Source organism: Gymnoscopelus braueri, assembly GCF_963280865.1.
Source record: "Gymnoscopelus braueri genome assembly, chromosome: 15".
In the NCBI taxonomy this organism is placed as follows: domain Eukaryota; kingdom Metazoa; phylum Chordata; class Actinopteri; order Myctophiformes; family Myctophidae; genus Gymnoscopelus; species Gymnoscopelus braueri.
The window spans coordinates 20,339,439-20,483,617 of record NC_137620.1 but is presented as its reverse complement, the minus strand read 5'-3'; the positions used below and the strand labels follow the sequence as shown (position 1 = coordinate 20,483,617).

General features: G+C 41.4%; 3 protein-coding genes across 5 annotated transcripts; all 3 read right to left on the bottom strand.

Moving 5' to 3' along the window:
- Nucleotides 1-7,452: 7,452 nt before the first annotated feature.
- On the bottom strand, nucleotides 7,453-16,713 carry LOC308102450 (uncharacterized protein). Of its 3 annotated transcripts, none has more exons than XM_080452174.1 (12): nucleotides 16,430-16,713; nucleotides 14,971-15,076; nucleotides 14,136-14,940; nucleotides 13,460-13,651; nucleotides 13,102-13,197; nucleotides 12,811-12,967; nucleotides 11,433-11,695; nucleotides 10,811-11,002; nucleotides 10,456-10,551; nucleotides 10,164-10,323; nucleotides 8,675-8,800; nucleotides 7,453-8,499 (listed from the first exon to the last, which is right to left on the bottom strand). In XM_080452174.1, exons 2-12 carry the CDS (start codon nucleotides 15,072-15,074, stop codon nucleotides 8,456-8,458), a joined length of 2,235 nt encoding a protein of 744 aa, XP_080308300.1. In that variant the 5' UTR covers nucleotides 15,075-15,076; nucleotides 16,430-16,713; the 3' UTR covers nucleotides 7,453-8,455. The 3 variants fall into 3 exon arrangements, with proteins under 3 accessions (XP_080308300.1, XP_080308301.1, XP_080308299.1); XM_080452175.1 differs by having other exon boundaries at nucleotides 14,136-14,907; XM_080452173.1 differs by having other exon boundaries at nucleotides 14,136-15,076.
- An 18,059-nt stretch (nucleotides 16,714-34,772) lies between these two features.
- On the bottom strand, nucleotides 34,773-85,460 carry LOC308101414 (uncharacterized protein). Its single transcript, XM_080450834.1, has 60 exons — nucleotides 85,363-85,460; nucleotides 85,181-85,237; nucleotides 83,826-83,879; nucleotides 80,270-80,338; nucleotides 78,983-79,030; nucleotides 78,169-78,219; nucleotides 78,000-78,053; nucleotides 75,903-76,988; nucleotides 74,515-74,580; nucleotides 73,611-73,760; nucleotides 72,701-72,763; nucleotides 72,428-72,487; nucleotides 71,133-71,168; nucleotides 70,954-71,016; nucleotides 70,588-70,638; nucleotides 70,428-70,484; nucleotides 69,718-69,789; nucleotides 69,048-69,170; nucleotides 67,782-67,832; nucleotides 66,817-66,897; nucleotides 66,599-66,667; nucleotides 65,850-65,894; nucleotides 65,705-65,764; nucleotides 65,369-65,434; nucleotides 64,686-64,787; nucleotides 64,361-64,411; nucleotides 64,182-64,274; nucleotides 62,322-62,441; nucleotides 61,390-61,488; nucleotides 60,711-60,758; nucleotides 59,822-59,899; nucleotides 58,378-58,449; nucleotides 57,877-57,916; nucleotides 57,078-57,141; nucleotides 55,517-55,862; nucleotides 54,889-55,287; nucleotides 51,006-51,161; nucleotides 49,926-49,985; nucleotides 49,705-49,749; nucleotides 49,061-49,117; nucleotides 48,766-48,837; nucleotides 48,577-48,636; nucleotides 47,793-47,864; nucleotides 46,900-46,959; nucleotides 46,625-46,696; nucleotides 44,905-44,952; nucleotides 44,330-44,398; nucleotides 43,916-43,984; nucleotides 43,565-43,642; nucleotides 43,423-43,470; nucleotides 42,791-42,850; nucleotides 42,380-42,454; nucleotides 41,985-42,062; nucleotides 41,428-41,481; nucleotides 41,292-41,333; nucleotides 40,526-40,606; nucleotides 39,101-39,140; nucleotides 38,801-38,846; nucleotides 37,145-37,559; nucleotides 34,773-36,746 (listed from the first exon to the last, which is right to left on the bottom strand). The coding sequence occupies exons 1-60, from the start codon at nucleotides 85,384-85,386 to the stop codon at nucleotides 36,267-36,269; spliced, it is 6,405 nt and encodes a 2,134-aa protein (XP_080306960.1). The 5' UTR covers nucleotides 85,387-85,460; the 3' UTR covers nucleotides 34,773-36,266.
- A 3,957-nt stretch (nucleotides 85,461-89,417) lies between these two features.
- On the bottom strand, nucleotides 89,418-134,309 carry ndrg2 (NDRG family member 2). The gene is made up of 16 exons (XM_080450607.1): nucleotides 133,867-134,309; nucleotides 106,553-106,647; nucleotides 102,467-102,508; nucleotides 101,982-102,087; nucleotides 101,274-101,394; nucleotides 100,897-100,959; nucleotides 100,065-100,125; nucleotides 99,566-99,652; nucleotides 97,958-98,014; nucleotides 97,449-97,552; nucleotides 97,156-97,191; nucleotides 96,858-96,909; nucleotides 95,755-95,802; nucleotides 95,025-95,060; nucleotides 94,273-94,324; nucleotides 89,418-92,620 (listed from the first exon to the last, which is right to left on the bottom strand). The coding sequence occupies exons 2-16, from the start codon at nucleotides 106,625-106,627 to the stop codon at nucleotides 92,457-92,459; spliced, it is 1,104 nt and encodes a 367-aa protein (XP_080306733.1). The 5' UTR covers nucleotides 106,628-106,647; nucleotides 133,867-134,309; the 3' UTR covers nucleotides 89,418-92,456.
- Nucleotides 134,310-144,179: the final 9,870 nt, after the last annotated feature.

Below are 144,179 nucleotides of genomic sequence, written 5' to 3'. Positions count from 1 at the left end.
GGGTTGATCACATGACTATAGAGATACTGTGTACTGATTTGCATGACGTTTGGTTAAAAGCTGTAGGAATAATGGAAAAAAATGGGTTTTGCATAAATCGGCCTCCTGGTGGCGCTATAACAGGCCCATGTAAAAAACGTGGGGCAGAGGTTCTGAAATGGCATCCAAGGAGTGGGTGTGAACAGTTTCGCAGCGACTGGGCCAACGGTGCCGGAGATTAGCTGCTAACGGACGGACAGGACGGACGGACGGACACACGGACGGACGTACGGACGGACGGACAGGGGTTAAAACATACTCTCTCGCCATGCCTTTCGGCCTGGCGGAGACAATTAGAGCATTGCAGTCTGGCAAAGCACTGAGGCCAGATGGACTCACGGTGGAATTTTTCAAATGTTTTAGATATAAATTCACTCTAGGGATTCCATAGAATAGAAGATTTGTATTGGCATCAATATAATACTACAATAATAAAAATGCTGACCTGGATCAAATCACAAAAAAGCTGAAGCTTCCATTGTGGTCCACTCCAAAACAGTTAACACCCAAAACAAAGACAGAACAACAGTGGAAACAAAAACAGGACTAATACAATTTTTTTTGTGGTGGAGACATGATTTAAGATCACCTTTGGGATCTTAAAAAAACTAAACTACTTCAACATCATAGTGAAGTAGTTGCAAATTATTACTCTTTTCAGTAGAACGTGCACGTCCCACTGGGAGAAGACCCCCTGGCAGACCAAGGACCAGATGGGGGGATTAAATCTCCACACTGGCCTTGGAAGGCCTCGGGATTCCCCAGGAGGAAGTGGCTAATGTTGTTCGATAAAGGGAAGTCTGGAGCTCTCTGCTGAAACTGTTGCCCCCGCGACCGACTCCAGATAAGCAGTTGAAGATGGATGGATGGATACTCTTTTCAATACTTTCTTTAGGAAATAAAATGTTCTAATTCTGATAATACCAGAAAGTGATAAGGACGTTCGCTTACCGCCTTCGACACTGCCAGTGGACACACCCATGGAGAAGCTACTGGTACTTGCTCTGGTAGTTGAATCTGGTATGGTAGCTGCAAAGGTACACTGGATCTGTGTTCCAATCAATCTTCCCTTCACAGAGTTCACATTTGACTGAAAAAAGAAAAAGGAAAAAAAGAAAATCACAGTTTCAGCATAGTATGGCTCAAACAAGACAACAGTCTTTACAGTAGTTAGCTTAGTTATACCAAATTCAGAACCGAGATGTGCTATTACACATGGGTGAAACTCACAGATGTCAAAGCCAGAACTCCATTGTCAAGTAAGGCACTGAAGAACTGAATCACGCTGTTGTTGTTGGCACAGATGTAGACTGTATCGTTACCACCCTGTGGGGGGGAAGTGAGCAATCAATATCTATACAGTATTTAAGCCTATGATACATTGACAGACAGACAGACAGAGACAGACAGAGACAGACACAGACAGACACAGACAGACACAGACAGACACAGACAGACAGACAGGCAGGCAGGCATAACCATGGGATCTATGCAGCACATGTATTGAGTTTTTATAAAGTAGGTGTTCCATACCGCAGTGGTGTCTTTGGACAGAATGACACCAATGTAACCATTTGACTCTCCAGCGATCTGGAACTCAAAGTTCTGTCCGACCAATTGCTTGACGGAGACGAAGAAACAGGAGCTAGACACGGACGGGTCACAGCTGGCAGGATTTGCCACGCAGAGTTGGCTGGTACCGCAACCGTCCCTATTGATGGATGTCTTTATGTGTGTGTGTGGGGAGGAGAGGGAGAAGAATCACTTTTTAGAGGTGTGTGAATCAGACCAAGGCTGCTAGCACTGCCAGCTTTGTTAGTCTATTCTATTCTACAGTCACCTACCGAGAGAGCCTCCACGGTGGTGTTGGGTACCAGTGCAGCTACAGTAGCAGCGACCGTTGCATTGGTCTCTGCTGTCATTGTGGCATTGGGCGCGGTAGTTTCTGCTGCCATTGTGGCACTGGGCGTGGTTGTCCCTGCTGCTGTTATGGTACTTGGGGCTGTAGTCTCCGCTGCTGTTGTGGCACTGGGCGCGTTGGTCCCTGATGCCGTTGCGGTGGTTGCATTGGTCCCTGCTGCCGTTGCAGTGGTCTCTGCTGCTGCTGTGGCGCTGGATACGGTCATCCCTGCTGCAGTTGTGGCACTGCCCGCAGTAGTTGTTGCTGTAATTGCGGTGGTAGCATTGGACCCTGCTGCCATTTCAGTGGTTGCATTCATTCCTAATGTTGTGGTGTTCTGAGTGTTGGTGCCGATGAGCATTGAGGCAAATGCAACAAACATCACATAAGGAACCAGTCTTTCCATGTCTGGGTGGAAGCAAAGGGTTGTTCAAGTCAGTTAAAGGAGTATTTCGTGGTTCTGCTCTTTTAAAAAATATATATATATATGTATATGATGAGTGCTGTCCACATGCTGAAGGTTGTTGTTGTTGTTGTTATTATTGTTATTATTGTTTATTTATTTTTTATTTATTTTTTATTTATTTTTATTTATTATTACTGTTTTGTTTTTATTTCGTTTTGTTTGTCAGTGGGGTGGGGGGGAGGGACTAAGGAATGGGATGATTGTGGAATGCTGTGGGGCAAGTATTTGCTGTACCTTGCGATTTCTCAAATAAAAATAAGTTTAAAAAAAAAGATCTTTGCTAATATTCTTATGTGCTAGATTCTCAGAGTCAAACAAAAATTAAAATCTCAATTCAAACTTCTCAAGACTGGACACCATAAAAGTTCAGTACATTAGGCTTCTGCCAACAGTAACAATGTGTCTATGACTTTTAAAGGTGATATTTTTAGCCTAAAACCAAATTATTATTTATTTTGTTTAAAAGTTTAATCATTTAAACGAACTCCACCAGGCCGGAACAGCTGGGGACACTTCCTATCTCACTTGTTTATTTTTATCCTGAGTTCTCTCTCCTGATTGGATGAAATTGGTATCCTTAGTAATTTTTTATATATTTACTAAAGAAAAAGAAAGGGAGCATTTAAGAGGGGAAATTACTTTCCAGCAGATGGCTGCTCAGATGTTCACATGGGGAAGCTGTAGGGGTTAATATGAACCCTGGCATCCCTATTCTGGGGCAAACATTCGGCAAAAGTATCTGGTATATTTAGGGTAAAAGGAGCAGGTTTAAGTGTCTTGCTCAGGGACACATCGACATTTCGACTGGGCAAGCCGAGGGTTGAAACTGGCAACTTTCATATTGGCAGACAGCTTCAGTCTCTACCACTCAGCTACGACCGCCCCTTGTCTACTATTCAATTTCAGTATGTCTGAACCAAACTATTATCTCGCGGTCTCACAATTTAACGATTGAGTTAACATGTTGTATTGTTTTCATTCAGAACATGTTTATTACTTGTTTCCGAGCTTGTTTGAGCTTCCACACTGGGTCAATAACTATGTAGTATTAGTATATATAATAACTATATATATATATATATATATATATATATATATATATATATATATATATATATATATATATATATATATATATATATATATATATATAATATATATATATATATATATATATATATATATATATATATATATATATATATATATATATATATATATATATATATATATGTGTGTGTTAACTCTCATAGCAGTCAACATACAGTATAGGCCTAAATGTTCTCTTTGCAAATCTCTTCCACAAACTGTACATTACAGTATTTGAATTGTATCTAAAACTGCTATAGTTTTTTCTTTTTTTACTTTGACTTGACTTTTTTGATGTACTTTTGATTGATTGATTGAATACTTTATTAGACAGAAATGTAAACAGCACGAGGTACTGTCAGACATTTAGGCTAAAAGGATAACACAAAAAAGACTTGTTTCCATTGTGGTCCATTGTGACGATTCTTCTGCTGCATGACATATATTCTGTATATCATTTTGTCGCAAACAAAAATAGTGTTTATAATGTTTAGAGAAGTTGCCCAAAACAACGTACGTATGTGGAATGGTTATTGTGCAAAACATACCAGTGAAAGATTATATCAAAAACTTTAATTGAAAAGGTTATACAGTATGATTTTAACAAAGAAATATCACATACTGCACCTTTAAAGGAGTAGTTCACCCAAAAAAGTACTTCTTTTTTATCAATTACACACCCCATGAAGCCTTGAATTCATGGAGATTTCTTTAGTATTTGTCACATTCCTAAGCCAATAATTTGATGACAGGGTCATCGGTCAATGGGAGACTCAGTAGGAGACTTTTGAGTCTACCGGAGACTCTGCCGGTCATCAAATTATTGGCTCAGGAATGCGACGAAAACAAAAAAAGGCTTAATGGGGTGTGTAATTGATAGAAAATAAGTATTTTTTGGGGAGAACTACTCCTTTAATGGATAATCAAAAAGGAAGATATAGACATGTATGTATATAATCAGTTATTCCCCTTGAAATCTAAACATTCAACAATATAAATTAAATGCCATCCAAAAAAAAATTATGCTATTTATTAACAACAAATAGCTAGTTTCTTGTTCCTTTTACAGTATCAACATAAAAGAAAATCACTTACACTGTACTGTACTTCAAGATAAGCCCAGTGATGAAATACCAGCAATCACATATTTCACATATTTCACATACACTGTAATGTACTGAATGTACTAAAGGGTAAGAAGTGATGCAATACATACACCCCCCCCCCCCCCCCACACACACACACACACACACACACACCACACACACACACACACACACATAGACCTACTGTATATATTTTCATATATGACCTGCTACTTATGATACCAAGTAATTACAGATTTTTTATGAAAAAAAATTATGTTCAAAGGTTTATTTTGTTGTAAATTGAGCAATCTTTCATTACTTTCTACCACTAATCTACCTTGTCTACACTCGTTTGGGAATGTGACCCACGCCGGTCGCAATACATCTCAACATGAAAGACTCTTTGAATTAGTAGGCTAGTAAATAGGGTTATCTTTATTTTATCTTTATGTTTTGCACAATAACCATTCCACATACGTACGTTGTTTTGGGCAACTTCTCTAAACATTATAAACACTATTTTTGTTTGCGACAAAATGATATACAGAATATATGTCATGCAGCAGAAGAATCGTCACAATGGACCACAATGGAAACAAGTCTTTTTTGTGTTATCCTTTTAGCCTAAATGTCTGACAGTACCTCGTGCTGTTTACATTTCTGTCTAATAAAGTATTCAATCAATCAATCAAAAGTACATCAAAAAAGTCAAGTCAAAGTAAAAAAAGAAAAAACTATAGCAGTTTTAGATACAATTCAAATACTGTAATGTACAGTTTGTGGAAGAGATTTGCAAAGAGAACATTTAGGCCAACAATATAAATTAAATGCCATCCAAAAAAAAATTATGCTATTTATTAACAACAAATAGCTAGTTTCTTGTTCCTTTTACAGTATCAACATAAAAGAAAATCACTTACACTGTACTGTACTTCAAGATAAGCCCAGTGATGAAATACCAGCAATCACATATTTCACATATTTCACATACACTGTAATGTACTGAATGTACTAAAGGGTAAGAAGTGATGCAATACATACACCCCCCCCCCCCACACACACACACACACACACACACACACACACACACACACACACACACACACACACATAGACCTACTGTATATATTTTCATATATGACCTGCTACTTATGATACCAAGTAATTACAGATTTTTTATGAAAAAAAATTATGTTCAAAGGTTTATTTTGTTGTAAATTGAGCAATCTTTCATTACTTTCTACCACTAATCTACCTTGTCTACACTCGTTTGGGAATGTGACCCACGCCGGTCGCAATACATCTCAACATGAAAGACTCTTTGAATTAGTAGGCTAGTAAATAGGGTTATCTTTATTTTATCTTTATGTTTTGCACAATAACCATTCCACATACGTACGTTGTTTTGGGCAACTTCTCTAAACATTATAAACACTATTTTTGTTTGCGACAAAATGATATACAGAATATATGTCATGCAGCAGAAGAATCGTCACAATGGACCACAATGGAAACAAGTCTTTTTTGTGTTATCCTTTTAGCCTAAATGTCTGACAGTACCTCGTGCTGTTTACATTTCTGTCTAATAAAGTATTCAATCAATCAATCAAAAGTACATCAAAAAAGTCAAGTCAAAGTAAAAAAAGAAAAAACTATAGCAGTTTTAGATACAATTCAAATACTGTAATGTACAGTTTGTGGAAGAGATTTGCAAAGAGAACATTTAGGCCAACAATATAAATTAAATGCCATCCAAAAAAAAATTATGCTATTTATTAACAACAAATAGCTAGTTTCTTGTTCCTTTTACAGTATCAACATAAAAGAAAATCACTTACACTGTACTGTACTTCAAGATAAGCCCAGTGATGAAATACCAGCAATCACATATTTCACATATTTCACATACACTGTAATGTACTGAATGTACTAAAGGGTAAGAAGTGATGCAATACATACACCCCCCCCCCCCCCCCCCCACACACACACACACACACACACACACACACACACACACACACACATAGACCTACTGTATATATTTTCATATATGACCTGCTACTTATGATACCAAGTAATTACAGATTTTTTATGAAAAAAAATTATGTTCAAAGGTTTATTTTGTTGTAAATTGAGCAATCTTTCATTACTTTCTACCACTAATCTACCTTGTCTACACTCGTTTGGGAATGTGACCCACGCCGGTCGCAATACATCTCAACATGAAAGACTCTTTGAATTAGTAGGCTAGTAAATAGGGTTATCTTTATTTTCGGTGGTGCAGTAGCATGTATTTTAGTCTTCAATAACATGTGTGCTGTGTACCACCCTCATGTATGCCTAATAATAAACAATGAAATGTAATACCTTAATAAGACATACAGTAGCCATAGATACAGTATCATACTTTAAATTAATTAAACTTAATCTTAAGACTAAAATACATACAGCTGCATTAATAGATAAGATAAGCCAATTGAAAAGTAGGCTAATAGGCATATATTAAAAAAATAAAAACATGACAAAAAACGACATTGTTCCAGTTATCGCAACTTACCTGCAGACTATTGTTTCTGTATCGCTACTTTCTTTGAGTTGATGCCGAGAATCGTTTGAGAGCTAATAGGTTCCCAATAAACAAGGCTCTGTGGGTGTCTAATCCAACAGGTGTGCCTGTGGGCCCTGCGTTCTGCTATTTAAGTACATGGTGGGATGGGAGGAGAACAGACAATCTGGAACATCCTGTATCAAAAAGATGCAGAAAAACTAGTTTCAGGTATTTACCGCCATGCTGGATAACTGCAATTCCATCTTATCAGGCTTATCACCAACCAGTCTCTAAAGACTTAGATGTAAAGACAGTAAACGAATTAGTGTTGATAAACGTTTATTGCAAAAATGTGAAACAAAAGCATTATTGTATAGTACAGTACAAAGTGCAGTCATATCATTCACCAACCAGTGGCCTTATTGCTTCACCCTTCTTCAAGAGCACATGCACACCCACACACATACACACAAAGACATCATCTGCCAATGAAGGCTTCATTTAGAGCAGTTACTGACTCTTGTCTAGCTATTCATCTAGATACACTTTGTACAAATAAACTTCATATTTTTTAGGATTGCCCTACAATTTCTTTTTGAGGTTGGGATTTGTCTGCCATATGCTCACATCATTTTAATGAGTGAATATAGAGCAGAGGCTGGCAAACGTTGCGTCTGCTCACCTGCTGGTCGGTTTCTTGTGATTCCACACCAAAGCACTTGCTCACATGTCATACAAAATACGCATGAACATGCGCGCACAAACACGAAATTAACAGTCTATTTTACAAAAGACAAAATAATTGCAATAAATAAGGTTGTACAGAATAATATGAGTAACAAGTTACTGATCACGCATAAGGCCGTTTGACCACAGGGTTCAAGTAAATAAAAAATAGTATTTGGACAAAATCAGACTTATGAGAACACACATGGCACATCATTCTTTTTACCTTCGGATACCTGAAGACAAAACGTGATTCTGTATGAAGCAGAAGGATGGAATCATGCAGGACAACGTGGGACTTGTGCAGTGGATACATTTGTAAATCAAAGCAGATGTATTGGTTGTAAACAGGATCCGTTTAATACACTAAGCATTCTTCATTGCATCTCTTAAAGCTTATAGAAGAATGGAGGGGAAATTAAGCCCATTTGTTTCCCCCCACAAAGTATTAACAGACCACTTGCACCCAGAGGTGCTTAGGTGGAAATGAGTCTGAGAAATATGTGCAATGGTAAATAATAAAAGCAGATGAGAAATTTATGATCTTCCTGAGTGGAGCTTCCTCTACGGAGGTGTGCTGATCTTCTGAGCTGACCTCCTCAGAGCAAGGACACACCAACCACGGCCAAAATGGTCAGAAGAACTGGAGAGAGAGAGAGAGAGAGAGAGAGAAAGAAATTAGTCAGTATGCAGATGCTTGTTCAGTTCATTGCAATATAGTGCAGTTCATTGCAGTGCAGATCATTCATTCATCAAATAAAAATACAAAAAAACACAGCAAAACATAACTGGAGCCATGGCAGTGTCTTCTAGCTTACCTTTGGAGAGGGACTGACAGAGTGGAATGGCGTGGCTTGTCAAAATGTTGCTGACGGTGCTCGTAGGGTCAGCCAGGTTCACAACGTTGCTCTGGACTCTAGCTGTGGGGGTTCCAAGAGAGCCACCTAAGGACACAACCAATTACAATTTACAATTTAGGCCTTTAGCACACACGCTCTTATCCAGTGTGACTTACAAGTGTGGGATCGGCATAAGGGCATAAGGGGATACATAAGTGTGTGTGTGTGTGTGTGTGTGTGTGTGTGTGTGTGTGTGTGTGTGTGTGTGTGTGTGTGTGTGTGTGTGTGTGTGTGTGTGTGTGTGTGTGTGTGTGTGTGTGTGTGTGTGTGTGTGTGTGTGTGTGTGTGTGTACATTCTCTTATGTCACTGTGTAAGTCTATGTCACGATGACGTGAAGAATGCCCTTTTAACCCTTTTAGAGGATAATATGTCGGGATATGGAAAGATACTCAAACTCTCCAAATGCAGCTTCATCTGGACTTTAAAATATTAATATAGTCAGATATATGCATAATAGTCTGCAGTATAGTTCTGCAAGGTCCACTTACAGTAGTATGTCAGTAGTATGACTAGTACTAGTCATCACTGGTCATTACATTTGGGTTGAACCTGCCTCATGCTCAGATGACATAACTTCCACATATTAAAGGGATATTTCACTTTCAAAAAAACTTTGGGTCATTTTATCATCTACTCAGGCCTTTGTGATCCCCCCAGACAGTTTTTAAGTTGCTTGATTCAGTATTTAGATATTTGATATTCATTTTATCAGACACGCCCCCTTCCTATACAAACCCATTATAACTTCAAACTACATTTTTAACATGTTAGATTCATCAAACACCCGTCTTTGGTTTTGGTGACTCACCCCGCCCTCCTAATATGCGAGGGGGCCGTGTTTTTTTGATAACTTTTTTCATTTATTTTTTATATTATTTTTGGAAAATGAAAAACATTAAATACAGTAAAAAAAAAAAAAAAAAAAAATGAAAGAAGTTATCAAAAAAACACGGCCCCCTCGCGAATTAGGAGGGCGGGGTGAGTCACCAGAACCAAGGACGGGTGTTTTTGATGAATCTAACATGGTTTGAAGTTATAATGTGTTTGTATAAGAAGGGGGCGTGTCTGATAAAATGAATATCAAATATCTAAATACTGAATCAAGCAACTTAAAAGTGGTGCCATATTTGTGCCAAATATGTAGAAATTCTATCAAGGCGTTCCTGAGATATTGAGTTAACGAGGTTGTGACGTACAGTACGTACAGACAGACAGACGGACGGACGGATGGACAGATGGATAGACGAATTGAAAACATAATGGCCACGGCTTTCGCCAGCGATGGTATAACTACTGTAACATCATAGTGACTATAGTGACCTAACATACTGTACAGATTACAATTTAGGAGACAGAGTTTCTGATTCTAATTAATTAGGCCATAAAGTGATAAGGAGGTTTGCTTACTGCTGTCGACACTGCCAGTGGACACACCCAACGAGACTGTAGTGGATGTGGTGGCTCTCTTGCGTCTGCTTCCTCCAGTAGTTGAATCTGGTATGGTAGCTGCAAAGGTACACTGGATCTGTGTTCCGCTCAAGCTTCCCTTCACAGAGTTGACATTCAACTGAAAAGAAAACAAGAAAACACAGTTTCAGCATAACATGGCTCAAACAAGACAATAGTTGTTACAGTAGTTAGCTAGCTTAGTTACACACAATTCTTATTCAGAACCCGAGATGTGCAATTACAAACTCACAGATGTCAAAGACAGAACTCCGTTGTTGAGAAAGGCACTGAAGAACTGAATCACGCTGTCGATGTTGGCACAGATGTAGAAGGTATCATTACCACCCTGTGGGGGAGAATTGAGCAATCAACACCTATACAGTATACAGCATAAGCCTATGATGCATTGAAGGTAGAGCAGACAGACAGATAGCTATAGATGGATTCCTTAGGCCTCATCTTAAAACACACAGGCGTGCACCATGGGATAATAATAATAATAATAATACATACATAAAAATTTCTGAGTACTCAAAAGTCGCTTTACAAAACAGATCTACTGTATGCAGTGCATTTATTGAATTAGTACGGTATGTTTTCCATACCGCGGTGGTGTCTGTGGACAGACTGGCGGCTAAATAACCAGTTGACTCTCCGGCGATCTGGAACTCAAAGTTCTGTCCGGCAGATTGCTGGGCGGAGACGAAGAAACAGGAGCTAGACGTGGACGGGTCACAGCTGGTTGGATCTGCCACGCAGAGTCGGCTGGTACCGCAACCGACCCTATTGATGGATGTCTGTATGTGGTTGTGTGGGGAGGAGAGGAGAGGGAGAGAGAATCACTTTTTAGATGTGTGGCTCGCACAAGGTGTGTGAATCAGACCAAGGCTGCTATCACTGCCAGCTTTGTCAGTCTATTCTATTCTACATTCCATTGGTTCTCAAAGTGGGGTCAGGGGACCACCAGGGGTCCTGGAGGGGGGGGGGGTACCAAGAGGACCCCAGCTAAATTAGTTAATATAATAATAATTGTAACCACTATTATTTCATACTTTGGCTACTTAAAAAGTCTTGAAAAGGTTTGGATATTAACACAAATCTTCTCTTCTTGGGGTCGCTGGCACTAGATATTTTCAGATGGGGGTCCACGGCCAAATACATATCAACTTGGGGGTCCTTGACATGAAAAAGTTTGAGAGCCACTGCTATATTGCTACAATCACCTACCGAGAGAGCCTCCACTGTGGTGTTGGTTTCCAGTGCAGCTACAGCTGTAGCAGCAGCGACAGTAGTAGCAGCGACAGTAGTAGCAGCGACAGTAGTAGCAGCGACAGTAGTAGCAGCGACAGTAGTAGCAGCGACAGTAGTAGCAGCAACAGTAGTAGCAGCAACAGTAGTAGCAGCTACCACCACTGTGACGGTGGTCGTGGGTTCAGCCAGGTTCACAACGTTGCTCTGGACTTGAGTTGTGGGGGTTCCAAGAGAGCCGCCTAAGGACACAACCAATAACAATTTAGGCCTTAGCACACACGCTCTTATCCAGTGTGAATTACAAGTGTGGGATCGACGTAAGGGCATACATAATATGAAAGACAAACCTATTTTGTACGTGTGTGTGTGTGTGTGTGTGTGTGTGTGTGTGTGGGGGTGTGTGTGTGTGTGTGTGTGTACTCTCTTATGTCACTGTGTAAGGCTATGTCACGATGACGTGAAAAATGCCCTTTTAACCCTATCGGAGCACAATATGTCGGAAATATGTCACGATATGGAAATTAGATACCCAAACTCTCCAAATGACGTTTCATCTGGACTTTAAAATATGAATATAGTCAGCTATATACATAATAGTCTGCAGTAAAGTTCTGCAAGGTCCACTTGCAGTAGTATGTCAGTACCATGTACTATATATTAATCCTACTAGTCATTGCTGGTCATTACATTTGGGTTGAACATGCCTCGTGCTCAGATGACATAAATTCCACATAATTTAACCTCAATAATGCTTATATTGTGCTATTTGCTATTGGTAATGAAAAGTATTAAATAATTTGGAGGGGGAGAAAGATCCCTGTCCTTAATTAGGTGGTAATTAGGCGAACATATCGGACATTATCGTCTGTTTGACGATGACAACATGCTGCATTAGAAAATAAAGCAGGCTAATTATAAGGACATAAAACATCTAAATGTGGAGTTAAGTACAGTTCCGTATTTGGGCAAGACTGATCAGTTCTTTCATTGGATTCATTGGATGATGAATTCACAAAATATGAAGAATATTCAACAAAAAACATTCCCTTTAACTTTGACCACCTAATCGGTTCATCCTAGAGTCCAAGTGGACGTTTGTGAAATTCTATCAAGGTGTTCCTGAGATAATTGAGGTGACGTGGTACAGACGGACGGACGGACGGACGGATGGACAGACAACTTGAAAACATAATGGCCAAGGCTTCCGCCAGCGATGGTACAACGACTTCAACATCATAGTGAATAGTGACCTTTGACCTAACATACTGTTCATGCAGATTTACAAGTCTTTCTTTGGGAAACAAAGTGTTTCTGATTCTAATTAGGCCATAAAGTGATAAGGAGGTTTGCTTACTGCTGTCGACGCTGCCAGTGGACACACCCACGGAGAAGCTACTGGATGTGGTGGCTCTCTTGCGTCTGCTTCCTCCAGTTGAACTTGATACGGTAGCTGCAAAGGTACACTGAATCTGGCTTCCATTCAAGCTTCCCTTCACAGAGTTGACATTCAACTGAAAGAAAAAAAAAGTTTTAGCATAATATGGCTCAAACAAGACAACAGTTGTTACAGTAGTTAGCTTAGTTATACCAAATTCTTATTCAGAACCGAGATGTGCAATTACACATACACATGGGTGAAACTCACCGTTGTCAAAGTCAGAACTCCGTTGTCGAGTAAGGCACTGAAGAACTGAATCACGCTGTTGTTGTTGGCACAGATGTAGGTTATATCATTACCACCCTGTGGGGGAGAATTGAGCAATCAACACCTATACAGTATACAGTATAAGCTTATGATGCATTGAAGGTAGAGCAGATAGAGAGATAGCTAAATGGATTCCTTAGGCCTCATCTTAAAACACACAGGTGTGCACCATGGGATAATAATAATGATACATACATACAATTTATATAGTGCCTTTTCTGAGTACTCAAAGTCGCTTTACAAAACAGATCTACTGTATGCGCATTTATTGAATTTTCATTAAGCAGGTTTTCCATACCGCAGTGGTGTCTGTGGACAGACTGGCGGCTAAATAACCAGTTGACTCTCCGGCGATCTGGAACTCAAAGTTCTGTCCGGCAGATTGCTGGACGGAGACGAAGAAACAGGAGCTAGACGTGGACGGGTCACAGCTGGTTGGATCTGCCACGCAGAGTCGGCTGGTACCGCAACCGACCCTATTGATGTTTGTCTGTATGTGGTTGTGTGGGGAGGAGAGGAGAGGGAGAGGAGAGGGAGAGAGAATCACTTTTTAGAGGTGTGGCTCGCACAAGGTGTGTGAATCAGACCATGGCTGCTATCACTGCCAGCTTTGTCAGTCTATTCTATTCTATAGTCCATTGGTTCTCAAAGTGGGGTCAGGGGACCCCCAGGGGTTCTTGGGGGTCCCCAGCTAAATTAATTAATATAACGTCACAATAATTACAACCACTATTATTTCATACTTTGGCTATTGAAAAATAGCAGATATACAAGCTTGTACATCGGCTATTTTTCAAAAGTCTTGAAAATGTTTGGACATTTTACATTATTTTTTTTAAACACGAATCTTCTCTTCTTAGGGTCCCTGGCACTAGATATTTTCAGATGGGGGTCCGTGGCCAAATACATATCAATTTGGGGGTCCTTGACATGACAAAGTTTGAGAGCCACTGCTATATTCTACAATCACCTACCGAGAGAGTCTCCACTGTGGTGTTGGTTACCAGTGCAGCTACAGTAGCAGCAGCGGCTGTGGTGACGGGCGCATTGGTCCCTGGTGCCATTGTGGAGCCGGAAGCATTGGTCCCTGGTGCCACTGTGGCGACGGGCGCATTGGTCCCTGGTGCCACTGTGGCGCCGGGTGCATTGGTCCCTGGTGCCACTGTGGCGCCGGGCGCATTGGTCCCTGGTGCCACTGTGGCGCCGGGCGCATTGGTCCCTGGTGCCACTGTGGCGCCGGGCGCATTGGTCCCTGGTGCCACTGTGGCGCCGGGTGCATTGGTCCCTGGTGCCACTGTGGCGCCGGGTGCATTGGTCCCTGGTGCCACTGTGGCGCCGGGTGCATTGGTCCCTGGTGCCACTGTGGCGCCGGGCGCATTGGTCCCTGGTGCCATTGTGGCGCCGGGTGCATTGGTCCCTGGTGCCACTGTGGCGCCGGGTGCATTGGTCCCTGGTGCCACTGTGGCGCCGGGTGCATTGGTCCCTGGTGCCATTGTGGCGCCGGGCGCATTGGTCCCTGGTGCCATTGTGGCGCCGGGCGCATTGGTCCCTGGTGCCACTGTGGCGCCGGGTGCATTGGTCCCTGGTGCCACTGTGGCGCCGGGCGCATTGGTCCCTGGTGCCATTGTGGCGCCGGGCGCATTGGTCCCTGGTGCCATTGTGGCGCCGGGCGCATTGGTCCCTGGTGCCATTGTGGCGCCGGGCGCATTGGTCCCTGGTGCCATTGTGGCGCCGGGCGCATTGGTCCCTGGTGCCATTGTGGCGCCGGGCGCATTGGTCCCTGCTGCTGTTGCGCTGGCCGCATTGGTCATGGCTGATGTTGCGCTGGCCGTGGCTGCCGTTGATGTGGTGTTGGCAACCATAAGCGTTGAGGCGAATGCAACAAGCATCACAGAAAGTAGCAGTCTGTCCATGTCTGGATGGAAGCAAAGGGGTATTCAAGTCAAGATCAATCTTTGCTATCATTAAAAAGTATCATTGCTATGCTAGATAATCCCACACACACATAACATACTGTAGGTGTAAGAATGTATACTATTATCATCTTTGTTTAAGAATATATTTTTTGTAAAAATGTTGGCCCTTTAAAGTTGTGTCCAAGACCTTTGTCAACTTTGTCAAATTTCTACAAAAACATAATTTAATCAGACATAAACAGGCTTATCTATATCCTAAGGTCCCCTGTATCACTTCCTGGTTTTAAAAAAAAGGCAGGAAAGCTGCTGAAGCTATTGTAAGCCTTCTATTTTTTGATAAATGTGTTAAATAATATTGCTATCTGATGTGTCTCAACCATAACATGTCAACTCTGTAAGTCCTTCTAAATCCAAACTAAATAATAATTATGGTTTAAAATGTGTAAAAAATTATCATTATGACTGTGCTGTTGAATGGAAAAAAAATTATCAACTCCGAAAGACTCCGTAAGATGTCAACTCCATCAGATATGCCATCTTATGGAGTTGACATAGAAAAACAGTGGGAGGTTGGCCCATTACATGGTGTAATAGTCAAGACTTAGATCTTTTTAAATATCTTTTCCCAGCATAATTCTTTATTTATTTTTTAAATCTAATTTAAGGTTTTGTCCCAATTCTCAAGAATGGGTGATGGGTGAAGAAAAGGTTTCTGCCAACAGTAACATCTATGACTTTCAATATTTCTATTCATCAAACAACGTTAGCATATGATGTTGATATATTAGGCTACTGTTAATTGTATTCTGCATTAAAAAAGATTAGCCTAATCATTTTGCTTACAAAATATCCAGTTCATATCATACAAATAAGAAGGGATACAGGATAGGTGGGCACTAGGGACATCTGGGCAGCTCGATGTAACATGTGCTATTTTGTCCAAAATGTTAAAAAAAAGGTCTTAAGTAATGTAAAGTATACATGATGTGAACATGCATGGTACATCATTATCAGACTTCATTGTATCATTCAACTTCTTGTTTATGCCCAAAATGACTGGGGTTTTGTAGCAATTTGTGCAATTGTAGAAATATTAGACCATAATTGTCTAATGTTTAAGCATGTTCTAAATGTGTATACTTTACTTTACTTTACTAAACACATTTTCCAAATTTCTTTTTTTTTTACATTTTGGAAAACATAGCCAATTTAACACCGAGGTGCCCACTCTTCCTTGGTGCCCACCCTATCCTGTTACCATAAGTAGGCAGACTGTTTACATGCTGTAAAACAAGCTTAATTGAAAGCTAATCATAATTATTGCAAAAAAAAACTAAACAAAAAAAACTTACCTGTGGATTATTCTGTTTGTGTATCCTATCCTACTGTATTTGAGTTCAGTTGACTGCTGAGATCCAGGTGAGAACTATTGGCCTAATGAAGTTCACTACTGTATTGGAGTTGACTGCTGAGATCCAGGTGAGAAGTAGTAGCCTTATGAAGTTCCCAATAAAGAGTCCAGGTTTCCTTACGTGTGATGATACTATAAAGCCACAGAGCTTGTGTGCCTCCTGTGGGCCAGTGATGCTCTGAACGGTGTCTTAAGAGAGAGTGACATCTGAGCTGCCTCTCCTGCTTTTTAAACACAATGATGGGATGGGAGGAGAAACGAGGCCGAAACCTCTTCAGTTGCAGCTGGGTGTGGCCTTTTTCTTTTTTTGACGTCATCTTGCCAAAGGGATGTAGTAGTTAGTAGGCCTATGCTGGCCTAAGGGTATCATTAGGCCAGCCTTATTTAAAAGCTCTACAACAATAAGATAGGCCCTCTTAAACACATTTCATGTTTTAATTTATTTTTGTTTTATTTCGATCAGTCAGCAGGCTATACAGTTAGTTGCATAGTTGTCTTGTGTTTTTTCCTTCTCCCCTGCTGCTCAATTTTTATGGTGATTTTGAGAAATGTGACAAATGTGGAATATTTTTTAAACTTGTACAAGGGTCCCTGGCACAAAATATTTTCAGATTGGGGTCCGTTGACAAATACATATTAATCTGGGGGTCCTTGACATGAAAATGGTTGAGAACCACTGGTTTAAACAACACTAGGAAACAAGCCCAAATAAGCAACTACGCTTTTAGAAACAAGCCCCAAAAAACGCAACAAGCAACTATCAATATTTACAAGCAACATTACAGGAAAAACAAGCCCAAAGTTGCTTGAAATAAGCTGATATGGCAACCATGGTTACAACTCTGTTACAATTAACAATGCAGCTAATCGACTTAAGGAAATTAAGATTCAAATGCAGCCCCAAGGGCTGATGGGATGGAAACACCTATGCTGCATGCCTGCATGTCCCATAGTGCCGAGTCACTGCACCTGTTTCTGTGAACCTGTTTCTTTGTACCCTGCAGGGTGTTCAATTACATTTCCTTGTGCTGTAGCATCATAATCCCAGAAAAATGAGAGATGGGCAACATATGAGAAACCCATGGCCAGCAGTTAAAATCCTCCCAGAATATTTTCCTCATTAAGCTCAGTGATTTCTCTTCAAGTGGCAGAACACCATAACATGGTATTTATGAGCATATATTGCACCCAAAATTATTCAAACACCACTGCTTAGGGTATTGGCAAAATTCACAAACTGTGTCAACTGTATAAAATAAACAAATCAAACAAGAACAATTTAAATAGTTCAACACAACTAATAGTATGAGTTGCTTCTCTAAATTCACCTAAAAATGGCACTTTTAACGACTATTGCAGGCTTCATAACAGGTGTCTGGTAGAACACCCTTTTGCTCTTATGACCTACTGCAAGTGATGCATAGCCAGCAAGCAGCTTCTGGCAGCATTCCTGTGGCATTTTAGTGTTGTGGCTTCCGGTTCACTTTGCTGTCTGCAACTTCAGCAATCGCCTTCTTCAAATACCACCCGAAATGTTCTATGGGGTTCAAGTCAGGAAACTCTTACAGCTCAAGAATTTGGTGGCAGCCATTGATAGCTTTCTCTTTCTGTCAAGTCCAGGTACTGTAGTGTAGTAGCCACTGTTCCTTCAACTTTGAACTTGTGAATTATGCTTCCAACTGTAAGGCTTGGTTTCACAGGAAGTCCTGGAAGATCCTACAGTGGCCATCATAGTCTCCTGATTTGAACCCCACAGAAAATCTCGAATGGGATTTGAAGAAAGCGGTTGCAAAACGCAAATCCGAGAATATGTGTGAACCGAAGGCCTTTGCACATGAGGAATGGGCTAAGATTCCTAATGAATGCTTCCAGAAGTTGGTGTCTGGCTATGCATCACGTTTGCAGCAGGTCATAAAGGCAAAAGGGTGCTCTACTAAGTATTAAAGACACATGAACAGTTGGAATAATTCTGACACTGCAATAGTCATTAAAAGTGGAAATTTGGAGAAACCACTCATAATATTACTGTAGCTGTGTTGAGCTATTTACATTGTTCTTGTTTGATTTGTTTACTTCTATTCATACAGTTGACACTTTGTGAATTTCACCAATAAACCAGATTTGCAGTGGGGTTTCAATAATTGTAGCCGACGCATAATTGGAGGATGATACTGTTGATGTCACACATCAACCTAACTTTCAAAAGTGTTGTGAATTTAGTTAACCTTCCATGTGGTGTTAGGAGTCTCCCTCTAACTAAGGAGTTAGAGTGATGGTTCAGTTGAGTCGCAAATGTGCAGAACAAAATGACACCAAGCGGTATCACACAACAAGTTCTAGTGTTTTACACACACAGAGAATATTTACAGTACTGGACACATGACGTGACCTCGTGGATATACTGTATAAATGGAATCAGAATCAGTTTTATTTGTCACGTCACAGTCATGTGCAGATATATACATGATAATTAGGACGTTAGCATCATAAAAGAACAGAATCAGAGTGAAAACAACAGAAGCATCTCGTATCATTGTGCCCAGGCGTCAGTCTATCTGATGAGGCAGTTGATGGGCATGGCGTCAAGTGTATCAGTATTTGCTTACGCAGATGAGGGAGAGAATCAAGGTGATACCTGTCCTATTAACAGCGAGAGAGGGGTAGGGAGGGAGAGAGGGCCCCTGTCCCTCTCTCCCATCCCGAAGGATGGAGATGGAGGTAGAGGGAGAGAATAGAATAGACCTTTATTGATCCCGCAGGGGAAATCCAGTTACATTACATTATTATTAGATACAGAGTAAGAGAAGTACTGTACTCTGAGGTACTTCTGCGTGTGACATTTTGTGAGAGAAAGGGAGGGGGAGTGATGAGGGAGAGAGTCTATTTCACCCACACAATGACCCATCCAATGCTGGGTACTGGAACCTGAACATGCTGATCGAAATGATACAAGTGATTACAAATTGATGTGTTTTGAAATTACTCACAACATTTTTTCAACTTTTTTTTAAAAATTGTTGAAACTTTTCACCTATGAGGTTAAGCAATAACATTGATAAACTACAGCTCTTTGATGGCTTCCGTCAGCTCAGGACCCTTGGAAACTTTGTACTTGCGCGTGTGACATGTGTGTGTGTGCGTGCGTATGTGAGCACATGGTTATTATGATTGTTTGTTTAAGTGACAGTAGTCATGAGACTGAGGCCAGGAACTGGTCCGTCCACTGGAATGGCAGCTCTCATCCTCTGTTTCTTTATCACCATTGTATTATGTGGTTTCTCTTGAAGCCGTCCATGTGACGGACAAGTCTGGGCAGCAGAGAAATGTGGTAGAGCAGGGAGCACCAATTGTTCCAAAAGCGTCTCTGTTGCTATACCGATACATGATCGCAGCGTGGTGGTTATGGCTGGCACTGTTACCTCACACAGCAAGAAGGCACTGGGTCAAATATGTTGGACTGTGGGATTTCTGTGTGGATTTTGACTTGTTCTCCCCATGTTCATGTGTGTTTCCAAAAGACATGGATGTTTGAGAATAGGTGCATTATTCCTGTCAGTGGCATTGGTCAATGGCCTCGCAGAGCTTAAGCTGTTCGATTGGCGCTGCTCCGTGGCTGCCCACTGCTCCCAATAGTTAGGATGGGGTAAATACAGAGTGTGGACAATCTCTGCCCAGTGATCAAAAAAGACCCTGGCACTTTTCTCCTAGATCTAATTTCAGGTAATTTCACAAACGTGCGTATTTGGCGGGGTGCTCCGATGAGCACAATTGGCAGGGTTTGTGGCTGTGAAATCAGCAAGGGATTACGCCCTTGTCGTTGAACTAGAGGCCCTTGCTGTTCAGGAGGGAGGCCAGAAGCCAGAGGCTACAGTGTGAACCTCTGCGCATGACCACTCTCACTCTCCTGATAAAACCGCTCAGTTAGATGAAAAGCAGCATCTGGTGACTGTGTGTACAGAAGGAGGTATGTGATTGTCTGCACACCCTCCCCAAGGGGTTGGCAACGTTGGCACACTAGCTTTCTATCTGACGTATTCGTATTTATAATCACGCCTTATAGTATAAGATCAACAAATGTCTCTGTCACACCTACTCGAACCATGCCGGACCTGTTTGTTTGGAATGGCGGAGTGGGATTAATGGATGAACTAGAAAAAGTGTTGAAAGGGTGGCATTTGTTCCTCAATGTAGTGCGAATCTGCGTGCAAAGTTTCACCGCAATCAGACTGCAATTTTGTTCAAAACAGGGCACTCCTGCAAACTTTAGATGTGAATCTTAGCCAATCAGGATGGAATATGAGAAATCAAACAGATCTATCTTGATCACATGACTATAGAGATCATGTGTACCGATTTGTGTGAAATTTGGTTAAGATCTGATGGAGTAATATCCTAAGTTCAAGTTCAATAAATGTGTTTTACATAAGGCGGCCTCCTGGTGGCGCTATAAAAGGCAGATGTGAAAAATGCAGGGCAAAGGTTTTTCCTTGGCCTCTAGGGAGTGCACATACAAAGTTTTACACAGATCGGTGCAGTTATAGGTAAAAACACAGATCGGCCTGTTACTGTATATCGCCGTTATGAGGCTGATTTGAACATTTTCAAGTGCCATTACTTCCTCTGCCTAGTGAGAATGTGCGTGCAAAATCTCACGGAAATTGCACGCTGTGTTCATGATTTGAGGCATTTTACACTGGAGACAATAACACTGGCATTGTGATCATAAGGCTTTAGTGAGTATGACTGAGTGTGTAACGAACTTGTGACCGGTTATGGGGAATTAACCAAAGCCATCATGAGACAAGAATGAACCAAAGTTCTTAATCTACCCTGCTCCTGCATGATCACTATAGTGTTCCAGCCCTCAACTCATGCCAGTCTAGACCAAGGAAAAAAACAAGATCCATGCCAGCAAAAACCAAGACCCATGCTAGGTGAGACCATGACCCTTGCGAGACCCATGCCAGTCTAGACCAAGACAAAGCCAAGACCCATGCCAGCCTAGACACACACAGTTCGCTTAATTGGCTGCAGCCTTAAGGCAAGAAGGCAACTTCACTGGTATCAGTGGTATCTATTCCTTTTTTACACTCCTTTTAAAGCTCGGGACATACTGAACACGAATTATCAAAGAATATTCCATTTTAGGTTATAGCTTGGCCACAGGAACATAAACCGTATTGTCAGAAGTTACCTTCATGCAAATGTGTGTGATAAGCCTAGCAAGACTCGCTGTGCAATGCACATTGTGAAGTGCTTTGGATAAAGGCACTACTATATATACAGGTAAATGCACCATTTACCATTTACAAGTGAATTCACAATAGCTTGCGACCACGTATGTGTATACATCAATGCGACCAACCAACCAACCCACCACCTGACAGAGCAATTTATTGAGCTGCTGGTCACAGCAAAAAAAGAAATAAAAGCTGCCTGCAGAGGTTATGTTGCACCTTACAACCCAGGCAACAGTTTTTGAGATATCTAATATCTTCCCACATAGTATGGGAAGGATACATTTCACGGTAGTCTGCCTATTCGACTTAGATATTTTATGCGATAGTGGCACTAGAGGAAAGTGGAATCACCCAAAGTTTCAAGGCAAATCCGGCCATTAGATTTGGACATAATGGGTGCAACTGGACATTTTGGCCTAAGGGTAGCACTACCCAAACTTTTTAGCTCAAGACCGAAAAGAGAACTTAGACGTTTGCCCGGGACCCAAACTTCCTGGGAGAATGAATGTGCACAGAAAACTCCAGACAATAGTTTTCGAGATTCTGTGGGACCTAAAATGTTTGATGCATGAGCGGACAGAGGAGCTGACCTACACTGGCATGTTTGTGAGCTTTCTCTCTCTATAGCGCATGCATGCAGTATGCTGTCACTCAGGAACTGGTTGTTTATTCAAGAACATGGTCCATCATTTATTTCAGATTTCTCAGCCAAACCTGAAAGAAACATTTTCTAGGTTGTGATTGTATATGGAAACACTTTTAGACTGCATAATAAGTGTTCAAACTATTTGCCAAAAAAGCATCAATAAATTCCAGCTACCCGAATAAATAAATTGTGTAACGAATTGTAGTAAGTTATTGCCGAGCTGACATGATAACTTTTAAAGTAAAAACTATTCTGATTTTGAGTAAATGTAGCATCATCCTAGTCAGAAGTTCATGGGAAATGAACGCCAGCCACCTGCCCAAACTCTAAATTCTGACATTTTGAATAATGGCCGATATGTTTGCCTGTACCATTGCTTATTGACGTGTAGACACAAGAGCTAAATTCTCTACCTTGTTAAACAGGGGTGGCAGGAACAACACACAAAAAAAATCCCAACACTTTTGAAATATGAGCTGTGGGTTTGGGTTTGCTTAAGGTTGGGTCCCTGAATGACATACCCAGAAATATTCTTGTTCATCAACATCACCGGCTTATTAAGGTAGCACCACCGGCGCACAGCACATTTTAAAGCAAATAAACATTGCTGTACAATGAAGATGACATCAATCAGTGACAACTTAAATAATTGGAGAAAATATACTGTATTAACAAAAGTATAATACTCAAAACATGACGTGCAGCTAACATTGTTGAGAAGGAGGAGGCCGCACAACTCTTAGCCACAATGCAAAGGTTTAGGGTTTGGCAACCCTGAGGAAGACTATCTTGTCGCTGGTTCCCTGATTTTCTTTTATAAACTTTTGCATTGTGGCTAAGAGTTGTGCGGCCTCCTCCTTCTCAACATTATAACCTGCCGTGGTCAGTAGCACCTCATCAACGCTGGTGTGCACTCCCTGCCCTGTGTTTGCCTGGCAACACAGCTAACATTATACACACAGCTAATCTTAGCATAATAAGAAAGGTTATCTTAAGATGCGATCTAAAAGTTACTCAACGGTGTCATGGGGTTTGCCACCTTTTTCCCATTCCTCTCATTCTTTCGTTAACCCTGTTCACCCTGAATCATTCTGAAGGTAACACATTCTCTCTCTCTCTCTCTCTCTCTCTCGCTCTCTCGCTCTCTCGCTCTCTCTCTCGTTCTCTCTCTAAATGGTAAATAAAATGGTAAATGGTGCATTTATATAGCGCTTTTATCCAAAGCGCTTTACATAGATTGTGCATTTATCCACCCATTCACACACCGATGGAGGAGGAAACCATGCAAGGCACCAACCTGCTCATCGGGAGCAATTAGGAATTCAGCGTCTTGCTCAAGGACACTTCGACACAAACTCTTCTGGGGGAGCCCGGGATCGAACAGGAAACTTCACGGCTCCCATCCGGCCGTTACTACCGTCCACTCTACCCCTGAGCCACTGCCCCCCTTCTTCTCACCTCTCTCTTGCTCTACATCTCATTCTCTTCACCTGCTCTCTTTCTTCCTCCGTCTCCCTCCCTCCCGACCTCTCAACAATCCTCCCCATTGTCAAAAATGTCTGCTGTTGTTTCCGTTCACCTAAACCCCCTTGGAATTTTACACACACGAACATAGTTGCATAATTATGAAGTCATTGCCAGTCTGGAGTATACTATGTTTACTATAGACTGACACTGATTCCATACACACCTACTGACTGCAGGCTACACACATGGTGCATACCACATATTGTTCATACTACAGACTACGTGTCTACCCGGTGAAAAAGGGGCATGTTGACATAGTAAAATGTGTGAGACGTGTCTCAGCAAACAGCACTGCTTTTACAATGCGTTGTGCAAACAAACACGTTAATAACACATTTGCATGCAGAGGTGTGTAAACAACAAGCATGAACCATCCATACAGATAGGCCTAGTCTAATGCACCTCTGCTGAAGCTCCGTATTGACATTTACTATAAGGACAAACTAATTACTTGACCACATCTGTGTGGTTAAGGACTGGGGTGGTTTGTTTTCATAATGCTAGCAAACACCAGCACGGCTGAATACTGGACTGGCATAATTGGTCTGATATATATACTGTTAAGCTAATATTTGGGACTTTATTTTTACATCATCATCATTCCCCCATTACTGGTATCTAAACAATAATGGTCAATATTAAAGCAATACTAAAGCCAACCACAGAATGAATGCCTGCTCTCGGTTGAGAGCGCATGCATGTAGTATGCTGTCACTCAGGAACTGGTTGTTTATTCAAGAACATGGTCCATCATTTAATTCAGATTTCTCAGCCAAACCTGAATGAAACATTTTCTAGGTTGTGATATTGTATAAGGAAACACTTTTAGACTGCATAATAAGTGTAACTATTAGCCAAAAAAGCATCATTAAATTCCAGCTACCCGAATAAATAAATTGTGTAACGTATTGTAGTGAGTTATTGTGGAAGAAAAGAATACTGATTTTGAGTAAATGTAGCAGATGTTTATTCTAGTTATCATGGACAGTGTTCTTAATATTTTCTCCAGTAGCTAGACAATTAACAGGACCAGAACATGTGAATAAGGGAGCCAACTTCAGTTTTATACCTTTGACTAATTGATTTTTTGAATACTTTATTTTTCAGAAATGCACGAGGTACAGTCAGACATTTAGGCTAAAAGGATAATACACATAATATATTTGTTGTTCTATAAATGGGTGATACCAGATAGTTTTTTTAATTGCTTAACCCTGTCATCTACCCTGAGCCATCCCAGACTATGTGTTGGAATTAGGTGGGTCATGGGCTTTAGGCTGAGAAGTAGTCAAATCAGTTTGTTTTGGGTGGTCTGAACTCTGAAGCATAGGTATTAGTGACATTGAGATGTTGGAGAACCAAGAGGTGCAAGCATAGTCAAAGTGGGATTGAATGAGGGCTCCGGCAAGAGTCTTGGCAATAGCACTTTTGTTGACAAAAAAGGAAATTATGCCCCAAAATCTTTGACTTGACTGACCTCAGACAGTATTGGGAGATTGATGGGTTATATTATTGTTTGTACAATAGACTTTTATGTTTCCAAGGGGACATTTCTTTCCACAGCAATTATGAAACAACAGCACACAACAATACCAGGCACGCAGCAGGACACTCAGGCCCGTTGAGGGAGGCCTATTGTTTAAGGCTATCACTGCAGGTATCAGGCTTTTAACAAAGTGAGCCTTTCTGCGCCTCTGTAGTAGAGTAAGGTACTACTGCAGTAGAGTAAAATGGTCATTGAGCAGGTGTGTGATGTCCTGTTTATTGAAGTTGCAATAATGTGCAATGGCCTTATTGTTTAGTTCTCCAAGGCTGGTATATGGGGAGACAATATATATTTTTCCTTCTTCTCCCCATCATTCCACCCTCTATGCTGAACACCCTATTCTCATCTGTCCCTACCTTGTGCGAATGCGTCACCTGTGACTCACCTCAATGCGTACGTGTGCATGTATGTGCTAAACTAGGAAAACTGTGACTAGTTTTATTGCTCATTCCACCAATGCCACACAAACCGTTAAAAGCTATGCCGGCTATACTTGTCAAGCAGGTGTAGCTGTTTGTGTCGTACATACCAAGGTTGTGAATGCTGAAATGGTTGCGACGTACACCGATGGCCTATGTTTATGTAATTGTTAATTTAACAATCCAGAAGTGCTTCTAATCTCCCTGGGGTTCTGAACTGGGAAAATACAATACAGACACGCGAGAAAGTAAAAGATACATTTCTATAAAAACAATCAAATTACACAGATACCCGACGACCTTTGCTGTGTGTCTCTCCCGTCTCTCTCCCCATTTCCTGTCGGCCTACTGTCCTGTCAATGAAGGCATAAAAGCCCAAAACAATATCTTAAAACAAACCAAAAAAAAGTGCACGTTTTGAACCTACATTTCCCATTGTTCTGATGGAACTTCAAGATCTTCTAAGCTTCATCTTTAGGATCATGCACTTTAACCCTGGCGTCCCAATTTCATGTCATTACAGGTGAAAAGAACGCGTCACGATGTGACATGTCGTGAGCTTCACACAGGCACCATCATCAAGGCAACAAGACAACTCTTCCATAGACTGAGGAGTAATTAAGATATGGACTCCCAGGATACTCTGCAACTTCTACAGGTGCATCATAGAGAGCATCCTGACTGGCTGCATCACTGCCTGGTACGAAAGATGCTGAAATCACGACCAAAAGGCTCTACGGAGGGCGGTAAAAACAGTGCAAATGACCTTTGACCTTTGACCTTTGACTTCCCAGGCGGGCTCAGCTTTGGCCGCCCGTATACCTACAGAATCAAAGTATTCTGTTGAACTAATTGTATTCTGTTATTTTTACTCCGACCAATTTGTATATTATTTCTATCTTATCTCTTTTCTAGACTGTTCAGGAAAACTTGGAGATAGAGAAATTGAACTGCCTACAATTTTGCTGCTATACCAGCTGTATTGTATGGGAGAATATACACATTGAACTATTACCTACTATGATTACAGCTGATTAGTCACTACTACTACAACCACAACTACTCACATTACTAGGCTTTTCCTACTGCTTCTGGGCAGCAGAATAATTTTAAACAAACCAAAAAAACAATGGTGTGATGAGATGGCAAGTGACAATTAATTCAAAGACATTACAATTTCAATATCATCTTTTGTTAAAGATTGCCGATCGTAGCGAATGATGTTGATGACGATGACGATGACGATGATGACGACGATGATGACGATGTCCTCATGTGATTGCCTCTTACTCATTTGAAGGAAATGGTGTCACTTCTGAAGGTATAATCAGGACACTTAGCCAGTTTGTCCAGATTCTCAGCAAATTACAAGAAATGTGAGGAGGCGACAAAGCCAAGAAGCAGACATGCAAAGAATACGGGGTGTGGCAGAGTTGTGTCTAACTCTGAGACCATCCAGTAAACAGAAACCTACAGGCTTGATCCTATAGTGAGATAAACCTTAAGCAAACCACCAAACCACAACCCCTTGGAATCTTTTCAGTGATGTAAATTAGATTGAAAGCTTACAACAAATACAGTACAGTGGGGTACGGGTCCTTAAGTGGGTTCCAGGGGGCCCCCAGCAACATAAGGAACAGTTTAACCACTTTAACCTCATTTTATACTTTGGCTATTTGAAAATCTACAAGCTCACACCCCATTGTGATTGCGCTGTGAGCTCTAAAGCTGCTATTGTCGAAACATTTAGAAAAAAACAAATGTTCTGTTTTGGTGGTCCCTGGCACAAAATGTTTTCAGATGGGGGTCCTTGACATGAACAATTTTGAGAACCACTGCAGTACAGCATACTGTATAACTAACCTATAATACATTTGCAATGGGAAAGCGCATAAGATTTCAAAATATACGCCGACTGGAATGTGCCACATTTAAGGTTTTATACAATGACTTACTGTAAGTCATAAGCGACCAGCTATTCTTTCCAGGATATACCCCAGAGAAGGATGACATTGTCAACTTGTCATCTTGACAATGACTTGTTAATTAGTCTGGGTAATTCCCAACACAGTTCAAGGAGAGCTGAAGGCCACAGAGCTGATCAGTTCACATACCTCAAGATGTGGTAAGAGATGTTTACAACTCAGTCCAGTTGACATGCGCACATACAGAAGAGGGGGTTGGGCCTGTGGATTTGAATGACCCTGTATGCTCTGTGACTGAAGATCACCTCATTCACCTGGCATGATTTGTCTATGTAAATAGACAAATTAAAATGTTTCTGAAAGAGAAAATGCATTGGTGTGGTCAAGACACATAGGGGTATCCACAGAGCAGAGCCCCTTGAGGACAAAGCATGGTGCACAATGATATATAAACACAATTTTGTCCCCATAGCTCATAGGCAGGGTTGTGCACAGACAACATGACGTGTGTGTGTGTGTGTGTGTGTGTGTGTGTGGCACTGGCTATATGCAAGGATTTCTGGAGGCTGTTTATACACGCTGTGTATTCCTTGAGGTGTAGTATGTTTGCTTACAATTTTGAGGTATTTTTTACTTTACTAGAGTATTTCCAATTTTCAATAATTTTACTTATCTTTTACATCTCAAAAGGCAAATATTGTACTTTTTACTCCACTATAAGTATTTGAAAGCTTTAGTTACTAGTTACTTTGTAGATTTAGATTATTATTAAGAAACCACTTCAGACCTATATACTTTGGCAATTTGAAAATAGCCGATCTACAAGCTCACAATGCGCGTTGTGAGCTTGTAGATCTGCTATTTTCAAAGGATTTTTATACATGTTATACATTTCAAAACTTGTGAAAAGGGGCCTTCTGCATTATGAGTACTTTTACTTTTGGTACTTTAAGTATATTTTGATGCCAATACTTTTGTACTTTTACTCAAGTAAATTTGTAAAACCGGACTTGTACTTGTAACTGAATATTTCTACAACAGGGTATTGATACTTTTACTTAAGTAAACATCACTGTTTGAAGCATATTTAGACTTCCTATATATGAATAGAATGCAGGTGTAATCCTCTCTCCACTTGAAGCTGATCCTTAATTACTGTCGAACTAAAATCAGTCAACTATGTCAACACCCTGTGGGCAATTAAATACTGAATACTGAATGTTAATTTAACCCACATACAATTAAAGGATTAAAGCACTAAAGAATTCTCTTTGCTGTACATGGACAAAATGTTTCTTACATAACCGAGGCTTGAAAATAAAATGCCTTGGAGTTCATTCAACAAGTCACACAATCTACTGTACGTAGTTCCTTTGTGGGTTTGACCCGATCATATTTCTGAATTGTTAACCTAATATGAGCCATAGTGAAGCCTTGGTTCCTCGGGCGCTTCTGGCAGTTCCAAAGACTAGAATTGAGATTAAAGATGAGCCTGTCCTTTTGGGCCTTAAGGCTTTGATACAACCTACGGTACCTGATTAAGCTAACATCAGCCAGATCATTGTGTTCTTTTAAATCTTTTCATTAAACGCTCTTTAATAAACATGCTTTTCATTCATCTTGTTCTGTTTGTGTGTGTGTGTGTGTCTGTGAGCAGCTAAACTCTGGCACTGTTGGACTGATCGGTGTGTAATGTTGCACCTCCGCCCACATTTTTCACATCGGCCTGTTATAGCGCCACCAGGAGGCCGATGTTTTCAAAACATATTTTGTGATATTAGTCCTACAGATTTTGTCCAAACATCACGCTAATTGGTGCACATTAGCTCTATAGTCACGTGATTAAGAAGTATGTCAGACTTCTCATATTCCATTCCAATTGGCTAAGATTGGCTTCCAAAGTTTGCAGGAGTGCATGGCTTGTTTTACATAAAATGCCACAAATCATGTACGCAGCTCCCGATTGCTGTGAAACTTGCATGCACACTCACATTGGCCTCATGGTGACGCTACAACAGCCTTTTGGCCAATATCTCTTATAACAATAACATATTTGTATTCTCACTCTCCATAGGCCCCGACCACTTGTGCCAGATTACATTTCCCGCGATTTTGCGGGAAATGTAATCTGATATGTGTACACAAAATGGTACACCTCATATCTGGTCTCAGATCACTCCAGACCCTACCCTCTGTTTAACCACTTCAGTTGAAATTAAAGGAAAACAGACAAACTGGTTCAGATGAGTAAACATCACATGTGGAGTAGGCTTGGTCCATAATACACCTTCACCAGGTTAAAAATACTGTGTGCTCAAGTCATAGTTTCCATTGACTTATTATCTTGTGTCTATTCTTGCGCGGCAGTGTACACTCAGTTATGTAACCGACTGCCAAAATATATGATCATCTTTTATATTGGGTGTGTTGCATCATTTGTAAGGCAGCACCAGGTCCCAGGTATATTTTTCACATATCTGGATTGTATCCTCTGTATTTAAGCCAACTATTAGGAACAGTGGGCAGCTATGGAATATCAGTTAGAGGTGTTCAGTGTCTTGCTCAAGGACACTCTGTCACAAGGCTGAAAAGGAACCGGGACCCCTTTGATTCCCAGGGCGGCTCTACCTGCTGCCCCTTTTAAAACCGTGACAGCTTTGTTCCATGGAACTGTCACTTGGAACTGTCACAGACCACGCAAGATCCCCTTTGAAAATAACAATAGCAACAATGCAACAAGTAATTCATCTTCTTTCAATCCCTTTATTCGTATACACCTTTGTGAGACAAAGTACCCTTTCCGGTTTTTCATTGGAAAACACACACACACACACACGCAAACTTGATAAGTCATTCTGATGCAATGAGCTTGTGACTTCTCTGCACCTCTTTCCTCATTCTGCATAACTAACAGAAACAACAAGTGCATTGAAGAGAACAGGATCATCTGGAAACTTTTGGAAACATTCCAATGCATTTCTTCCTTGTGTTGCTTTGTCCTGATTCCTATAAACTTCATCTGTGTTATTCCTGTTATTAACAATTAACAAGACGTGCCAAACAAGTAGTTTGATTGACTGATTGAATACTTTATTAGCAGTTTGGAGGAAAAAAAAAGCACAGGAAAGTACAGTTCAATACAAGGTCTGCTAAGAGGACTTTAAACCCCAAAAAGCCTATGGCTTGTTTCCATTGGGGTCCTTTGTACTCAATTCATCTAAACATTTAATGACAGACAAATAGCAAATAGTAGTGGTACCTTGACGAAAGAAAATATCCTCGGGCCATGGCTTTGTTTAATTAATTCATAAGAGTTAACGATTCAGAAAGGTGAATGAAAGAAGCAGATCCAAGAGCGATAGGAGTTGATCTTTCTGGCCATGAACACATGTCTTTGAGGCTATAAAAGCAAAACATTTAAATAAATAAAAGTCACTGTAATTTGTTTCAATGGGTCATTGAATTCCTGGTGTTACCTGTGCCGACTTGTCCTCAAGCATTAAGTCATCGGGTTTGCAATAATTGTTTAAATCACACATAACATCAAACATGCATGGGCTATAACATACAAAGAATATAATGGCTATGACTTTACAAACAATGCAAATTAATTTCCTGGGTCGGTCCTCACATTGGCACCCCATAATGTACATACAAACCCCATAATGTGTGTGTGTGTGTGTGTGTGTGTGTGTGTGTGTGTGTGTGTGTGTGTGTGTGTGTGCGTGTGCGTGCAATAAGTCATCATCTATGGACAAGCCAAGGGTGTGTTATAACAACATCTGGAATTTTGATTCATTGAAACACAAACCCATTCTCGGAGAACTACACTGTGCTGTAGAAAATGTTCAGTAGACCTGAGACCTCTAATATCCCGTCAGTAGCCTGGAGACACAAAGAACATCCAGACAAAAGGACAGCTGTACAATTTATGATAACGGTATGCTTATAATAAATACAATAAATACATGTTCACCATATTGCTCTAACAATAAAATAGAATAAATTATGTATACAAACTGTTAAGACATTTAGGCTCCTCACAGAGATGGAAGAGATCTTCCACTTAGTTATTCTGAAGTATGATCTATATACTTCGTTGTACGACGGAGCATAAACTGGGCATACAGGTATGCTGACAGGCCGCCCTGGAACTATGCTTTGTTCAGACTGCAGGCAAATCCAATTTGTTTCTGAAATCGGATCTTTAGGACTGACTGTCAGCACTGTTACGTGATCTGATCAAATTTGTGTGTTCAGAGATTTCAGACATCATTGGTTGTTGTGGCAATGACGAAAAGACATAAGCATGAGTAATTCTTAACTCTATTCTCTGCCATGCGATGGTGTCGCTCACCGACAATAGCTGATCTACAAGCTCACAACAACACAAGTAGGCCAGTCAATCTAAGCTCCTCCTACATCATAAATTAAAAGTTTTCCTTCATGGATTTAGTGGAACAAGGTCAAAAGCGAAGTTTTGAGGATTTAAAGCGGTGCGGTCTTGGACAAATGGTGTTAAATATTGGAGGGTTTGTGTAGAGTTATCCAACATATTTGGTGTATTTTCTTGGGTTTTGGGAGTCAATCTTTCCCAAAAAATGTTAATGTCTGATGCCTGTAGGCCTAACCGTACCAGTACCCCAACACCCATTTGTTTGCCTTATTTGACACTTACAGTTTGTCCCACACAGCTCATATGGGAGTAATATGATCTAAACCTGGTATAAATTGTTCCTTATAGACATGGTTAAGTTAAATTTATAAAAGTAGATTATGTCCCCCCAGAGGTCAGGTTGTGAAACTGCAACTACTGAAACTAACAGTCTCAGATGTTTTTAATGTCATTTAGCATTCCCAATACTATTAGAACAAATCCAAAAATCTATTGTATCAATTTTGGGGGGGTTACGTGATATTTATTAATATAAACCAAAGTAATGGTACCCCTAAAGTTCACAACTACATTGAGAACAGGTCATAGCTGATGACTGTATGTGATACACTCTAGAACACATAGGTATAGACATAAATTATAGTAAATTAGCATGTTCAGAAGCAGAAATACAATGTATGCTTTAATTTGTGACACTGAAGGCATGAAGGCGTCCAAATTTCAACCCCTGAATTTACTGTGATCCACTAAGTATATAGAAAACGTTTGATATGTTATTTGGATGACCCTTAGGATCATAAAAAATACCTGAATTATTACTATTGCAATTTATTTTAGGTCAAACCACAGATTGACTGGACTAAAGTGTTGTAGACAAAGTTCAGGCATCAGCGTCTGAGGGTCCAAACTGAGACAAACTTGATAAAACCAATTTGATATGGATGGGCCAATCTTATTTGGGCTGTTTCCAGACTTCTCCTACCTTGCCAACAAAGTGCAAAAAAGTCCAGCAATCAGGAGGATGTAGAAGCAGTGGAAGAAGTACTCACATGTTTTACTTGAGTAAAAGTATAAATTCCACAATGTAAAAGTCTGGTATTCAGAATTTCCTTTTTTTTACTAGTAAAAGTACAAAACTATTGGCATCAAAATATACTTAAAGTACCAAAAATAAAAGTAGGCCTACTCGTTATGCAGAATGTCCCATGACCCAAGTTTTCAAATTAATATTTTCAAATATCCTAAGTTTAAATAGGCTGAAATGGTTCACATCTATGATTTGAAACAATAATCCAAAACTACAAAGTAACTAGTAACTAAAATTGTCAAATAATTGTAATGGAGTAAAAGCACAATATTCGCCTCTGAGATGTAGTGGAGTAGAAGTGTTGAAAATTAGAAATACTCTAGTTAAGTAAAAAATACCTAAAAATCGTACTGAAGTACAGTACTTGAGTACATGCACTTAGTTACTTTCCACCACTGTGTAGATGTTGTAGAGAAAGTGGTTTAATGTGTCATGATGAATTAAGAGAATGTCAATACTTTATGATAATTAATAATAATGAATACTCGACAATAGATAAGACCGTTTGCGAAGATCATTGATTAAATAAGGTCCATTACAACACGCCTCCGCTCTACCAACTGAGCTAACAGAAAGGAATATATTTGAGTCCTGCAGGTCGGTAGAGCACTCTCCTTGTGACCACAAGGTTTTCGGTTCAATGCCACGCACCACCAACAAGAGTAACTATAGCACAGCTTGGGTAACTAGACTGGGAGCTGATGGTAGGTGTTTCGGTCAACCTCAGCAATCCATCTCCAGGGGTCTTCAACAGGGGGTCCGAAAACCCCTAGGGGGTCCTCAGAGTTACTACAGGGGGGGCCGTTCTTTTTCTTTTGCATTAACCACTTAAACCCTAGCATCCCTATTCTGAGGAACATTAGTCGAAAATAGCAGATCGACAAGCTCACGACGCCTCGCAGGCTATTTTCAGCAGGTTTGCAAAGTATTGAGGTTTTAAGTAGTTAAATGTCTGAAATAAACTAAAAAAAACATTAATTTACACAACACTGATGATAGTCAATGAAGCGATCTATGAAAAGGTTGAATCTGCAACACAATTTTATACGTAGTATATATTTAGTGGGGGTCCCTGCTTCATCTCTCTCAGCTAAGATGTCCTTGGCCTGAAAAACGTTGAAGACCCCTGGTCTAATGTTTGCAAACGGGGAGAGACGACCACTTTCTCAGCAGATACCGAAAATAAGCAACTCCAACCAACCTACTTAATGAAAAGGTGGAATTCATTTGATTTCTATGTATGACATGATGTTCTTATAGTTAACAAAGATGTACTCATCCTTTGGGATCAACAAATGTATTGAATGGCTATCATTGGGAAATATCATCTAGAGATATGGACTTTTTTTCAAAATACCAAACTTGCCACATTGGGTGGTACCAAATTTGTGAAAATGCATTATCTGCTCAAGTGCTCCCTCTAGTGGTCATGGGCATTAGCTTCTTCAAATTCTCAGGGGGAGCAACCGTGAATGATTAGGGAGGGAGCAAGCAACCATCATTAAGAACAGACTTTTATTGTCAAGAATTTGCAACAAGATCTAATAAAAAATAGTAGGCAAAATTACAATAGAAACAAACAGTCAGTTAAGTTGGTATTATTAGTAATATAAAATGCATATTTAAAATATATTACTATACATTAAAACTACTTAAAATAACCCTCATAATGAATAAAAAGGTACTGGTACTTGGATTTCGTTGCTAAAACTATTAACTTACATTTAAAGTGTTCACTTTTCACATTCTTAAATGACACAAACATGACCTCTGGCCATGGAAAAATATACCAGCTAAGTTATTTCCGGCTAAAGCAGCTCCTTGAAACGGTTGTGGCATTTTCAACACCCATACGCACCTACTGTAGTTTCTGATGATACAATTTGTGTTATTTCAATTCAACACTCTATCATGTCATTAAAATGTAACAGTGCTAATGTGTCACTTGACTCTAAAGCTTAATTCATACTTGCGTGTCGCTTTTTCCCGGTAAGTGAAGTGATACCGTCATACTATAGAGCAGTGGTGTCAAACTTGTGATACGATTGTGATAACCATTTGCGGCCCGTGGAGGGGTCCAATGCGGCCCACGACATGATAAAAAAAAAAAGGAAATCATACTGCCTTTAACAACACTGTTGCTCACCCCCCTCCTCCAGACCTCCATCTGCCCAGTTGATGGCCCGGCTGCAGAGTCAGAGAGTGAGTGAGTGAGTGAGTGAGTGAGTGAGTGAGAGACCAGCATTACAATAATTGCTAAACAATATGATTTTGTGGGGTCCCCAGATGACAGTGAAGTGAGAATGTAAGGACTTTTAAGACCTAAGAAAAGTGTAAATTAAATTAAAAAAAAATGACTGCATCAAAAGTATTCAACAAACTATGCTATAAAAACTGGTCAAACATTGGCCAAATTGTCAAATAATATAAGAAAGAGGCAAACATTTTGAAAATAGCCAATCTACAAACTCACAAGTAGATCGGCTATTTTCACAATATTTATCTGTGGAATCAGGGTGGGGGGTCCCCAGTTCAAATATGATTATTTTGGGGGGTCGCGGCCTGAAAAGGTTGAGAACCACTGATTTAGATTACATTGCATGAACGCGCATGTGTGTCCACGTGCCCACATCAAGTCACTTTTTGACCAATGCGGCCCAGACCTCAAAATGAGTTAGACACCCCCTGCTATAGAGTATAAATTAAGCTAGATTCTATGATTCAGCTCTCAGTAGTTTTGACATTTAAGATGCATCTGGTTTTATGTTGAACTGTTTAACGTCTGCCACACTTTGACTATTGCTACATTGTTTTAAAGTAATGTTACATAAAGTTATGAAATATATAGTCTATTTCCATAAAAATCAGCTGTTTTTCTGTCGGAAACAAAAGGAAATGGCCTACATTCATAAATAATGCATAAGCTTGTTTCTTCATTTTGCTCCAAATGTTCAACGGTAACGCTTGGCATTCTTTCCCCGAGCATCTTCCTTTACTCTTCAAGCTCGGCCAGTTTCTTCAGGTCAGACTTCAACATTTCTTCATCGTCCTCTTCTTCTACCTCTATCTCGAGCCCGTCAATCGTTTTCTGAAGCTCCTCCTTGATGTTGTTCAGCTCCAGCAGTCCATCCTGCAGGTCCTTGACCACCTCCCGGATCTTGGCAGCGAAGTCCGTCTTGGCGCCCTTCCTCAGCTCCATCGAGTCCTTGGCCAAGAAGAAGAGGTCCAGAGCCAGGAAGAGTCCTGACATCACCCCCGTGGTGACACTCATCACCTGGGCGGCTTTGGCAGCCCCGCCGGCCACGCTGAGGATCTGGACGGTGCTGATCAGACTCTCCGCGTTGATCAGCAGGGCTTTGCCAGCCCGCCCGCCCTCCTTCATCACGTGCTTGACGTTCTGGTTCAGGTGCTTCTTGGAGATGCTGTCTGCATACGCCTCAAAGTCCCACTCTGCCAGCGCGTCCATGCCTGCCTGTTGGGTGGAGCGAGCAAAAGGGGTGAAACATCCACTCCATCCTTTGGTCTTTTATCAGCAGATTGCAAATCGTTTGACTTTTCATGACCCCAATGGACCCCTTTCACAGCAGCCTGACAGACTGGTAGAACACAGATGACGGTAAAAACATACATATTGAATGGTCACAAACACCTCAATGAAACAAAACCCTTCAGCTGCGTTTAGCTGTCAAAAGGCTTAACAAACTACACAGCAAAAACCTCAGTGTTAACTTGAACTTGCGGAGATTGGCCTCACTGGTCCATTTGTCCATTATTTTGCCGTATATGCATCAGCATATTGTGGAGAAACACTGCGTTATTAGAGAGCACCAACACAGAAGGTTAACAAAAAAGAAAACAGATCCCCCTCACCTGCAGAAACTCCAGGCACTCCTTGATGTCCTTGATCTCCGCCTGGTAGCCCTGGATTATCAGCTCCACCTTCTTGCGGTCCGTCTTGGAGTGGACCGTGTCGGTGATGTTGGCCGACGCCGAGGCAATCCCGCCGCCGGTCGCCACGGCGATGCCCACCGCCGTGACGATGAGCGACGTCCCCATGGTGAACGGTGCCAGGATGAGGCCTGTGATGGTGGTGATGGAGCCCGCCACGCTTGCCACGCCGCCGCCGACGCTCGCCGTCACCGTCTTCTTGTGGAACGCGTCGGCCGCGTCGGCCAGGGCGAGCAGCTCCAGGATGTGCTTCTGCAGGGAGCCGCCGCGCCGGTTGAAGAGGCGGACGAAAAGGCGCGCCGCCATGAAGACACGGTCTGCTGCATCCTCCACCACCCTGAGGAGAGTAGCCTTTTCTTTAGCTTTTCCCAAACTTATTATTGTTCTTCTTCCCGGTCTGCTTGTTCACCAACTTGACTGTGGGAAGAAGCTTTGCCGACACGACATCCATCGTATACAGTATGTCCAGGATGGAGGGAAGCTCACATCTACAAATATTGTCAGAAATGTGCCGATAGGAAAACTATTTCTGACAGAACATAATGCAGAAAGAGATGCCAGGGGTCATTCCTATATTATAATTGGCTAATGGGAGGGGCAGGCCGGCGGGCGAGTGGACCTCTGACATCACTCTGACTCAGCCATAACCATATAAGTTTCCAATGCAGCGGCACTCAAATATGGAGTGTGTTGTCTGTCATGGCATGACCCGCAAACAAATCAGCATCTCCATATATGGGCACAAAAGGGACCGACAGATACAGATATCTCCATATATGGGCATAAAAAGGACACAGGTAAACAGACAGGTACATCGGGTATTCTGACAAAGCCCCCAACACCCGAACTCTAGATGCGAGGGCTTCGTAGCGGCCCGAACCTCTAGTAATTATTACATTCCCAGTGAAACTGTTTGACTGCACTTTTGTTTATTGAACCATAAAATATCCTAATATCCTGCCTCCATTGCATTTATTTGTCACGATTTTTAATTTGGAGGATCATTGCAAAACAACAGGCTCTATTATTGTATGAGTTGTTCAAATTAATGCTTTCCTTGTACACAGTAAAATCCTCAGTGCCAATTTAACCTGTGTTAATTTAACAATCAGGGATAAAATCAACTGTGAGGATTGTGTCAGCTTAGCCAGTATGACTTACTGGGACATTACCATTGTATATTACATCTCTGCTGGAATGGAATCATGGACCATATAGGACACTGGCTGGCTCACGCTAAAAGGTCCCCCAAGTAAAGACTGAACTGGGAAAAACAGCCTTTTGTTTTAGTGCCCCAACTTTGGAATGACCTACAGCTTAAATTAAAAATCTGTTCTCCCATAACACACGGTCACACACGGTCTCCCATAACACACGGTCAATTGATCTTTGATTGCAGACCTACCCACAGTTTAACTTGTGCTATATCACATGATAGGGGGGAGTTTGTTTTGTTTTGTTTTATCATTGATGTGAAAATGAAATTGTGACACTGCAAATGAGGGCAACCTCAATGTCTTTTCGAGAATACATTTGAATGAATGAATGAATTTACAAAGTTTGTAAACCTGTACTTACTCCTCTGCCTCGTCGTCCTTGATGGTGTCATTCCACTCGTCCCAGCCTGTAGGACAGTTAGGAGAGCAACTAATTCAGAGTCTTAACAAAGGATTTACAGGAACAAAAGAAAAGCACTACTGGTGATGATGATAAAAAAAATCATTCTACCGCTGAGCTTCAAAAGATGTATTAAAAAATAAATATTTGGATTCATTGCCTGCTGTGCTTTGAAAGTGCCTTTGAAATATGCTTCTGAAGTTCAGCTACACCCTTGTTTGACAAGTTGCACATGAATGTTTGTTCATGTACAGTACATACCCTCTACTGTTCCCCACCACGCCATCAGGCCATCTTCATCCTGAAAATGAAACACAAATAAAAGGCATAATTTATATTCATTAGATACTTGAACACACACACACACACACACACACACACACACACACACACGCACACACACGCACACACATTACATGAAAGGCCTAGGCAGAGTCTTTAGTATGTTTTCCTGCACAGGTTGACAACTACAGAGCTATGATTCATAATCAGTTTGTATGAATAGTAAAAAATATGGCAGACTAGTAAGCAACACGGCTACAGGCAATACAATTATTCATTGGCGTGTTCAGATTTATTTTGTGCCCAAAGCCAAATGTGTGCCAATGTGCAAGCATAGACAGTTGTCAACAATATTGTGAATCCTTGCACATTGGCACTCCTAAATCTACTGTAACACACACATTAATTTCAATTAACACATACATATATTGTGTTTCAGTTAAGAACATCATGTACTCAGTTTTTAGAATTATAAATGTTTCTCAAAATGGACATACTGTAGCAGATTGGCCTGAAACCTCTGCATTGTAAAATATATTAATCCCATAATGCAGTGGTTCTCAACCTTTTCAGGCCATGACCCCCAAAATAATCATATTTGAACTGGGGACCCTGATATGCACTTGGAATGCAGGAGTTGATATGAGGCATTACATTTTGTTTGACTTCCACAGATAAATATTGTGAAAATAGCCGATCTACAAGCTCACAACGCCTCGCGTTTTGCGAGGCGTTGTGAGCTTGTAGCTACTTTCAACAACATTGACTCTTTCTTATATAATTTGACAATTTTGAAAGTATAGTTTGTTGATTACTAGGGGTGTGCCGATACACTAATTTCACGAAACGATACAATATTGGGCTCACAACTTCAATACGATTACGATACGCACTTTTTTATTATGAAAATATATGGGGGAGAAAAAAAGCAAATGCAAACAAATAATTCAGTTTTTGCATTATTCAGACATGCAAGCTTGTAGCTTGTCAGCTACAATAGCCGTTTTGAATCCTAATAGGGCAATAGTGTGACACCTGACCCGAAAAAAAAAAAACATGTTGTCACCCTTTTCACCTCGGGCTGTTTGCATGCCTGATTATTATAATTGTAAAAAAAAATAAAAAAAATAAAAATAAACCCCAACACGATACATATCGTCACGAACACGTATCACGATATATCGCGGGACGATATATCGGCACACCCCTATTGATTACTTTTGACTCAATGAAAAGTTAAATACAGAGGCATTAAACAAGTCTTAAAAGTTAAGATACCCTGTATACAAAATCAATTGGGGACCCCCTGGGAGCCCTGACCCACAGGTTGAGAACCACTGCTGTAGCAGATTGGCCTGAAACCGCTGCATTGTAAAATATATTAATCCCATAGTGGAAGCATACATCCAAAGGGTCATCGATGGTTCCGTCACAGGGCACAGGTACTTCAGCCAAGTCCACTGGCTGAAGCTCCACGATCTCCTCCTAGAAAAACACAATTTAATGCAAAGTACTGAATTGGATGCAAAGTGAGGATTACAACAACATCATCATGACAATTACATCACATACTTTATCTGAGGACCATTAAACTAACTCGACAATTGTCAATTGGTTTTACTGATTTGTGAGGTGAATATCCCTTATATTTGGAATATCCATTATATATAATATAATATACATAATAATATGTACAATTTATCTTTGTTTTAATATATATGTTTTAAAGGTTGAATGTTTACTCTCAATACAATAGTTTCTCATCGGGGTGAAATACTCAAATTCTCATGAAGACTTAAAAAAGTCTCTTTTTTATTCTCTCTAGGCACCTACAAAAGAAACCATGAGCACAGACTGCCCTCTAGGGGTAGTTAGTAGGATAGCAGTGAATGGCATCTGCCTTTCTCATCAAGAGGAAGGTAGAGGGCGCACACAGTAAACCACTGGCATTTACATAATATTAACTAAAACATACACAATGCTTACACAATAAACAATGCAACTGCAATGCCACCCAGTGCCCAACTAAGACCCTAATGCAGAAGAAACTTCTCCATCCACTCAAGTCAATGGCAAACTAGATAGGTATGGTACAGTTTAGTTCATTCCAGTTCAGTGCAGTACAGTACCTGGGGTAAAAAAAAGAAACCAAAAAAACACCAGCACATACCTGAACGATGGGCTGAGTGTCTGATGATTCTGTGCCAGAGTTCTGTAAGGCACAAAGAAGAGCATCACAGGACATCAAATCCATGAAGCAGAGAGGATTTTTTTTTTCAAGATACGTTCAATTTGTTTATCAGTACCTTGTTTCCAGAGCCAAAGAAAGCACCTGGGAGAATCCGTCTTATCCTGAAAGTCTGACAGATAAGTGTGCAAAGAAGTCATAGTAATTATTACCATATCTAGTGTCCATCACTGTGGCATTCTAGACTACTCGACGGCCTTTGCAGCGTGTCATTCCCCATCGCTCTCTCCCGTTTCCTGTCTAACACACTGACACTTCACTATCAAAAAAGGCCCCCCAAAGAAAAATCTAAATAAAGAAATACTTTTATCACAATTCTACAAGTTCAGGAAGTACTAAAATGTTAATATACAGGTTTACTGTAACAATGTCGGGGAAAAGATGCAAATAAACTGATCAATATCATTAACTGCACCGCAAAAGTATTAATTTAAACATTTGTAAAGATCATTATTTATCAGTTTAACAGATCAAATTTACTGTGCAGTAAATGACAGTTTTACTTGTTCTGTAAGTGATTTTAGACCAGTCTTAATTTATGTTTTTGACCATTATGTTTGTTTGTACCATTACATAATCTTTAAAAAATAATTAAAATAATCCTCCTCCACATACCGGTGTCCTTTTCTTCTCTGCCAATTTTGGCTGGCTTTTCACCTCAGAGCTGGCCGCTGTATCAGTATACCAAACAGTCTGAGGAGGAAGTTACAGAGTTAATAGAGTAAAAACCATAACGCCATGTCAAGTTCCTCACCGTTTGGAAGTTTTATGAATCGTTAAGACAATACAATATTATACTATGACTCACAGTTTTGGTTCTAAAATTACCACCATTTAAAAGGTAACAACTCACCCCTAATATAGACTTGTGATCAAATTATAATTTTACAGACTATCTTTTAGCTAATTAGTTACAGTTCAAAAGCCTCTCTCTCAGGTTATTTTCCATTGTTGCATTTAGGACATTCACTACTCTCCAACATGACTGATGATGGTACTTCATGTCTTACATGTCTGTCGATGGTGCTTTCATCCAGACTTTCAGAGCTTGTGGACTGGTCACTGTGAATCGACTGTGCTTCAGGCTGAAAATCAATACATCAACAACAATAAATCAATACACTACTGTATGAACATGGTGGTGAGAAATAAGTTAAGCTTATATAGAATCCTGGCGTGTCTATTCTGTGGCGAACATTCTGCAAAAATAGCAGACCTACAAAATTCACAACACGTATTGTTATGCTGTGATCTTGTTGAACAGCTTTTTTCACCAAAGCGATCTGATGTAGAGGGGGGAAAAGAAGCAGACCTAGCACAGAGCCCCGAGAGACCAAATACTGTATATAGGGTTCAAGTGGTTAACACATCATAAAACCATGTTGTAGTATATTCAAGTCCAATAAAAGATTGATATATACCTGTGCAGTGGGCTTGAAGGGGTTAACTTTCTGTACAAATCCTTGGAACATCCCAGGGTTCTGTAAGACATTAAACCATGGCAGAGGAACTTTTAAAAACTGCCTTCAGGACAATGGAGAAAAACAGTGTTCATTGATCTTATTATACAATGCATGATACGTCAAAATCTGCTGTATGTTGACTACACCTGTCACAATTATATCATCGTCTTTAACGCAATTATTTGATATAATCGCAATTATTTGATATAGTCGCAATTATTTTGTCATAATCATTTCCATGTTGAAAAATGTTCATACATTTAAAAAAAAAGCAGAAATAGCTGATTTACAAGCTTACAACCCGTCACTTTGTGACACGTTGCAAGCTTGTAGATCGGCTATTTCCGCTATTTTTACCTTTTTTTGTATAAAATTAATTAAATGTAAGTAATTACTTTTTATATTTCAGTTATTTGACATATCTTCCCCGTGCAATCTTTGATTAAGAAGCCTTAACGGTTCCAATGTTCAATGCCAAAAACACAAATAAATTGTTAATCACAATTATTAGTGGGACAATTAATCGTCAACTAACATTTGTAATCGTAACAGTCCTAATGGTGACACGTGTTAGGCAGCGACTCCAGTACCTGTTTGGTCACCTGGGGATCCACATTGTCTGTGCCGCCCTTTGTCACCTGTGGGTGACAAAGAGAAAGCCACGTTTAATTGCATGATTTTGTGAGTTTCTTTCGGATTGTGACGTGTTTAGATGTGTACAGGTATACTGACCTGCTTCTCTGTCAGGTTGTTATTGTCTACTAAGCTTCCTGCGCTGGATGACAGGTCGCTGTGAAGTGACTGAGTGTCCTGAAAAGACAAGAGGTTAACAACGTTCAACCTGGCGTCCAAGTCATAATAGGTGAATATCAAAAGATTTCCAAAAATTGCAAAATACGGTACCTGAAATGTATTAATATTACAACATATAATATTTAAGATACGTTTTTTATCCATGAGGTAATTGGATCACTACAACTATAGTTAAACTGAAATGTTTACTTATGAATCCATTTCATTTTAAGAATTATTCTATCTTCAGTGTTATCATCATGCTGTTATTGTCATCATCATGACCGCTACCTGCTGTGTCTTTGCAGAGGATTTGAATGGGTTGACTTTCTGCATCATCCCCATGAACACCCCTGGATTCTGCATCAACAGAGACAAAATGTTATACAATAGTGCCAGAGCGCAACGGTTCAAAGTCATCCCAACAGGATCAATGGCTACCAGGTCACATCAATGCTTTTGGAAACTTTTTAGTTATTTTGAATGGGCTTTCTTACGTTTACAGTTTAGGCATTTAATTAATCCAGAGTGATTTACAGTAAGCAAGGACACAAGATAATACATCATAATACATCAAATGCATAAAAATAGTAATCTAATAATAAAGTAATACATAAGTAAACCAATAATCTAATAATAACTAATACATACGTAAACCAAGAACATATCATCAGCCTACATTGAAACATTCAAAGCTTCTTTTACCTGCTTGCCCTCAAGCTGTTTTTCAGTTCCTAGGAGATCAGAGACATTGCTAGAATCCTCCGTTGGCACCTGCAGCTAAGAGTGAAAAGTCAACAAGACAGATGCATTATAGGTCATGCATTTGGATTTTTTGTGTAAAGAAGATATTCCACAACAACAACGTGCACTGTAGCTTTAACAAGCACCAGCTGGTTTGTGCTTTAAATGTTTGGTCCGACAGACCTACCCAAGGCACCCGTGCTCCATTCCAAGCTTCTTTCATCTCCCTTTCATTTCTCCAGGAATATTTACTGAGTCCACAGTACTTTACAATAATTGCATTTACAGTTGCACCATTCCTGACTACAGTGAAGTGCACATTACTAAGGTACTAATACAAATCTCCATAAGTGATATCTGTGATGGGATTGTGCACAGTGGAGGTAGTAATACTACTGTAGGTGAGGCGGGCATCAGCCACTGCTCCTATTTTGCCTTGTGTGGAAGGCTTATTTGAATGATTTCCTATTGTGAGGTACCTGGTACCTGGTAAAAGGCAGTCCTGCAGGACTGCCTTTTATGCTTGGTTACTGTACCTGTGCAGAGGATTTGAATGGTTTGACTCCCTTCAACCTACGGGGCTTCTAAAAACACACAGGTAGGCCTTATTGCATCTCATAAGATAAATACACGCATGTACAAAAAATCTTGAGTGGCGAAAAAATAAATCCATAGAAAACATTGTAAGGGCGCGCTCCCACCAAAACATGGTTGGCTGCTGTTAAACGCAGGTTGTGCACGGCTACAGTTTTTTGCAGCCAGCGGATTCTAAAAAAAAACAGTGACGCACCGGTCACTCACTTTCAAGACCGTCCCCGTAGCCCGCACCGCCTTCTGCCTTGAGCACCATGTTGCTTCCTGAGTCTTGGGACGGTCGGCCTTCGACTCACCCGATTGGACAGAGGGGGAAAAGCAGCTCCTGCCTTCGGCAGTTATACGCTTCAAATGGACAAGTCGTGTAGAGCGGATAAACACAAGGTCTGCGCGACAAGCGGAAAGATCCGCTCTTGCGTGAATCCACACATTGGCAGATTCCGGTAAAATGAGGTAAAATGAAAGTGCGTTGGGAGCTCGCCCTAACAGTTGTATTCCCACAGTCAGGAAGACTCAAAAGAAACCATGCCAGCACTCCAAACAATGCACAACAAACTTTTGTGCTTTTATGCTTAAAAGCAGACAGACTTTGGATTTAAATTCCTTTGGGAGAGTTGCCAATCCACATGTTATTCAACAGCTTGTAGTTCTTTTGAGAGACAGAGGAACGGTAGAGAAGCCACACCCCGCAACTTTTTTGTCCACACTAGGTGGAACATTGTCTTCGGCTCACACGGCATGACAAGAAAAACCACAGCCATACAGTACACACGAAAAAGGGGAATTGCACTAATAAAGGACTTCCTAAAAACAGTTTTGGTTGTCAGTGTCTCCCTATAGTGCCTGTGAGGTGACAAATATTTCGAAGTCGGAAATGTATTCATACACCTTATTTGGTCAGTTGTTGCACCTTGCTCTTGTCTCATCATTACACAGAGTTGAATGTAAACAGAACACAGTTCAACCCATCTCCCCATCCACCAGGGTCACAGAGGAGAGGAACAATATTCTCAGAGGTACCATTTCATGTGGTATAATATGGTAATAATAATATAATTTAAAAGTAAAAAATATAAAGGTACCGATAAGCAAAAGATCACCACTACCAATAATCGTGATTAATAATCCTGATTTCAGCCATAACTTCAACTAATCAAAGTGATTCCGTCTCAGAGGTGGTAATGCATCAACACCATCAACATCATCAGTGGTGGATAGTAACTAAGTACATTTACTCAAGTACTGTACTCAACTACAGTATTTCCAAATTTCAATAATTTTACTTCACTACAATTATTTGAAAACTTTAGTTACTAGTTACTTTGCAGATTTTGATTATTATTACAAAACATACATTAACCACTTCAGCCCTATATATACACTTTGGCTATTAGAAAATAGCCGAAAGCGACGCGTTGTGAGCTTGTAGATCTGCTATATATAAGGATGTTAATACATTTGAAAAATTGGACCTTCTGCATAATGATGAGTACTTTTACTTTTAAGTATATTTTAATGCCAATGTACTTTTGTACTTTTACTCAATTAAGAACACCGAACTTGTACCAGACTATTTCTACAATAGGGTATTGATACTTTTACTTAAGTACAAAATGTGAGTACTTCTTCCATCACTGATCATCATCACCACCATCTGCTTACCTGTGTGGACTCTGGGGTGTTCCTCTGTTCTAGTGACTCTGATGAAGAAGCTTTGCTGACTGCAGAAGAGGCCTGACAACAACAGAGAAGCTCAATGGTACTGTAGTGCTGGGCAATATATAGATATTATATCAATATTGACATATGAGAGTAATAATCGTCAGGGATTTTCGTAATATTGTGATATGGCATAAGAGTCGTCTTTCCCCGGTTTAATTACTTGAGCCCTATTTTATACTTTCAAAAACGTCCCAATGTGTAGAGTTGGTCGTTACCTGTGATGTGGATTTGAATGGATTGACTTTCTGCATGACTCCTTTGAACATACCAGGGTTCTGTCATGAAACAAAATTAACCATCTCAATCCACCGCATACAGTCACAAAACACACAGAAAGTTACTGATTTTAAAAGACACAGTCTAAATGATCCTCACAGCAGGATGATACTTTTAGGTACGGGGATATTCAGTCGTCGTATATCGTGATCTACGCCATTTGGCATGGTTAGAGCTTACGCATCCTGACAACGTATCCGGTGCTACTTGAAAGTAATACTGCCCTTTACACACACAATTCACTTTAGCATACAAATATATATTGCCCTCTAAAAGCTATTTTCTTAGTGCAATAATATATAAGCCAAGTAAACATTTGTTTTACTCTTAGCCTTAAATAGATATACTTTGCACCTTCTGTACCCGTTTCGTACCTCTGTTTTTGTATTTATGTATTATGCTCTGTTTTCCCTGTGTAATGTAATGTAATGTACTCTATTATCTGCTTGTTTTTATGTTTTTTTATGGGGACAGGGGATGTAAATTAGCATCTTTGCTAAATCCGTTGTATTTACATTACATTGATATATATATATATATTGTTCATTAATATGCAGTGTCCCGTCTAAATAAACAAATAAGTAAAGTAAAGTCAATATTTCTTATTAATGGTTTTATTCAGTGTTACGCAACCAACCTCACAGAGACTGGTTCCTCATATCAGCACTCCACATTCCAGATGTTTGTTTTTGTTGTATCACACAACAACAGTTGATATGGTCAATAGTGAAAAGAGCAATAATCAGAGCTGATAACCGGCCCAACTATTCATTGGTCAACACTTGTAATAATCCTCTCAGAGAATATGGCAACACGTCTGCAAGACTCTCACCTGTGTGGATGGTGGACGACCTCCCTTTTCCAGGGACTCTGTCGAAGGAGCTTTACTGACTGTAGAAGAGACCTGGATGGAGAATACACTTTGACTCAATGACTGAAGGGGATCAATGGTAATGTAATGTGTAGAGTAATATAGTTTGTGATGGTAATTTAACCCATTAAAACTGGGAAGGTTTGAGAACTACTGATTTAGAAGGCATTTGTAGAATCGGCCTCGAGCTAAATGACACTTTGGTAGAGGTTTGGGTTGTGTACTGTAGTTACATTGCCATGACATAACTCCAAATATTGGTGAGATATCTTTAATAGTTGCTCAGTTAGAATATTAGAAATTATTATTCCAAAATCATTTACATAATTATTCTCATTTATGTGCACATACTGTACAGCCCATAAATGAATGCAAAAAAAGTGGATTCTGCCAATCTGCGACATTACAAAATCAGACATTTATTTTTCTGTTTTCATAAAAATTTCAACTTGACAATAAATTGGCAAAACCCGCTTTGCTTGTGTATGTTTGTGTGCTAAAAGAGTGGCTTTGAGACCTGTTTCTCTGTGCAATGTAAGTCAATGAGGAGACTATTTTGGAATATTAATTCTAATCAACGGAGCAACCATTGACGATATCTCGCCAATATGTTAAGTTACATCATGGCAAATAACTACACAAACATCTACCAAAGTGTCCCTTTGCTTTAAAGTGTCATTTTACAGAAGACCCCACAATTACAACAAATGTGTTTGTCCTTTGATGTACAGTATTGTGTTTTTACCTGTGACGTGGTCTTGAATGGATTGACTTTCTGCATGACTCCTTTCAGCCTACCAGGGTTCTACACAATGTAAAAAGAAAGAATCAGATCAAGTCATGAGACAATGTATAGTGTACTCTTCACATGAAAACCGACACCAAAGCTGAACTTTGATTATAAAAGTAACTGTCATTATCCTTATCCATTCACCTGTGTGGATTCTGAAGCATTTCCCTTTTCCAGTGATTCTGACGAAGAAGCTTTACTGACCGTGGGAGAGACCTAAACCAACAAGAAGGTTCAATGCTGATGTTGGATTTTGTGATTTATACCAAAGCACTGACAAATAACAGACCGCCTTGGGTAAATATACCATTGTGATCAGCCAAGACGTGTCATTCTCTATTGACATTAAGGACTATAAGCAATCTGACGTGGTTATTTTCTCATAACTTACTGTACTTGCTTTGAATAAACTGACATCATATAGTGACATGATAGTTACCTGTGAGGTGGATTTGAACGGGTTGACCTTCTGCATGACCCCCATCACTCCTGTGCTCTAAATTGAAAAAACATGCATATCAATCAATATAAAACAGACGTGACGTATCATTGTTGAGAACAGGGTTTGTATGTAAATTATAAAGACTTTACTTTTGAGATCAGTTAAAATGATCTATGCAGAATGGTGAGGAATAATGATAAGTCACAGAAACCTTTATCACATGATCCTAGATACAGCACAAAAGGCTTAGTATAGTAAATAAGTAGGAAGCCTTGGGAATGAATGGTTCCCGAGCCATGTGGCCCATAGGGCAGGAGCCCATATCCTGTTTCTGTAGCGTGAGGTGGCTTTATGTACAACTACTTCCCCCAGACATGATGTATACCTACACCCCCTGGACATGACGCATGGGGGCAAGCAAGAAGGAATTGCGTCACATTCTTTTTAATAGACTTTGGTGTGACCCGGCCGGGGGATTTGAAACCCGACCTCCCAATCACAGGGCGGACACTCTAACCACAAGGCTACTGAGCTGGTGGGTTTAGTATAAGTTTGATGTATTTGCACAAAAGATGAAAATAGGGGGGGGGGGGGGGGGGGGGAGAAGGAAGAAAGAATCTGCATGAATTATATGCTCTCACCTTGTTCTTTGGTACAGACTCACTCTTTACATCACTGTTGTTCTCCTGCAAGAAACAATTACACGTAATGGTATAGTGGGTTATTATGTACGCGGGTGTGTGTGTGTGTGTGTGTGTGTGTGTGTGTGTGTGTGTGTGTGTGTGTGTGTGTGTGTGTGTGTGTGTGTGTGTGTGTGTGTGTGTGTGTGTGTGTGTGTGTGTGTGTGTGTGTCCATCTCTACCTGTGAGACAGCGTTCATCTCTCCCTCACTCAGACTGTGCGCAAGGGGGTTGTCCAGCTCCTGGTGACAAACATAACCATGACATCTCCCATAGGTTACAGCAAAAAGAAACACCACCACATCATATGTTTAAAAATATGAAAAACACTGGCCACAGCTAATATATTTGGGACACTTGAAGCCCACAGCACACTCCCTTTGCTCATGCCTTGCCAATTTGCAAAAGCGCTGTGGCATTTTGTCCAGGACTGTCCTGAAATTCATGGCTTGCTGGCCGGTGTCGTGGGAAAGAATATATATCAACAGATCACACGACAAAGCGTGTTGTGTTCAATGATCAAAGTAAGCTCTCGAGCTTCATTGTTTTATCCTAAAAATAAAGTATGTATATATGCATTTCATAAATAAAGATGTCAATCAATCGTGATAAAAACGCTTAGTTCTTTTTTCCCCCCCATTACATCCCACAGGGGAACTTCAGTTTTCAGCTTCACCCAGCTGAGTGCTGCCCACGAAGGAGCGAGGAGGGGGGGAGCAGTTAGGGGTTAAGTGTCTTGCTTAGACACATTGCTGAGAGATGGAATCGTACCTCCGGAGTCCTTTCAGCCCGGCATTTAGCTATGGCCGCCCCATTCACAATAACCCACAATATCATGTGTTATATAGCTTTACGTTTTGCTTTCATATGGTGAATTAAAAACTGAGGTTTAATGAAGAGCTAATTCAGCTTCATGTGTTGAACTTGTTATGCAACTCCTAATTGTCTCTCTGCCGATGCTGCTCGACCAGAATCAACATTTGTATGAAATATTACTTTGAAACTTGTGAAATTTGTCCCAAGATTTTCAACATCCCTCAAGGATCCCACTGTTTATGTTGTTTAATAAATATAGTGATACACAACATGTTGCCACAGGGCCCATAACAAGCAGCCCTCTCTTGCAATAAAGCACCTGTATGTACATGCACACACACACATGTTGCCATAGGGCCCATAACAAGTAGCCCTCTTGCAATTTAAAGCACCTGTATGTATACATGCACGCGCGCGCACACACACACACACACAAAATACTGTACCTCCCTGCTGGGTCGAGGGGGGACAGATGGGGTAGTTGCTCCTGTTCTGCCTTTATCCCTTCGAAACATGTTCAGTTTACTACACACACACTGGGGGGAGAGAGAGACAGACAGAGAGACAGAGAGAGACAGTGAGAGAGACAGGGAGACTTTTACCTTTTACTCTAATATCCACAAAACTTTTATTCTAGAATCCAGACTAATAATATCCAATATGCAGCAGCAGTCAGCTGTCAACAACACAATGCTTTCAATTGTTTTACACAATGCCTTGTGACCGGCTGGCTGCTCAGCGTTCACCACACCAGCCCAGCTGGCTGCCCAGTGCCTACTGTGCCCCAAAAATGGCCGAGCTACAAGCTCACGACGGGGTCGCGGTGAGACGATCTGTGAGCTTGTAGATCAGCTGTGGTCTGTGGCGCGACACCGTCGTACGATGAAGTGTAAACCATAAGCCTGGCTTGCTATACGTGTTGCGGTCTTTTGTGACACGCACACACAGGAAAGAATGCTTCACAAAGTTCACATACAAACGAGCCCCCACGCGAACACAATATTTAGCTCTGGTCCATAGCGCTTAGAAGGACTTCTCCTTAACGCTATGGTACTTTTGGAGCCGTTGCCCGCCTCCGGTAGCGCAGCCTCTCGTCTTTAGTAAAAAATAGAAAAGGCACTTTCGCTACTCACCAAAACAAAGACTGTTTTAAGATGTTGAAAGCCTACTTTCCTTAGTGGGAACACTCGGAGCCCACCACCTCACGTCTAAAATAAACTTTTTGACCAGAAAAGAAAATATTCCACCGGGTGGGAAAAAGTGTTTAGTTACTCCACTGCGCCCCCTACAGATCTGGTTAATGGAATTTATCTAACTGTAGAATACAACTCTCGTAGTCTCTACGCGGTAGTAGTTTAATGTAATAATCCATATCTTTCAATAAAGAAGTGTTTTAATGCCGTCTGTGGCCGATTCTGTCGGAAGTTCCCGACGGGGCGCATCCGGTGAAACCCGGAATTACACTAAATGTAAACAGGAAGTAAACGAGGGTGAAAAAATGGCGTTCGGCCACAGACGGCATTAAAACACTTCTTTATTGAAAGATATGGATTATTACATTAAACTACTACCGCGTAGAGCCAGTTAACATTTGGGGCTTGGGGGTAAGCACCTTTATTTTCAATTTGTACATGTTTGGAGTGTCTACGTGGCATAGTGCAGAAAGTCCCTGTCTCCATGGGGCGTGAGCCCTACAACTCTCGTAGATTGAAAACGTCAGAATCATAAATACGTCTACGAGAGTTGTGTTCTACAGCTAGAATTTCTCTATTACATACAAACTACTACATACAATCATTATTGAACCCCGCGCGAACACAATATTATTTATGACTCGTATGGGAAACCTACCTCGGTGCAGAATTTAAAAAACAGGCTAAAAACCGATACAAAAATAAACTTTCAATGAGAACACGGTCAAGGAGAACTCCGTCAGTCACTTCACTTGCGAGGAAAGTAGCGAGGAAAGTCAAACGGGTTTTACCAGAACATTAAGCTGGGCCGTCGCGGTTTGGTTACTAGAGTTATATAGTTTGCTCTCTCTCTTCCTTGTGCTCTGATTTCATGGACTGGTTTCTGTTGTTTGGCTGAAAGCTACGACAATGACTCCAGGTTGACATTTGATGCGCCTGTCTTTCCTCTGCAGAAAAGTTTGTCTTTCCAGTGAGAGCGCCGCCCCGCCCCCAAAGTGTAGCTATACTTTCTGCCTGGCGCACCTGTATCTGGGCGTGGTTAGGAGACCTATATGATGTAATGACCTTCACATACCACCACACACACACACACACACACACACACACACACACACAGGCTTGTAGGCCTATTACTATTTGTGTTTTAGTTTTGGTCTTTTTTTTAAATCTCAGATAGGCTTGATGTTTCATGTTGCACTGCAAGTGGCTGAGGGGGAATGGTATTTCATATTATTTGTGTATGTATGTAGGTAGGCCTACATGGGGAGAGTGACAAATAAAGTGATTCTTCTTGATTCTTGTTTTATCATACACTGGTGGAAAGCTTGGTGACGCGAGGTTAATCATACACAAATTCAGCTCAAAGCTGAAAAGTCCCTCATGCATCTCATTCTCTGCTATCTGTATAGGCTACTACTAGTATGTAGCCTTGATACAAAACTGTCATATACTATGACCGTCTTGACCCAAGGCTACGTATGTAGATAAAGCGTATCTGTTTATGTCCAGTCAGTTTCCTGCCCAGTGCCCACAGGCAGCAAAGCAGCAGGAAATTGTACTCGCGTGTCGTGTCTGTCTGTGTGTTGAAACACTGTTTCAACATTACCCACACGTCCTAACCAGTCTCGCTCTTCTCTGGCTAACACACAGGTAGGCCATTTATGTTTGTGTTATTGTTTTGCGTATGTGTGTCACTGTTGAAGTTGCTTGAGAAGAAATAAATAAACAAACGCTCGCACACTGAGGGCTCCAATGCGACAGATGAAGTATTGCACCAAAAAAAAAGCTGTGACGTTTCGAGTACAAAGCTCTTCCTCACAATTTTTTCACTGTTGAAGTTGCTTCTCATTCATCACCTGTATCCACTTTCTCTAGTCTATGCAGATCAAACGTAATGCATACATACAGTTTTACTACGCATGAAGTAGTGATAACTAAGTTACTGTATGTTGACTTGTTAAGTGACATGTCACGTTACAATGTATTAAAGATAAATAAATACCAGGGTCCATCATTCACATCCAAACATGAGCAGAATTCACCAAATGGATTCAGAATTATATGTATTTATTAATAAAGTCATTAATGCATTACCAGCAGTGATAGAGGTATTGCTGTACAGGTGAAAATCAAGCATAAATATTCGTTTTTCAGTGTTGACAAACAGACAAACACATTCAGTACATGAAAGTTACCAGAATGTTTGTAACTGACATGCAACAGAAAACAGTGAATTGTGCAAAAGGCTTAACATGTGCAATAAGCGTTATATACAGCATACTCTGCAAAGCATCAACATGTTTGTACAAAACAAATCATTCTTCTGGAAATAAAACGACCCTTTTCCTTACTTGAATCAAAGTTTACATGGCACTGTATGTGTCGAGTTGATTTACATAGTGTCATTTAAATTGTATAGCAATGGTATCAAGAAAACATTTAAAAGCTTTCCCCCCAATAACAGCAACTTTTATGGTTTAAAAAAATAAATGCTTCCAAGCTGGAAGCTACATCTATTTTACGATTCTACTACCTCTTCCCTCAGTGCAATAAGGAATATATGACAAATGAGAAAGCACACCACAGTTGCTATATCCAAAGTCTCTTCAGCACACATGCACACACACAAAAACGTTACTGCTGCGTGTGTGTCGAATTACATTAGTAAAAATTACATATCATGTTTTGGTCATGTCTATTGTTCACCCATATCAAAATGATGTAAGTGGTTTAAAAGCTGATCCCAATCAACAGTTCTAATAATAACTACCCTTTCAACAGCAAAACAAACACAAAAAGGACAGTTCCCGATTTAACCAGTAGAGGGGGACAGTGACCGACATTTAAAACCATGGCGAATGATGGGAGGACAGTTTGATATTTATCATCAACCTATAGTGTCCACTGTCCAGTAATATACAGAATACTCTGCATAGCATCAACATGTTTGTACAAAACAAATAATTGTTCTGGAAATAAAAACCCATTCCTTACTTGAATCAAAGTTTACATGGCACTTTATGTGTCGAGTTGATTTACATACGTGTCATTTAAATTGCATTGCAATGGTATCAAGAAAAATGTAAAGAAAAAACACCTTGGCCATGTTGAACGATGGGAGGACAGCAGCTCAATAGTTTCCATTGGCATCCTGCAGTTCCTCCCGGATGGCGTTGAGCTCCACCAACCCATTGTTGAGTATGTTAGCAACATCTTTTATCTGACCCACCACCTCTTTCTTACAGCCTTTCTTTAGCTCACGCGAATCCTTGAGGAAGAACCGGTCCATGCCCTTGAAAAGTCCCATGACCGAGGCCAGGGCGTCGTCTGTGATCTCTGACGCCCGCCTCACAGGCCCGTCGACCAGGCCGGTCAACTGCACAGACCTGCGCACCTCCCAGTCCTCGGAGTAATGCTGATTGCCGGCCCTCAGGAAGGAGTGGCCCCGTAGCCGGTAGAGGCCCTCATTGACAAAGTGCAGGATCTTCACAAGGTCCAGAAGGTGATTCTCGTAGTCTTGCAGTACCGCCTCCACCTGTAGGAAGGGAAGGAAAGAAGCAGAGATACAGTAGAGCTATGTTTAAGAGCTGAAAAGTGCACGATGCCCCATTTCCTGAAAAGAGGATATCATAATCATATCATATCACATCTCATACCAATCAAGAGGATATCAATAAACTGGGAAAATGATCAAATGACTTTTGCAGCGGTTAGTTGTTTTAATGATTTAAAAAAATATCCCCAAACTTGATTTAAATTCAAACCTTTTTGCGGTCGTGCACGTTGTTAACGTTGTCCGAGATGGCCGCAGAGGCCGAGGCGATCCCGCCAGCCGTGGCCACGCCTACCCCGATGGCAGTCACAATGAGCGAGACGCCCATGGTGAGGGGAGCCAGAGCGAGGCCGGCGATGGCCGTGATGCCGCCCACGGCCGTGGTCGTGCCGCCGGTGATGCTGGCAACCTTGGCCTTTTTGTGGAAGGTGCTGATGTCGTCCGCGATGGCGTGCAGCGTGATGATGTAGTGCCACAGGACCTCGGCGTGCTCGGTGAACACCTTGTTGAAAACCTGCAGGCCACGGTGAACCTTCTCTGCCAGCTCTTGGAAAGACCTGAGAAGGGTAATGGTTACTAATGCAGGTGGTCATTATTGGAAAATAAACCCAGACAGTAGGGGGCCTCACTGTACATGATCCTGCTCATTACACAGCTACTTCACAGCAACAGCTAAACCAGTAAAAGCTTAAAGGAGTAGTTCTCCCAAAAAATTACTTATTTTCTTTCAATTACACACCCCATGAAGCATTGAATTCATGGATTTTTTTAGTTTTTGTCGCATTCCTAAGCCAATAATTTCATGACTGGCGGTCTCTCCGGTAGGAGACTCAAAGTCTCCTTTGAGTGACCTACCGGAAACATTAGCATCTTTCTGCCGGTAATCAAATTATTGGCTTAGGAATGTGACAGGAATGCGACAAAAACAAAAGAATCTCCATGAATTCAATGCTTCATGGGGTGTGTAATTGATAGAAAATAAGTAATTTTTTGGGTGAACTACTCCTTTAACACAGCTACAGCAAAATCAAGAAATGTTGATTTATTTGCTTGCAGGTTAAACGGTATGTAATAGTTTTTTTTATTTATTTGTATGCAGTAAATATGTCATGCTTAGTTTGTCATGTAGTATTGTCAATGTAATGAACTGATTGTGCTCTTCCAAAGCAACTTAACGGAGGCAGAAATAACTAAACAAACACATATTGAGAGATAACAGGACTATGGACGATTGATAATAATGATGACAATGAAACGCAAACGGCTGAAACGTTGGTAGATAAACCATTTATCTGATTCTGATCATCTATTTTTCAGTAGAGTATATCAGTGGTTCTCAGTGGTGTCTGGGATCACCCAGGGGTCCTTGAGGGCCTCCAGCTAAATGATTGTTAACTCTGAGAGTGTACAAATGGAACCAAATACCTCAAAAGTTGCCAAAATGGTCAAATAATAATAATTAAGAAAGAGGCAAAAACTGAGAAAATAACTGATCTACAAGCTGCTCACATTTCACAATATTTATCTGTGGAACAGAGTCAAACAAAATGTAATGCCTCAACTCCTACAATTCCGAGTGCTTGTCAGGGTGGGGGGGTCCCCAGTTCAAATGTGATCATTTTCGGGGGTCTGAAAAGGTTGAGAACCACTGGCCTAATGCATAGTAATCTTAGGGGTCCTTGAAATGAAAAAGTTTGAGAATCACTGCAGTGTAGTCAAGATAAAACTGGTAGGAAGTTGTTTCATTCACAACAGCACACACACACACATACTTGGACTCATCTTCCTCCATGATTTTGCAAGCGCAGTCATCGTCTGATGTCACTTCATCCCATTCTATAAAAAAAAACATTTCTTTTTTTAAAACTGATGTTTCAGCAAACAGTGTCTTCTTCAGGGTGCGTAGTGTGAATGCTGAGTGGAGTCTTCCAAACAAAGGCGACAGGTGTGACGATTGATGGGTGTACACTTGGAAGGAGATTAGTCGACAGTCAAATCAAGACAGTACACACTATTTACACCTTCAGTTAAGTCAGCTGATTGCTCAGTTTGTCACGATAGCATGATGAGATCAATACATACATGTTCTAAAAATACACTATGCACCGTATAGATAGAGTTTGTAGATGAATAAGTATGTATAGAGTTTGTAGATGAATAAGTATGTATGTCATCATACAGGAAAATATTAAACATAATATATTATTAATTAAATAGCGTCTCAGTGAAAACCTCACCCATTCTGAAAGCAGTACAAAGTAACAAGATGGGTTAAAGGGATATTTCACTTTCAAACATGTTTGGGGTAATTTTTGCGTCTACTTGGGCTTTTGTGACCACCCCAGACAGTTTTAAAAACTGTCTGGGGTGCTCACAAAAGCCTGTGTATACGTTAAAACTGTGAGCTTGTGGTAAAGCCTGATTTGTACTTGGTTGCAACCAAGTGTCGTGCACAGAAAAGATCATAGTCGCATCAAGTTGTATTTAATTGACATTATTTTCATGTGGCCTCCATCAAAGGCGATACCAATTGCTACAATGTACACCATGAGATTTACAATAGAGACTTACGTTCCACTGTGTTCCACCATTCCATCAAGCTGTCGGTGTCCTGTAACACAAGCACACGCTGTAGGAACAGAATACCTGTAGCAAATTCATTTCTTTAACAAGCACACTTTATTCCAATAAACGGCGAAAAGACGCAACATTAACTACATGAAACCCAGAGCCTCGTGGGACGTGTATCCCATAGCCTGAAGGGACAATTGCGCTGCGATGAATTAATTCACAAAAATGACAGATTTGAAAAAATATTCGGACAATGAGGTCTTTGGCTTGCTGGCAGCATGCACGACATGCCTAGTAGTTTGCAAGATTAGCTGCAGACAGACACAAACACATGTGATTACAAAATCTCTGCGATGCCTTGTCAAAATAGTTCATGTGTGTCTGTTCCATCGTTTTATCAATTTTAACTACTTTTCATCTGTATACTTTCACTTAAAATTAAGCACATTGTATTGCTTTTTATTACAAAACAATTAGTTTGCTTGATTGATTGAAACTGACCCCCTCATCCTCGCCTTCTTCCACTCCCGTTGCCACATGCTCATCATCCTTCTGGGATGCCAACCACTCCGCCTGTGTGATAGAAGAAGAGATGAGCGGGGAATGCAAAAATAAGAGAGAGTGGGTGAGAAAGAGAGAGAGAGAAAATAAATTCTCCTTTGCGTTGTGTGTAAAGGTATTTGACATCAGCCATCAGCACATTGACACACAGTAATTTGAGCCACAGCTGTGTGCACTATGTAAGGTAGTTCCATGGCCTATCAGATTTCTAAACTGTTTACATCCCGCTGATGCAGCTGAACCAGTTGTGTCACATGTCTATGGGATGAGGTGTGTAGGTGTGTGTGTGTGTGTGTGTGTGTGTGTGTGTGTGTGTGTGTGTGTGTGTGTGTGTGTGTGTGTGTGTGTGTGTGTGTGTGTGTAACGCATTCAGAGCTCAGAGTCTGACTCTGACAAACGGGAAGATAAAAGGAGTCTGGCCCATAAACAACTTCATATTGACAAAAGAGCGGTTACAGAAAACATAAGCCATTATCTTATTCAGGGCCCAATATAAGCTTAGGAGACTGTTTGATTTATTCTCATTTAAATGTGTAAAATAACAAATATTGTATCAATTCAATCCAAAGTTTGTGTATGACCACAGTGCTTCTACTGTCATTCTTAATCATAGTGATGCGCTGCAAACTGACATAGATTCTTACGTTTTTATTAGCCAGATCAAAGTTTATTGGGTGTTCATCTGAGGCAGCAGTTCCAACTGCAAACCATTATACAGTATGATGGCCATGAAGCCAGGTCCTCTCAATTCACTTACATAATTGAAGCACACACTAACTAGAGTCCCTATTATGACTATTAGTATTGCTTTTGATATAGTTTTTTTCTATAATATATTTCTACTATTGCTGTAATTTATCGCTGAGGTTATTTGTATACCGTCTTATTTGGAGACTGTGGCAACGGCTCTTTGATTTGTTCTCGATGTCCCTCTAGTCTATTGAAAGGCGGAATCAATAAAGGTCTTATCTTATTTGATTTTGTATTTAATCATGGTTGTTTGGAATTATTTCTGAGGTCCTTATAGATTTTTCAGGAGTCTTAGAATTGCATGTGGACATACCCTAAGGAGGTGTCAATCAACCATTGTTAGACCCGAGTATGTGTGCAGGATCCACTTCCTAGGTCCCAATATAGTCAATAACACCATAATGTCCTTCAATTCTATTTGTTTATCACCCTGTCAAAACATCTCATCTCATGACCTTGAAGTCCTCTCTAAAATACCTTGCATTCATCTTTGTCTCGCATGATTCTTTGTCAACTAGCTGTGATGAACAGTGATAAGGAGCTAACTAAACCAAAACAAAACATTTTCCCAAAGCATCTTTGCAGTTTAAACCAATGCGTTCATTGACATCTCTTGTGTATTAATTTCCTTCACCTGTGCTGCTTCCGAGTAGTAGAAGTCACTAGAGGTTGCTCCCGGTGGATCCTCAGGCCTCAGACCCATCGCCTTGCTCTGGGAACAGACAAACACCAGGTGGACATTAGAACGTCAAGTACTTTATTCTCCAAATGTACAGGCACTGGTGTCACAACATAAGTTATGGCTAAATTATATGCTGTCACATGCTGTCAAGAACTGATTTTCAAGGACACTGGTGCGATGAGTATAAATTGAGCTGTAGAGTTTCACAGCATGAGGACAAGACAGTACAATATGGATATACCCTGTATTGTATAGACCAGCGGTTTACCCTGCCACGCATTGCTGCTGGCACGGTAGTTACTTTAGCTTTAGTTTAGTTATAAACTAGGTTAGTTAGTTATAAAGGCATAAAAGCAATATGATAAAATGTAATTAAAAAGATTGTGACAAAAGCTTTAGGCTGAAATAGTACTGCTGTGAACTTTAAATAAAACATATGAAAGGCTATGTTTGCAAACTATATTTTAGAATCCGCACCCATTACACTACATATTGACTTTGTGTTTGAGTGCATCATTTCTTTTATGCAAAGTAGATACAAAATTAAATAAACACCACAACAATAACAAAGGGAACATTTAACTAACTCTTGTTGTTGTGAATCCTGAACTGGCATAAGTAAATACTTTCTATGAACTCTGAAACCAGGAGTTTGAGTCACACAACCTCATTGGCCAACAGCCCTCCCAGATCCGTAACCCCACCTTAACCACACAAAACATAAACTCAACCATCTCTATCTATTGTCTTAACTCAACCATTTTAGCATTGTCGATATATGAGATGCAAAATTAGAACGCAAATGAGCGCACACACACACACACACACACACACCACCAACCTTGGATTTATGCTTTTTAAGGCCTTTGAGTTTCAATGGCTTCTTCTGCTGAAGAGAGAGTAGTGTGAGATTAATAAATAAAACCTGGAGTTTTAATTTGAAAATGGACCCATAAGATTTAATTTAACATTGAAATTATGTAAATTATGTTCATTACACTTCTGTAATGAAATAGCTTAAAGGTTTAATGACATTCACTTTTACACCACATTCAAAGTCTTTGTCCTGGTCCTTCAAAAGTGTACAAAAAGTTTTAAGTGAAAATTCCATTCCAGTGATCAATGGCAGGTGTTTTTCTCTCACATTTCTAAAGCCTTTTCAACTGCAATGAAAAAAGAAATCTTTGCCTGCGGGTGTCGCTGGTGAGGGATTTTGCCTGTCAATCATCGCCTCTGCTCCGCCCCCCCCAAAGGAAAGGATAGGGGAGGGGAGGGGCGAGGAGGAGAGTGGGCGGGATTATTCGACAGTGACCTCACTGTCGAAGGGCCAAGCTCAGATTACTTTTCAGCCTAATTATTCAGAAAACCCCAGACCACAGAAAATCCACTGAATGTTTTAAGTTCAGTTTTTTTGGGTGTAATTGAGGTCATAAAACCCCAAATAAAACATTGAAAATAAAAAAAGTGAAAATGAATGTCATGATACCTTTAACGGTGAACCTAACAACAATACAACTTACTGGTTTGCAGTCTTCTTCTTCTTCATCATCTTCATCCAGTTGTCCAATAGTATATAGCTCTCCTCCCTTCTGACGAGTATGATCTTCTAGAAACACCCCCTGGTGTAATAAAATAAACCACCAATTAAAGAAATGCAAAATGGGATGCAAACCCTGCCTGTACCAAGATGTCTTGCTATGTACTCTTGATTGATTGTCACCTTGACCTTTAACCTTTTTGACCAAGCACAATTTCAACCTGGTGTCCCAATTTTCTGTAGTGTGAGGTGGCTTGATGTACAAGTACACCCCCTGGACATGAGGCTAGTATGGGGATTTTAATATTATACCTAGAGTTAACCATCTCTAACCTAATTTCAAAATATACAATACAATCTTTTTTTCAGTCTGTGTGTGTCCCTCTTTTGGCCATATATGGATATCTCTATATCCGTCTGTCCTTGTCCCTTTTATGCACATAAATGGAAATCACTGATGTCATCAGTATATGCCCATATATGGGCACATCAAGGGGATTGGCGGTTCTGGAAAGCCCTTGTGTAGTGGTAAACGTCTGTGGAGAATGCAGGGAGAATGTCGGAAGTGTGCAAACTGACTGTGGAAAGTAGACTGATTAAGGATTTGCCAAATCAAGCTAGGCTGGGGTTGCCATGGCAAACAATTGGCTCATTTGTGCCACCCACGGCCAGAGCCTATATGAACGACTCGACACTGCACTACCTCGGTTGGTCGAACGGTTCTCGAGATATGTGGATTACAGACGTACATACGTACAGAGATTCGGTGCATTTGTTGTAAGATAGTTGAAGATACCGTCAGTTGTCCTTGTGCAGCTCTGGCTTTTCACACAATGCATCAGGGGTATGATAGTATATACACTAGTATTTTGTGTTGTAATAAGTTAATTAGTCAACAACAACAACAACACTTACTTCGGATGCCCAATGAGGAGATTCTTGGCTCAAACTAATATGGCAGCCGTCATGAAGGATGGTTTCCTGCGTTTTCTTGGTCTTACGATGAATAGCCCCTTTGTGTTTGTAGTGCTTCTTCTGATGAAGGAAGCCAAAATGTTAGCACTTTTATGCGTTAAAGCTGAGGAATACTTAACAGAACACCACCAGGTGATTCTGAGTTATTTGTATCACTCTGCAATAAATGGTAAATAGTGCATTTATATAGCGCCTTTCACCCATTCACACAACACATTCATACACCGATGGTGGAGGAAACCATGCATGCAAGGCAAAAACCTGCTCTTCGGGAGCAATTAGGGGTTCAGCGTCTTGCTCAAGGACACTTTGACACCAACTCTAGGGGAGCCTGAGATCGAACTGGGAACGGCCGCTCTACCTCCTGAGCCACAGCCGCCCCAATAGGAGGTCAATGCCTTAAAAGACCATACCAGTGCCTCACAGTACACTTGACTATCCTGCTGACAACTTTCAAAAGCATACCTTTGTTTGTTGATTTTATTCAATTACGTATTTATTTCCAAATATTCGGGTGATAAATTCACCTTACAATTCTCTGCTGCTCCGCCTGATTTCAGTAGCCATTGAGAGGTCATGGATGCTTTATTTAATTCCTAAAACTACTGTATCTTTTTTCCTGGCATGTTTTTTGGCTAGACTTGTCAAACCAATCACATGCTTTCAAATGCATTAAAAAAACACAATGATAACCCACTGTAACTTTGCCATTGGATTACCTACTGTATCTACAAGTTAATTTACACACCATGAATTTAATGGAAACCAATGCCTTCCTAAAACACGCCATGGTATGCTTTGGAAAATGTTCAGCAGCAATGTAGCAAGTGTAACATGAGTCATAGTCAATGGGTTAAACATACTAGACCACAAATAGTCCTTTAAAGTAATCTTCTCACAGTATTGCTCAACAGTGAGTTGAGCAATACTCATCATCACGCAATTCACCATGCATTGATGCAAGAGTTATGAACAGTTCACCTGGTCATTTGTTATTCTCTAGTCATGAGACTTTGGTATGAACAAAATGCAGTTGTTCCAGACTTACTGTGTTTTTTTCCCCCAGTACCAGCGCATACCGTATCACTATTTATTCCTAATGTAGTCTGGACAACAATGAATGTTGTTGGTCCTCTGTGTTGTAGATTTTGAGCTGGTCTAATAATTCATTTTTCATTAATTCATTATTCATTTGTTCATAATCAGGTGTTTCAACTGCTCATAATGTATTCATAATTATTACCATTAAACTGCACTACTACTTCAATCACAACTTCAGCATGTCGCCGACTCCGTTATCCAGAGCAACATACACATAAGTTAAAAGTACAAAGTCAAAGGACGTTCCATGAACCTTTTGTCAAACCAGTGAAACCACGTAAAGACAATGACCACGAGGATTAGAATGCTATGATACCAAAGATATGACAGTAACTGAGCCCATGTAAACAAGACTCCTAGCATCTAAGCTACAGTAGTAGTCTGTGGCGGAAGTTGCAGAGTGGGTAAAGAGGCCATCTGATAATCAAATGTGTCAAAGTGTCCTCAGCAACATACTTAACCCATGCTTCCCAGGTGCTGTATTAATAGCGCCCTAAGCTCCTAATAGTTAGAATAGGAAATGCAGAGGAAAAATGTCACGTATGTGCATGAACAGTGACAAAAATACCCCAAACACAACTAAAGGCGACTATAATTGCTATTTTAGTAGCAAATGAAAAGCAAATGCAGATGCAAAGACATGAAGTAGGTGGCATAACAGCATGGAGGATTATGAGAATGCATGGAGAAACATTATACCGGTTTGCAATAGTCCATCCCATTCTGTTCATCATCGTCCATCTCCGTTGATACGCTGCATTTCCGAGGGCTTTTTTCATCAAACATGTCATCCTAAACGATACAAATGCATCACTAAATCTCTGTGAAACATTCATGTAAAGAAGGCAACCAGGCACTTTGCAGAAAAATTACTGTACCTTAGATTTGCGTCGACCCAGAGACAACCGTTTCCCCTTTGTTGGTTTCTTCTAAGAACAATGCAATTATAAAAAAGGGTTACAGACAGAACATAGCAACCGAAAACATTTAGACATCAGATAGTGCCCATTATCTATCATTTATCCATTCATTACAAATTAATACTGTAAAAAATATGTTGAGTTCCACATGCAATAATTTTTGGAGGCCTCAAATAACTGAGCTCTCTTTACGTGTAGTGTTACGTAGTAAATGTCTGTAGTGTTTTATCGGAAAGGCCAAGTGCCACAGTATCCTTTATTTAAAAAGAAGAAAACTAATTACAGGTTTGCAGTCTTCCATTTCAGGGAGATAATCATCTCCCGTTACTCCATCTGAGGCTAGATACCATCCCTTCTGTGAGCTCTCTTCATCCAGGATAGCAGCCTGAGAGACACATTGTGATATGGAAAGTCAAGGATGAGAGGCGTGACAAGTTTGTACTGCAGTCACAGTGGAGCAATGAGGAGATACAGTAAGGAGATGGCAAGTGCCTAATGAAGGCTCTATTCCATTTAGTGTAGCACAGAGGTTCTCAAACTTTTTAATTTCAAGTACCCCCATAACTCTCAGAGTTACACACCCATAAGGGGCCATTTGAAACCCCCTCAAGGAACCATAAGGGTCCTTGGACCCAAATTTGAGACCCACTGGTGTAGCAGAGTCTTTCCAGTGAGCCAACATGCACAATATCAGCACCCTGACTCTAGCCTCTTGATGTTACCAATGGCACTAATGAAGGCTCTGTTCCATTCTGGCCAATTTCTTTCCAATATGGTGGCTGTGCATAGAGCCTATTACATAAGTTGAAGACGATAAAAGTCACTATGGTAGTCATATGAGTTACTCACATACTTCAAGAGCTTTAAAGGACAACTGAGATCATATGCATTTCTTTAAACATAGAGTACTTCCCCCCAACATGGTTTACTTTAGAATGACGTGATGGTGATGTTAATATTCATTACCTTGTCCTTGCTGGTTGACGGTGAAGTGAAGCCCATTGCTCCTTCAATATCATTAAAGTTTTCATCCTGAGGGTGAAACGAGAATAAATAAAGTATCTTATTATGACAGCTTAACATAGGACTCACATAAGGCCTGCAGTCCTTGTGTTCAAGAGTGGCTTCCAAGTAAATTAACGAAAATCTCTCACTCACACACACACACACACACACACACACACACACACACACTCCTATAAATAACCTATAGTGTGTTAGATCCAGTGTGTAAAAATGACAGTTTACATTTTGAGTTGAGCATTTTAAAAGTTAACTTTTGCATTCCCTTCAGTACACTACCTGTGACTCTTTGCGATGCGTCCGGCCATGTGCACCATAAAGTTTATGATGAGGATTCTCCTGAGAGACAGAGAGAAAACACTGTAACTACTGCATAATGCATCGACAGTTTCTTAGACACTCAAATACTATAAACATGAAATACCTTATTGGAGTCTCTTCGAGGTGAATTCCCATGGTCCTCTTGGTGCTATCAAAGAGTACATTTCATACAAAATTACAAATTAAAGACCAATGAAACAGTTGTCCACCAGGTCAATATACTTGGTCCGCTCCTTTTTCCTCTCTACACACCAAATCTCTTTTGCCGAAAATACCCAATATATAAGCTCACATCGTGACGCGTTAAGCTTGTAGATCTGTTAGGGGTTATCTGATTAATATCATACAGTACAAATGATCCCATTAAGACCGGGAAAGCATCTGTGATTCCGTGTCATTTTCGATTTTAGCTAAAAAGTATTATTTTATACTTTGGCTATTCAGAAATAGCAGATATACAAGCTCATAGTGCGTCACTTCGTGCCGCACTATGAGCTTGTAGATCTGCTATTTTTGAAAATTCTTGGAAATTTGTGCAAATCTTTGAATATATATATATTCTTTTAAAGCGAACATTTTGAACTCAAATCTTTGCTTCTGGGTGTCCCTGGAAAACAATGTTTGGAGATGGGGTCGGCGGCCAAATGCATATAATTTCGGGGTCCTTGAAATGAAAAAGTTGGAGCACCACTGATATAGCAACATACGTTTTTCAGAAAAAACGGTTATTGGAGAAGTACAGTTTAACGTTTTTTTTAGAAGACATTTGTAGAATCGGCCTCAGGTCTTAATGGATTAAGATGTTGTTATTGCTACAATATACACTGCAAAGAGCACCATTATCTCCTGTACCTTATCTAGGCTGATGGCAAATCCTCTGTGGGGCACAGACTTGGTCCTCATCACGGTCCTTCTCCTCTTCTGGGGAGAGAAACGACTAGGTTAGATTACCTGAGCAGCTGGGTCTGAATCAAAAGCAACTTGCAGAGGTGAGAGGAAAACGGGAATCTATTCAAATATCAAATTAAATTGATGGAGGTTGGCATATATGTTCATTATAAAAAGCGTACAAATCCATTGTTGCTGGCTTCTTCATTCCCATCTTCTTCATCATCTTCTTCACCTTCAGAACTTCGGTCCAACTTCATCTCCTGTAGCAAAATGTTAAGTCAAGCAAGGAAGTAAAGTTTAACAAGTCATTGTCTTTTTAACTCTTATCACTGTATTGAGAGGTTACATCTGGTTCCGTTTCACTTGCAGTACTCTTACTTTTGAGGCTTTGAGTGTAATACACAAAACAGGAAGTCGGCATGCTTGTGTATTGTTCCAAGTGTGTAATGTAAAATATCATGGCCACGGACAATACTCGAGTCTAATTGGCCGGACGGTGTGGATCATTATCAGATAACCGCACAGCTGTGTTCACTTAAACGTTCTAAGTGAATACACATAATAAACATTGTATGCATGTCGACGAGGAGGACATGATTTGCAATTCCAAGATTATCAGTATGCAACTCGAATGGTGCCGAGTTGTCATTTAAAACGTTTAATGTTTTTACTAGTGTGTCAACCTATTACGAGTTGGGAGCGAGAATGAACGTCTGCATCCCATTGTTGGTCATGTGACGCGGGAACATTGAAAAATGCCACGACAGGGGAGCCTGTCACGTCAAACACTAGGAGGTTGCCCATGAACTCGTCACCTTACGACCTGGGAGTGACAATGTGTAGTGTGTTCATGTCCCATCAGTACATGTTACTAACATTGTATGCATTAATTTCCCATCAATGCATTTCACTAACTCAACTTTTGGGTACCTTTTCCCCAGAGTGCTTGTGCCTTCTAATTTTGCAGGCTTCCAAAAGTAAAAAAGATAAACCAGCTTCTGGGGGCAAACATTCAGCGAAAATAGACGATCTACAAGCTCACAAGGCAACAAGCGGGGGCCCATGTATATATGTAGACACAGTAGGAGGAAAGATAGCTAGGTGGGTAGATACATAGTGAAGATACAGTAAATAGGTAATTCACCTCTGACATTGACCATGGTCGTGCTGTGAGCCTGTATGTCGCCTCCTCGTCCTATTGTGGCATAGGAAGCAAGATCAGTATCACTATAACAATGGCATGGATACAGTACACTTAGACCTACACAAGAACCTGTCAAGGTTGGGTTGAATTTGAAGTTATTTGTGTGGAGACATACAAAAAATAATTGACATAATCAAAGTGGATTCTGATACTATACTTCATAATCCATACACAAAAACATTGATAATGTACTTCTCCAGTATAATCTTATCATGAAGCTGATATTCAAAATAAATTCAGAAACAAGACTAAAGGCTCTTTTCCACGACCGTTCTGAGGTCAAATGAGTCCGTGTTAAACCACTCAGTCAGCACTCAGAACTACAACCTCTGACATTTGTGAGTCACTGTTGCCAGTTGTTGATAAAGTCTGTGTGTATTACAGAGGCAATGTACATTACACAAAACATACATTTGAACGGAAATTGATTGAGCTCAATATAGCCGTTGCCAATAAAAAATTGAAGTAGGCCTGTGCCTATCTGATGGACTAATTAGATTGAGATATCTTGTATGCAAGTGAAAATTCTGGCCTGCGGGTGGTGCTGCACAAAAAGCCATGGATTCACCAAGATGCGTCATTATGGATTCCACCAACATTATAGGATAGATCCTGGATGTCTGATTGGCTCGGTTTTACTGGAGGTTAAGGTTAGGCACAGTTATACTGAGGTTAGGATTAAGGTTAGGTTTAGACGTAGTTGCAAAAACGAGAACAGTCAATCACAGCGACTACTGGCCAATCACAGCGGGTCTCCCTAGAAAAGCGGTGGTATCCATAAGCACGCCACCAAGATGAGTAGAGTTCATCCTCCAGGGAGCATGAATGCTGATTTTTTTTTAGATATCTTGTGTTCAAGCGGAAATGTTGGCCTTATGGTGGCGCTAAATGAATTGGGACATGGGGTCATCAAAATCAGTAAGGGCCATCGTCAGGGTTCATGAAAGAGCACACAAAATTCCATGGCAATCCAGCCAGTAGAGCCGTGCTGCTAGCGGAGCTACAAAAGTTGCACCAACAATCCAGAGAGAAGACTTGGGCAGCTACAGTCAAAAGCCAACCTAAATCATGTACTGTTGGAGAGGATTCCACGCTACGAACACTACAAGCCGACCTTGCGGAGAGCGAACAGGGCTGTGTCGAGTGTAACATCCCAATGCTTTATTTCATGTACTGATGCATGAATACGACATACTGTGGGCCTACCTTTGATTCTTTGGGTACATGCCCATTCATATATTTTGTGTCATCTTCTTTTTTATCGTGTACAGGGGAAGCGGTGGAAGCTCTCCGAAGCAGCTGGTGTACTTTTTCCTTGAGGGGTTTCCTCTGGTAAACAGAAACAAACAAAACTATAAATTTCCACGGTCTGTGCTTTTGGGTTTAAGAGCCAGAGAAATGCTGGCATAAATATTATATATTTTGTAAATTAGTGTTAAATAATTATATTCTGAAAGCAATCATTACTATAGTGTTTGTTCCTGAGTCTAAAGCTCCTCAGTAAAGAGAAAATAAATGTTCAGGTCAGGATACCAATTTCATCCAATCAGGAGACAGAACTCATACAGGATACAGGATAAACAAGTAAGATTTGAAGTGACGAAACAAAAAGGTGAGTTTTTGGAATTTGGAATTTGGAAGTGGAACACTATAGAATTTAAGTTGAGCTGGAGCGATGGGTAGAATTCGGATAGAGCTTTAACTTTAATCACTAACACCAACTTTAATGAAGATTGACAGCATTATAGTTCATTTTACAATACAAAATGCAACTCAGGACCAAACAGTGAATATCGCTTGGCCTGAACTGGGTTACATTACAACATAATCTTATCATTGAGGGTGATTCCATAATTTTTAGGGTTAATGATCGTACCGGTTTGCAGTCAGCACCACTCTGCTCTTCATGTTCTCCAGCATTGAGTACATGTGTCCCCGGGAGCCCTGCCTGAACCACACAACACAGAGATGTGTCAACATCAACAAACCTGCACTCACCCAGTGGTGGAAAAAGTACTCACATATTTTACTTAAGTAAAGAGATCAATACTGCAAAGTAGAAATACTCTGTTACAAGTAAAAGTCTAATCCAGTTCAAACGTATGCATTTATTTTTGCTTTAAAGATTATTTATAGGCCAGTCATTATTTAGACAGCAATGAGTAGAGAGACAGGATGCATCTGTCCAGGCAGAATTTAACCAGGGACGTTGCATGGTCAACGAATGCATACAGTACAGTCCAGCGCTCGTATACTCATGGGGTACCTCCTGGGCCACTGGGGGGTGGCAGTGGCTCAGGAGCTAGAGCAGCTGCTAGGGAAATTTAACTGGAAGGTTTATGGTTCGATCCCTGGCTGCCCCTGGGTTAGTGTCAGAGTGTCGTTGAGCAAGACACTGAACCCGTAACTGCTCGTGATGAGCAGGTTGGCCTCGCATGGTTTCCGGTGTGTGAATGTGTTTGTGAATGGATGAACGTAATGCACATTGTAAAGCATAATGCACATTGTAAAGCATTTTGGATAAAGGGGCTAAATAAATGCACCATTTAGCATTATATTTGCATACAGTAAACACCTGGTCTTTACCTTGGACATTCTTGGTAGTGTCCCAGTGTTTCCATCACCGTCATCACTAAATTTTTCCTATGAAAAGTGAGTCATCGTTAAGAAACACATCAACTTAACACACATTGACAATAACTGATAGGATGTATTGTCTTTTCTTGTCTGAGGACATTGTTATTACCTTGGACCCTCTTCTGGAAATTAGGGACACTCTAAACTTCTTCATCTTATTCTGTAATAGAAGTGTACTTGTTAACATACTGTAAACGCATACAATGCAACCCAATGTATGCCAATATTTTGATACATCCTACAATGAATCGTATTGTTATATATATCAATACATTCATAAATAATTAAGTGGACATTCAAGTAACAAGGGAGTAAGGCAGCACATATTATACGTTTGATTCATTTTATTGATATTGATCATGTTTTTCATCACTTAAATCAATGATTTGCATTGGATTGAAACCTGCGGGTATGGGTATTATGATTAGTAATTGCTCATCTTTGACAGTACACCGTTAAATGTGAAATGTAGAACCTTGTTTTGTTTTCCGCTGCCATCCTGGTCCTCTCCACTCCCTCCATCAGAATCCACTTTCATCTTTAGGGAAAAAGGGAAAATAGATTAAGGATATAAAATCAGATATAAAATAAAATACAGAACAATAATATTACTATATTAAACAAGCAATAGATTGATAGAATTGAAGCTTGAACCTTCATGGACTCCCGTCGTAGTCTCAGCCTACCAGACTGAAAAAGGGGGGGGAGGGGGGGGGGAATGCATTAATCATTACATAATTAATAAAGCCAGAACATACTTTAGGAGGTACACTGCTGCATTATGCAAGGACTGTATATATATAAAAATAAAAATAAACACATGGAATGTCAACATGGTGATCACCTTTAAAGCAAAACAACACTTGGTTTTGGTTGTGTAGTGTAGTTGCCTTGCAATGATGCAACTCCAAATATTGGCAAGATATCTTCTATAGTTGCTCATTTGATGTTCCAAAACTATCTCCTCATTAACTTACATTGCACAGTAAAACAGGTCTCAAAAGCACACTTTTAGGAGATAAACAAACATGAACAAAGCGGATTCTCCCAATATATAACGTTACATTATTTTTTTGTATAAAAAAATAAAACATTTCCTGTTGATTTTACTATTGTAATTAGGAAGAAGATCAAGATTGTTATATTCAAATACCAGTAAAGTCATCAGGAAGTTGGCTTTAAAATGTATATTTTTTATAGAATAAAAGAAAAGCTGTACCGGTTTTTGTAATGTTACATATAATTTGCTTTGTTTGCGTTTGTTTATGTGCTATAAGAGGAGAGACTATTTTTGAATATAAATGTTTTATCAACAGAGCAACCATTGAAGATATCTCACCAATATCTGGAATTACATCACGGCAATGTAACTACACAACCCAAACCTCTACCAAAGTGTGATTACGACATAAACACATTAGGGATGGGACGTTTAATTTGTGCCGACATAATGTGCGCTGCTAGTAGTCACAGATAAATTGCCTAGTGCCTACAGAACCACCATGTTAACTTTCTGGATTAATCCAACGTATGTATCAAATATGCATTGTTGCTGCCCACCACAAAATCTATCATATTAAACGTCAAAACAAGCTAAGAAAAACAGATGACTGCTTAACTGGATGCTGCTGTGTTCACCCTGTGGGCTCCGTTTGTAATGAGAAGTCTGGCTTTGCTGCGTTCAAGTAGTATGATACTGTTGCTGCTCTAGGGCTTGTCACATGCGCAGCAATATTCATTTGTATAAATATGACGTCACGCTTCATTTAACAGCGTTTAAAAGAGTACATGTTTACAAAAAAAATGGCCAAGAACTCATCCCTAAAACACATGGCACTGGGCACAGGGAGCTAAAGAACCAAAGGATGCCTGATGACATGGAACTACATTAAAAGAAAAAGGTGTACAGTAGATTCTAATTTAATTAAAAGACTGAAAAGGTTTCATACTGGTTTGAACTCGGGTTGGAGCTGAGGACTGTTCTCAGGCCAGTCCTCGACACACCTTTCCTGTTTGGGGAGAAAAGTGACATGAACACACACCATGAATAGACAGTTTTCCTTTAACACTGTATTTTTCCACCCAGTCTATCTTTATGATCTCATTTCCACAACACAACAACCACAACCACAACCACAACCACACACACACACACACTTGATGTTATGAGAAAAAGGTGTGACAAATTAAATGTAATGCATTTTCACTGCATCTTGTCATACCTCTCCAATGAGCAGAATGTCTTCAAAGACCACAAAGCTTTCAGGTTTGACTGGTTGACTTTCCTGTAAAATAAGAATCCAAATGTCATCAGTGGGATGATATTTTACCACTGGTATCTTTGTCCACTGATTCTCTTATCATGTACAAGTAAGACGCGCGAAGGCAGCTCGAAAATAACAATAAGAAGAATAGAAAGGAATGAGCAATCTAAAACTGTCCTCAAACTAAGGCGTTTTCAACTTGCCATCCGGCCTGAAATATGCACAAATGACATGGAATTCTTAGATATCCCAATAGCTGAACTCGTCTAGATGCTTTTAGATGTGTTATTTTTGACTGTAGCTGCTATATTTCTCTCAGAGGAGTGTAATTAGTCACCCAGGGGCAGGCGGATTTCAGCCACACTGTAGTGCACTCAGAGATCTGTCAGCAGCCAATGAGAGTGTGAGTCACATGGGGGTGCGGCTGCACACAGGCAGTGCACACAATACTGCACACAGACAGACACACAACCCGAGCACGGTTTCATAGTAAGCTCCACTTGTGCGGAGGCGCGCGCCTCCTTCCGCTGCGTTCGCAATGAACATTCATTGAAAGTTCCTCAATGTTAACCACAGTAACCCTAGAGTCCCTTGTGTATTAGGTCCCTAGGCCTATACGTTTAATTCATACATAGATACACAGGGAAAATAGCAGATCTACAAGCTCACAATGCGTCGCATTGCGTTGTACAACGGTGTCAGGCTTAGGAAAATAAGAAAAGAAGCTCATCAGTTAAAACATACCATATTAAAAACTGTCCGGGTGATTCAAATCGTGACTGTATTTCACTATGATATTGAACTACTATACTATTGGTCATGTTTAATCATCGGTAGGGCATTTAATAAAAAAAAGTTGCATACTCACTCGAGGTGATTGTGGCATTGTTGTGGCTTGAGGAACTGGCTTAGGGGCTAGTTTGGGGGGGATTCTGACAGCTGGTTTGGGGGGAGGGTTAGGAGGAGTTTTGGGAGATGGTACGGGAGATGTTAGGGGAGATGTTACTTCAGACTCACTCTGGGGGAAAAAAGGAAAAAAAGATACAAGTTCACAGAAAATATTAGTCACAGTAGATATTAGTTGATAAGGCCTTATGCTATCTTCGTCTTAGTATTAAAAATACAGCCATATGTTGTGTTAGTCTTAGTATAACTGTAGAGGCATTAGTCAATTAAAAAGAAGATATGTCTTTGGCAGCATATCAAAAGCTAGTCTTTTAATGAAGAGTTCTAATTAGAATGAAATAAGACTTGACACTGAGAAAACGTAGCAAAACATTGTCAAGTGGGACAGGCTACGATATTGTATAAAGAGCCAGTGGAAAGGGAAGTTCCCTTTGTACTATTCACATGGTTGCAAACAGGTGATTGCAATCAAGACATAACCTCACCCCTCACCTAGATCCTTAAATGACTCTTGATAAGGTTCTTTTTTTTAACTTTTTCTTCATTGATGCCGAATAACAACATGGTGCGGCTACAGATTCATTTCATTAAACAAGCATTTCAATCTTACATTTATATAAATCAGCTTGCAGCCATTTCTTAACTGTTACAGTAGATATGCAGCATGCATTATGGGAAAGCCTGCACCACCAAAACTACACCATATAAAACTACTAAAAAATAACCCCTATGAAGAACAGATTCTATGCACTCTAGTGTTTGGGGACATTTCTTAGAATGTCTGAGATTCTAAAGAGAACGCTTATTAGATATGAATACTAGCTATTGGGATGCAGCCTTAGTATAATCAGCAGCAGAAATCTTACAGGTTTCTTTGGTCTGGGTGGTCTGGTCCGAGGTAGTGGCTTCGGGGGGCGGCTGAAGGTCTTCACCTGTAAGGTTGGTTAGAGCAGTTATGATCTCGGTCATGTGTTTATAACAATTTTCTGATCAAGTACGAGTATCAGAAGAGCAAACACACAGGCCTTGTAAAAGCAATGGCACACTTGAGAGCACAACGTAGTGATTTAAAATACCAGATATCAAACATGCTTTAGTGTAAACACACATACAGTATATATGTTACAGGTAGATTGGCATTCCAGGTAGATTGGAAAAGAAGCGCTTGTTTTCACCGCCCGTCCGCCCCCCAGGCAATTCTGTAGAACCAACGCCAGAGGGCAATGCAAGCCAGACATGAGTCCCACACCACACACGCACGCATGCACACGCGCACAAACGAGCACACACACACGCATACGCGCACATGCACGCGCGTGCACACACACACCCGCGAACAGCCTTATTCCATGGGCGAGCCTGAGGAGGCGGGGTTGGCGGGCTATGTTAGTGCAGTGAGTGGCAGTTGGGGCAAACCATAGCGGGGCAAACGCAGTCCCCACAACATCATTTACGATTCTGTGCCTATCGGTACATAACTCGGACGGCGCTTAGTCGACTAGGAGACCATCGGCCGGTCGTCGCGGGCACTCACGCCTGGAGGCGCTCGGGCGCGACTCCTTGGCCTCAAGGTCTCCTGAGTCGGCGCGCCTCCGTCATGGTCCAAAACTATACTTTATCGGCGAAAAAAAATAGTCCGCGGTTGTTTGAAAAAGTAATGTCCCAAGCGGGAGTCAAACCCAGACTCCCAGTGATAGTGGATGGGGAGTCCAATGATTATCGAAGTGCGCCACTGAGGCCGGTATGTATGTATACTCATGTTGTTGTTCTCGTCGTTCTCGCATCGCAGCCCCGCCCCGAGCCTAAAAACAAGCGATCCACTTCCAATCTACCTGGAATGCCAATCTACCTGTGACATATACACAAATATACCTGTGTGTGTATATATATATATATATATATATATATATATATATATATATATATATATATATAGGGTTGTGTGTGTTGCGACTGCAATACAGGAGTCGCATACTGTACTGTGAAAAGATCCTACAAATTAAAATATAAAGGAAAATAGAAAATTAAGCTTGATCTCTTAAATGTCACCTACGTGCCAGATTGGTTGGGTTTGCCACAGTAGCACAATACCATTAAGGTCAATCAAAGGATTACAATCAGCTTACAAAACACTCACTGACAGACAGGTCTAAATGTGGTGTGCCTCACCCACCTGCTCAGTCAAATAGATCAGAACAAGCTTAATTATTTCCAGATGTTAATTGACCAAGATCTGGTTCGACAAGACACTTACATGCGTCATTCCAGGGGTAATTTCGCTAGGTGACATCGGCAAATTCCTGGCTTGGATGAAAGGCGTAGGCAGAAGAATACCGTGCTTTGTTCCATGCGGAGTGGTCAACACAACATCAACATCACATGGTCTGTCAGAAGAGCTTGGGTGAACGTCGAGATGGGAACTTGAAGGTGTTTGTGGTGTTGGTGTTGGCGTATCAGCCAAACTGGGTGTGAAAACATTGCTGGTTTCTGATGAGTTGTGAAGTGGCATTGGGGAGAATGTGAACTTGGAGGCTTCAGGTTTTTTCGGTCTAAAAATGTCTCGGCTGTTGGTTGTGAGCAAGGGCTGAGAACTGCCAGGGGTCTGGGGCTGGAAGATGTCTGGAGTAGTCCCATTCGAAAGATCTGGTAAAGAGTTGTGTGATTGAGATGGAGTAGATGGAAAGGGGTCTGATGTATTGGGACTAAGCTGGAATGGATTCTCTGGTTTGGGACTTGGGAATGGGTCTTCTGCGAACGCTGATGAAAATATATCCTCCAAGGCCTTAGAATTGGTAGAGTCAAATGAGGACTTTCCCTCAGTGAGTGGAGGTGCTTGGAACAATTCCAATTCTTTAGAAGGCGTAGGTTGACATACATCCTCACCCTTGTTTGAAGGGGGCTGGAAGGGGTCCAGAAAATTATCCAGGTAGGTATTGAAAACTTCGGGCTCCTTGGTGGTCATGGCTTGGAATAAATCCTCCTTCTGGCCACCCTGAACAAGGTCATCTCTTTCAGTGGCTTTTAAATGACAAGCGCCATTTGAACTCGGGGTTTGGGAGACATCCTGTTTTTGCAGTGGAGTTGACCCAAGAATATCCAGCGATGTCAGGGGGGATTTGTGAAAACCCTTCCCATTACCAGGTGTTTTCTCGGGCAAGGCTGAGGTTCGGAGGAGGTCTGGGGTATGGCTTTGGAACAGGTCTGTTCGGGGATCTGGTGACTTGGTCTGAAAGCCAGAACTCTGAAACTCAGGTGGAGGAGCAAAGATGGTAGCGAGGCTTGCATCTTCTGGTGCATCTGGCTTTATGTTCACCGTGTTGATAGTTTTACTGCTGGACTCCTAAGGCCAAAGTACAAAGTTGTTAAGAAGACACCAGATTTTACAATACAAATCAATGAAGAATTAATTTCCAAGTAATCTATATCCTTTCAAGACAAACCATCAACCATCATCATTCAATATTTCAAAAATATAAAAGGAATCGTTGATGTTCATTCCCCATCATTACATGAACTACTGGTGCAGAGTGCAGACACACTGGATCTGTTGAACGGCCCAATTCCTTTTCTATGCAGAGCAGGAGATCTAGCCAGGCTGTGCGTGATGTATACCAGCGTGATATAACTATGAGAGTGACAACACTAGCGTTGACTCCCATTGTAAGAATGGAATGAGGAAGTTCCAATGTTTGGAACTACAGGAGGCAGCATCCCGCTTTGCAGCAAGATCAAAGCGTGACGCAACTCTGTGTTCTACACTCTGATGGTTACAATACAGCAAGTCGATGGATGGACCAACTGGCATTATCTGAACTTGCATAATCATGACTCTACCTCAACTTTATGACTTTGCAAAACACAGCCAGCTGGCGAAACACCAGATCAAACTATCAAACTTTGTGGGGAGAGAAAAATGGGGAGTGACACGCAGCAAAGGTCGTCAGGAACAGGATTCTAACCCGCAACACGCTGACGGTGCCCGTACCGCTACGCCAGCCGCCCGGGCCTGAATCAAGATTCTGTTACTTCATTGCCTTTTTTTACAAATCAAATGTTTTCAGAAAAATACTTTAGCGTAGCGTTTAGCTGTAAAATGAGATTGTGATGTGGCCGTCATGTTGAAAACAACAGAGCAAAAGCCAATCACCAACCGCAGACAGCACCCCCCACTGGCCAGAACGTTTAGTGGACTGGTGTGTCAAAATGCGTCATAAATGGATCCAATTTGTCTGCACGATAAGAATGTAAGTTACCTCAAGTAAATTTTTTTCATTCATTTCAGTTCATTTTCCAATATATAATCTGATGAAACACAAGGGAAAACAAACAAAAGAATAAGAAAAATACATACAATATAATGTTGATAGAATGGATTGACTCTGGACAAATCCGCACCGACTCCATTCTAATAAACAGAAAAGGGAGGGGGGCAGAAGTCAGACATAAGGAAGAAGTGTAATATTTCACTTGGTCTGTTGCCAAATTACTTCACTCTTCTAGGAAGACAGCTGAAAACATACCTGAGGGCTGCAGTGGAACGGATTCCATGCTCCACGATCTGACACTCCATTCTGAAAGAATGACAGCATTACAGAGAGAGGAGTTTTTCCGTTGTCGACAGATTTGTGAAGAGTGGCAATGACAGTGCATTGTGTACAAAGTGCACCCAATGAAAATAAACACATCCGCACATGTAGAGCAGGAAAAGGTTGAATTGGTTCAGTGGTGGCCTTGGCAAATCTTCCATCTCAAAGCAGGTGTGTGCACGTGCATACAGTCATGCACATACCGACCTACTGCGACATGGACTATGACTTAACACTGCAACCCAACCTTTTTCCTACATTTCCGATAAACAGACAGATTTAAAGGCAAGGCCAAACAAAAGATTGCATTGTACGCTTATGCATTCCTTGATCAACAAACAGGATCAAGCATATAGATTCCTTTGGCTATTCAAAAATAGCAGATATACATGCTCATTGCCGTGCTATGAGCTTGTAGATCTGCCATTTTTTAGGAAAAATTTGTGCGAATCTTCTGGGGGTCCCTGGAACAAAATATTTTGAGATGGGGGGGGGGGGGGGGTCCGCGGACAAATACATATAATTTTGGGGGTACTTGACATGAAAAAAGTTTGAGAACGACTGATTATTATATATTTTTTAAACACTGTTAGGATTTAGAAGTCATTTGTATAATCCCCAGAAGCAAAGCTTTGAGTAAAAAAAAAAAAAAAAAGCATAAAAGTAATGGCTATAGCTAAAAAAAATAAAAAAACGTTCCGGGATTGAATGGGTTAAACAGCACCACAACAATGGCTGGAAGCTGTACCTGTGCACCAGCAGGGAGGGCCGGGCCGTCTTCAGTTTTGACTCCACCCTGAACAAAGAAAATGTAAACAAAACAATCAATCAAGTGGAAAGATGAGCGACTGGTATTCTAAACATAGTAGAGCAGCCAATCCAGATGTTGGTACCATCCGAGGAGTTGATCAAACAATTTTGGTTATTTTCGTCTTCCTACATGCCTCTAGTCTATATTTAGTATGATTACTAAACACTAAATTCCATATTATGTTTGGGAACCAATTGTCACTGCCAAACTTTTCTCAATTGATCCTATGGTAATTTCCTCCCTAGAATCCATTAATTGTGTATTATTAATGAATATATTTGAATTCACTGCCGCTGTTTTGTATTTGTTGATGACATGTATTATTGCGTTATTTTTATACTATGTTGATGAATTGAATACATAGGACGACAATGGAAACAAGTCCCCAGGACTTTTTTGCGTTATCCTTTTAGCCTGAATGTCTGACGGTACCACGTGCTGATTACATTTTTGACTAATAAAGTATTCAATCACCTCCATGCCACGCCCCATTGATGAAGTAATTTGTTCAAAAGTAGCCCAGACCAAGTATTGAGTGCATAAATAAACATGCTTTTCAGATGGTCGACATTTCTGTATTGAGAATTAATCCATTTTTTGAGTGGGATTATGTAATATTCTAATATTTTGAGATATGGATTTTTTTTCTTTCATGAGCTGCATGCCATAATCATCAAGATTAATATTTCACTTTATGAGCCATGAATCTAGAATTTCACTTTTTGCATTATATTACAGAAGAAAATGTGCTTTTCTACGATATTCTACGTTTTTGAGAAGGATCTGTATACATAGATTATCCCACACCAGGGGAGAATGGCTGGCTACAGCAATGTATTCCCTACACAGACAGGTTTAACATAGTAGTAACACAAAAGTATTTGTTTGTTCTGGCGTCTAATTTGTTTTATGAAAAGTACAGGATTATGTTCTGTCCCTCTTCCTTGCCAAGCATGTTTACATTTTATTATTTGTATGGCCATATTAGCATATTACATGGACAAGTAACACTTCATGGTATTATTTGTATGCATGCATTGACAATAAACTTAAATATTTAATCTAAAAACCAAATTTTGAGGTTAGAGGTTCATAATACAAAGCCTTTTTTGTCTTCGGTATAAGGAAGAGCAATTACCTGAGTGGTAATGTAACTCTGGCCATGTACAAATGGACCCATAAGTGAGGTAATAATAAGAATATTAAATAACACTTTCTGCTCACCCATCTTTGGCGTGGTTGGCGGTCATCTGCCACATCTGGTCCGGAGGCAGAGAGGTCATCATCCCTGTCCTTTAGACAGAACAAGAGGTAAGAGAAAAAGAAGAAAAAAACACAAAGACAACCATAAAGGATATTAAGTAAAGGTCATCATGACTGCGTTCAGACTTGCTGCAACAAAAGCTACAAAATGAACACGCTACACTGCTGCCTATTCGCTGTTGAAGTGTTGCTCACGAGGACACACTAAATGTAAAAAAAAGGTTTAAACAGCACAGGGAACCGGTTAATGGCAGGAATACGTTTTTTCTTCAATTCAAGTAATGGAGCAAGCACAGGAATTGTGTGTTAAGAGAAGGTGACTGGAAAGGGTGAAACAAAAAAAGGATTGATTGACACTTCACTGCGTCATTGGAGCGCTTGTTGCTTCCGTGTCATTAGTGTGAACACAGCATATGAGTACAGTTTAGAGAACAATGTCAGAACCATACCTTCATTTGATTCATATTTCACATGCCAAATGTACAAAGACGGCTCATGCATCGTTACACAGTGTAGACAACAATTTGAAATTTGAAACATTCCTCACTGCTGGGACATTATCAACATGCTATTAAAAACTCAGTCACCGCAACATCATAAAAAGAACTGCTGATTCATTCTGAGTCATTCTTCAAGGTGATAACAACAACAACAACCCCTCCTCTAGAAATCAGTCCCTGGTTGTAACAAACCAGCAAATCAAGAAAGACTAAGAAAGCACAGCATAAGCGAGGGACAGGACAACTGCAATAGGAGGTTTAACCACATTAATCCTGCATGGCGTCGCTATTTTGGGCAAATTAAAAAACTGCATATTAAAAAATATACTAAGAATATAGGGCTTAAAGGGATATTTCACTTTTAAAAAAATGTGGGTAATTTTATCGTCTACTCAGGCTTTTGGGAATCCAATTGTTTTTTTAAAGTGAAATATCCCTTTAAAGGACAACTTTAGTTTTTTACAACCAAGGTTTATGTTTTAGATTGTAATTAAAGTAAATAAAATATTAGTGTTCAAAATTTGTAATTTACTGCTTTCTATAGTTTTAGCAATTTTCGCAATCTTTTTTACAGTGGGCGGGGGCATTCTGTCCGGTGGCTAAATATGTATTTTTTTACATAATAACCCGGTGTTTTCTTTATTATTATTTACAGTAGCTCTTCTAGCCCCCAATAACTCACATCTAGCCATCAAAGACCACAGGACCTTTTTTATTGTGTAAAAAAGGCATATTTAGCCACCGGACAGAATGCCCCCGCCCACTGTAAAAAAAATATCGCGAAAATTGCTAGAACTATAGAAAGCAGTACCAATGAAAAAAAAATAACACTCATCTTTTATTTTCTTTAATTACAAGCTCAAATATAAACCTTGGTTGTAAAAAACATGAGCCATCTGGGGGGGAGGACAAGTGTTAACAGCGTCAGCATCACTGGGCATAAAATTATATTTTATAGAGTTGTCGATAAGCTGCCGATACTGCCTAAAATGCTGATATCGGTATCGGCGAGTAGGTCAGTTAATGCCATTCCGATACCATGTAATTTATCACATGATGTCATTTACAGTCATCAATTATTTTGTAGTTGATGTTGCAGTACTGTTTTGTACTCCAACTGTACTATTTACATTATTATTTTACTAAATTGTAGCTGCACTACATTTTTATTTATTCCTAGATCAGTGGTTCTCAAACTTTTAAATTTCAAGGACCCCCATAACTCTCAGAGTTACAGACCTGTAAGGGTCCATTTGGAACACCCTCAAGGAACCCAGAGAGTCCCTGGACCCAACTTTGTGAGCGACTTGTCCTAGATTCTTGTTAAATTACACACTGGTATCGGATCGCTAGGCTACTCGGTATCGATTGATATGCAAGTTATGGGGATCGGAATGGAAAAAGATTGTATCTGTAGTTCGGTACATCTCTAATATGTTACCAGTTGGTGTTAGCTTACCACCATGCAAGTCTGTGTGTCTGTGTGTGTCATGTTTTAATACATTTGTGGGGACGTTGTGGTCCTTAATGTGTTTTTTATAAAGATATTTTTAGATTTACAATTACATTACAATTTATGAATTATGCATTTAGGGCTTGCATATACTGCTGTTTTAAGGTAAGGGAAACACATTTTTAGAAGGTTAAATACACATTTTATTTTTAATGAAAATTAGATTTTGATGTCCCCACAAAGTTAGTAAGACAAAGGCATAGTGATCGGTTGGCATAGTGGTAAAGTAACTGCCCACCACCACGGAGTCTGTCTATAGAGCATCGCAGCTCCCGCCCACTTCCTGGTTTTTCCTGGTGCCGGAAGGAAAAACTCAATGCATTTTTCCCATTGACATTTCCAAAAATATTTATATCAATTAATTTAAGCCTAGAATCAAGCCATCCAGGGTCCTGGTGAATCATGACCATAAAACGTTTTTTTCTCTGATTTTTTTTATTTTATATTTAATTATATGATATACTATATTTAATAAATACCCTTTGTTTTGCCGTTTTCAAAAAAATAATAATCACAGAATCAAACGTTTTATGGTCATGATTCACCAGGACCCTGGATGGCTTGATTCTAGGCTTAAATTAATTGATATAAATATTTTTGGAAATGTCAATGGGAAAAATGCATTGAGTATTTTGCGGTGGAACCCGGAAGGGGCGGGAACTGCGATGCTCTATAGTCTCTATACGAACACAATTGTCTATACGAACACAATTGTCTATATGAACACAATTGGCCCATGTTGCGGGGGAGGGAAGCCGGGCGTGGAGGGTGACAATTGTTACTGCATGTAATGGTACGGGTGGGGCGGAACCCATAGATATAGAAACCTAGATACCTCATTGGCCTCTGCAGTTCATTGTAACGACTGGTCTCTCGATACAAGGCTCTTCCGGGGGGCTGTTTAACTACTGACCAATCACATCACGTTAACTACTGGCCAATCACAGCGCGTCTAACTGACTAGTTGCTGCGCGGCTGCCTCTTAAGAAAAGACCCACCCCACCTGCCTCTGATTGGCCTACCGAACGCCCCCTTCTGTGACGCACACGGAAGTTTCCAGCTTGCCCCCCAGAAGCATAGAGGAAGCGGAAGTGCGTCCGAGATGCCGACGCTTCAGAGCCAGAGGAGGCGTCTACCTTTATATGTCTATGGCGGAACCTGTCAGCAGGGAGTGTTGGGCGGGAGGAGTAGGACAGAGGCTCTACGACGTCCTCTCGTTGGGGGCTGCTCACTGGCAGGTGAGTCAGTACGATACAACAGCAGTGTCAACACACAGAAATGTGTGTGGGGAGGAATTCATTGGCATAACGACTAAATTGGGGAGAAAAAAAGTGGGTAAAAAGTCGAATAAATATATATTAGGGGAACATGTCCCTCCCTATTATTACACGTGCACTCCAGGGTTTGCCACTTCACTGGAATAATTGGAGTGGGCGTAGCTCTGACCTGTGTGTGTGTGTGTGTGTGTGTGTGTGTGTGTGTGTGTGTGTGTGTGTGTGTTCACCTTGAATGGACTTTGAGGGACTCTCTTTAGCATCCCTTGTAGTTTCATCATACTCTGTGAAGTTATTAAAACATTGTCACGGTATGTCAAACAGTATGTAGCCTCGGAAACCCAGTATGTAGTTGACACTACAAACAAGCTTTACAGAATTGTGTATACATGTATATCTCAAGGCAAAGAGATTAACTCTGCAACTCAAATCAACAAGGACACTTGAATTCCTATTAGCCTAAACCTATTAACATCAAATGTTTGACTACTATTATTCTTCATGTAGGTGAGTGAGTCATAGAAATTATGTCAGCACTTAAAGCAGAATTTACTAGACATCACACAGTGTTTATTGTTCGAAACAGAGCAGTGAACACACTGTAGAAGTAGGCCTGTCGAAATTATTACATAATCGTCTCATTGTTAAAAGCCTTACAACACGTCGTAAGCTTGCAGATCAGCTATTTAATTATTTATAAAAAGTATAAAATTATTAAATATGTCAGGGATTTCTTTGTATATTTAAATTATTTGTCATATCTACCCTGTGCAAAAAAAACGAAGCCTAAATGGCAAACAGAAATTACATTTTGATTCATATGTTCCAATGTCCAATGCCAAGAACACAATTAAATTGTTAATCACAATTATGTGTATGACAATTAATCGTCAACTTAAATGTCATCTTAAATCGTGACAGGCCTACGTAGAAGGGGGATCACAAGATGTCTAATGTCTATGGGATAGGATACTATGGTGTTGTTGTCACCCTAACTGATACACAGTTGAAGATGATGTCATCATGTCATACAGTAGTGTGACATCAGCAGGAGGTCTTCTGGACCCCAAGACCTCATTTAGGTCAAAATGTTGTGAGTTAGTTATTGTCTGTCTATTAATAAAGGTTTGGGAGCTTATCAAGATGGTGTGTGTGGATAGCTGTGGCTCTGTGAGCCTTATGGATGGAGAGATATATGGGTTGTTCTGAATCCTGTTTAAAAGGTTAGGAGAGCAGTGCATGGTGCAAGGGCAAGAGAGAGATAAATAGCCTATAGCCTACATTTGTTTTTAATGTAGCCTAGGTAGGCTATGTTTTTATAACAAAAAAGGGTTTAAAAAAACAAAACACCATTTTATACATATATTATATATGTATATAAAATTGTGGTGTTTTTTTCCTTGTCCTCCTGATGATGAGCTGTAGCTACATTCAATTAATTTTACATTCACGTCCAACGACTTTTAGTCCTAGGGATGACCTTTTATCGTTTGCTCACCACAACAATATAAATATGAAAGATGACATGGACATTTTTTTTTTTTTAAACCACAGCCAAACAAACTAATTTGATTAATCTACTCACCGGACGCCTTTCTCTGAAGTAGGAATGAGGTCCAGTCTCCACCTCTCCTCCATTCTCCTGACATTCACACATATCATCAACATACATCCAGCTTTAGTTTCAATCAAACTTCTCTCAAGTTGAAAAAAAATTAATCCACACGTGTGACCACCACTCAAATTATTTACCAAACGTCAACTTACCATCACAGCTGCAGATCCGTTCATGACCACAGCAAAGGGAAAACAAGCGTGTTCTGGTGATTATTCAGCTACACAGGGCATTACACACATTACACACCAATACAGTTTATGTAAGTTAATGAGCGTGTTTGTGACTTGTTGTACTGTGTGTGGGCGGGGCGCGTCAACATACTCCAGTGATTGAGTGACAGGACTAATGTGATTGGCGGTGACGTCAGATCCCTCCAGTGACGCCCCGTGTATACCTCGTCGTACGACCGTGTCTCGAGCTGGAAAAGAAAAGCAAGACCTAAAAGCTCACAGAGAGCTTGTAGGGTTGCTATTTTCCAGGGCCCCGACACAAGCATAAATTAGGCTTTTTTTAACCTCAACCAACCGGTTGTGCAGATGACATTCTGACAGGGCAGAGGGCACGGTCCTGCTGAACCGGCCCGGGCGGTGCGGTGCGGTGCACTCAGTCTTCAGGTGTGCTGGCCTGGTTGCACTCACTGTGTGATGTGATGGTATCGGGGACAACAACACATATTCACACGAGCGTCATCATCACTGATTTTCATTCAGAATTAATCAGCGTGATCCGGTCTAGACACCGCCTTCCGTAGCCTGTGCCGTTTCCGTATCCGCTCTAGACCTCCTAGACCACGGTTTCCCAAACAGTGGGCCGGGACCCGTGATTTGGGTCGCGGACCATTTTTTTATGGGTCGCATAGCAAGTAAATATCCCCTTAATTTTTTTCATTTCTTTCATTTTGTTTCATTTTTAATTATTTCAAATGATTTTCAATTTCCACCTCTAAATGTTCATGAATTAAATCCAGACATTTTTTCAAAATAATCTCCTAAATAAATACCAAAAATGAAAGAATCAATTCGAAAACGAATGTTTAAGGAGTAGTGAAAATAGCCGATCTACAAGCTCACAACACGTTGTGAGCTTGTAGAAATTGTAGCTATTCACTAGTTTCGGTCCAGGGCAAATATCTACTTTCTCTTTTGGGTCTTGAGCTTCAAAGTTTGGGAACCACTATCCTCCCAGAGACCTAGACTGAATCAACAACCTACAAATCGAATTGATCCCAAAAGCCTATTTCATTTAATGGATTAACTCTTCAATGCAATTAGGCCTACTACTGGGCTTGTTCTGTATTTAATAGACCTATGATCAATTCAACTTTATTTCTGTGTCTATGTCTGTCTGGCAATAAAGTGCTGCAGTGCAAGCAGAAAAGGAATTGGCATGGAACCATATTGCATTGGAACAAGTCCTGCTTGTTATATAAAAATGTATCAGAATAAACACAATACATAACCCTAGATTTTAGTAACTTCAAAGTTGCTTCACAAGTTGTTTTTGTACACACCTTGTACCTTTGTACACACCTGCCTTCTATAGAAGGCAAGTCATCCATACTTTAAAGGGGAATGGTGTGTTGTGATTGTTTGTTTGTTTGTTTATTTATTTATTTTATTTTATTGTTATCTACTAGGTACTGTACCACTAGCCTACTCACTTTCAAAACTGCCCTAAAGCTACACCTTCAGGAGGCTAAGTGTCTAAGTCTTAACCTACCCCCCTACCCCCCCCCCTATTTCTTTCTCTTGTACATTTTTTTTCACTCTTCATACCAGTAACCTGTAAGCTGATTGTATGACATTCTGTATAGTAGTGTGTATATCTGTCTGTCTCTTATATGTCATCATGATTTGTGTGCATGGGGATCTCATCTTAAACAAGCTCAGTGCTTAATGAGTCTCCCAGTTTAGTAGACCTTGTATTGTGAATTTGTACTTCCATGTACTGATGTTCTCATGTCTTACTAAATAAAGTACATCAATCAATCAAAGCCTGCCATTGCCAGACTGATTATGTGGATTAACTCACAAGTTCCTCCACGCTCCACCTGTTAGGTTGAAACATCCGTTGCTCTGTCCGTGAAGAGGTAAATAAAACTGTGAAAAGGACCTTTATTGTGTGCTGGCTTTATGACATTGTTGTTGAGCCTTGCACCTTGAGACTTTTGTTTAATCTGGAGTGTTGCAGGCATTCTGCTTTGCAGTTCTTTCTCTTAGACAATATAGAAACCAGAGACAGATTACACTCACACATGCATACAACATACTTAACCCTCGTTAGTACTAAATGCAAAGTATTTGAGCACATTTTGAGGCCTTGTGGTTAGTGTATGTCCGCCCTGAGATTAGGAGGTCAGGGTTCAATTCCCCGACGGGTCATACCAAAGGCTACAAAATGGGAGCCAAAGCCTCCTGCTTGGCATTCAGGATCAAGGGTTGTGACATACTGTACTAGCATCATGTCCAGGGGGTGTTCTTGTACATCATGGCTGGGGGATGTAGGCTACTTCTACATCAAGCCGCCGGACGCTATAGAAACAGGAGATAGGCTCCTGCCCTATGGGCCACATACTATTGTGAAACTACAGAATGCCAGAGACACGGGTGGGCATGTAAGGTTGATGGGCATTTAGTGTTCTGTTTGTCTCCACTCAGATGTTTAACTGGTTTGGTATCAATGTGTCACCACCAGCATTTTCCAGCATCACCTAATTTGCTCAAAGGATGTTGCAACTCATGAATGACCCCTCCATTGACATTCTAAGTGAAATCACCCACCCCACCCAGTCTCAAATCCCTGGGACTGAACTGTGTCTTCAGTTTAGAGATCGTTCTCCATACGTTTACGCTTTAAAAAGAAGTTATTCAACACACAGTGGCTTTAATTTGGCAATTATCACTAGTATGTGACCATATGTTCAGCTACAGTAGCCTTAACTAAACAAGTAGCATCATCAGTCAGTCAGTAGTATGAAAAGTTTCAGTACATGTGGTCCGAACCCTTTATTGACCAATGTGGACATTTTGTTTTCACCATGAAAACATTTAAACACTTACATTTTGTACCCATTTGTTCTTGACACATTTTTCTTTTAAATGAGTTTACCTATAGATTTGTATTTAGACTTCTGCTCATGCTGTGTCATTGAAGTATTTATTTGTGTTGCATGACAGAATGGCAGAATATATCAAAGGTTTATAAGAAAAACAAATCTGTAAAATTGAAGAATGTTTTAAATTAGATCCTTTGTTTTTAGTATTGTTTACCACCATAATGAAAGGATTGATTCTATATTGATCCTTCTCCATATATTGATTAAAATGATTGATTATAATGAGAGAATTGTGGATTATATTCTTTCCAAAAGAAAGGGTTAGCAAGGGTTTAATAAAATAATAGAGACATTGTCCTTTTTACAAAAAAGGTTAACACATCACATCATCAATTTTATCATCACATGAGAACCACTATTGTAATGTTTTAGATGTATCTACAATGTGGGTCAAAATATTGTCTTTTCACTTCTGCCACTATGTGGCATTATATGGTATTACAGTTAATCTAAATTGTGGGAGTAGGGATCAGAGGAGACTGAAAACAGATACAGTGTTATGATCACCACTACCCTGCCAGTTAGACTCCACACCACAATTTTAACCACTTAAACCCTCTATAATTAGCCTAATAAACTAATACTTAGTTGACCGGGTTCAGCTTTGTGGTACGTTCTTTTTTTCCCTCTACACCAAATTGACACACCTCTCCTAATGGCTGGGATAGGTCAAATGCAAAAGACACATTGTGAATATACGCTAATACTGTATACAGTATTTGACAAATAAATGAAATAAACAAAATGAAAAATCTGAGTCAGAGAATCATTGAAATTTCTCTTAAGCTTTTATTAATAGTTAATTTCGTTTTTTCTTTTTAATGATGTTCATTGCATTACACAGAGAAATTAGCCACACAAGTACATTTGATTGTATTCTCTTTATCCTTAACTCTTTTTTTTTGTTTGTTAATATTATTATTATTCTCCCTTTTCAGAGCTAAAGCTAGAAAATGTACACAAAAACTATTACACAGTTGACTAACTTGTGAGCACACCGGGACGGTAAACTAACACTTCACAGAGATAAAAAATAAATGTTTTACAAAAAAGAAAACAAAATAGAGGAAATTAAGTATCATTGAATAAAAAAGAAAAGAAAAGCAAATTGGACAAGCATTTACATTCACACAGCCCTGGCCCACTCTCAGGAAAGGAAGAAAAAATAAAAAAATAATGATCCATTTCCTTTATTTGGCAAATTTTCTAGGCCCCACGCATAATCCCTTATTTGGTAGATCTTCCCATGCCTGATTGGTTGATTCTCAACGCAAAGCTGGGAGGAGCCTATAACCATCACATAAACATTCTGCTCACCACCAGACTCTCTTCTCGACATCAATGAACCAGGTGCATGAGAAACCACAAATATCATGAGCTGCCCTCGTCATTTGAAGAGACAGCTATGGCTCAAACACTAGCATGATGGGAAAGGCCCAGGGGCTTGCAATTAACATCCACCCTGGGTGGCTGGTGGCTGCAGTGTGGTACAGAGTGGTCGGCCACCATCTACGTGCACCTGATCCATCCATTTGTAACACATCTTAAATAGTGAACATGGTTTATATTCATCCAAGTGCCAGTCTATTCGGAGCCAACATCCAAGGTTATTGCAGCTTATACCGTACTTCCCCACATTGCCATCAACAACATTGCAGCATCACGCACTAGTACAAGGAAGGGGTTAGGGAAAGGAGCACTAGAGAGGACGGGAAAGAAATGTGCAACCTCAGAATGACTAAAAGGGAATGACAAAATAAAGCTAAAAGAAAAAGAGAGAAGAAATTAATGACTAGATGTATTGGGTGCACCAAAACAAGAGACTGTGTGCAGACAGGTGAAACACGCATGAAGGTAGATTGGGTCCTTTCACATGTATGGTCAGTCCGCTGGTTACATATTACACGGCAGTGTTAAGCTTTGCTATTGCAATTTTAGTCACAACAATGATTTCTGCAGGACGCTTGATTGAAAAACTGATATGGTTATAAGTTTGGAAATTTAGTAGATAGCGCTTGGACCGTCATATCTTAAAAATAACACCCCTTTTAGGAAAAAAGCTTTTTGGCAGTAAAAATGCTTATTGTGCCTGTAGTTCCAGATTTGGAAATTCAAGATATAGACCTTGGTTGTTCCCTATTCACTCTCAGAAATAAAAGGGTGCAGTGGTTTACCTCTAGTAAACAACACTGCACTTACACAACAACTGGTAATACTGCGCTCAGAAAAGTCCATGGGCTATTGGATGTGACGGCACAACCACATGGAGACTTTAACACAACTTTCCCTGTATTAGACACAGTACCCTCGAGGGTCCAGCTAAAAAATAAACAGGGCCGTGATTACCATAATGCTAAGCCTCTTTTTACGAGAGTGATGGCAGTGAAGGGGCTGGTTCATTGTCAGGTCATATCAAGGCCAAGGGGTCAAGTGATTTTGTCAAAAATCATTACAACATGCTCTCATCACTGTGATGGAGCCCTAAATGTACCCTCTGTTTCTATGTCTCTCTCCTGGGTTATTTGTGCTTACAGGGCAAAAAAGCTTCCAAATTATCAAACCACACCCAAACACACACGCAAACCAACATGCAGCACTTGCACGCAACACAATTCTCTTGATCCAGTTCACTTGAATATCACTTGTTGGAGCGGAGTGGAGCATGTGTGCTCAAGTATGGTATGCTCGCTGAGATTGTTAGGCGGTGATCATGCAAGTGCAAGGCTTGTAGATTTACAAGATAAACATCTGTCTGAGCCTGGAGCTAGCGCTCCAATATCCATACTAGCATTCTGCTTAGTACAATGGTAAGGATTGGTAAACGCACACTACGCATGGAAGCACTAATGGCTGTTTAACAAATGTTACATTTAGGGTGCTAGTTTGCAAAGATGCACTTTGCGACCAGTCTTAAACATCCTCAGTCTCATCAACGCTTGTTGCCCATGAACCTTCAGATTTACAAAGCATGCTCAACGAGCGTATACACACATACCACCCCACACACACACACACACACACACACACACACACACCCAAGCCAAACACACACATGCACAACTCCTCGGTAGAATATAAAAGAAAAATGTCCTAGTCGATATTTCACATGGGCTGATACCAGGCGTGCAGTCTTTCCACACACTCAAAATTAACATAATACCCCCCACTTAGACAGGGCCAATGGAAGACATGAACAATGAACAGCAACAGCAAGGTGGAAGTAGTCAGCACCATATGGCTGTCATTTCACCAGCTTCGGTCCCTTGCTGAGGCAGGTTACAATTATGAAAACAAAATTCAGCAAAGAAATCCAAATAATAAAAAAAAAGAACACAAGAAGTAGATTGAAAGTAGTTTGACAAACACACATTGTTATAAGTACCTCTGCTATAGTATTTTTTTTTAATCTACTGTATGTCAAACTCACTCATTTCATGAAGCGAAAATTGTTATGTACTTTTTTCCTATAACATTATCGTCATTATCATTAGCTTCAATGTCGTCATCATCATCATCGTTGACATCGTTATCGGAATTATTACTATTGGTTAACACAAGGGGCGTGGTCTATACAGGCCCTGCCACTTCTCTAGATTAAAGGGCTCTATTGGCTGACAGTACACTCCAGTAGAAGGGGGGAGGGGGGAGAGAGGACTGGTCACCACCCTTTTCCTCATCCCCCTACTCTTTTACCTGGATTCACTCTCTTTTTGTTTTACTCTAAAGAATTTCATTTCTTTCATTCAGTGTAGCACATCTCTGTCTATTCACTCTTCCTTTGTTAAGGAGATGAATAGGACGGACGTGTTTAGTGTGAAGTGTGTAAAGATATTGGACTTAATCTCTCAGATCTACTGGTCTCACATCCTCTACATATCTTCACCCCATTACTCTCTCTGTCTCCCTCACCACGACCATCTCTCTCACTCTCTCTTTGTCTCGGTCTCGAGTCTATTCTGCTCTTTTGAAGGGAATGACGGTTTAATGACGTTGAGTGACTAGCGAGTAATCCCCTCCGTCTCGTTTTCTGGCATTACTGTCGTCCTCCATCTTTCCCTTTACTTTATTCTCTCTTCTCGCCTCCCTCTCTCTCCCTCCCTCTCTCCCTCTCTCTGTGCAGGTGTCTCTTCAGCAGGACACCTCCATGGTTTGGGAGGGGCTGGGCGGCATCTGTCCGCCCTGCGAGCCCTGGGACAGCGTGCGGGAGCGAGAGCGGGACCCGTCCATGGATATCGAGGAGGACAGGGAGGTGGTGCGTGAACGCGACAATCGGGTCATGCAGGACGAAGCCACTGTGAATGAGAGACAAAGACAAACCTGTTGTCATTCTTTGCATACACAAAAAAACAAGTGTCAGGAATGTTTGCACTTCAGGTCATGTTAAATTATGCCTTGGTTGGCTACATGCATGCCATTGCAGAGGCCACATAGCCACATCTGCTTGCTTAATAAGCAGATGATTGCTGGCGCGCCCGTTTTGCCTCCAGTCCCTCTGATTGGGTCAAACTGAATGTACTGTATATAAATAGGTGTTTTCATAGTGAGTTTTCTTTCCAGAGCATATTTATTTTAACCACTGACAGAATTGCAATCTGTAGATTTTTACAAAAACATGGAAAAGAACTTGTCAAACTGCCTAAGTGTTGTTGCCAGCTAATCAGCACACACCTGTGGAACTCCGTGCACCCAAACTCTGTGATAAGAGAGCTAGCTAAACTGTATTGTCCAGAAGAATATGCTATATTATACTTAGTTTGTTATTACTATGTCATTAGCACTTACGTACGTAAAAAAAGAAGTTAAAAATGTAAACGTAACTTTTCTCAAGTGTTACACTCAGCCAAAAACGTTCTGTGGGCTTTATGAAGCTTCCCATTTAGTTTAAACTTGGGAAAAAAACCTATATGTTATGAACGTAATCTTTTAAATTCTTTAGCAGATTTTCTCTTTTCTTTCACACACATAGACACACTAGGCCTGACCTCGACTAAGTCGACTAGTCGACTGGTTAGTCGCGGGGGGTCCGAGTCGACTAAGTGTCTCTTAGTCGACTCTTTTTTTTTTTTTTTTTTTTAAGGGCCAAAAACGTTTTAAATAGTTTTTTGGCCAAGTCTACACCTGCAACCACACGTAACTTCCACTTTATTCTTCTTATTCCTGTCTTTGTATTGGTATTGTTTGTGTTGGAGCGCCTCAGTGCGGCTGCAGAGTTCATGTGCAACCTCTTCCAGAGAGAGATAGAGACACTAGAAACTCTGCTGGAGACAAAACTAACTGTGTAGACTTGGCCCTTTGAAATAAAATGTATTTTGGCCCAAAAAAAACTAGTCGACTGGTTAGTCGCGGGGGGTCCGAGTCGACTAAGTGTCTCTTAGTCGACTCTAGTCTAGTTTATTTTTATTTTTTTATTAGTCGACTGTCAGTCGACTATTGGCAATTAGTCGCCAATTAGAGTCGACTAAACAAATCCTTAGTCGGGGACAGGCCTAAGACACACAAATAATTGTTATAGACTCCAGAGCTGCATTCTCCTAAAGATGATTATGATTAGCGTTACTATTAAATGGTCAAGAGGGAAAAGATTAAAGTTGTCATGTTTCTGCTGAAAACGATGTGTAATTTGCAGTGAAGTTCCTGTTTTATATACATTTCAATATTTTGAAGATACTGTACTACTATACGATACCTCATTACTCAGATCATTACAATTTAATTTCCCATGTGTGCTCATTAGTGCAAAGGAAGACGTTAACGGAGGGAACATCATTTATGTTGCCATTACAGCAAACAGCGCACCAAATTGCTAACTGAATAATGGTGAGATTTACGGTTCTGACAAGCATCTTCTGCCTCTCTCCTCTGCCTCCATTAAGAGTTTCCGTCATGCGTGTATCCTGTTTTGTCCAGCATGTGTTCAATCTGCATCAATCTGAGGTGAACTTACTGTATCCCATGCCCTGGATGAAATACTTGAAAGCCTCGGTCAGTTTAGCAGGCTGCAGACAGAGAAATGAGAGGACATTAATGATATTGTACTATAGTGTTTATAGTGTTATGAGGCTTAAAGGAGAAGTTCACCCAAAGAATTACGTATTTTCTATCAATTACACACCCCATTTATTCATGGAGATTTAATAATTTGATGACCGGGTCATCGGTCAGTAGGAGACTCAGTAGCACGCTACCTAGGAAATGATTGGCTTAGGAATGCGACAAAAACACTGAGATGCATCCACTACAGCCACAGCCGCTTCAAGAACGCCTTGGCAAAACAGCGCACAGGGTAAAACAACACGGAGTGCCTGTAGTGGAGCGGGCCTGCATGCATAACCGTGTCGTGTGATCAATTAATTAATCATGGCTAATTGAATGATTAAAGTCTTGGGTGTAGTATCTAACTTTCGTCTGCAATTGCCATTGTCCCACGAACCCCCGCATATCTACTGGCGTACAAACAGGAAGGAGAGGTGTGACTCCGTGCCTTGCGCTGAAAAGTTGAGAAGTTTTTAAAACTTTTATCCGTCTCTAAAAAACGCATTAAAAAAAATGCAATGTGCTGTACAAGAGAGGAGCGCATGCCAGGTGTACCATAGGGAAACAATGGTTTGTGATCTGGTAACAAGTTTCTAGCGACACGTTCCAGTGTGATCGCCCCCTTATGTAAGCTAGGCTTTATGATCTATTCAATGTCATTACCTGGGACAGCTGAGGAAGGCCACCAGCATCTGCCATCTGTGGAGGGGGAAGAGAAGAGGTGGTTGAAAAACTATCACAAAACTAACGTTGTGGGTCCATTAATGTTGGGGCGGTGGCAGACAGCTATGTCGGTTGGCAGACAGAGAGAGAAAAAGAGGCAGACAGACAGACAGACAGACAGGCAGGTAGACAGACAGACAGACAGACAGGTAGACATATGGGCGGGTAGGTAGGTAGGTGACCATGTAGGTCAGACCATAACTGTGGACTGACTGTCAGTCCACACTGATAACAGTCAAATAACAGTCCACACTGTTATTTGCATGTTATTTGCATGTTCATCGGATTTGTGTATTCATATGTCACATTGCTGACCTATCTGCATTGGTTGCTGTGGTATAGGTGTGAGTAATGCTTAAACTTATACTCTGTCTACAAAGTATAAATCAGGCTTCAGTGCCCAGACTGAGACAGATCGTTTGAAATCATATTTGCAAAAAAAATGCTTCAATGTGTTTTTGGGCCGTTCAGACTTGATAAAAAACGATCTAATCTTTATAAAGATATGCCCAAAATCTGATTTGGGCTGCCAGCCTGACATGGAAAATAAATTAGATTAGATTAGATTAGATTTCCTTTATTATCCACAAGGGGAAATCGTTTTGCTCGGGTCAATACATACATTGAAGACAAGACATTAGCACACCAATTCCATTTCATCCAGACTTACTTTCAGGAAGGAGGTTGTCGTTGGGTCTAGTTTGCTGTTGCATTCCACCTGGTGGACACATAAGGAAAGACAGCCATCACATTATTGTATCAAAACTTAACATAGCAACCCTTCTGTTCCTCATAGACCTCTTTGTATTAACTGCTTGGAGGCCCAGTTTGGGTGGGGGATGTTTTGACTGCCAAATAAATGAGGAACCGAGAACAACAAGTAGGCAGCGCGTCACGTTAAACTAAACCTTTCACCGGGTGCAGCATCTGCTCCAAATGAAAAAGCAGCACCCTCAGAGAGGCTGCAGCACCAGGGCGTCATCACAGTCAATCACCAGTGGCTTTCAAATGTTTGTGCTTAAGTCACACCAAAGAAAATAGCCGATCTACAAGCTCACAACACATTGTGAGCTTCTAGATCAGCTATTGTCGCTATTTTAGATTTTTTTTTAAAATAAAATAATAATGATAAAGCTATTCAAATTAAAGATTTTGTTTATAGTGACATGCTCAAAATAGTGATGCCAGGTTAAAAGTGCTTAAAATGTATATTTATTTAGGGTTCTCTGTATAAAAGGGACACAGGCAGACAGCCATACTGTATACAGAGATCTCCATATATGGGCACAAAAGGGACAAAGACAGACAGGCACAACGGATGCCCTCTGACAACAGGTACTAGGGGATTTGCATAACTGGGTGGGGCATGCATTCCCAATTTGCATCGTTCCAGATTTGCATCGTTCCCGAGTAGATCGGTACCAAACGGGCACCGGTATATAGACGCAATAATATGCGCTTGACACAAAATCTCAAAGCACACCTGGACTTGTGTCACAGCACACCCTTGTGCCTCAGCACACTGTCTGACAACCTCTGGTCTTCTCACACAGTGCTTTTATGCATCCCTGAAAGACGTACTATGCTCAGAAAACTACCAGGAGTCATGCACACATTGTGTTGCTGTAACCGTCTTATGATACGGATTTTATGATTTGGTTTTATTGATGCTGTGCAGTACTACTATTAACTGTTAACGGATGATGACTGCAAACTTATGATTTTTATGTTTTAAACTACTGTAGTGATGTAGTGTGATGTGGGAATACATACAGCAGCTTCTTCATACGGCGCTTGATCGCCGACCACCAACATTACTGGACACCTGAGGAGGACAATCAGTGAGAGAGAGGGATTGCAAGGAGGATTGCAAAAGGAGAGAGAGAGTGATAGGGTGAGAGAGATGGAGCGACAGAAAGACAGACAGACAGACAGACAGACAGACAGACAGACAGACAGACAGACAGACAGACAGACAGACGTGGTGAGAGGGGAAGTAATTAGAACATAAAACAATTCAGACTGCATGACAATCAATATTTGATTATGACATTCTATTATGGGCACTTACTTGAAGGAATTGCGGTCAAAGGTCAAGTCTCTGCGACTGGAGAGAGAGAAACAATGTGTCTGTGAGTAATTAGTATCGATGATTGATACTGTAGCGTAGATGATAGGAGAGAGTGTGTGTGTGTGTGTCTGTTAAGACATGTGAGTGAGAGACTCTGGAAAACCATTATGAGTCATGGGGTTTGTGTGTGTGTGTGTGTGTGTGTGTGTGTGTGTGTGTGTGTGTGTGTGTGTGTGTGTGTGTGTGTGTGTGTGTGTGTGTGTGTGTGTGTGTGTGTGTGTGTGTGTGTGTACCTGTTGTAACTCTTCCATAAGAGGTCTATGTTAGACAGGTTGGGGGATTTGTTGATCCGCTCTCTGTGAGACTGCAGTAGCTCTGTGTTTGCAGACAGCTCCTCCTACGAGAGAGAAATACAAGGTCAAATATACATCTTCATATTATTATTATTATATTATACAGTATGTATTATTCATTTAGGCTAGCTTAGATACAATTTATCTCTGTATGTAGGCGTGTGTGCGTGTGCGTGTGCGTGTGTGTGTGTGTGTGTGTGTGTGTGTGCGTGCATGTGTGCAGCGTGCGCGCACGCATGTGTGTGGCTGCATGGACGAGAGGGTTTTGGAGGTAAAATTAATACAATCTTAGATACTTTGGAACATATCAGCATACTCGTTGATTTACATTTTGAATACGTTTCCAACTTCGGATTTTAGCGCACGCTTACATCACTCAATCATATAGAACGCCCATGTCACACTGGTTGCTTTCCATAGTGATGTACTGAAAATGGTTGATGTCATACCTGGCTGAAAAGATGGCTCAGGAGCTGTTCTGTCAGGCCGGACGTCACCGAGCTAAGCTGAGGAGAGGGAGAGGGAGAGGGAGAGGGAGAGGGAGAGAGAGAGGCAGGTAGAGAGCAAAAAAGCAAAAGGGAGCAAGTAAAGAGAGAGACAGAGAGAGAGAGGAGAGACAATGAATGTAAATTAAATAAGTCAAGTAATCACATACAGTAATCAATATTACTCTGCAAGACTGACCGCCAACATGATTCCACAATTGAATATCCACTTTTAAACTACAACTGATGGAGTACTCTCATTAGGACTAACGAAATACAAATATCTGGGTAGGCTAATTGCTAATGTACTATCAACTGCTGTGAGGTTTGTTGATAGACGTACAGTATGGCATCAAAGACAAAGACAGAGAGAATGAGAGACGTAGCGTAAAGTGAAAGAGAGAGTGAAGAAAGAAGATAAAGTAAATAAAAACAAAAAGTATAGGAAGAAAAAAAAGGAAAGTATATTGAACGATTGAAAGTAAATAAACTATAATTCCACTTCTTGCTTGTCACGTGCTGGTGTGGCCATACAATGACTCAACAAGGACTGACTGTGTAACAAGACTGATATACACAAGGGGGTGATTACAATCGGATACAGCTGGGGCAAACAGAAACAGAACCAAGACTACTAGGCCAGGGAACAAAATACATAGAAATACAAAACCAAGAAACTACAATCAATGACAAAGTCTGTGACTGTGACAGAGCAGTGTTGCCAAGTCTGTAATCTCTCAAGAACAGATTCTGCACTGCGTTGGAATCTGTCGGGGAGGTTCGTCATAACAAGTGCGCATGGGCGTGCCTTCAGATCAGGAAGCGGGCCGCGCTTTTTCAAATGTAGTGGGCGGGATTCACGTGTCCGTCTATCCTTCCCCCCTCGAAACAAACCGAAACTAATTTAACAATAGCGTCCGCGGAGCAGACAAAACCACGGAAAGATATTCACATTTTAACTTACTCTTTCATCATAGAAACAAGTGGGCTTATAACCAAAACGATCCATGTTCTCTGGGAGAAGTGGTGTTAGTGTTCCGTGTAGAAATATTGTTAGTGGGAATGAAAACATAGTCGCACCAACCGGAAGTGATGCGCTGAAGGCATAACACAAACACCGGTTTCCTTGCGCTCTGGTGTTACGTCGACTTCCTCCCAGAGCCAACAGACATAGAACAAACAGCAGAGGGCGCTGTTTTTCATTTTCAGTTGGCGATGGGTTCCCAGATTGCCAAGTCTGTGACTTTGGGCTTGTTTTTCTGTAAAGCCGCTTGTAAATATTGGTACGTTTAAAACATGTAGTTGCTTATTTGAGCATGCTTCCTAATGTTGTTTAACCCAGTGGTTCTCAAATATTTTCATATCAAGGACTTTCATTTTTTTTTGTAAGGACAAGATTTGTGTTGGTATTCTCAAATAGCCAGTGTCATTTATATAGGTTTGAAGTGTTTAAAGTGTTTAAACTGATCTTGACCACAAAGCGGTGCGGCAAAGTTGAGAAAAGTTCAACTTTGTCATACTTGAAAGAAAGACAAAAGGTAAGAATGAAAGAAAGAGAGAGACAAAATAAACCTTCTGAGCAGCCCAGTCCATCCATCCCCGGGCGTTGTTGTCAATGTTGACCAGAACCAGACCCTCCACTGAGTCTTGATTAGCCAACTGAGGGAGAGAGAGAGAGAGAGAGAGAGAGAGAGAGAGAGAGAGAGAGAGAGAGAGAAAATTTGTTTTTAGTGGACTAGCCATTTGTATTTTCAGATGGCATTTTCATATGGCAATGGCAATATAATGGTAAAATAAGTAATACTGCTATTTTATAGTAATACTGGATGGTATGAATATTAGAGGGGGAAAAGACAAATATAACAATCAAATAATTAATAATGTGAGTTTTATACAGAATTAATAATTCCAAAAATGCTCTCACACTAGTTCAAATGATGTTGAAAATGAACATCATATTGTCACCCTCGACAGCCAAGATTGTATTACATTTTTCTTAGTAAAGTGCTAGGCGTGACACTGAAACAGCGGCTTGTATTTTTGGTCCAGAAATTAAAAGCGTGGCACTCACTGTGAACCTGGATAGGATGTACGCCCCAGCGCCAACGCCCACTCCAATTACTGTACGGAAACTGACAGGAGGTGGACACTAAATTAGTAACACCATTACACACACGTACGTGCGCGCGCACACGCATTTTTTACCAATGTTTATTAAAAAAAAAACACCAAAAGACGTAATCACTTTCAACCTGCCGTCTCTATTAACGGGCATGTCGTTATAGTTGATACTTTTCAAACATTTTTTTTTAAATTCAAAAGCAGGGAAAATAGCTGATCTACAAGCTCACAACTCGCCGCACCGCAATGCGTTGTGAGCTTGTAGATCGCCAAATTTGTCTTCCTTTTGCATAACACTGTCATACCACAAACTATTAAATAGGGCATTTATGGAAAAACAAAACAAAAAAAACACAAAAAGTTAGAATATGGAGATTAGATATGGAGGTTTCTGCTCGACAGTAACTATATATTACTTCAAAATGTGGACATGCCCAACTCAGCCCAAACCACCCGCGTTAGGCAACGGCTGACATCAGCACAAATCACTGTTGTATAGGCAACACATATCGTTGCTGTCGGGCAGAAACTTCCTATCTCCATATTCTAACTTTGTGTTTTTTCGTAAATTACAGCATCACACAAGCATCAAAAGTAGCAGATCCACAAGCTCGAAACGCAGAGCGAAGCGACGCGCTTTGAGCTTGTAGATCTGTTAGTTTTGCGATTTTTGAATTTGAATCCTGATAAGTAACAGTTTTGGACATATGAGGTTTCCACCCGACAGAGACGATATACTGTATATATGTGTGCGTGTGTCAAAATAAATGCACTTGACTCACTTGAAAAACTGCAGGACAGCAGGGATCATTTCTGCAATGGTTTCCATAGAGGGATACAGGTATCTGGAACAGGAATTGTATTATACATAGATTAACTTTTTTACATTTCTTTAATTAAAAAATATATATATACCGTACTGTATATACAAATAAATACATGCATACATACGGTACAACAGTGTACATATTGTAATGCACATTTTGTAATTTATCTATTTCCATTCTGTGATGACATCCAATATATCTAGAAAATGTCACACACACGCACGCACGCACGCACGCACGCACGCACGCACGCACGCACGCACGCACGCACGCACGCACGCACGCACGCACGCACGCACGCACGCACGCACGCACAGCCTCACAGCACATACCCTGCAGGATAAGCAGCAGCCCCATCCTCCTGTCCAGGAGCATCAATGTGAACCAGAGTGAAGTTTTTCACTATCTCCTGCATCTCTTCAAACTTAAACAGAGGAGAGAAGCAGCTCTTACCTGATAGAAGAGAGAGAGGGAAAGGAGGGGGGGGGGGGGGGGTGAGAGAGGGAGAGAGAGAGAGAGGCGCAATTATAGCAGATGCTCTTATACAGAGAGTGATGGAGCGGGTGTGGGGAGGAGAGAGATACACAGTAAGACAGAGACACAGAGAGAGACTATTAAGATACATCATTTAGATAGACAGAGCAACAAACAGAGAGCAATATACGCACAGTAATAGTAAGTATCAAACAGGGAGAGTGAGAGAGAGAGAAAGAGAAAGAGAGAGGGAGAGAGAGGGGGAGAAAAAGAGAGAAAAAGAGAGAGGGGGAGAGGGGGAGAGGGAGAGAGGGATAGGGAGGGTAGAGAGACAGAGAGCTACCCAGTGAGCGAGCGAGAGAGACAAAGAGAAACATACAGAGACAGTTGACAAATGTAAGGATTCAGAAAAAACATCATAATAAAAGTGTTGAGACACCACGAGCCGCCAGAACAGCTGGCTGGAACAGCCCTCGTGCACACTCTGTAAACGTTAAGCGATTTGGTCAGTTATGCACATGTATATTTAAATGGAAGTGTCTATTTAATGTTTCATGATTACTGACTGTTCAGGCCCACATCGTGGCAAGTTAGGATGGCAGGTCTGCGAGTGTTGGCTGTGCCGTGGAGCGTCACATGAAGCACACCGTGGGGGGTCTCAATATCATGCTCCTGAAAGGCACCAAACATAGAGATCAGTGCACACACACACACACACACACACACACACACACACACAGCCTATAAAACAGACAAATCTGCCACAGCTAAAACAAAATAGCCCTGAGCACAGTGGGCAGTGATATTAGTCTGGCCATGCCAGGCTAGCACGCACGCACGCACGCACGCACGCACGCGCGCACACACACACACACACACACACACACACACACACACACACACACACACACACACACACACACACACACACACACACACACACACACACACACACACACACACACACACACACACACACACACACACACACACACACACACACACACACACACGTGCATTCACTCAGCACACATTTGAACATCTGTCTTACCTGCCCTTGGTCCAGAAGTATTCTGGCTACCAGTTCTGCCTCCTACACAGAGAGGGAGAGAAAAAACTAATTTAGCAAGCAGCAGGTGTTCTGACCTCGTTATCTATCAAGCACTGCGGAAGGAAAGGATGTGTCAAAAACACTATTTTTAAGGTGACACTGAGTTAGTTAATGTGGGTCATGACGCTGATTTGACACCCGTACCTTTGTGGTGGGCGTACTGCAATCATGTGAGACAGAAAACCCTAAGCCCACACGTCTTAATTCACCGTTAAAAAGCAGGGGTATGACTCACGGCTTTGTCGCACTCATTAACACCCACAGGGTAGGACATGCAGGCTGCACTTCAGAGCTTTATAGCCCGTCTCTTTGGAACAAATTACCGTATGACCTGAGGAACTGTGTCCTCTTTTGAAATCAGTCTTAAGATCTTTCTGTTATCGCAGGCCTTTAATGGTGACAATGTGTGTGATTATGTGTGTGCTTACTTTAAGTGTGTTTGCTTATGTGTACGGATGTGTGCACATTATACTATGTGGGCATAGTATGTGTTAGTTGTTGCTTGTTTGTATGTATGCGTACATGGGCTGATCATTGATGCTGCGCCATGTAAGTGAGAATGAGTTTTTTTAAAAGCTTTCTGTATGTGTGTGGGTGGGCAGACTGGGCACTATTGATGTATTTTAAAGCCTCACTATGTAACATTTGTTTAATGAAAAAAAGAATGTGTCCAATCTGTACGGTAGAGTATGTTAATACAACATAACTTATACAATTGGGGTGGTTGTATTTTGTCTCCCTGCTCTTCTATTGAGACATTTAGATCAAAGGTCATGTCTCACCTAGACATAGGATCTGACACAAAGTTTGACCTGACGGTCAAGATTCTATTTACCCCCCGAGCAAGCAGGCCGGCTCTATTAGCTTAAAAATTCAGCACTTGTGCAGAAAACCGGGTTCAAATCCGGTGTCGAAGAGGAAAGTTACATATATGCTTACATATATGCCTGAATGAAATAAAATGAAATACAGATACAATTGGGGTGCAGGTAAGCACTATCAATGAAATGAAGCAAACAAGTTCTTCTTTTGCAACAACAGATCCACATCTTCATGTGTACATGCAGACATTGCTCAGAGACAGTGACTGAACAATGAGTGCAGGTAGAGTTTAACAGCTTGCTTGTGGACACTTTCTAGGACACATGCCAGCATTAAGGAATTCAAACTGGGGCCCTAAAATAATTATGGGTCAATTGTGTCTGGATTAACCCATAAAGACCTGAGGCCGAATCTACAAATGCCTTCTAAATCAGTAGTTCTCAAACTTTCAAGATTTTTCAAAAATGTTCAAAAATAGCAGATGTACAAGCTCGCAGCGCGGCACAAAGTAACACACTGTGAGCTTGTAGATCACTTGTTAATGTATGTGATCACTCTCATCCATCCCTGGCTGTGTCCTTGTTGCATCTTATTGAATGTTGACAACATCATTATATTGATATGTTGACACCGTATTTAACACATACGTAAGCAAGTTAGTAAGTAAATAAGTAAGCATGATTGAACATGTACACTGTAAGGTTTCTGAGTCTTAATTTAACTTTGAAAAAAAGAGAAACTAGAAAAAGTGCTCCTCGGAGCACAGGTCTCCGCCAGGTCAGGTACGTTATTGTGGCCTCCTGGTGGCGCTATAATAGGCCAATGTGAAAGGGGTGTCATTTCTTCTAAGGCTTTTCATGGCAATCAGACACTGCATTCATGATTTGAGGCTTTTGTTCCAAAAATGTGTTTTGCTAAGATTAGACCTGCTGGTGGCGCTATAACAGGCCAATGTGAAAAGGGTGCCATTTCTTCCTCGGCCTAGTGGGAATGTGCGTGTGAAATTTCACGGAAATCGCAAGCTGCGTTCATGATTTGAGGCATTTTGTTCAAAACGGACCAATCCTGCAAACTTTGGAAGCCAACCTTAGCCAATGAGGATAGAATATGGAAAATCGGACAGATCCGTGTAGATCACATGACTATAGAGATAATGTGTACCGATTTGCATGACGTTTGGATAAAATCTGTAGGAGTAAATGGGTTTTGCACAAATCGGCCTCCTGGTGGCGCTATAACAGGGCTATGTGTCGGTGTCGGAGATTAGCTGTTCACAGACGGACACACGGACGGACACACACACGGACACACACACGGACGGACGGAGGGTAAAACACACTCAGGATTTCACTGTCTTAGTCGTTTGCTTTTTACTGTAGTTCCTCTTTCCATCAGAGGGTGGCAGCAGTGAGAGACCCAGTCTGTGCTCAACATCTGCACAGCAACATCAGCCCATAGAAGACCAGATTCTCTCTCCTCCCTCAGGGCTTTGACGTCAACCTGGCACACTGAGCCATTGCTGTAGTGTGTGTGTGTGTGTGTGTGTGTGTGTGTGTGTGTGTGTGTGTGTGTGTGTGTGTGTGTGTGTGTGTGTGTGTGTGTGTGTGTGTGTGTGTGTGTGTGTGTGTGTGTGTGTGTGTGTGTGTGTGTGTGTGTGTGTGTGTGTGTGTGTGTGCGCGCGCGCGCGCGTATGTGTGTGTGCGTGCGTGCGCGCGTGTGTAGGGTGTGCACGCACACACGCACGCACGCTTGGATGTGTTACTTGAATAATCAATGTGCATTGTCAAAGGCAAGCTTAGAAAATGTAAATGTATAGTATACTGTACGTCTTTGCTTGGTCACATGTGTGAAGTAGTACACACTTATGTACATACACACACACACACACACACACACACACACACACACTTAAAATCTTGCTACTTGTTGGTATACAAATATCCATGATAGTATAGATGTGATTCTTCTATCTTATTGATGACATGAGAAGAAAGCATGCTGTACACACAGCTGAGCTTACATTAGCATTTGCCTGACAATGAATAATCTATTTCACAACATGTCAAAGCATCTAAAAGTGTGTGCGCGCGTGGGTGGGTGGGTGGGTTAATTACAGGTGACAATTCCAATTGATAGGCGGGAGCTCAATGGGCGGTACACAAACGTAACCGTGGGTGTGATGACAGCTGATTGATTCGCTGGTTCGCTCATTGACAACCGTGGGTTTAAATAGGAGTCAGATCTCACTAGCAACCATCCTGGGTAGGCGTTTACCGTTTATTAATCCCCAGGGAAAGTCAGTTTCAGGATGGCTGCTCAGATGGTCATGATGAGTGCTTAGTGGAGTTATTAATTGTCTTGCTCAAGGGCACTTAAACATGGAGTGAGACCGGGGGGGGGGGGACGCGAACCTCTCTAAGCTATGGCAACATGTTTATCTGAACGTGCTGTGCATTCTGGCACACAAGGAAAGACCTTTGATACTGACCTTTAGTCATTGCTGAGCATTTGCTACTCCAATTGTGTTTATGTTGTTTGTTTAGTAGGGGTGCATCATCCTTTTAGTTCGCTCACAAGTTAGTTTAGTCTGAATGTGTTTTGCTTGAATTTTTATTTTAGGATTTTAGGATTTTAAGTTAGATGTCCTCTCAGCTCACCCTGAAGCTTGTAGTTCTATTTAGGAAAATAAATTAAAACATATTTTTTGTAAGGTATTAAATCTATTTGTCCATTTGCAATCGGCGTCTGGTTTTGGGAGATAAGGATGGGAACTCACTCTCCTTTCAGTCTCCTCTTCATCACCCCTGAACGAGTGTAACACAACATAATTATACAAAACAGTGTAGCCTATACTGCATGCCGTGCATACATCGAGTATGTTGTTTGGGCATGTCTGTGTTCATATGTGACTGTAAAAGTAGACTAAATGTGTAAATGTGAATGGGTGGCTGTGTGTGTGGTTGTGCGTGTACGTGTATGTGTTTGAGTAAGAGACTGTGTGAGAATTAGAAACTGAGAGAGTGAATGAATAATAAAGTCGGAAGATTACTATAGTCTGGTTGCCCTGTTAGGGCAACCGCACTAATTACTGAGTGATTCAGTGAATGGGTGAGTGAGTGATCGATTCAGTGAGAGTGATTCAGTGAGTGTGCGATTGAGTGATTCAGGGAGTGACGGCGTGAATAATAAAATGTCTTCTCTGACCTTGGTAGAATCGTTCTGACCCGTCAGTAATGGCTTCTCCTCTGTGATGGCGATCTCCTGCATTTCGGTCGTCATGGTGTGTCACTTGTGGTGTCCTGCACAGATAGAAACAGAATATGACAGTTTCTGTAAGTACTGTACCCTGAAACACATGTAATTTCCATGTTTTCTCTCTGTCCTCCACTCATAAACAGTTGAACCCTCACAGCACTTTATTGCACAGGCACACAACAGCGCCCAGTCCGCACACACACATACTGGTGCGGAGATGTGCACACGCACACGCACATGCACACGCACACGCGCGCACACACACACACACACACACACACACACACACACACACACACACACACACACACACACACACACACACACACAGAGTGACTACATTTATAGCTGGTGTCCTCTGGGAACCTTCTATGTGTTGCGGGACCTTTTGAAAGTTAATTAGTTATTAGTGCCAGTAGCATACTTAAAAAGCCACAGAAGTACAAAGACATTATGGTACGGTAAAAGAGAGTGAACCCGGTGGCCATTATACAGTATTTATGAAAAGGAGAAAAGAAAGTGGTATTTAGATGCATTATTCTAACTGCATGACTTTGAACATTTGAATCTGATTGAAATCATTAATGATGCTGGCAGCATGGACATTATAAATTCCAAATTAGAAACCCTTGTGTTTTTTGAAGTGCATTGAAAATCAGGCACAAAGATGATTATTTGAACCCGAGAGAGACCTTACTGTTACAAGCACACGATGCATCCAAACAAATTAGACACTCCATTACATGTCTCTCACATTTGCTGCGGTGCTGCTACACGCTGAGAGCGCGATGGAGAGGATTCAGGCGGAAATGTACTCTTGAGAATCTCATTGAATCGTGTGAATCATTCCCTTTCCCTGCACAGAGAAACCAGTTTACACCTGGCACACAAAGCAAACCCTCATTATCATGGTGGGAGAAAATGTCACGCCCCCAAGTCTCCAATTATCCATACAATACGTGTCATCTACCACTCACTAATCATAATCATCCATGTACGCATGTATTTTAGTCTGCAAACCTTTTCACTACAGGCTCCTATAATTACAAAAAGATCCCGCTTTCCATTCCTCTCTAGCAGATGGAGTTTCTTCTATCTTGTACAATCTTGGCATACAATCCTTTCATGGTTTTTACATTGAGGGCACCTTTGTATCCTTCCTATTAGATCTCAGCTAAATGGATTTGTACGGAACACAACCTTCCAATTTACCTCCCAAAATGTAACCCCCCCCCCCTTCTCTTCAGAATTTCTCATTGTTGGCTTTCAATTCATAATGGGAGCAAGATATAGGCGAGGAAATAAACCACATGAACCCTAGCGTCCGCATTTGCGACGTGTTGTCGCAAGTGCATATTTCTTTGTGTGTGTGTGTGTGTGTGTGTGTGTGTGTGTGTGTGTGTGTGTGTGTGTGTGTGTGTGTGTGTGTGTGTGTGTGTGTGTGTGTGTGAGTGAGTGAGTGAGTGAGTGAGTGCTAGTCCCCCTAAGGCCAAAAGGTACGGTCACACAACATACACTTCAGAAACAGATTCTGTGGGGGCGAAGGGGTGGAGCTTCCTGCTGCATTGCATTGACGCCATTGACACGTCACATGACCGGGTGTCAACCAATAGGAACAAAGCGTGTAGTTGACCCCACTGGCAGGCTTTTTAATCCACTTTTCGTTTTCTTCCAGTGAGCCAACCACTCCAATGTAACTCAAACAAACTGCACACCAGCAAATCGATATTTACCGAATACTGCCCGCATTCCGCAAGAATGGGTAAGTGGTGCGTTTCATGCCTCGGCATGCGTTGGCTACTCCCCTTCTGATGCAGATGTGTGCATTAGACCCGAAGCCGTTTCTAAAAATGCCTTAATCTGGAACTAAGTTTTCTCAAAAACTTCACATTTTTATTAAAACATTTAAAAAAAACATTATCTTTCTATAGCAACAGCTAATGTGACAGAGAGGAGTTCCCGGCTTGAAAGGAATAACAACGTATAGGTGTTCCAGGTCTGAATGGGTTAAGCCCTGAACCCTCACAAGCTTAACTGACGTCACCTGGCAAGTGCTTGAGTGCGAGAGGCTCAGAATGGCTCAGAATGGTATAAATAGGAATGGGACCACACTTTGAAGGTGAGTCCTTCATTCACGACCCTTTCCATGACTTTTAAAACTTTCATTGACCTTGATTTCACTAGTCTGTGCTTTAAAGTGTTTGTTATTATTACTGTGTGGCTCCACGCGCTCACAACTCTTCGGTGATGGGACTCCTTCTTCCTTCGGTGTGGGGCCAAGGTGGCGCCTAAACCCTAACCGACAAGTTCACAAAAACGAATACTAAACCTAACATTAACCCTAACCCTAACATCACAGAAACTATGCCTAAACCTAACCTCAATACCACGTCAACCTGGGCGAAACACCGGGAAAAGGCACAGTCCTCTTCGGTGATGCCACCTAATCCTCACTCCTTGGAACAGGAATAAGAGACTTAGCATGCACGACGGTCATAATGGCGGACCGACTTCTACTTCCGGCTCAAGTGAGGATAGAGGAGCGAGGAGAGAGCAGGATAGAGACGTACAGTATGTGCCTTTCAGAACATAGATCCTAAATTACCTCAGCTGCACTGCATACGAATTTGCTTATTTGCTTTACTGCAGTGCATTGAAAAAGCAAAATATCAGTGATGTTGCTTCTGTGAAACTCCGCCTCTGGTTTAATAATAATAATAAGTTGGTGGTTTGAGACTTTGAATGAGGCAGAGTACTCTAGTCCTGGAGCTACAAGCCTTAACCCAACCCGATCTCCAGAGATTACCGTAACATTGCACGGAACGAGTGCACTTCATTCCGTGGATAGCCGCCTCGGAACTCCCGAATTGCGTGCATATGGTACGGCGCTGCCTTGTGACAAAACCATTTCGGAGGCGCGCAGTCACAGGCGAATTGTCCCCCCGTGAAGGACCACCGAGGGAGCTAAGGCGACCGAGTTGCCGTCCTGAACGGTGGGACATTCGCCTGTGCCTACTCAGCGCCGTTTGAGTTATGTACCGATAGGCACAGAATCGTAAATTTTATTGTGCGGACTGCTCTGCTTCCGGGTTTTTCCGTGTTGCGACTGGTTACGCCCACCGTGGGACTCGCCGTACATATGCACGCAATTTGGGAGTTCCGAGGCGACTATCCACGGAATGAAGTGCACTGTTCCGTGCAATGTTACGGTATTCTCTGGAGATCAGGCTGCTTAACCATAGATGAAATGTAATTCATGTAAATCCGAGAAATGCGGGGCGGGGCAACAAGCCTTGTCTGGTCTTGTCTCACAATTAAGGTGAAGCTGACATTATTAGAAAAGTATGAGGTGAATGAGGGAAGGAGGTAGAGAGGTGAGTGAGTGGTAAATGGTAAATGGACTGCATTTGCAGTATATAGCCATAGAGTTAAAAATAATAGAGAGGGCACCGGAAGAGGGACAGCGAGTGCATTTTCCGGCAGCGGAAGCTGCCGCGGAGCTGCCGACGGGGGAGCGGCGGGATGCCGGCGGCAGTGCGGCAAGTGCCGGGAGGCGGGGCGGCAGCAGCAGCGGCGGAGCGGCAGTTTCCTATGCCTAAACCTAACCCTAACCTCAGTAAAACTATGCCTAAACCTAACCCTAACCCCTAACCCCTAACCCCTAACCCCTAACCCTAACCATAACCATAGTAATATTACAAGGATTAGTAGGCTACAGTCCAACTGATTCCGCGCTGCCGCTCCACCGCCGGCAGCCCGCCGCTCCACCGCCGGCGGCAGCCCGCTGCTCCGCCGCCGGCAGTCACTGCCGGCAGCTGCTGCTCCTCCACCGGCAGTTCCGCGGCAGCTTCCGCTGCTGGAGCATGCACTCGCTCCTTCTGCACCGGAAATCCCCGCCCAGCCACTTGCATTGAGTTGCTCACCCACCCAGCGCATACTCCTAAATCACCCCTTCCTCCGGGTTGTGAAATGTGACGGGCGGGCCCTATTTGGGGCTTCTATGACACGTTTGGCGTCATGGAGGTGACACGTTTTGCGTCACCTCCATGCGCGCAACCCCGTGCGCAAGCTCGTGCACAAGCTCGCGAGTCAGATCATGTGCGCATATCCCGCCACAGATGCGTCGACCGGGTATGGACTAGTGTATATAACATTGCAATGTGACATAGCTCTGTCACATTGCTGTACCCCCTACAACTGTACATACTTCCCCATTTTATTCTTTGTTTTTATTATGTTTAGACACTTGCTTTGGCAATGTAAACGTATGTTTTTCATGCAAATAAAGCTCCTTTGAATTGAATTGAATTGAATTGAATTGAATTGAATTGAATTGAATTGAATTGAATGACTGACTGACTGACTGACTGAGCTTACTCATATTATTGCAGCCATCTAAATGGGCAGTACTATTCACACCCTGACATTTAAACCAAATAATGTGTTGGGGACCTTTAGCGCACGCATGTGTGTGTGTGTGTGTGTGTGTGTGTGTGTGTGTGTGTGTGTGTGTGTGTGTGTGTGTGTGTGTGTGTGTGTGTGTGTGTGTGTGTGTGTGTGTGTGTGTGTGTGTGTGTGTGTGTGTGTGTGTGTGTGTGTGTGTGTGTGTGTGTGTGTGTGTGTGTGTGTACATTCATTGGGGGATGGACAGCAGCACCCACCCGGGGCCCTGGGTCTCACTGAGTATCAAGCAGAAGTGACTAGTCACCCCAGCATCACTCCCCCCAATACATGTCACTTCTTTCCTCTCTACACTGCAACATCCTGACTGTTCATTTCACTCTGCGAGTGTACTGGTTACATACAGTATACTTTAGTGTACAGTCTCAGGGTTACAAATGGATGAATAAAGTCCACTACACCTCTCTCTCTCTCTGTCTCTCTCTGTCTCTCTCTCTCTTTCTCTCTCTCTCTCTCTCACAAATCTGTTTACATTCTCTGTGAATGAAACAAGTGTTGTGATTGGTCCAAAAATATAGTTTCCGGGGGAAAAAAATACATACGACGGAAGTCCCACCCCTATAGACACTCTCTACATTAGGTTGTGACCAGGCTTTTCTCCTCTGAGATGAGTAAAGGCAGGGAACAAGGCTAAATATGAAGTATGTTATCTCTCTCCCCCTGGTGACCAGCAGCGTATTTCTGGACTGTGTCTTTGCCAATGACTTTGGTGCCCAGTCTGCCCACACTGCAATTAATATGGCTTCAATCCCCTGTCACGCACACACACATCCTGCAAATCAATGGTGCTCCGAGAAATGCAGCAGAGAGAGAACAGAAATGTATACTGGCCTCCACACACATTACACACACAGTCAAAAATAACATTTCAGCTAATATTACATTACACTGTACTGCACACCCTAATGGCGCATGCCAAAAACCATTAATTTTCAGGAACTGGAAAAAATAACCTGTGTTTCAATGAATCCAATGTACTGTGATTAATTAGTTGTTAATACGTTTCATTTATAAAACCCACATAGACACTTAACAACTTTAAACCTGGCATCCATATTTTGGGAATTTGATTATAGGCGAACATTTTCCACAGTACACTGCTGTTGCGAGTATATAATAGGGCATTCATTTATGAAAAACATAAAAATATGAGATATGGAGTTAAGTTTCAGCCGGACAGCGACAATGTATTGTCAAGAACATTTTTTGTTGCAGAGCCACTTCTTTTGACAAATACATTTTTCAATTCAGCAACCTCCACAAAATCAAATATCACAATATTTTATACCAAATACCTCACTATCAATATTGTGACAATAATATCATATTGTGATAATCTTTCTTAATAGCTAATCTAAATGTGACTGTACTGTAGGTCTTTCATGATAAATGGGAATCTTGTTTTGAATACTACAATTTGTTCAGTATAGTGGGCATGTGTACATCTTGCAAACAGTCGCCTGAATTGGCTATGAAACTATACCTTACAACTACAAGCAGTAATGTATACAAATATGTCAAATGCAGCAATGTATGCCACTGCAGTGATGAATGGTAATCTACTGTATCATGTACAGTACGCAAGTAAAGGGTGACTGCAAAAAGATATCGTTATACGTTGCATTAAGCAGCATCGATATGGATCTCACGTACAGTAGCTCGCCCCTAATAATACTTAATTTCCACAGCTTCCTCTCTCTCACTTCCCCGCTCAATCTGTCTCTTGCACACTTCCTGCTGTAGCGCTCGTAATCTCCCTCCATCATCCACCTTTCTCTCTCTTTTTCCATCCCTCTCTCTAAAGAATAATAAAAAATAACACGCACACACACACACACACACACACACACACACACACACACACACACACACACACACACACACACACACACACACACACACACACACACACACACACACACACACACACACACACACACACACACACACACTCTTGTGTTTTTGTTAATCACTTAAGCCCTACATACCTCTCGTATGATGAATAGTGAAAATAGCCGATCTACAAATTGACGACGCATCGCATTGCAATGTGTTGTGAGCTTGTAGATATATAAAATCTTAAAAAATGTAGTCTCTTTTTGACAATATAATGACCCAGAAATGTAAAAAAAATAGAGTAAAGTTATGATTTTGTGCAACAAGTCCTCACATCCCCCTTTGATCTTTGGCGCCCCCCAAGGGTGGCCCAGACCCCGGGTTGAGAACCCCTGTTCTAGAGCATGTAAGAGCCGCTAACCTGCACGGAGAGAGGGAGAGAGATTGAGAGAGCAAGAAAATATAATATAATAAGATATAAAGGATCTTCAAACTTTGTATTAACCCATTGAGACCTGAAGCCGATTCTACATGTCTCCTAAATCCTAACAGTATTCTGAAAAACGTATGTTTCTATATCAGTGGTTCTCAATCTTTTTCATGTCAAGGACCCCCAAAATGACCCCGTCAAAATATTTTGCTCCAGGGACCCCCGGAAGCAAAGATTTGAGTTAAAAAGGTTTTTCAAAAATAGCAGAGTGCCGCGCTACGAGCTTGTAGATCTGCTATTTTTGAATAGCCAAAGTGTCAAATAATGCTTTTTAGCTCAAATCTAAAAATGACACAGTTCCAGGTCTTAATGGGTTAATGAGGGAATGAGGCACTCGGGTGGTGCAGTGGTCAAGTTACTGCCCACCACCACGGAGGTTGTGGGTTCGAATCCCACCGTGGTGCATCCGGCTTTGTTGAGCGTCTACACACGAACACAATTGGCCTGTGTTCAGGGGAGGGTAGCCGGGGTGGGGAGGAGGGTGATATCGGTCATTGCACGTACTATACTACGGGCTGGGGGGCGGCAACTGTCAGTGAGGAGTGTTGGGCGGGAGGAGTAGAACGAAGGCTCTACTACGTCCTCCTGGTGGGGGCTCCTCACTGGTAGGTGAGTCAATAGGATACGACAGCAGTGACAACACAGAAATGTGTGTGGGGAGGAGTCAATTTGCATAACGACTAAATTGGGGAGAAAAAGGTGGTAAAAAATAATGGGCTACAAAAAACTAACAAAAAATAATCCCCCTGAGGGAAATTATTTTCTGGCAGCTAACAGAAAAACACAGTAACTTACAAACAAATACTTCCAAGGAGCTGATGTGGAATAATGATCTTACACATTCCCAACGGTAACAAGGTGAAAAAAGAAAAAGAAACAAACTATGGAGCATTTAATAGTGGGATTGCCGAGGGGATGAACGATTAGAATGACGGTTGGTTTTACAAGCAAATCAAACATAACAACGCCCTGACGGCAACAGAAAAACTTCACCTGCTACAACATGTCCCGGTCAGGAGAAGCCAAAATGCTTGCAAAGTTCCAGGGGATTTGTGGGTTTCAGAAAGAACTCGGGTCTCTTTGTAACCTTAGAATAGGTTTTGAAAACGGCTGTTATCTTTTAGACTGTGAAACCAGCAGATAAAACAAAAGCCTCACAACAAAAGATTGATGAGAAAAAAAAAAGGAAAAAAAAAACTTTTGCGTGACACCATCGTAGGCGACTACCCAGTATAAAATAGGAAGTGGTTAAGTTGGTAATCAAAACTAGTATTCAACTATTTGTATGATGAGACAAGTAATAGTAAGGATAATGGAAAAAGGATAAATGTGGTCAGTCGGGTCACGACGTCAAGCATCAAAAGCTTTTACTGTCAGTTTTACTGTCTCAGTTCCCCCCTCCCCCATGGCGTTTGGAGCAGAGCCCCTAATTTGTATTTGAAAGTTCATAAGAAAAATAAAGTTGGCATAACTATGGTCGGTGTCATGTAACAGGATTCCTAATTTATCCTTAGATGCATGAGCTTGTTGCTCAAAGAACGTTCCTGATTTTCAAATTAAAAACATGTTGTAGCATGAAGTTCCATGCAGGCGCTAACCTAATCTCCTTTCAGTGCCGAGAATCTAAAAGATTGTGAGCAGAAAGCAGGGCTTTCTACATTATGTTTACAAAAGGTTGTGTTTTAAATGAAGCATAGATTTTTCTCAGAATATAGTTCAAACTTTAAAAAAAAAACATGTCAATCAGCTGTAGCATAGCTTGTGCCTTTCTTCTTAACATTTGAATATTTATATTTGATCGTTTTAAAATGTTCTATTATCAATTACATGTTAAAAGGTAATTTGTCTCCCATGAATGTAGCATTATATTTAATTTCATCAATGACCCCTACTTTTATATCTGAAGAATGTAAACAAATTGTCCTGGCCACACCTTTCTCACATATTACTTTTTCTTTGTTTGTATTACCTCAGCTCACCTTGCACCCCCCTTGCAGTACATTTGTGCCCCAGTAGGGGGCCTGCCCCACACTTTGGGAAACACTTGACTGGGCAGATGAGGTGAAGTAAAGTGCAGCTGCCTCAGCTGCTGTTGCTGTACCACGAGGAGCAGAGGTAGGAGAACCAATAACAACAAGACAGCACACCGAGTAGCCTACTCATAGGGCAGGATGAGCTCTGTGCAAAACACATAATTTCACCTTCACTGCCACAACTCCTTCCAAGGAGAAACATGCTCTCTTTCTTTCTTTCTTTCTTTCCTTTCTAAACATTATTTCATTTGGTCTTGCTCTCTCTCGCCATTTCCTGACCTTCACTGCAGTGTGTTGCAGTGAAGGTCAGGAAATGGCCTGGCAACAGACACATGCACAAATAGACACGCAAAGACACGCAAGCACACACACTCACACTCACACACACACACACACACACACACACACACACACACACACACACACACACACACACACACACACACACACACACACACACACACACACACACACGACACACACACAGTACAAGCAGAATGACAAATAATCCACCACAAACAGTAGGCAGAAGTAGAACAGAGAGCACCGAGGTCACCTAAATCTAGAAAGTAAGCTGAAGGTTGAAATGCTAAGCGGCGCGAACGCTGCTTTGCTTTGGGATGTTGGAATGTCAAATTGTTCAAGGGTTGGGCACATGAAGAGGGTGTAAGAATCCTTATGGGTCCAATTGTTACACTCCGAGTTAGATAAACACTCAAGATTTTACAGAGTGAGCAGGACACAGTGGAAGCAAGGCAGGCAAGTAGAGGTCATCCAATATCAGATTAACCAATATATCGCATTTTACCATATCGGGAGCGGTGGCTTAAGGATGCAAATAAGGTAGATTTTTCTCTTGCCAGTCATGGCAATCATGGCCGATCAGCTGAAATCCAGCCTGGACTGATTACCCACATGCACACACACAGGCAAACAAATACACATCCCCAAACAAACACGTGCACACACAAACACACACAACCCTTTTATATACACAGCAAAATCCTGTTAAAGGGGCTACACCATGAATTTAAAAAATAATAATAATATTTAATATCATATTGTTTATGTCCCTCAAACGTTTTTCAAAAGGTTTGAGCCTAAATCAAGCCTCAAATATACTCATTCCAACTAACTTCTCTCTTGCTTATAAAGCGCTTTCACCTGCAATACCACATTGTCCTGTTTGGCACGGGGCGCTATTGAGCCAGTTTGTATGCATGTTATCTCCTGGTTCTGTGTGGAAAAAGTAAAAAAAATAAAAAATAATAATAATTCTTTTTTTTTTCTTTCTTTTTTTTTAACTGAAAAACGGGAGGGATTGTACCCTGACGTGACGTCACGTCAGGGACCAAATCTGTTTGGCCTGTTTTGAGACCAATTTACCAACCCCAGATTTGCTGTGAAAGCCTGAGTGTTCAAACTGGGGTATTTTTGGGGATAGAAGAGAGGTAGGGGAGACCAAAAACACACAAAAAAGAAGAAAAAGTTAAAATTCATGGCGTAGTCCCTTTAAGTTACCCATTTGTGACTGAGAATACAAATGAAACATTTGTTCAATCCTAGAGTTAAATCAACACTGAGGATTTTGCTGTGTATGTATACACATACAGATAGATAGAGCCCAGGTGTCCAACTCAAAGTGCTGCCTGTCTCCTGCTGTTCTAATATCTCTGAGCGAAGCAGCTTTGAGCTCCACCGCTGTGCAGCTGGGCACCACGTCGTCAATTCTCCGAGTACAACACACAGCAACGCACGGATCCACCCGAGGCCTGCATGACAGCTGTTTACTGGACCTAGAGGAACAGCATTCACTTTGATTTTCCTGGAATTACATTTTGTGCAAATATTTATCATAGCACTGGTATATGAAGACTCCATTCAACACTGCACTGCAAGGAATACATAAATAAATACATCTGAAATGTTGTCCTGATGAAGGCCTAAACATAGAACAATCTAATGAAGTTTTTTGCAGTACAGTGGTGCGTTTGTAACTTATTTTCACAAAGGCCATTTTTACGGCAATCTACAAGTTCACTACACGTATCACGCTGTGACTAATCTCTCAAGAACAGATTCTGCACTGCGTTGGAATCTGTCGGTGAGGTTCGTCATAACATGTGCGCATGGGCGTGCCTTCAGATCAGGAAGCGGGCCGCGCTTTACCCAATCAAATGTAGTGGGCGGGATTCACGTGTCCGTCGATCTTTCCCCCCTCGAAACAAACCGAAACTAATTTAACAATAGCGTCCGCGGAGCAGACAAAACCACGGAAAGATATTCACATTTTAACTTACTCTTTCATCATAGAAACAAGTGGGCTTATAACCAAAACGATCCATGTTCTCTGGGAGAAGTGGTGTTAGTGTTCCATGTAGAAATATTGTTAGTGGGATTGAAAACATAGTCGCACCAACCGGAAGTGATGCGCTGAAGGCATACACAAAACACCGGTTTCCTTGCGCTCTGGCTCTACGTTTTCGTCCTCCCAGAGCCAACAGACATAGAACAAACAGCAGAGGGCGCTGTTTTTCATTTTCAGTTGGCGATGGGTTCCCAGATTGCGCTGTGACGGGTATAGTGAGTTTGTAGATCAGCTTTTTTTTCGTTGCGAGACACTATGCGCAACTCAATATAAATCAGGCTTGACTGTTTCTATCTCGAGCAGCCTGTGGCATGTAAAACATGCTAAACATATGGACCACGACAGCCGTTATCAGGCTATTATTGTACACAGTAAAATACCCAAGTGTTCATTTAACTCAGAGACCCTTTGGGACCATCAGAGTTAAAATGAATACTGAGAACTTTGCAGGGGAAGTTCCTTGGCACCTGTTCCCTGCTGCAGCCAGCTTGGAGCCTGAAGGTTTGTTGACAAAGTTTGTTTACTACTGCCTGGGCCTTTTAGAGGAACATAAGACGGAATGAAAGCAAGAGAAGAAGGACGAGGAACTGATGTCTGGAAGAATAGAACACATAACACCAGCAGCCATGGAGATGTAGAGAGGTGCCAAGGTTCTTGCTTGTTTTCTCACTGACTTTATCTCGCTCTCTCCTCCCTCCCTCTCCTTCTCTCCCTGTTTCTCGCTCTCTCTCTCTCTCTCTCTCTCTCTCTCTGAGGCGTAGATCACCATGACTCACTGAAAAAACACCCAGTTTGAAAAAAAAAAGAAGTCTGTATTCTCTCCCTTTGTGTCACCAGATCACGTTGAGAACCCCCTCCTCTATTCTACTCTCCAATCCTCAGTTAGTCCTCAGTCTCACTCACCATCCCGCCCGGGAACAATTTTCTCCTCGTTCTCAGAAAATTGCCTATTATCTCCCTCCATCGTGATGTCACCCTCTCCTCTCAAGACAGCTTCTTTCTCTGTATTTTCTCTCTGCAGAGGATTTTGTTCTCAAACGTGCCTCTATTTTCAAGTACCGAGTTCCTCTCGCTGCTGCTGCTCAGACGCCAGGCTCATGGAATTTCTCGCTCTGTGCATGTGTTCTCTGTGGAAAAACAGACCCGACCCTAGACAGTTTCGATAACCATTTTATATACTGCCTTCCATATACAGGACTGTAGCAGTCCAGCACCCCACCACACCGCACCTTATGGCCTCGCACGGCCCAGGCCATCACCCAAAATATCTCCTGTTTCCATAGCACAATAGTAACCCCTCTCAAATCCACAGCTATGCGTAGCGTACTACAGTCATTGACCCTCCATGTAAGTACATACCGTAGGTGGAGACTGTCCCTTCTTGCCTAACAATATAATGTAGACAAGTGGCCAATTATCCTGTGTACGCTAATGCAAATCACCTGCGCAGGCAGTACTCCAGCTATCGGTACGGTATGAACCAAATGGACCCTTATAGGTCTGTAAACCCAGAGTGTAAAAATGGAACCAAATGGATGTTGTTAATAACTGTTTATTAAGTCATTGACAGCAAAACCAGTGCAACATATATATAAATATATGTTGCATACATGTCCCGAAGTCCTGGGGAAGAGCAAATAAAGTCTTCACTTTAGTCTACCGAAACATCATGACCACGGCCAATCAGAAGCAAGCAGCGTTACACTTCACCGGTTTGGCCCTGTTTGGCCTGCCTTAGACCACCCGGGGAGTGGGGCCAAAATTGGCACCCTTTTAGGCCATTTTCAGCCCCACTGCACTGAGCCTTAGCATTAGCAGCCTCGGTGCCCAGACCGCTACGTCAGCCGTCCGGGCCACCCATCCATTTATCACAGTGAGTGTAGTCTGGGAGACTTCGCCTCAGAGCCTGGACAGCAGGGGCACGGCCACTGCGTTCTGATTCAAATCAATAGCCAATGAAGAAAAGGGGCGGGATCCACATGCAGTGGGTGTTGCATGTAATAAATACGGCGACGGGAAGCAATTTCTCCTTGAGAAACTGCGGCCGCCATTGTTGTGTACTGCCGTTTGCCTCTCGTCGGACTGTTTAGACGAGTTGCACAGCTCTCAGACCGGTAAGAGGCGTGTCCGCTCAGATTCTGAGCGTAAGTTACATCCCGCCCACAAATACCAGGGCTCTGGCCCAGAAGTTTGTATGCGAGAGCTGGCGAAAACTTCTGGGAACTCAGATTACAGTGAGTATAATCTTTTCTCAAACCCACTGTCCTGCGTCAGCATGTCCAGGTTTTGCCAAAGAAAGAGTCAGGTAAGCCTCTGATCCGTGGTTGTTTCCCTAACACTGGGTCGGGACCCATTTGTGGGTCGTGGACCCATTATTATGGGCCGCAAGTAAATATCCATTTTTTTATCCTTGTTTCCTGTTACAATCCTATAGTCTAGGGGAATAAAGGATTGTCACATACGGGTTGGAAAGTGGAGTCTGGTTGTTATTGACCATTTATTTTCTTGTTAGAATTGCATGATTTGACAATGAATGAATGATTCCTTAGCAGAGAAACATGATATATGGGGCAACTCAATAAATAATCAAAATCAATCTAATCTTAATTTTAGTTTTAGAAACTGTCTAACCTAACAAAGATACAGACTTAATTCTAAGTAGGCAACCCTAACCAATCATGGGAAGGGCTGATGATTGGCATCCAGCACTCAGCAGATAATCAGCACCTGGCATCAACCACACCCACTCACAGAACCACTCTCTGACACATACTCTACTGTCACACTCTGACACTCTTCCACAGACACACTAATCACACACGTAACATTTCCTACGAATCTTTTTTATCATTATTTCAAACGGGTTTTTTTTAAACAGAAAATATATAAATAAGAAATAATAGAATCCATAAAGAAATAGCTTAAATGGTGAAAATAGCCAATCTACAAGCTCACAACGCATTGAGCTTGTAGATCGGCTATTTTCACTATTAAATCCCTAACAACTTCGTTGTGCCCCAGATATAAGATATCTATTTAATAGTCTGGCTACAGTGAGATCAACAACATATACGATACTGCTCTGTGTGTGCAAATAAATAGGGGATCCATTCCATATAATTAATAGAATATGTACAAATACTATGTACTGTACAGCATGTTTCCAACACGTGAGTGTCATATGTTAGTCCGACTGTGTGAGTGTATGAGAGTGCAGCATAAAAGTGCATTGATAATTTCTTTAACACAGTATTATATAGAGATGTACAGAGACATTACTCTATCGCTTCGATTCAGTTCAGAGTGTAGTATAGGCATAGAGGCCATGCAAGTGTACACACACACACACACACACACACACACACACACACACACACACACACACACACACACACACACACACACACACACACACACACACACACACACACACACACACACACACACACACACACACACACACACACACACACACACACACACACACACACACGCACGCCTCCTGACCATTAGCTTTTCTACACAATGCATGATAAAAATGTATACTTCAATAATGCACAATATTAAGCTAAAACATTTGCATGGTATGTTTTGGTATGAATTGTTAATACAGTTACCTGTGAGCTGCCCAATCTCAGTAGTCTGCTACTGTTGGCCACTGAGCAGATAGTTATAAACAGTGGGGAACCATTAAAATGTAATACCATTAAATCAGGGTCTTCAGTGTTTATGCGTGTCATCCCATTCCCACTGAGGGGGCACAGTCCCCCACACATTTATTTTTAGCGTTTTTCATTTGCATAATTTTAGTCATGGTGATTCGAATTAGCCTAAGTGACAGATTGCGTTTTAGCTCATGACACGAATACTAAAGCTATCTCCGAGCTGACAGGTCTCTGATAAAAATATGTTTATTAGACTAGCGACAGCATGACTCCCATGCGGGAACTCGGACTCTATGACATCAGTCATTTATGACGTATATGATTGCATGTATTTGGGCATGATTTCAGCCCCATCCGAACACTGTTGACTTCCATGATAAAATTAAAGTTACATATTTCTAAACAAGAACCAGGGGACCTGGTACTACCAGACCCCTAGTGGTTGAAATCTGAATGGCCGGGCTTCGCATGACGTGTGTCCCTTCTATGTCCCTTCTATGACGAAAGGGGGACAGACTTTTTTGGCTGGGGCCGGGGGACAAAGTGACATATCATGTATGGAGAAAACAGATACAAAGCCTCATGTAAGCCCGACCCCTTGGGTCTGGCAAAAATATCAAACATATGTGTAAAGCGATGGTATAAACAATGGCCTAACAATGCAGAATAAATATGGCGCTGAATGGTCCAGCGGTTGTCGAGATTAGCCCTATAGAGAGACAAACCAAATTGCAGACGTTGTGCCCTTTACAGAGCCACGCCATAATAATTTGGAATTACATCCCTACCTGTCTGATTGATGTTAAAAGCTACAGAGTTAAGATATTAATGTGGCGGCACAATCAAGTGTACTTAAGAACACTAAGACTCTCAGGGTAGTTAATACCCTCACAAAAACATGTAGTAATCCTGGTCGCTATACCGCCTCCCCCATGACAGCCGGGGCGCCTGATGGAGGGGAAGGGAACTGGTTCGAATAACGTGTTCCTTCCACGCGCTACGTCCAACCGGGGAAACTCCCCCCTGTCAGGTGACAAGAAGGTCAGTTGGCTCTCATGCATTGAAGGAGGCATGCGCTCGGCCCTGGCCTCCCTAGGCTGGTGAGGGGAGTGTAGCGCCCAAGATCACTTAGAAAATTGGCACCGGGTGAAAAATAAGGGTTACAAAAATCGCGGGATAAAAAAACACTAAGAGATTCGTACAGTAATTCAAGTAAACTAGTTTTACCTTCAAGGACTCAGTTATTTGTACATGGTCAAAATGAAGTCCCAATTAAGATGGCTGCCCGCTTATTACACAAATGAATGGTATTCAAAATGAGATACAGGTATGCACACGCAGAACAAATTGATGATTTGACTCACGAGGTTCAAACGGACATTAACAATAACGCATAGTTACATTAGCATCATGTCAGAGAGAGCAAATTAAAGTTATGGGAAATGGTGTGAATGATTCTGTGAGTGAGCCATCATCATCCTCAGATCACTGTATACTCTAAATAATTACAGGTGCAAACAAATCAGTCAGCTCCATATATGGGCACAAAAGGGGACATGCCCATATATGGGCATATACTGATCAGGATCACCATATATAGGCATAAAAGGGACAAGGACTGACAGGTACAGAGATCACCACATATGGGTATATCAGTCAGATTGGCGGTGCAACGTAGGTGTGAGGGCCCTAAATTGCAGATCTATCACAACGAATGACGATGTGTTGTGAGCTTATAGTTTGGCTATTTTCACTATTTTTCATACAAGAAATTATCTGGAGCTTAAGTGGTTTCTATTTAAATAATCTGTGTGTGCATGGCGAAACCGGTTGCCAAAAACTCATTGGGATGAAACGCACAACCCACACCAACAAACATATTTTCCTCCCTCATGGACAAACATTCTGGATTACATAACAGTGTGTTGTGGAACAAAGTACCACTGACACTATTCCAGAACATTCCTCCCTAGCTCCTTAAACACTTAACACCCCTCGCATTAAACTCACAACTCTTAAAAGACACTCATTTGTGATGAGCTGCACACATTCTCGTGACACTTGACCACATTTAAAGCCCAAACTAGGAGGGCATCCCACACATTTAAAGCCCAAATTAGGAGGGCGTCAAAGGCATCAAAACGCGAATTGTCTCAGAGCAAGAAAGGTTCCAGCTGCAACAGAGATTTTTGCCCCAGGTTATAGGAAACCCATTTGGGTGCCCAAATACACGCTTAGGAATATGAATGGAGTTTGGGCAACGCATTGTCTATAAATAGGGTGCTGTGTGGACGCGTGGGAACAGACAGGGCATTGTGTTGCCTGCCCTATCTGCGGCTGGCCCCAAGCCATCGGGCAGACGAGTGAGAAAACCCAGCACACACACACTGTGGCACAGACGCTAACCTATAAGGACTCTTACACAGTAGAGAAACCTCGGCTCACACAGTAGCCAAGGGGCAGCCCTGCATTGGGAAGTCTCAGTAGGCCTGCATATAGTATGACATTGAAGATGTTTTGCTGTTGTTATTCAGAACTGTGACTCTCCATTTTAAATTCAATGTCCCCCTGTTTGATACTATTTTTATATCTTGGACCTCACCAGTGGCTGTGGTTCTCAATCTTTTTCATGTCAAGGACGCCCAAATTGATACGTAAATTTGGCCCGCGGAACCACATTTGAAAAGGTTTTGTGCCAGGGACCCACAACAGAGAAGATTTGTGTTAAAAAAGAATCTAAATCATTCAAAAAGAAATTCAAAAATAGCAGATGTACAAGCTTGCAGTGCCGCACAAAGTGACGTGCTGTGAGCTTGTAGATCTGCTATTTTTGAATAGCCAACGTACAAATGGATAAAGTGGTTAAGATGATTGTGATGCTATGTTAACTACTTTTGCTGGGGACCCCCTGGAACCCCCCCAGGACCCCACTTTGAGAACCAATGATCTACACACGTGTGTTGTGTTGTTTTAGTTTATTTCTACATTCTCAAAGTTACAGACCTTTAACGGTTCATTTGGTTCCTAACTATCAATCTAGCTGGGGGGACCCTGGAACCTTCTCAAGGACCCCTGTGGGTCCCCGGACCCCATGTTGAGAACCACTGCTTTAGAACTAACACACATACAGAGGACACCCACACACACACACACACACACAATCCCCCATCACAGTGAAATAACACGGATTACAAGTCAATATTTTCGAGCTGCGTTCGCTTCCAGCGTTTGCGCGTCTTACTTGTGTATGTCACTCTGTCCGCTCATCTGTCCACAAGGGGGTGCTGAAGCAACTCTGCACACCTCTGTGTCTTGTTTTCAATCTGTGCTTTTACACAATTGTGTCTCGATATGCACTAAAGTCAAATTGCAAAGTCCTGATATTCACAACCTAAGTCTGAGTGTACAAGAGCTTGACAGCTCTGATAAAAAACGATTCCTCAGAAAACAGCCAGACCATGGAAAAGAGTCACCAAGCAAATCTTAACTTTTTTTTGCAGCTGACCACTGTCTATGGTGCTATATCATGTACAAAGTGGCACAAATCAAAGTTTGCATTAGTTTAACCCTGAGTATAAAACTGTACCTACTGTGTAAGGGTCCGTTTTACATAGTTAAAATTAACACAGAGGAAAGGGTCCTCCGTTATTTGAACATTGAGAGGTCGATATGTACACATTTGGCTACACTTTGTAGACTAACAGTAGTATGCCACACCAGAATTTCATTGTACATACTATATGAGCATGTGACAAATAACACCGCTTGAATATTGAATAATTGAGATTTTGCTGTGATATGTTATTTTCACTTATTTTAACTTACTTGTAAGTTAAAGCAGCACTATGTAACTTTCCTGTTGAACAGGGTTTCCTGCACAAGTGCTGAATTTACTTTGTAGTTCTGCTTATTCAGTAATGTTAGCAAAAAATCAGGATGTTAGATTTGACAACTTAGAACATACTGAACTGTCTACACACTCTACGAACACATTGCAGTAAACAAAGACAAACTATAATAAAAGGGGTCATGTGAGCGACGAGCGTCACAATCCAGAAAGAACCACACCTCTAGTGCTAGCTGCTTTATTATCTGACCAATGTTTGTTTGTGTCAACCTTCGTCTGGGACATTTCAAGGCCACGGCCCAAATGTTGGTCAAATAATTAAGTTCACTTGCCTCTGTGTGCGGTTTCCGATTTTTTCTTCGTTTTTTAAAAAAAATCCGTTTGTTCTGATGCCAGCACTACATGCGACAACTTACAATAAAAAATTATACGACTTAAGTAGGCCTATCATAAAAGCTCTGATTCCCTCTTTGCTAACTCTGTAATATGTGCAAGTTGGCCATATTTATATCACATGATCAAACCAGTTCCCCTCTGATTCTCAAACTGAGAAAATTATGATTGTACTCTATTAGTCAATCTGTTGTATTAGTCTGTTAAATAAGCTAGTATAGGTCAGTTTTATTTTATATTGTTTGACAATCTCAGCAGTGTGTTTAATGATTTTTTACAGGTATTTCCAGGCACATTTTGTTGCTGTGTCCAAAATGATTCACACACCATGTTTTTCTCTTTTGGTCCTTCCAAAGACTTGGACACACCACTGTGCTAATTCCGCTAAATGAAGTGGAAACCTTCAATCTGCACAGTAAACAAACACTAAAGAGGCAATTACACCCACAGACCAAAGCATCATTGGGTTAACACACCATCAACACCATAACACCATCAACACCCTGGCACAGTCCTGGAGGACATATTAAATTACTTGGCATTTAGAAATGTCAAACACTGACTAGCTGGTCAGAATGCCTGCATTCACTACAAAGAAGAATATTCCGGCACAGTCAAACACCAAAACAGCATCCAAGAAGTGCAAATAACCAATTTCACACATTCTTCTAAATAACTTATTTTTTTGCTATTTTTCAGCTTTTTTGTATCTCTATGCTTCCCTGTATCTGTGTTTCATACTGTGGTGCTGTTATGACAGTGGCTTTCCCTCAGGATCAATAAAGGTGATTATCTATCTACATTATCTATCAGTATAAAGATCTGTCTGCCTATCTATCTACATACATTGGACTCGAGAATGCATTCTACATCTGGTCACAGTTGAGTCAACATCTGGGTCATCCAAAACAACAACAGGTCTGCTGAAGATGATGTCTGACACAGTATGCATTATACACCTCCATCTACTGTAGGATTCCATACCTCTAGCTCTCTTTTTTTTTAACACCAGCACTTATACGCAAGTCTTTGGTGAGGTGAAATGCCTCGAGAATACTGCATATTGAGTTATTGCAGTAAGATAAAACAAAGATATATCAGTGGAGGAATTCAGACATTTAGAGGGACTAAAATACGGATAGGGCAACAATAAGCAAGTGCATGGCTATAATATGTATCTGCATTTTTGCTAAATGGTTTCGGAACAACTCATTAGGGGACATGAACAAGTTACAACATCCTCTATCGCCTATAGGTGAAATAAAACCATCAGTGCACCTGTTACTTCAACTACCATTCCACACGACTGTACAGCAATCACCCGCCACCTAGCAAAGGCATATCGACATATAGTCAACACTCTGATGGGTTGGCAAACACTGCGGGAGTGAATGCTAATATTGGCAGAGCCAATACGGAAGGTGAGAGCATGACTGCGCTTGAATGCGCTTTCCTGGCAGACTCCGAGCATTTAAGCATCTGTGGAAGTGCATGAAGCACATTTCCATGCTTCAGCGAATAGGACAACATGCAATATGCAGGAGATGTGCAGTAAGGCCTTTTAGTCAAGGTGTTATGAAACATCACTCTGATGATGAACACCAGATAACATTTGAAAAACCTGTGGGTATCATGGAAAACCTGGAGTGCTGCTTAGATTAGTTTCCATAACAGTGGGTCGGGAGCGATATGAGGGTCGCGGACCCATTTTTATGGGTTGTGAGTAAATACCCCATTATTTTTTGTTCCCTACATTTTGTTTTGAATTATTATGATTTCAAACAATTTTCAAAAAAATCCCCACAACTTTTTTTGGGGTCTCCAGCTTAAACATTTGGGAACCACTGGCTTAGCTAAAGATATATTTGCGTTTGCATAGTCTGTGTCAATGTAGGACCGAGTGTTTTTCTACTTTTGTAACATTTTCCCACTCATATTTGCTACTATATACTCACCAAAACACTTGAATATGCACAGACTGTATCAGGCCATTCAATAAAAAAAGAAAGAACTAGACTGCCTGTGCGCCAAGTCAATGAACGGTCATAGTAAAGTCACAGCATCTGATAAGCAAACGTGTTCCACAGCCCTACAGATGTTTGAGTTGGCTCTGCCTGTGTAGATGAAGTTCAGCCCCCGCAGAGAAAGGTCACAGTTGCTCAGATGATGTATACAGTTTTCCCACCAACAATGACATTCAGAACAGCGTAGCAAATGAACACAGACAATATTATCAGTGACTGTGCAACAACTCAGTAATGGGGTCAGCCCAGTCAATAGTCACCACAGCAACAAAAGATGGGCAGCACAAAGACAATTAGACATGTGACCTCGCGGGAATCACATTCGGGTCCAAAACAAACATGCCAATCATCTAAGCCATAAGTACCAACCCCAGCGTACCTCCTGCCGGCGTTGCAGGTTGCATTTCCTGTGTAACTCATTTGCTACAGCACATAGTGCCAGTACTGCTGTGCTAGGGTTAATATCATTCACAATTACAACATCAACATAGGGCTGTGCAATATGTAGATTTGTTTTAATATATAGTTTAAATTTCAGGTTTGTCATATCACAGGTTTACAGGCGTAGAGGAATGGGTGAAATTCTGTTCCATATTTATATCATCCATTAGTGTGACTATATTGTGTGTTTTTCTTTTTTAGATTGTGATAGATAATTCAATTGTCTTAATGAATGATAAAAAAAACAAGCAGTAAATATGTCTACTCAAAGAATGATCTTTGAAACAACAGACTTTATGTAAGAATTTATGCAAAAGGTTCAAAATTACAGTTAACCGTTTGATACACTTCCCTTTAGCATGAGGTCCAAAATATGCTGACCATAAACCAGATAATTAATTTTGATCTCATGAGCAGATAGTGTATATATATTGATTGATTGATTAAAAATGCTCCATGTTTATCATGATACCGAATATTTTCCATATCGCCCAGCATGTTGCTGACAACACTAAAATTGTATACACCCACTGCACCTTAATGCTCCTTGGATAAAAATGTCTAGTGACAAACACAATAGTCATGTTATGTTACATCCTCATAAATCACAAGATATACATTGCGTTTTCACCTGATATTTAGTTTGATACTCCTGATACGTCTAGTCCACTGTTTCCCAAACACAGGGTCAGGACCCATTCTTGGGTCACGGACCCATTTTGATGGGTCACTCACGAGTAAACATCATTTTATTTTTCATTTCCTACAACAGTTTTGTTATTATTATTATATCAAAAGATGAAAAAAGATATGCCCTCAAAATATATTTTTTTCAAAACAAATTCAAACATTTTTCAAAATAAAATTTAAGAAATTCCACAAATTAGAAACAAAATAACTTTTAAGAAGTAGTACAAATAGCAGATCTACAAGCTCGTAAGATCAAGTTCGTAGATCTGCTATTTTCACTAGTTTGGGTCCCGGGGAGACATAAAATGTTTCTTTTGGGTCTCGAGCTAAAATGTTTGGGAACCTCTGGTCTAGTCATACTCTTTGCTTTATATAAACTCTTGGCTTAAACATACTCTTTGTCAGTGCTTTGCTGCTGCACCGTGGACATTTTGCTCAAAAGCTCAAACAGAAGCAGAGGCTGCAACGGAAACGCTCCCAGCCACCATAGTTTAATGATGTCAACATTTTGATCCCCAGGGAGGCTACTAGTACTACAGGCTATATAGTGTGACCCAACACAAACACTCAGTGAGCTAGCAGCAGCATCAGGCCAGAGGGAAGCCATCCTCATCGTCCTACTGTTTATTTATGGACTGGGAGAGATGCATGTGATGTGAATCCAAAAAAACATCCATAATTCAATGGGTCTTACGCTTCAGAATCCTGGCTTAATCCAAATTACATTGTCAACACAGGAGGGGGGTGAAAGCAAAACCAGGATCAGCCACGGAACAAAAATAGTCCTGACAGGTGGTGGTGGTGGTGGTGGGGGATACACAGTCTAAGTCATCGAAATAATATCCATCACAGTGACAAATTAATCTTGTGAGTCTGAGCTTGTTGTGTTGTTGTTTAAGTGATTTAACAGATCTGCCGTTTGAGTAAGGATTTTGAACTTCACTGAACATCACAGTATCTCAACCCATTAAGACCTACAAATCTCTTCTAAAAACAGTTTTCTGAAAAACCTATGCTGCTATATATCAGTGGTGCTCAAAACCTTTTCATGTCAATGACCCCCAAAATGATATCTATTTGGCCTCAAAATATTTCAAGGGACCCCCAGAAGCAAAGATTTGAGTTAAAAATATTCGCTTTAAAAATATATATAGTATATTAAAAGATTTCCACAAATGTTCACGATTTTTCAAAAATAGCAGATCTACAAGCTCATAGCACGGCACGAAGTGATGCGCTGTGAGCTTGGATATCTGCTATGTTTGAATAGCCAAGGCTAAAATCTAAAATGAAGCAGATATGCTTTTGAAGCACATCATTCCACTCGCTTTCAAGATGATATCACTACAGCTGAATGGTACTGGAAACAAATGAGTTTGCTCACTCCCACTGTCTGACACAGTTGAAGCAGAGAAATCTACATTCTTGTGGATTGTTGGGGAGGATATTTTATTGCTGGTCTGGGACCATTATCACAGCCGCACTATACAGTCGAGTTGACCCAATGCTAATCACGGCTGGTTGTGCAACACAACATCTGTGAAACCTAATTAAGAGAACATTATTGCGTGGGGGAAATAGTTGCTGTTATGACCGCTATACAAAAACATGATTTAATTCAAAATCAAGGAAGAGGCAAGTAAGACACGAACCCTCTGAAGCATTAAGCTTAAGCTGTGTCAGTGTGGCCTGCGTCATTTTAATGAGAGCCTCACACAATCACATGGAATGACCCTGACAATAGCTCGGCCTTCATAAGAGCATATCGTACATTACAGAAGTACGAGTGTAAAGTATATGGCAATACCTTAAAACGTTCAGTCCAATTCAGCGCAGGGATATGACAGGAGGTCAAATTCAGTTTACACACAATTTTAATCATCACATATACAGTAGCATTTACGGTACTCATATTACGCCATTTTAAGTCTCTGTTAAATAAATTCACAATATAAATCACAGTACTGTATATAGGCACTATACCACTGACTGGTGTGCCTTGAAGTGTAAAAGTACACACATAAAAGCCCTTTTCTTCACTGGCTTTTATTTTATGTGTGTAACCTACCAACTGGGCAAATGTCAGCCTCACATTATGGACACGACACACAACTACTATAGGAACACCCATTGGCATTTCCAATATATAGGCTACTATACACGAGTACTTGATACTGCTATGTGTGTATGTGCCTGTCCATTATCTCAACTTACATTTGAGAGCAAATGTATAGGAGTGTGTGTGTGTGTGTGTGTGTGTGTGTGTGTGTGTGTGTGTGTGTGTGTGTGTGTGTGTGTGTGTGTGTGTGTGTGTGTGTGTGTGTGTGTGTGTGTGTGTGTGTGTGTGTTATCAGTAGCCTAGGGTTTGTCCACTTCTCTCAGAGAGAGAGGGAGGGAGGGAGGGAGGGAGGGATGGAGGGAGTGAGAGTGAGAGTGAGAGTGAGAGTGAGAGTGAGTGTGTGTGTGTGTGTGTGTGTGTGTGTGTGTGTGAGAGAGAGAGAGAGAGAGAGCGAGAGAGAGACACAGACAGACAGACAGACAGACAGACAGACAGACAGACAGACAGACAGACAGACAGACAGACAGACAGACAGACAGACACAGAGAGACAAAGGGACAGAGAAAGAGAGAGAGAGAGAGAGACACAGATACACGAGAGAAAGACAGACAGACAGACAGACAGACAGACAGACAGACAGACAGACAGACAGACAGACAGACAGACAGACAGACAGACAGACAGACAGACAGACAGACACAGAGAGTCAAAGAGAGAGACAAAGGGACCTAGAAAGAGAGAGAGAGAGAGAGAGAGAGAGAGAGAGAGAGAGAGAGAGAGAGATGAGAGAAAGAAGACAGACAGACAGACAGACAGACAGACAGACAGACAGACAGACAGACAGACAGACAGACAGACAGACAGACAGACAGACAGACAGACAGACAGACAGACAGACAAAGAAACACACAGACAGACAGACAGACAGACAGACAGACAGACAGACAGACAGACAGACAGACAGACAGACAGACAGACAGACAGACAGAGAGAGAGAGAGAGAGAGAACACAGGGGGGGTAGTACCCCATGCCATGTCCATTCTCTGGCACTATGCAATCAAACCAAACATCAGGCCGATTAAACACGTCTTTGTGAAGCATGTAAAATTATCCTGGACCTCCACCAGTCACCAGACCAGAGCCCATACACAAGACCCCATGGGAGTCATCATCATCACAACAGACAGACAGGACAGACAGACACGCCCCCGTTTGACATTGACACACAGTACCGCTGGCGGCGCGCGGCGCAAAACGAGTCTGTCTGTCGCGCCAACAACAGCTTTGGTGATTCGAACCTCCAACCAGCACTCCCCCACCCAGCACCCACCCTTCTCTATAAACCCCCCGACACACCAAAACACAGACAAAGAAGCAACGTCTCTACTGCTCTAGCTCTACTCTTTTCTTATTGCAAGATGTCTTTGACCATCAGAATTGTCGTCCCAGACTAGTAGCCGAGCCTACAAACCACGCTGATATCTTTGTTTTGGGAACACACCGTAATAAAAGATAGCGGTATATTATGGGGTGAACTACATCTTGGCATATAATAATGACGGAGGAAGGAAGGGGTCGGTTTTCAGGTTCATGGATGTATGATGATTTCCAAGTTCATGTCGTCCGAAATGTCAACATTCGCCTCCGTTCCCCTTTGTATTGAAGCGCTGAGAGGAGCTGTCGGCAAACGGAACGCTCGCCCCAAAACACACTCGCCGCCATTCTTTTTGGCGGAACGCTCGGCCCCAGCGGTTCTTTTATTCTTCTATCCGTTTTACTGAGGTTAAGATTAAGAATAAGGTTCGTTTTAGGTAGAATTTTAATGAGGTTACGTTTGGTAATAATAAGGCTAGGTTAAGGCTTTTTTTTTTTTTTTACTGAGGTTAAGATTAAGAATAAGGTTAGTTGTAGGCATAATTTTAATGAGGTTACAAGTATTAAGGCTATGTTTTTAGGCATAATTTTACTGATGTTACGTTTAGTAATAAGGCTAGGTTTAGACATAGTTTTTACTGAGGTTAAGATTAAGAATAAGGTTAGTTTTAGGCATAATTTTAATGAGGTTACGTTTAGTAATAAGGCTATAGGTTTAGGCATAGTTTTACTGAGGTTACGTTAATACGTTTAGTAATAAGGCTAGGTTTTAGACATAGTTTTACTGAGGTTATACGTTTAGGACCCATTAAGACCTGGAACGCATCTGTGTCACTTTAGATTTATTTGGCTATTTTTGAAAAATCGTGAACAAATTTTTTTTTATATATTTTTTCAAAAAACTGCCAGGATTTAGTTTTTTTTTAAAGAATCGCCTCAGGTCTTAATGGGATAAATATCTGGTGGCGACCGTTCCGAGCTCACCAGACTAGACCCGGGACGAGTGTGTTTTGGGGCGAGCGTTCTTACATTCGAGCTGTCACGTCTGGTCGGGGTGGGAGGCGACGGACAACTCGGAACAAAGACGGCTGGCGATGCCACATGTGCGCGTCAATAATCTCTCTCTCACACACACACACACACACACAACAAACAAACAAACAAACAAACACACCGTATCCTGTATAAACACGCACACGACCTTTATTTAAGCCGTTTCATTTTATAAACTATTTTCCCCCCCGAAATGCGAAATGCAGCGGTTTGTTTTTAATCAAAAGGTAAACAATGAGTGGACCTATAATCTTTTGCACATCAGAGGTGAGAGTTCATCCTGCATCCGTACATATAGGCCTACTGTCAAAACCACCCATTTATAGGGAAATCAAAACGTTTTCCGTTATTCTTATTTCGTTGTTGCATCTTTTGCATGGCTGCATGGATGAACAATGCAAAACAATGCATTGGCTACTCCCTGACTTTAACCAATCCATGTTTTATATGCATAAAATAGGCTGTACTTTAACGAGCGCACCGCCCTAAACATGCAAACAATAAAGAACAATATCATTCCAAACTCACCCTTCAGTCAACAGCTGAACAATCTGGTTCCTTCAGAGGAAATTCAGGAAAAAATGGGAACTTCTGTAAATGTTGAGACCTCTTTTCTTCTTGTCTTGATTTTCTTTTCCACCAACCTGATCCTCTCCAATATAATATCCCTCTTTCCCACGTTCGATCCTCTCAATTTACACTTGTTTTTTCTCCTTTCTCCAGCAGGAGGAAATTTCTTTAAAAAATATGGAGCGTTCAATCAAACGGGGGAGAATCAAGATGGACCAACTTAGTTTCTGGGCGGGGGGGTGATAAAAGTTGGCCACCAGGGAAATTGCCGATATTTGTTAAGAATTAAATTCCAGAACCCTACGTACGCGCACTAGTCTCTCAACTACTTTGGTTAGAATCGGAGTGTGTTGTTGGTCGAAACGTCTGGCTTTATTCTGAGCGCGCCCCTCCTCTCCGTGCGTTGGTACAGTCCACTGTTGTGGAGCAGCTTCACGCACGCATTCCAAGGTTCTGGTTACACTAGTGCTACGAGGTGGATACGTGCTTGTTGGTGCGATGCCAACACACACAACAGTGTGTGTGTGTGTGTGTGTGTGTGTGTGTGTGTGTGTGTGTGTGTGTGTGTGTGCGTGTGTGTGAGAGAGAGAGAGAGAGAGAGAGAGAGAGAGAGAGAGAGAGAGAGAGAGAGAGAGAGAGAGAGAGAGAGAGAGAGAGAGAGACACACACACACACACACACACACACACACACACAAATATACACAGCTTGATTTCTGGAAGACAAAAGGAACGTATGGGAAGGTTCACAAGGGATACCTGGTTCTTCGCCTACATTCTGCTCAAAAGATATAAAAAGGAAGGAGGAGTAATCACAGTTAACAAAGACACATCTGTGACAACTCTGCCAGAGGGAGCATAATAGTCTAGTACTATAGATTGTAATAGTCTAGTACTATAGATTGTGCTTTTTTCTGTCAAGCACTGGCACACCACAGTTAAAGTTACAGATGAGCATGAACATTGGCATGTTTTGCTAGAATAAAGAGTTATTTCAAAAAGAGGTGCAACATCAGAACATCAGCCGTAGCTGAGAGGCTCCGGGGATTGGAAGGTTGCTGTTTCACCCAAGTATCCCTGAGCAAGACATCCCCTTACAGCTCCCCTGTGCACTCATCGTTTTAGACACCTGAGCAGCCATCTGTTGGGTGGAGCAGTAAAACTAATTTGGTCCCCTGGAGACCAGAAAATACTCCCTTTTTTCTTTCCATGGAGAACACTAGCGCACTCACAACGCATAGCAGGGCAGAGTCGTCGTTGCAAGCCAGAATGTCACTCATCAGCTCTGCTCTGCGGTTATGCAAGGCAGGTCACATTTTCCCATAGTAGTGACACTCCACTTGCTCCTCAAGAAGACCCCAAAAAACACCGCATTTTCATTTCCCCAGACAGCCGGTTGACTGACAACATTATGAACACATGCATGTTAATTTGCTGTTTGGAAACACAGTCTTGGCACCTCTAGATCAACGATCGATCTTACATAATGGACCTCCAGCTCAGTGCAATGGTGGTGCTGTGGTGAGCCAGCTATTTGTTCCACCCGAGCTGCACTCTGAAGCGTATTGGAAAGCAGTGAATGTGGCTCTGTGAATTGTGCCATTCATTCCAAAATCACACTACAGCTGAACCAGGCTTGTACTTCACCCGCTTGACTCGATCAAACAAAAAAGGCATTGGCTTTCCCCAACTGGGCATGCACTCACCTCTACAGCAGAACCCGGTGGGCTCTCAGAGCCTTCTGCCCCTATGCTTCAGAAGAAACACAGCGGGGGGGTTGGTGGTTTAAAAAGCATCTTTATTCATTCAGCTGTGAGAGGCTAATTAATGAGAGATGGGTTTCATAAACATTAGTTGTAATGTTCTGATGAAACCTGGGACTGTGAGAAGTGCAACATGGGAGGTAGACACTACAAAAACGGCACCTACACCTCTCTAGAATTTTACTGTTTCACCATGTTGTCTTGTTGCACCAGTTGTTTTTGTCTGCTTTTGTTTATGTATTGTATCTGTACGGCAACAAGTGGAGTGTTTTCTTTTCTTCTTCTAATCTTCTATATATAGTAGCTTCACTCAGTTCAATTCAAAGGTGCTTTTTCTTGCCATGAAATGTCATGACAGTACAATACTACGTATATTGTCAAGGCAAAGTCAACAACACTCACTAGCTGTGTAACATCGGTTAGGTTAGTGTTAGTGCCTTTATAAAATAGACACGCATAGCAGCTAAGCAAACTGCTAGGCATTAAAAATCTTTACACTCAAAGTTATGTGCAGTTAAGTTGTATAGATATTACAGGAGGGTTACTGGTGGTGTGGGAAAAACATGGTGCATCCTGTTTGTGTGTGTGTGTGTGTGTGTGTGTGTGTGTGTGTGTGTGTGTGTGTGTGTGTGTGTGTGTGTGTGTGTGTGTGTGTGTGTGTGTGTGTGTGTGTGTGTGTGTGCGTGGGTGTGGGGGTGTGTGTGTGGGTGTGTGTGTGTGTGTGTGTGTGTGTGTGTGTGTGTGTGTGTGTGTGTGTGTGTGTGTGTGTGTGTGTGTGTGTGTGGGGGCCTGTGTGAGGACCTTTGCAGGGTCAGTGAGGGACAGGAGCTTGTTTGCCTGCTAACACTATTATGTTTGGCAGTGGGGACTGATTGCAGGAGCTAGCACTGCAACCAGCAAGAGGCCAACACAACAATTCTGTTTGACCGCAACCTGATTTATACTTATTAGCTTCCCAGTGTCACACACCAAAAATCTACAAGCTCACAACATGTCTAGATCTGCTATTTTCTACTAGTCAGATCTGCTATTTATGTCTGCTATCTTCATGGCATTGCATGACGTTGTGAGCTTGCAGATCGGCTATTTTCAGTATGTGCATAACCGGTGCACAACAAAGTATAAATGAGGCTTTCGCTCACTTCACTCTAAAATGAGTTGTGTTTGAGTGGGTATGTAGTATGTACAGTGTAGTATGTATTCATGTTTTATTTTCTGTATCTCCACTGCAGCCCTGCCTGCTTTTCCATGTGTAGCCTTAGCTCAATCATCAGTCATCCACACCCACATTTTTCACAAACCACAAAGGACCATATCTTATCATCTCGTAGCAGCTGAGCTTCAGCTGAGAGAGGAGTCAGAGGACACGCACATGCGCGTGGGCATCACATTTAACCTGAGCTGTTTCTGACCCAAAGTGACCTTAGCCATTCAATCTATCCTGGGCCAGCCTTGGCTGCTGCTGCTGTTTTGCATCAATCTGTCTGATGCCCAAATCCATGATGAAGTAGTAATCTGTTGGCAGTTAACTGCTTTTGCCCTTATGGACAGCGGATCATGAGAAATGTGCTATATGCTTGCTTTTAATTTGTACCATTACTGTTCCCTAAATGGTCTTGGTTTGTATTTGTGGGCATTTTCATATTTGCGTATTTGGGTGTGTGCGTACATGTGTGCGTGTGCGTGTGTGCGTGTGCGGGTGCGGGTGTGCGTGCGTGCGTGCGTGCGTGCGTGCGTGCGTGCGTGCGTGCGTGCGTGCGTGCGTGCGTGCGCGCGCGTGTGTGTGTGTGTGTGTGTGTGTGTGTGTGTGTGTGTGTGTGTGTGTTATTGGCTGTTGCACAGGGTTTGAGTACAGAAAACAATGAGCCACAATATAACCATACCAGGCCAGCAGACTTTTTTATCAATGACATGACAAATAAATCAGTGCTTATTTACCACCAAAAACAAAAGCCACGTTTTTGTTTCGCTCTGAAGTCCACAGAACAATGGCCGCCTTTCACAGCGTGGTACAGGTGCTGTTTATTTTCTGATAAGCCAAAGGCAGACTGGCTGTAGAGGCTAGCCAGCAGGTATTTGTGGAGCAATTTATTGGCACTGCATGCACCAGTTTCACAGAAAACGGCAACTCTGCAGTATGTAAAAGTGTGCTCATTTCACCAACCATGCATCACAATCTTTTTTTAAGATTAAAAAAAAACATTTACCACAATCATTTGTAATGTTGTGTTACTTACTACAAAATAGCAGGTGTCCATAATGAGATATCCACACAAACATGGATGTGTCATTTTGTGAATAATCTCTTCATAGCTCAGCGTTTGTCATAACCATACTGGTAGGCTAGCAGTCTTTTGGCGTACAAAGTAAATCCATGAGGTGCTAATATGGATCCTAATGATTAGAAAAATATTTTTGTTTGGTTCGCTTCATGTTGGCTTTGGCATGTAAACGTATGTTTTCTCATGCCAATAAAGCCCCTTTGAACGGAATTGAATGGAGTAGATGTGATCAGAATTATGCTATTTGAGCTCAGGGTAGAACCACGCCATGAGGGAAGAGCTGCTTCCTGTTCACCCTGCTGGTGTAGCACTGGGCACTGTCAAAAAATCCAACAGCAGAACCACAGACTATAGCCCAGGTCAGTCACACCTCTGTGATCTATTTCACTGTTCAGTCGGTCCCCTGGGTTAATTTTCTCATTCTCATTCACACTCACAATTTTCTGCCACTCTCTCTCTCTCTCTCTCTCTCTCTCTCTCTCTCTCTCTCTCTCTCTCTCTCTCTCTCTCTCTCTCTCTCTCTCTCTCATGCATGTAATCAGTCCTGCTGTCTTTCTCTCTGTATCTCTTAGTCACGCACATGATCTTTCTCTCATGTGAACTCTCTCTCACTCTGTTCCTCTGTCTGTAAGGACCCGGGTGTTGCCAAGATGTTCCTCTCGCTACTTCCACTGCAGTAATGAGTAATGACTGTTGTATTTCATCCTGATCCACCAAGGCGGCCATAGCTGAATGGGTGGAGAGCCTGCCTGGGAGGCAGAGGGTCTCAGGTGTGATTCCTGGCCCTGGCTATGTCGAGGCATCCCTGAGCAAGACACATGATACCCTAATTGCCCCCCCCTGCACTCAGCTGGGTGAAACTGAAAACCAAATGAAATGGGTCTAAGTATTATTTTTATTATGTTATATTAAGACTAAAAGAGGCCATTTGCAAAACGTGATACATCCATTTTGAAAAACAAAACACAAGTCAATCATCATCATTGTCGTTCTCCACTGCTGTGGAGCCACTGTTTGGTTGAAGGTTGTAGACGGCCCATGCACTAGGGTGTACTTTCTGCTTCTGGTGAAGGGGGTCATGTTTCCGTGAACAGATGACAGAACTCATGCACTGAAGTTCAAGGGATTCAAACGTTTTCTCATTGCCTTGTTGTGTGTTAAATCCTTCTGTTGGATCCACACAAAGCTTTAACCGCTTGAACCCTAGCGAGCCCTATTCTGGGCAAGTCATATAGGTGAACATGCTGGAGAGGTGACAATAGGCAAACATTCTGCAAAACTCTGTAAACAATACGACACGTTGTGAGCTTGATCAGCTATTTTCGCTATATGACGTACAGTAGGCTACAACAAAGTATATATGATAAGTGGTTAATTCCTCTGCAGGTCCTTTTCAGCTTTGACAAACCTCTTGTCTGCTCTTGTTTGGCTGGCTGCATCCACACACTAACACATCCAAAATGAGGTGTATAGTTTTCTGAATCTGATCTCCAATCCAACTCCGATTCCTTCAATATTCCGAAAGAATTTCATGACCGTGGGATCCCTGCACACACCATATAGTATGTATGTGTGCATTCTCACACACATGCACTGGCATACCCGCACAGTGTGCACAACCACATACCCACAATAAGTAAGCACGCATGCATCATGCACACATCTTTCCTCCCTTCAGTCTTCACAGCAGACTTTCTATTGCAGCCGTTTTAATTTCAGGGACCTCTAGTTTGATGTGTTAGACCCCAATTTGATATGATGTTTCATCTCGGAACCCCAAGCTACCCTGTAAAATCCTCCCTTAACTGTGAGAGTGTACAAATGGAACCAAATGAACGCTCACAGTCCATTTGGTTCCATTTGTACTCTCTCTGAGATATGATTCCAAACATTTGGTCTATAAATCCTTTTGCAGGGGACGTCCTTGCTAATCTTACCCGCCTATGAGCACTCATCCTGGGCATAGCCACCGATAAAAAGCAGATCTACTAACCCACCATGTGTGGCCCTTAACTAATGATATATTAACTTTGGTTAAGTCATATTGACTTCACCATTAATTAACAGGAATTAATGAAGAACTCATGATAAATTCATGATTAATTAATGTATGAGTTAATCATCAATTAGGCGTTAATTACGTGTATTAATTTGTCCCTTATGAGGAACTGTTACCAGATAATCGATAGCTGCAACCCAGTGGTTAGCACTGTTGCTGTAGTCATGTACCTGACAAAGACCACACTGTACACCAAATAAAACAACATTTGTACACCACATAATCTTTTTTTATAACACTGTTGCCTTACAGCAAGAAGGTCGTGGGTTCAAATCCCACTGGGACCTTTCTGTGTGGAATCTTCATGTTCGCGTGGGTTTGCTCCAGATTCCTCCTCCCACACAAAAAGACATGCACGCTAGACACATACTCCTGCCAGTGCCCTTATGCAAGTCATTAATCTTACGGTACGTTTACACATGCACTGAGCGTCACGCTTGCTCCACTCCAGCGCTACCCGTGTGCGTGTCGCAGCTGCACTTAGTGTGTGTGTGTGTGTGTCGCCCTTGAGATTGACCAACCCGGTATTGTATTGACAGAAATTGGACAGAAATGTGATTACAAAGTTTCAATCGAGCGGTTGTAGGTGTGAAATTGTTTTTTTTTAATCCAGCCAACTATGTGGTCTGTTTTGTGACTAAAATAGATTGTGTACAAGTACAATCAAGTTGTAGGCTGATAGACAGACATCAAGCCTTTCTCTTTCTCCTGCCCTCCTTTCAGCGCTGCTGCTGGAAAAGGCTCCTGCCTTCTTTGACCAATGAGGAAAAAAACTATGGTTTTGTTTCATTATGCACCTGTGTAGGTGCATAATGTTTGTATTTGCATAAGAGTTTGAAGCTCACGCATCACAGCGCTTGCAACGCATTGTGAGCTTGTCAATCAGCTATTTGCTGTGAAAGCCATCCCCACAATAAGGATGCTAGGGTTTAAGTGGTTAATATGGCTTTGCTAATACAGACAATGGACAATATAATTATTTGTGCAACCTTTGGTAATCACAAAAGCGTCAATGTGCGGAATAGCAGTCCATATTTGGGTATTGTTTTATGTCTTTTACGTCACGCACATGTGGCTTATATAAAGACATTACTACATTTGTTGGACAGTACTAGTACGTACAAGACTTGATGGGTAGCGATATATAAGAGTGTCATGTATGCTTGTTGAGTTCTGCCTCACAGATACAATCATGTACATGTATAATGAAAACTTTGTCTGCATGAAACACCATTTAGACAGCGCCAAGGAAAAGATCACGGCAATGAAGCAGAACTGGGATGAAAAGCTATTCTCTGCAGAGCAAACGATTAAAGCCTTGGAGGACGAGAAAGAGAACCAGCTCCAGACAATGGACAAATCCCTTCTGCAACTCCACAACAGGTTGAAGGAGAGGGAAGAAGAGATCATTGGCCTCAAAAAGAGTCTCTGTATTCAAAAAGAGGACTACAAGAGGGTCCTGTCTGAGAAACAAACATTCATCATAGAGGAGAATATACAGCACCATCAGTACCAACTGCACCTCACCCAAGAAGAACTGAGAACCAAACAGCCTCTATACAGGGAACAGAATTTCAGGGATGCAGAGAAAACGGCAGAGTTTCAATCAATGGTCGAGTCCCTCCTACAACTCCAAAAGAGGTTGGAGGAGAAGGACGGAGAGATCACCAACCTCAAACAGACACTAGCCGCAGAAAATGAGGCTTTGACTAAGAGGAATGGCCACCTGCAGGATCAACTGGAATTCCTCCAAGAAGAACTGAGAACCAAAGAGCTTTATTGTAGGTGCATGGAGGAAAAATTGAAATTAGGGAAGGAGAGACAGGGACTAGTTGAGGAAAATGAGGCTTTGGCTAAGAAGAATGGGCAACTCCAGAACCAGCTGGACCTCATCCAAGACGAACTGAGAACAAAAGAGAATTATAGTAGGTGTATGCAGCAGGAGAAATTGGGGAAGGAGAGACAGGGACTAGTTGATGAAAATGAGGCTCTGGCTGAGAATAATGTGCAACTCCGGAACCAGCTGGACTTCAACCAAGAAGAATTGAGAACCAAAGAGCTTTATTGTAGGTGCATGGAGCAGGAGAAATTGAAATTAGGGAAGGAGAAACAGGGACTAGCTGATGAGAATGCCGTTTTGGCTAAGAAGAATGTGCAACTCCAGAACCAACTGGACCTCACGCAGGAAGGGCTGAAAACGAAAGAGCCTTGCAGGTGCGTGGCACAGGACAAATTGGGGAAGGAGAGACAGGGACTAGCTTGTGATGAGGCTGTGGCCAAGAAGAATGTGCAACTCCAGAACCAACTGGACCAAATCCAGGAAGAGCTGAGATCCAGGGAGACTCATTGGTACTTGGCATTTAGCATGGAGAAGGAGAAATGGGTGAAGGAGAAACAGGTTTTAGCCAGAGAAAACAAGGCTTTAGCTGAGAAACTCCACCTCGTCCAAGAGGAACTGAGAACCAGAGAGAATCGCTGGTACCTGGCATTTAGCATGGAGCAGGAGAAATGGGGAAAGGAGAGACAGGGACTATCTGGAGAAAATGAGGCTTTGACTACCAGGAATGTGAAACTTCAGTACCAACCTCTGGATGGACCTCTGGATAAGCCTCTAGGCTGAGGACCTGCAGTGCCACAACAAGACCAGGAGACACTGGTTCTGCCAGACCCCTAGTGGTTGAAATCTGAATCTGGCTGGGTAGGAAAAGAGGGACAGAAAAGAGGGACAGACCGACAGACCGACCGACAAAGCCTCCTGTAGGCCGACCCCCTGGGTCTGGCAAAAAATTGGAAGCCACAATACTGTTCTGAAGAAACTGGAGAGTGAAAATAAGGACAGGATTACATTGTACAACAGCAACATTTTCAGCTGGAGCAGTCTTTTTTGGGGAGCATTTAGTTTTATTTAGTTTTATTCTATTTTTATGATGCAGCTGTATTGTTGTTTCTCAACATGTGACCACTAGGGGCCCAAATGGACCATTTTGGGTCTGTTAACTCTGTAAGGGTATTTGGTTCCATTTGAACACTCTCAGAGTTAAATTAACCCTGCAGATTGTACAGTTTAGGTCCCAGAGATAACCCAGTGCACACCCTCAGACCCATAAGGGTCCATTTGGACCACTGGTGGTCCCCGGACCTGACGTCGGTCGTCAATTTGTCGCTCCAAGCATAAAATGGCCTTCTGGCTTAGGGTGTTTCAGAAAAAGAAAACATGGTCCGGGGTCCCCGGACCATACGTTTTGAGAACCACTGAGATAAGCCACGTTTTGGAGCACAGGGTGCAACTGAACACATGAAGTCTGAAATCCACATGGGAGCCACGTCATTATTGGACCCTATAGCAGAAAATCGAAATGTCTAACTTTTTGTGTTTGTAAATTAATGCCCTACTTGATAATACTACAGCGTCACACAAAAGCAAGCAGATATACAATCTCGAAACGCGGTGCAAAGTGACGTATTTTGAGCTTGTACTGTAGATCTGCTACTTTTTCATTTGAATCCTGAAAAGTAACAGTTTTGGATATATCAGGTTTTCACCCAACAGAGACGATAATGCTTCCCCATGGTGACTGTACGTAGTCATGACATCTCCTTTCATTCTTATGCAGACGATACACAATTGTATCTTCTGGTGAATCCCAGCAAAACCCTACAAACCTGTCCCGCTTTGGTTAACTGTCTAGCAGATATTAAAGATTTCATATCAAATAATGTCCTTTTAATTGAACTCTTGACAAACACCAAAATCACACCTTGACAATGGTGTTTTAACATGTCTTGAGCAAAATAAAGAAATAAATACAATATTAAATGAATAAAATAAAATAAAATAAAAGAATCTCAATAGGCTCCAAGTTGTACAGAACGCCTCCGCTAGACTTTTAACTAAAACCAGGAGATTGATTTTACTGATTACTTTTAGGCACTTCATGGCTTGGCCCCTAATTACAATTTTACGGCATGGCACTGTGGGGGCAGAGCTGTCTAGAAGAGAGTCTCTCTCTCTCTGTGTGTGTGTGTGTGTGTGTGTGTGTGTGTCTGTCCAATCGTCCAAGAAAGCAAATCCCCTAAATATTTATCACGTTTTATACTTTTTGAAATGTTGTTTTTAAAAACAAATTGAACTTTGCTCAGATACGTAAGGAGATGACTGACCTCATAG

What these genes read in the sequence shown, in the direction of transcription:
- ndrg2 (XM_080450607.1), bottom strand. Translation starts at nt 106,627, where the DNA reads ATGACGACCGAAATGCAGGAGATCGCCATCACAGAGGAGAAGCCATTA. An exon ending in GTCAGAACGATTCTACCAAG is followed by an intron (nt 102,509 to 106,552) that starts GTCAGAGAAGAC and finishes CTCTCTGTGTAG; the next exon opens with GAGGCAGAACTGGTAGCCAG. An exon ending in GCTGTCCTGCAGTTTTTCAA is followed by an intron (nt 100,126 to 100,896) that starts GTGAGTCAAGTG and finishes ACCTCCTGTCAG; the next exon opens with TTTCCGTACAGTAATTGGAG.
- LOC308101414 (XM_080450834.1), bottom strand. Translation starts at nt 85,386, where the DNA reads ATGAACGGATCTGCAGCTGTGATG. An exon ending in GACCATGGTCAATGTCAGAG is followed by an intron (nt 66,898 to 67,781) that starts GTGAATTACCTA and finishes ATTTTGCTACAG; the next exon opens with GAGATGAAGTTGGACCGAAG. An exon ending in AAGAAGAAGACTGCAAACCA is followed by an intron (nt 60,759 to 61,389) that starts GTAAGTTGTATT and finishes CTCTCTCTTCAG; the next exon opens with CAGAAGAAGCCATTGAAACT.
- LOC308102450 (XM_080452173.1), bottom strand. Translation starts at nt 15,074, where the DNA reads ATGGACAGACTGCTACTTTCTGTGATGCTTGTTGCATTCGCCTCAACG. An exon ending in GAGTTCTGTCTTTGACATCT is followed by an intron (nt 10,324 to 10,455) that starts GTGAGTTTGTAA and finishes TTTTCTTTTCAG; the next exon opens with TTGAATGTCAACTCTGTGAA. An exon ending in CACTGGCAGTGTCGACAGCA is followed by an intron (nt 8,801 to 10,163) that starts GTAAGCAAACCT and finishes TTGTGTCCTTAG; the next exon opens with GTGGCTCTCTTGGAACCCCC.